Below are 106,640 nucleotides of genomic sequence, written 5' to 3' on the forward strand. Positions count from 1 at the left end.
TCCCACTAGTTTTTGCAATATTGTATGCACTCTTTTGCTTTTATGTTGTCTTTAATTTCTCGTCACCCAGGGTTACCTCATTGTCCCTTTAGAATGCTTCTTTTGCTTTGCAATGAACTGATAATACTTCTTCCAAACTGCTCCCTGAAACTCCAGCCATTGCTACTCTACCATCACCCCTGGTAGGGTTCTAATTCAATCAACTTTGGCCAGCTCCCCCTCTCATTCCTCTATTCAAGAGTAAATTGCCTTTGTTCAATAGAAATCCCCATACATCTGATTTTAGCTTCTCCCTCTCTAGCTGCAGGGTGAATCCTTTCACATTATGATCACTACTTTCTAAAGGTACCTTCTCCTTAAATTAAATCTGGTTCCAGAAACACCAATATCATTGATCAGAAAATTCTACACAAAGTAGTTGGAATGGGCCAGTCTATTGTAAGTAAAGCCCTTCCCACCATTGAGCACATCTACATGTTGCAGGAAAGCAGCAGCCATCATCACGAATGTCCACCACCCAGGCCACGTTCTCTTCGTGCTGCTGCCATCAGGAGGAAGGTTCAGGAGCCTCGGGACTCTCAATACTGAAGTTCAAGAACAGTTACTACTCAACCATTAGACTCTTCAACCAGTAGGGATAACTTCACTTGCCCCATCACTGAGCTCTTCCCAACCTGTTGACACATTTCAAGGATTCTTCATCTCAGGTTCTCAATACATTGCTCATTTACTTATTTTCATTATTTATCTTTTCTTTTCTGTTTGCACAATTTGTTGTCTTTCGCACGTTGCTTGTTCGTCCGTCCTGTTGGGTGTGGTCTTTCATTGATTCTATTATGGCTCTTAGATTTACTGAGTATGCCCCTCAAGAAAACAAATCTCTGGGTTGTATATTACAACATATATGCAGTTTGATAATAAATTTATTTTGAACTTTGATTCACTGTACAACACCAAATCCAGAATTGCCTTTTCCCTAAGGTGATCAACCACAAGCTGCTCTAAGAAGCCATTCAGTAGGCATTCTACAAATTCTTTCCCTTAGGATCCAGCACCAACCTTTATTTTCCCAGTCTACCTGAATTATTAAATCTCCCATTGTCTTTCCTTATCTCCAGTTGTAATTTCTGCCCCACCACCTGGCTATTCCTCGGAGGCCTGTATATAACTCCCATCGTGTCTTTTCACCCTGGCAGTTTATTAATTCTATCCACAAGGATTCTACATCTTGTATCCTATTGTTTAGATTACTGGCGTACTGTGATAGAACGAAAGCGGCCGATGGCATCATAAACGTGAATTTCATTGTTTTTCTTTCTTTCCATCAGGACGAGTGCAAGCCACAAGACATGGTGGAAGCCCTTATATGAATATAAAAGCACCAATGACTCAAAAAGGAGCTTTGGAAATATTTCTATATTAATTCCAAGTTAGCACAGGTAGTTGTTTTCATTTAGCATTAGTTCTAAAACCATTCCTTAACAAAATCTGCTTTCTCCAATCTGAGTGATGATCAGAAATGATAAGTAGATTCTTATCTGTTATATGGTACATAGATTTGAACATGTCTACTTTGGAGAGATATTTTGACAAAAGGATGCAAGGGGAAAGGAGAATTTTATTTTAAGCACAGTGAATTATAATGATCTGCACAGAGCTGCCTGAAAGGCTGGTGAAAATTATGATGTTTGAAAGGAAAATATTCAGTATTTCTTTCATAATAAAACTTTTCTCTGTATGTTACTATACCACCAGTTATTTGTGTACATATTTATTAAAAGTGTTTGTGCATCACATATTGCAGTGTTCCAAAGCATCCATTTTAGACTTAATAGTGGATGGATGAAAGTAAAAAAGAACATGACACAATCACCTGTGAGTCGGCTGGGGTGATATACTGCGTCCGGTGCTCCCGATGTGGCCTTTTATATATTGGTGAGACCCGACGCTGACTGGGAGATCATTTCGCTGAACACCTACGCTCTGTCCGCCAGAGAAAGCAGGATCTCCCAGTGGCCACACATTTTAATTCCACCTCCCATTCCCATTCTGACATGTCTATCCACGGCCTCCTCTACTGTAAAGATGAAGCCACACTCAGGTTGGAGGAACAACACCTTATATTCCATCTGGGTAGCCTCCAACCTGATGGCATGAACATTGACTTCTCCAACTTCTGCTAATGCCCCACCTCCCCCTTGTATCCCATCCGTTATTTATTTATTTATATACACATTTTCTTTTTCTCTCTCTCCTTTTTCTCCCTCTGTCCCTCTCACTATACTCCTTGCCCATCCTCTGGGCTTTTCCCCCCCTCCCTCTTTTCTTTCTCCCTGGGCCTCCTGTCCCATGATCTTCTCATATCCCTTTTGCCAATCACCTGTCCAGCTCTTGGCTCCATCCCTCCCCCTCCTGTCTTCTCCTATCATTTTGGATCTCCCCCTCCCCCTCCCACTTTCAAATCTCTTACTAACTCTTCCTTCAGTTAGTCCTGACGAAGGGTCTCAGCCTGAAACGTCGACTGTACCTCTTCCTACAGATGCTGCCTGGCCTGCTGCGTTCACCAGCAACTTTGATGTGTGTTGCATGACACAATCATGTTGTGTCTTCTGTGATCTCAAGATGCGACCAAGTGTCTTACATCTGATTATGTACTTTTGCAGGGCAGTTCACTGTTCTAACATATAGATATGATCCACTCACTAAATCACTGGTTCATTGCATTTTGAATACGTTGCATAGTGCACACTGTCACCATGCAAGAATAGCACAGCTATTGCAAGAATGTTAAAGACAGCAATCAGAACAATTCAGAGGTGGAGTGAGAGGCTAGCAGCCTCCAGATAATTCACACTGGGAAAATAAAAGATGAACATTGCTGTTTAGAATTCTAAAGGAAATTAGAAACATAGAAAACCTACAGCACAATACAGGCCTTTTGGCCCACAAAGCTGTACTGAACAAGTCCCTACCTTAGAACTACCTAGGCTTTACACGTAGCCCTCTATTTTTCTAAGCTTCATGTAGCCATCCAGGAGTCTCTTAAAAGACCCTACCATTTCCGCCTCCACCGCCGCCGCCGGCAGCCCATTCCACGCACTCACCACTCTCTGCAGAAAATATTTACCCCTGACATCTCCTCTGTACCTACTTCCAAGCACCTTAAAACTATGCCCTCTCATGCTAGCCATTTCAGCCCTGGGGAAAAGCCTCTGAGTATCCACATGATCAATGCCTCATTATCTTGAACATCTCTATCAGGTCACCTCTCACCCTCCGTCGCACCAAGAAGAAAAGACCATGTTCACTCAACCTATTCTTATAAGGCATGCTCCCCAATCCAGGCAACATCCTTGTAAATCTCCTCTGCACCCTTTCCATGGTTTCCACATCCTTCCTGGAGTGAGGCGACCAAAATTGAGCACAGTACTCCAAGTGGGCTCTGACCAGGGTCCTGTGTAGCTGTAACATTACCTCTCGGCTCTTAAACTCAATCCCACGATTGATGAAGGCCAATGCACCGTATGCCTTCTTAACCACAGAGTCAACCCAGACAGCAGCCTTGAGTGTCCTACGGACTCGGGCCCCAAGATCCCTCGGATCCTCCACATTGCCAGGAGTCTTACCATTAATACTATATTCTGCCATGATATTTGACCTACCAAAATGAACCACTTCACACTTATCTGGGTTAAACTCCATCTGCCACTTTTCAGCCCAGTTTTGCATCCTATCAATGTCTCATTGTAACCTCTGACAGCCCTCCATACTATCCACAACAACCCAAACCTTTGTGTCATCAGCAAATTTACTAACCCATCCCTCCACTTCCTCATCCAGGTCATTTATAAAAATCACAAAGAGTAGGGGTCCCAGAACAGATCCCTGAGGCACACCACTGGTGACCGGCCTCCATGCAGAATATGACCCATCTACAACCACCCTTTGCTTTCTGTGGGCAAGCCAGTTCTGGATTCACAAAGCAATGTCCCCTTGGATCCCATGCCTCCTTACTTTCTCAATAAGCCTTGCATGGGGTACCTTATCAAGTGCCTTGCTGAAATCCATATACACTACATCTACTGCTCTACCTTCATCAATGTATTTAGTCACATCCTCAAAAAATTCAATCAGGCTCGTAAGGCACAACCCGCCTTTGACAAAGCCATGCTGACTATTCCTAATCATACTATGCCTCTCCAAATGTTCATAAATCCTGTCTCTCAGGACCTTCTCCAACAACTTACCAACCACTGAAGTAAGACTCACTCGCTTATAATTTCCTGGGCTATCCTTACTCCCTTCCTTGAATAAGGGAACAACATCCGCAACCCTCCAATCCTCTGGACCTTCTCCCATCCTCATTGATGATGCAAAGATCATCGCCAGAGGCTCAGCAATCTCCCTTGCTTCCTACAGTAGCCTGGGGTACATCCTGTCCAGTCCCAGTAACTTATCCAACGTGATGTTTTCCAAAAGCTCCAGCACATCCTCTTCTTTAATATCTACATACTCAAGCTTTTCAGTCCACTGCAAGTCATCACTACAATCACCAAGATCCTTTTCCATAGTGAATACTGAAGCAAAGTATTCATTAAGTACCTCCGCTATTTCCTCCGGTTCCATACACACTTTTCCACTGTCACACTTAATTGGTCCTATCCTCTTGCTCTTGATAATGGGAAGTTTAGATAGGTATCACACCTTGGCCAAATTACTGAAGCACAGCTACACCTAAAAGGGAGTAAATTCTAAACATAATCTGTGGGAACAGATCTGGCAGAGAAGACGCAATGGGCCGAATGGCTTCATTCTACTCCTATGTCTTACGGTCTTATGTAACTGAGCAAGTGGTCAATCTGCGAACTAGGCTCCCTAGGTAGAACAGAGAGCAATCCTGGTAAACTCAAATTAAACATGTTTCCTTTAAAAAAATCACAGTTTAAAAAATTAATCTGAGATATGACCTATAGCAGCCAGCAATTATGAGATGGGCATCTGTGAGACAAGTTCAGACTCAATACCATTTTCCATGGAAATTTAGAAACAATAAACAGCAAATACAAAAGTTTCAAGCCAAGGGTTGGGGAGAAAGGGGAATGGTGAGAAAACATCAAGCAGATGACTCTCTTAAATTGGGCTGCATGAATAAAGATGTTCTCCAATTCAATCCAGGTCAATATTGACATAGTTATTATAAAGTAAAAAGACAAAGGCACAGCAGTAAAATAATAGTATTACATGGTAGTTACAGAACAAACTGCCTCTGACAATTAATTCCTTAGGCTTGTCCGCCTCCTGGATTTATTAATGACCAAGGTACCCAGGCTGACATTATAACTAAACAGCTTGGGTTATGGGTGAGAGAATTTGGTGGGCAGAAACTCACAACTGGAGATTTGGTTTCCCTGATGGTTACCAGGATCCAGACACATGGCCTCACCAAGACAGCTTCACACATCCTTCTCCACTCTCAGAGAAGGCAACCTTGCACAGTTAAAGACTTGACCTCCCCTCACATTCTCACAGCACAGGCTTAAAGCTTTCATCTTACTCTTAGCTGTCTATGCTGGGATTCTCTGGGAGAGTTGGTGGTAGGAGGAGCCTGCTGATGTGATGAAAACTAGACCTTCACATCAACATCCCGCACTCCTCTCTGTTTCCTCTCAGCCATTCAATTTCTTGTAAAGGGAAGATGAACTAATAAAGGGAAAATATACCTTGCAAAATTCTTCTCAACTACTACTACTACGTTGACTCAGGCCTAGGGGGCCGGCGTCGAGCACGATGACAGACTCTCCACTTCTCCCTCTCCCTCATCAGTGTGTTTAGTTCATCTACATTAGCCGTGCCGCTGTCTTCTAGGAGTGTGTTGACCGTAGTCTTGGGAGGGTGCCCAGGGTTCATCCTCCCGTGCTTGGCTGGGCTGGCAGGTAGCTCGGGGTGGCGTAGACAGTGCCCTGCTAGTTGCAGTCTTCTCACCTCGATTTTAGTGGTGAGCATCGGTAGGTTGTTATAGAGCTCGAGGTTCGTCATGTGCTGTTGCCAACTCACATCGAGAGCCATCCGGAGCATTCGTGTATGGCAACCATCTAGAGACTTTCACATCGTCTTGGTGAGTGTCCACGTCTCGCATCCGTACGTGAGAATGGACTCTATGACTGCTATGAAAATCCTCTTTTTAAGCCCTCTGGTCAGGTTCGACTTCCAGATTTCATTCATAGCCCTCCACGCCAGCGCCTTCCGTATCTTTATGTCCTTCTCCGAACTCATCATTCTTGACCCGAGGTACTTATAGTCAAAGACTTCAGAAGGAAACCATCTTAATTAACTCAAATCGGGTGATAGTAGCGGGCAAATGAACCCCACCTTTTCTCAAAGTCAAATCGAGGATCAAAAGTTCGACTTCTGATTTTCTCCAAACTAAGACATAACATCACCTGAGAGAACCATTGTATCTAAGTGGGAGCAGAGGCATCTTTCCATTTCAACAAAATAGCCCTTCTGGCCAATAATGTAACAAATGCAATTACATGTTGGTCTGATATAGAAATACCATGAATATATTGAGGGATTATACTGAACAAAACTGTCAATTTATTAGGTTATAAATTAATTTTTAAAACTTTAGAAATTGTAGAGAAAATAGATTTCCAAAAATATTTCAATAAGAACACGACCAAAACATATGTGTCAATGTAGCTGTCTTGGTTTTACATCTATCACACTGACTATCAACATTAGGAAACATTTTAGACAGTCAAACTTTATCAAATAGTAATGATGTACAATTTTAAATTGAATTAAAGAGTGACTGGCACAAATCGAAGAAGAGTTAACCAACTTCAAAATTCACAACCAATCCTCTGTTATCAAGGTCATGTTAAGCTCCCTTTCCCAATCTTGCTTAACCTTAAGTGAAGGGTAATTGTGTTGTTGTAACAGTAAATTATACATTTTCCCAATAAAACCTTTCACTAAAGGGGTCATTTTTAAAATAATGTCTAACAGGTCAGAATCCTGTATAAATGGAAAATTACTTAAATATTCTTGTAGGAAATGTCTGACCTGAAGATATTGCAAGAAATGTGAGTACGAGAGAGAGTATTTAGTCACTAATTTCTCAAAAGACATCAATCGGCCTTCTTGGAACAGATCCATGAAGGAATAAACTCCTTTATTCCTCCAAAGAAGAAAGGTAGGATCACTTAATCAAGGTTTAAATAAATGATTTCGATAAATTAAACTAAGAAGGTTAAATTTTTTGAGATTAAAAAAACTACGAAACTGGTACCAAATTCGTAATGACTGCTTAATCATAGAGTATGAATTTAGATTTGAAATTTTGGCCAGTTGTACAGGTAAAGAAGCTCCTAATAACAAAGTTATGTAAAACTGTTTCACAGCTTTCAATTCCAAATCAGCCCAAGGTGGCCATTCATTTTTATCAGCCCAATATAACCAAAAACACATATAACATATATTAACAGCCCAATAGTACATTCTTAAATTAGGCAGGGCAAGACCTCCATCCTTTTATAATTTTTGTAAATGATATTTTCCAATTCTTGGTCTTTTATTATTCCAAACAAAAGATGAAATAATAGAATCAACCTGATCAAAAACCTTTTTAGTTGAAAAATAGGAATGTTTTGAAATACATATAAAAATTTTGGTAGGGATGTTAGCATTAAATGTCGAGCTGTAGTTGATTAAGAGCATCCTGATGTATTCACATCTGCTGTCCAGATGTTCCAGGGTTGAGTGAGGACCCAATGAGATGGCATCTACTCTGGACCTGTTGCACCAGTAAGCAAATTGGAGTGGATCCAAAAAACAACAGGAATTCTGCAGATGCTGGAAATTCAAGCAACACACATCAAAGTTGCTGGTGAACACAGCAGGCGTTTTATCAACTCTGCTCTTAAACGCATCTCCCCCATTTCACGTACATCTGCTCTCACTCCATCCTCCCGCCACCCCACTAGGAATAGGGATCCCCTGGTCCTCACCTACCACCCCACCAGCCTCCGGATCCAACATATTATTCTCCGTAACTTCCGCCACCTCCAACGGGATCCCACCACTAAGCACATCTTTCCCTCCCCCCTCTCTCTGCATTCCGCAGGGATCGCTCCCTACACAACTCCCTTGTCCATTCGTCCCCCCCATCCCTCCCCACTGATCTCCCTCCTGGCACTTATCCGTGTAAGCGGAACAAGTGCTACACATGCCCTTACACTTCCTCCCTTACCACCATTCAGGGCCCCAAACAGTCCTTCCAGGTGAGGCAACACTTCACCTGTAAGTCGACTGGGGTGATATACTGCGTCCGGTGCTCCCGATGTGGCCTTTTATATATTGGCGAGACCCGACGCTGACTGGGAGACTGCTTTGCTGAACATCTACGCTCTGTCCGCCAGAGAAAGCAGGATCTCCCAGTGGCCACACATTTTAATTCCACATCCCATTCCCATTCTGACATGTCTATCCACGGCCTCCTCTACTGTAAAGATGAAGCCACACTCAGGTTGGAGGAACAACACCTTATATTCCGTCTGGGTAGCCTCCAACCTGATGGCATGAACATCGACTTCTCTAACTTCCGCTAGGCCCCACCTCCCCCTCGTACCCCATCTGTTACTTATTTTTATGCACACATTCTTTCTCTCACTCTCCTTTTTCTCCCTCTGTCCCTCTGAATATACCTCTTGCCCATCCTCTGGGTCCCCCCCCTGTCTTTCTTCCCGAACCTCCTGTCCCATGATCCTCTCGTATCCCCTTTTGCCTATCACCTGTCCAGCTCTTGGCTCCATCCCTCTCCCTCCTGTCTTCTCCTATCATTTTGCATCTCCCCCTCCCCCTCCAACTTTCAAATCCCTTACTCACTCTTCCTTCAGTTAGTCCTGACGAAGGGTCTCGGCCTGAAATGTCGACTGTACCTCTTCCTACAGATGCTGCCTGGCCTGCTGCATTCACCAGCAACTTTGATGTGTGTTGGAGTGGATCCAAGGTGCTTCTCAGGCAGGAGTTGACGTGTTTCATCACCAGCCTCCCAAAACACTTCATCACAGTGGATGTCAGTGCTGCAGGATGATGGTCATTGAGGGAGGTTACCTCATTCTCGATGGGCACCAGTGTAAGAGAAGCTTGCTTGAATCAGACGGGTACCTCAGACTGCCTGAGTGAGAGGTTACGTAGCTCTGTGATTCTAGTTATTTGGAGTTCCCTGCACCTATTTATAAAATTCTTTAACTGAAAGAGAAAATAGTGTAAGGGATTAAGAAAACAGAATGAACTTCATACCACAACGACAATTGTCATTAGTAAGAGTTCTGAAGGATAAAACGATGAAAGTCACGATATTTGCAGTCCAGTCTTTATTTAACCTTCTGTCTCAAAGAGGAGTAAGAAAGACTATTATTTCATTTTCTGACCGTGAAATAGAAGATTCATTAATTTGAGACTAATTTTGTGGCTTTCACAGAGCAATACTTTATTAAAATTCTTCTTCTTCATCTTCGGTTGTCCATTGAAACCCGATGACGACGTCCACTCCTTTACCGGTGAGATCTTTGATGACTATACAGTCCTATCCTGGACCCACAAGCTCTTTCCTTTTTAAATCTTTTTATTGAGTAAGTATACAAAAAAGGTAAGCCATATAAACATTAATACAATGTTAAAGTATAATAAAATTCCAAAAGATAACAATACCAAAAAGAAAATACTACAAACAATGTAATTTAAGCATAAGAAACCAAGATAACATAATAGTATACTAAATTTTATATATATCAATGGAAAAAAAAGAAAAAAAAACCCCAAAAAAAAAACCCACCGTGCAGCTAACTAAAAGCAAGGCAAAGCAATGGGCTAACTTGAAACCAAACAGAGTTAAACTTAAAATCACGTCCTCAATCCCGACCTCCATTAAAACAGTGAAAAAAAAAACAAGAAGGGTAAATATTACATTAAATGAAAATATCGAATAAAAGGTCCCCAAATCTGTTCAAATTTAAATGAAGAATCATAAAGGTTACTTCTAATTTTCTCCAAATTCAAACATAAAATCGTCTGAGAAAACCAAAAAAAGGTAGTTGGAGCATTAAGCTCTTTCCAATGTTGTAAAATACATCTTTTCGCCATTAAAGTAAGAAATGCAATCATTCTACAGGCTGAAGGGGAAAGATTACTAGAAATTTTAGGTAGTCCAAAGATAGCAGTAATAGGGTGAGGAGAGATATCTATATTTAATACCTTAGAAATAATATTGAAAATATCTCTCCAAAAAGTTTCCAAAGTAGGGCAAGACCAAAACATATGAGTTAAAGAGGCTATCTGCCCCGAACATCTATCACAGAAAGGATTAATATGCGAGTAAAAACGCGCTAACTTATCTTTGGACATATGTGCTCTATGAACCACTTTAAATTGAATTAGGGAATGTTTAGCACAAATAGAGGAAGTATTAACTAATTGTAAAATCTGCCCCCAATCATCCACAGAAATGGTAAGCCCCAATTCCTGTTCCCAATCTACCCTAATCTTATCAAATGGAGCTTTCCTAAGTTTCATAATAATATTATAAATCATAGCCGATGCACCTTTCTGACATGGATTAAGATTAATTATCGAATCTAAAATATATATAGGAGGAAGCATTGGAAAGGAAGAAAGTATAGTACTTAGGAAATTTCTAACTTGTAAATATCTAAAAAAAATGTATTCTTGATAAGTTATATTTATTAGATAATTGTTCAAAAGACATAAGGGAACCATCTAAAAATAAATCCAAAAACCGTAAAATACCCTTAGTCTTCCAAGTTTGAAAAGCGCGATCCGTAAAAGAGGGAGGAAAAAATATGTTACCTAAAATAGGAATCGCTAACCCGAATTGATTAAGATCAAAAAATTTTCTGAATTGAAACCAAATGCGCAAAGCATATTTAACTATCGGGTTAGAGACCTGCTTAAGGCGTTTCGAATCAAAAGGAAGAGAGGAACCTAAAATAGAACCAAGTGTATAACCCTGAACAGATTGTAATTCCAATGCTACCCATTTAGGAATAGATAGTATGTCCTGGTCAAGTAACCAAAATTTCATATGTCGAATATTAATAGCCCAATAATAAAATCTAAAGTTAGGTAATGCTAAACCTCCATCTCTCTTAGCTTTCTGTAAATGTATTTTACCCAGTCTCGGATTCTTATTCTGCCAAATAAATGAAGAAATTTTAGAGTCAACTTTATCAAAAAAAGATTTAGGAACGAAAATTGGTAATGCCTGAAACACATATAAAAATTTTGGCAAAAAAAACATCTTAACTGCATTAATACGACCAATCAAAGTTAAATATAAGGGAAACCATTTAGATGAAAGTTGAGTAATATGGTCTATTAATGGTAAAAAGTTAGTCTTAAATAAATCTTTATGTTTACAAGTAATTTTAATCCCAAGATATGAAAAGTAATTATTAATCAATTTAAATGGAAATTTATAATATAAGGGAAGATGTTTATTAATCGGAAAAAGTTCACTCTTACTAAGATTTAATTTATAACCTGAGAAAAGACCAAATTGTGCTAATAACTCTAAAACAGCAGGAATGGATCTCTCAGGATTAGAAATATATAAAAGTAAATCATCAGCATAGAGTGATAATTTATGGGACTTTAATCCCCGAGTTATCCCAGTAATATTTGAAGATTCTCGAATAGCAATTGCAAGAGATTCTAATGCAATATCAAATAATAGGGGACTAAGAGGACAGCCTTGTCGAGTACCACGAAAGAGAGGAAAAAAAGGTGAGTTTAAAGAGTTAGTACGAACCGAGGCTACAGGGGAGTGATATAACAGTTTAATCCAGGATATAAATTTCAAGCTAAAATTAAACATTTCAAGCACCTTAAATAAATAAGGCCATTCTACTCTATCAAAAGCTTTCTCGGCATCTAAAGAAATAACACACTCAGGAACATTTTGTGAGGGAGTATAAACGATATTTAACAATGTACGAATATTATAAAAAGAGTAACGACCTTTAATAAAACCCGTTTGGTCTTCCGAAATAATAGAAGGAAGTACTTTTTCTAGTCTATTTGCTAATAACTTAGAAAAAACTTTAGAATCAACATTTAATAAAGATATTGGTCTATAAGATGCACATTGAGCAGGGTCTTTATCCTTCTTTAGTATTAAAGAAATTGATGCTCTATTAAAAGATTCCGGAAGTTTACCAAGTTTCAAAGAAGCCTCAAAAACCTTATAGAGCCAAGGAATCAATAAAGAAGCAAAACATTTATAAAATTCAACGGTAAACCCATCAGGGCCAGGAGCTTTCCCCAGATTCATAGAAAAAATAACATTCTTAATCTCATCCATTGTAATGGAAGTATCTAATAAAGAAGACATATCCTGTGAAATCTGAGGGAAGTCTAACTTATCTAAAAAATCATTCATATATTTAGAATCTCGAGGAGACTCTGATTGATATAAAGAAGAATAAAAATCACAAAAGGTTTGATTAATCCCCACATGATCCAATATCAATCGATCATTTTGGTTATAAATCTGATTGATTTGAGATTTAACATAATTAGATTTCAATTGATTAGCCAGCAGCTTGCCAATTTTATCACTGTGAACATAAAAATCACTTCTTGTTTTCTTTAATTGGTTTACAATCGAGGACGAGAGTAGTAAACTGTGTTCCATTTGAAGTTCAGTTCTTTGTTTGTATAGCTCCTCAGAAGGAGCCATAACATATTTCTTATCAATTTCTTTAATCTTGTCCACAATTGCCATCTCCTCCTGCTTCTGTTTCTTCCTCAAAGCAACGGAATACGAAATAATCTGACCCCGAATATAGGCTTTAAAAGTGTCCCAAAGAGTGTTAACCGAAATATCTTCTGTATGGTTAATTGTAAAAAAAAGCTCAATCTGTTCATTCATAAAATTAACAAAGTCCGAGTCCTGAAGCAACAGCGAATTAAAACGCCATTGTCTATTGTTTGGTATATTGGCCATAATTTTAATAGAAAGCTTAAGTGGAGCATGATCCAAAATGGTTATAGAATCATAATCACATTTAATCACTGAAGGAATGAGACGAGAATCAATGAAAAAATAATCAATTCTTGAATAGGAATGATGAACATGTGAAAAGAAGGAAAAATCTTTTTCCTGAGGATGCAGAAAACGCCAAATGTCCGTCGACCCAGAATCAGAAAGGAAAAAATTAATCAAATTTGCAGATTTATTAGGTAAAGTCCGTAAAGGAGCCGAACGGTCCAAAGCTGGAGATAAACAGGTATTAAGATCTCCGCCCCAAATCAATGAAAACTCGTTCAAATTCGGAAACTGATCAAACAATGATTTATAAAATTCCGGACAATCCATATTAGGAGCATAAACATTAACCAAAACTACTTTTTTATTAAATAGTAAACCACTAACCAATAAAAATCTACCATTCGGATCAGAGATAATATCCTGTTGTATAAAAGTAACTGAGGAATCTATAAAAATAGAGACGCCTCGAATCTTAGCATTGGAGTTCGAATGAAATTGTTGTCCCTTCCAGAATTTGAAAAAACGTAGTCTGTCCCCCCTCCGTACATGGGTCACAAGCTCTATTGCAGATGGGACATGTATATGTAGTAGTGGTGGTGGCAACCATGGCTGTATTTCTCCTCGCTCTCTTCTGTTGTCTTCTGGTTGTTCTTTCCATCTCCAGAATATGAACCCCATCCCTACACAGCTGTCGCCAAGTGGTACAGTCAGCAGCAACCTCCTCCAGGTCCTCAGGTCTGATCTTGCACTTCCTTAAAATATTCTTCATCTGATCCTTATAGCGCTTCTTCGGCTTCCAGCTGAGTGTTGACCATGATGTATTCAACAGTATATTATTGTTTACTTTACAAAATAAATTATTGGAAGCAATGTGGGAGATTTGCAAGAACCATCTAGGAGGACAAAGGCAGCAGACACTTGGGAACAGCAAACATCGCTATTCCTTATTGTCAATAGATTGAATTCCTGAAATTCCTTACCCAACTGCACACGAAGTGCCTTCCCCAAACAGTCTTTCTAATGTAGCTCACCATCATCTCCTCAAAGACCATTAGAATGAGCAATGATTCTGCTTGTGACAGCCCATAATTTTTTTTATCATTAGCTTAGGTACCCACAAAAGATTTTAAAGGACTTGAAAGAACAAGACAACTATTCCCAGCATCTTGCCAGATATATATGCCTTAACCAAGATCACACAAACAGAGTATCTTAATTTATTCCTCTTGTCTTAACCAGCACCCCCATGAGACCCCACATCCAACACGTCCCTCTCTGCAACTTCCACCATCACCAAACCCATCTTTACCTCCTCTGCACTTGCCACTTTTCCACAGGGATCGCTCCCTCCATGATTTCCTTGTCCATTCGTTCCTCCCCACTAATCTCTCTCCTGGCACTTATCCCTGCAAGTGGCTAAAGTTTACTGTTCATTCACCTCCTCCCTCACATCCATTCAGGGCTTCCTTCACCTCTTACCTCACGTCCATTCAGGGTTCCCAACTGTCCTTCCAGGAGAGGCAACACTTCACCTGTGAATCTGTTGGGGTTATCTACTATACCCGATGCTCCCAATGCAGTCCACTCTACACTGGTGAGACCCATCATAAATTGGGGGCCACTTTGCCAAGCACCACCGTTCCATCATGTGCCACAATGAGGCCACTCTCAAGGTGAAGGAGCAACACCTCATATTCCATCAGGGTAGCCTCCAACTTGATGGCATGAATATTGATTTCTCCTTCCGGTATAAAAATTCCTTCCCCTTCCCGCTTCTTCTATTCCCCACTCCGGCCTCTTACCTCTTCTCACCTGTCTATCAGCCTCCCTGGTGCCCCTCCTTCTTCACTTTCTCCCATGGTCCTTTCCCCTCTATCAGATTTCTTTCTTTCAAGCCCTTTAGCTTTCCCACCCACCTGGTTTTATTTTTCACCTTCTGGCTTTTCTTCCTCCCCCACCCCCTGCCCCCTTTTACTCTAGCGCCTTTACTTTGGAGTCTTGCACCTGCAGAATTTCTTGTGTTTAGGATTATCTAGTGATTGTGTTTTTGTGGCAACATGCTATGCTGCATTTCCTTGTCTAAACCCAGTGAATAAATATCAATAGCTTGGTTTGCTGTACAATACTTTGAGAAATTTAAACATTGGATAAAAAAAGGTTATAGAAATTCAAGGCCTGGTTAAACCTCAAGATCAAATGGCCAACTAAGTATGCAGTACTGCCTTAATCCACCAGAGGACGTAAGATGATCAGTTATTCTGGTTGCCAATTGTGAGTTTACTCCAGAATAAACTTCTCCCACTTTCTACCTTCCCCTGATGGTCACTGTTATCTTTTAAAATCAGGGCTGAGATCAGTCATACAAAATGGAAAAAGGCCCTTTGGCTCAATATTCCTTTCTAATCCAGCCCAATTTGCCCAAATTTGGCTCATATCCCTCTAAATCTCTCCCATCTATGTATCTGACCAAGTAACTTTTAAACGTTGTTAATGTACCAACCTCAACCACTTTCTTTGGCAGCTTATTGCAGATACTGACCACATTTTGTCTGAAAAAGATCTCTTAGATTAAATCTTTCCACTCTTGCCCTCTAGATCCTGATTCCCTAGCCACGGGAAAAAGACTGCACAATGATCCTATCTATTCCCCTTATGATGTGATACACTTCTATAATCTACATGGATTTTCAGAAAGCTTTTGTTAAGGTCCCATTACAGGAGGTCAGTCAAGGTTAGAGTACAGAAATTGAAGTTAATATATCAAAATGGATTTTGAACTGGTTATTCAGCAGAAACCAGAGTGAAGCTAAAAAGAATCTTTTCACAGATTGGCAGGCTGTGATCAGTGAGATACCAAGGAATCAACACTTTGAACACATATCTTTACAAACTAGACTGAAGAAAGCAAATACCATTTTTCCAAATTTGTTTACAATACAAAATGAAGTGGCGTTGTAAATTGGGGGAAGATGTAAAAAGGCTTTAAGAGCAGTCTTTTTCACCTCGCTTCCAGAATTTAGTGTCTTATTCCATGCTTATGCCAAGATTTTGATAACTATCCCTAGCAAAATCAGTAATGGACATCAGAAAATTGATGAGACAGATTAGGCAGTGATTAACCAGATTGGATAGATTGGTGTAAGAACACTGAGGCTGTCTACAAGAAGGGTCAGAGCCGTCTCTATTTCCTGAGGAGACTGAGGTCCTTCACATCTGTCGGACGATGCTGAGGATGTTCTACGAGTCTGCGGTTGCCAGTGCGATCATGTTTGCTGTTGTGTGCGGGGCAGCAGGCTGAGGGTAGTAGACACCAACAGAATCAACAATCTCATTCGTAAGGACAGTGCTGTTGGAACTGGACTCTCTCACGGTGGTGTCTGAAAAGAGGATGCTGTCCAAGTTGCATGCCATCTTGGTCAATGTCTCCCATCCACTACATAATGTACTGGTTGGGCACAGGAGTACATTCAGCCAGAGACTCATTCCTCCGAGATGCAGCACAGAGCGTCATAGGAAGTCATTCCTGCCTGTGGCCATCAAACTTTACAACTCCTCCCTCGGACGTTCAGACACCCTGGGCCAATAGGCTGGTCCTGGACTTATTTCCTGGCATAATTTACATATTACTATTTAATTATTTATGGTGCAACTGTAACAAAAACCAATTTCCCTTGGGATCAATAAAGTATGACTATGACTATGACTATGGATTCGAGTCACACCTAATTCTGAAACAAATCATAAACACAAGCAATTCCGCCATGCTAGAAACCCAGCGAAACAAACACACGGTGCTGGAGGAACTCAGCAGATCATGCAGCATTTATAGAGGGAAATGAACACGTCAATGCTTCAGGCTGAGACCCTTCATCAGGAGGGATGGAGCAAACTCTGGGGCACTTTGCTCTAGATACAATCCAACAATACTGAAAATCTATCAACCACATATCTACTGGAATTTTAACATAGTTAAGCAACCCAAAGTGCTTCATGGGAGTGCTATCAAACAAAATCTAATGTAAAATCAGTACATTGACAAGATATTGATTTTTTTTTCAAAGAGGGTTTCAGAAGTGAGATGGAGCAATCGGGTGCAATCTTAAGGGCTGGGCAGTTGAAACCACGGCCAATACTGGAGCAATGAAATCAGGATTGTACAAGAACTTACAGTTGGAGAAGCATTCAACATACCCTATCCTCGTTATATGCGGGGGATACGTTCCTCACAGTCGACACATAGTATGGAAAACGCATAAATGTGAATAATTATTTAAATGGAGAAAATAGGGATGTGTTCTGGAGGGCTTCCTAAATATGTTTTATCCGTAATTTATTCACATTTTCACACCAATACAACACCAAAACAGTACCAGGCAACATTCATATTATATTTCATCAATTTAAGGTAATATTCAATGTAATAAATCATAGAAAGTTAACATACTAGGGTGCACAGTACTCACCAACAGCGGCAGATGTGTTGGCTTTGGGAGATGAGTGGTTGTGCAGTGGTGTCGGGTAGCTTTACATGGATGAGGTGGATGGTTGTGTGTTGTCAGGATCATCAAGGACAGCAAGGGGTGAAGGAAGACTCACAGAACTCTCAGAACTGGCGGCAGCAGGAGATGACACCAGTTTGAAGAAAGTGGTGAGGGCTGTTTGCTTGGCAGCATTTTGTTTTTCAGCATAAATTTGCTTGTAGGGAAGAAGGATTGACTGCTTTGGTGTGATGCCTAACTCAGCTACCATAGCCCGCAACTGCGAAGGGTAGCGTTCAGCAGCTTCATGGTCAGCACTGGCTTGTTCACCATGCACAGCTAAGTTGTGAAGCCTGTGACGATTAACAAACTTAGAAAACCATCCCCCACTTGCATTAAAGCTAACAATATCACTTGACACTTCCTCACTAGCCTCTGAACAAAGGCAACCATAAATTTCCAAAGCTTTCACACGAAGGTGATCAGAACTGAGTGTTGTTCTTTTCTTTGTTTCATGCTCAATGTACAAATTCAACGTTTTCTCCATTTTTGTCATAATCAGGTTAGGCACTTTGGTAACAATCTTTGAAGACACTTGTGATGAATCAATCACTGCACTTTTTATTTTCTCAGCCATTTTTCTTCATGTTCCTGGTCATGGACTCACCCAGACCGAAGTAGCATCCCAGAGCTGTGTTACCTTCACCTGACACGGCCCTGTTTATAATTTCCAACTTTTTTTTCCCCAAGTATTAAAGCGGTTCTCTGACGCTTGGCTGATGGCCCAGGACTTGACATAGGACGCTTAGGAGGCATAGTTAAATATTTCAAGCACAAAATCAGTGCACCATCGGTAATAACAACAAAAGTTTAAGAGCACAAGATCGCACATCCACATGCTGCCAAAACCAATGCGAGACTGGCGGGAGTGAGACTGTGAGGCGTGCGCACGTGACTTGCATTGGCGGGAAAGCGGTGCTTCTCATCCCAACAGCCTCGCATAACTGAGAGTTTTGGACGCATATAAGAAGTTGGTAGAAATAGGTTCGACGCATAACTGTGAATCTGCATTGTCTGAAGACGCATATAACGAGGACAGGGTATTTCCCTAATGTCCTTTGACAATTAGATAAAAATCATTAAGTTTTATTCAGATTCCATTCTTTCCCCGCTGTTGCATTGTCAAGATCAGAACAAAAACATGCTTACATAGTAATTTTTTTAAATGTATTTTGTTAAATATGTGAGGCTTGTCACAATAGGTCATATACACATTAAACTCCTTTGGGGGAGGGCATAGGGCAATACAGCCTATGGGGATGAAAGAATTTGTTAGGGTCGGGTTTCAAGAATCCAACATTCTGGAATTGGAATTAGTTTATTAATGTCACATGCACTGAAAAACAGTGAAAAGCTTGTTTTGCATACTGTCATATAGATCAGATCATGACATGGTGCTCTAGGGTAGAACAAGGTAAAACAATAACAATGCAGAATAAGTTTTAGAGGAAGTGTAGTGCAGATAAAAATTAGCGTGCAAGGTCTAACAAAGCAGATTGTGTGGTAGAGTCCATCTTATTGTACTTACCATTTAAGTTGTATAACAGAGGGATAAAAGATGCCCTCAAGCCTGTCGGTACATGCTTTCAAGGCTTTTGTGTACTACCCCTATTGAGAGGGGGAGAAATGAGAATTCGGGGGTGAAGTGGGGTCTTTGAATATGCTGGCTGCTTTACTGAGGCATGAGATATGTAGACAAAAGTCCATAGAGGGGAGGTTGGTTTCCATGATGTGCTATACCCACAACTCTCTGCAGCGGTCCCCAACCACCGGGCCGCAAGGAAACGATATGATTTGGCGATATGAGTCAGCTGCACCTTTCCTCATTCCCTGTCGTGCCCACTGTTGAGCTCGAACACACGCGAGGTCACTACCCGCACGTCATCCATGTCAGCGCGGGAAGGAGATCAACTCCTTGAGCTTACAAATGATGGCGGGCTGAAAAGTATGCTTGACATAACATCTCTGCTGGCATTCCGGATCAAAGTCAAGGCTAAATATCCTGAGATAGCCACGAACGCACTGAAAACATTGCTTCCATTTCCAACAGGGCAGCAGACACCAACAGAATCAACAAACCCATTCGTAAGGCCAGTGATGCTGTGGGGATGGAATTGGACTCTCTGACGGTGGTGTCTGAAAAGAGGATGCTGTCCAAGTTGCATGCCATCTTGGATAATGTCTCCCAACCACTACATAATGTACTGGTTGGGCACAGGAGTACATTCAGCCAGAGACTCATTACATCGAGATGCAACACAGAAGTCATTCCTGCCTGTGGCCATCAAACTTTACAACTCCTCCCTCGGACGTTCAGACAGCCTGAGTCAATAGGCTGGTCCTGGACTTATTTCCTGGCATAATTTACATATTACTATTTAACTATTTATGGTTTTATTACTATTTAATTATTTATGTTGCAACTGTAATGAAAACCAATTTCCCCCGGGATCAATAAAGTATGACTATAACATATCTCTGCAATGAATGCAATGAAAACTAAATTGCGGAATAGACGACATAAGGAACCCCCTTCGAGTATCGCTGTCTCCAATCACCCCTCGATAGGACCGCCTTGTTGCAGGAAAACAAGCCCAGGGCTCCCACTGATTCAGCGATATTGGTGTGTTGCAATGATTTTATATGTTCATACGGGGAAAATATGTGCCGTGTGTTTAATATCCAAACGTTACTTAAAATGTTATGATGCTATTGACAGATAAGTGACTTATATAACCATATAACAATTACAGCACGGAAACAGGCGATCTCGGCCCTTCTAATCCATGCCGAACGCTACTCTCACCTAGTCCCACCGACCTGCAGTCAGCCCATAACCCTCCATTCCTTTCCTGTCCATATACATATTCAATTTTTCTTTAAAGGATAATATCGAAGCTGCCTCTACCACTTCTACTGGAAGTTCGTTCAACACTTACTTCAAGCTCCCTGTCCGCCCCGATAATTGACTTATTATGTTCATGCGAGGAAAATATGCGCTGTGTGCTTAATATTAAATTCGTTAAACACTTTTAGAAACGAATTTGAGTATATTAGCCACTTATCACCTATATTCCAGTCGTGATTAACACCCCCCCCCCCGAACAGAATGGCCAAAAACAATTTGCAGAGGAAAAAAATCGGCAGGTACATGCATGTGCAGATCACACATGCGCGCTGGTGCCCGCGCAAGGCTTCATGGTCATCGTAGTTTTTCTTGGGGTAAACACAACGTATTTGACTGCTACTCTTGGCCGTTGGCAACCCTACACCACCAGCCCCCCCCCCCCCCCCGGGTCAGCCGGTCCGCAAGAATATTGTCAATATTAAACCAGTCCGCAGTGCAAAAAAGGTTGGGGACCCCTGTCTTACAGTATAGGCAGCACAGTTGCCATACCAAGCTGCCCTGCATCCTGACAGGATGCTTTTTAATGGGGCATCAATAGAAATTGGTACGGGTCACCGTTACATGCCAAACTGCTTTAGGTTCCTGAGGAAGCAGAGGTATTGGCAAGCTTCTGCAGCCGTGGTGTCTATGTGGTTGAATCAGGAAAGGCTGTTGGTGATGCTCATTCCTAGGGGCTGGAACCTCAACCTCAACAACTCTCTTCTTGGAATGGAGTGACATTTGTGATTTTCCAGACCTCCAGAGCTATTCTAGAAATGGCCATTCCTGAAAGATCATTACTTATGCCTCCACAATCTCTTCAGCTACCTCTTTCATAACCCTGGGGTGTAGACCATCTGGTCCAGGTGACTATCTACCCTTCAGACCTTTCAGCTTCCCAAACACATTCTCCTTAATAATAGTGACCACACTCACACCTGCCCCCCGACACTTGAATTTCAAAAATATATTTTGTGACACAGTTCATTTTGAAACCATGATTCCTGAAAAATATTTTCATCGTGTGTGTCAACTGTGAATTATTAGGGTGGGATTGCTCAACTATTCCCCAACACCACCAAAATGTTGGGCGCTTAGTGCTTTTTTTTAAAAAGAAATTATTTTTAGAAGTCCTGATGAAGGGTCTCAGCCCATAACGTTGACTGTACTCTTTTCCATAGAGGCTGCCTGGCCTGCTGAGTTCCTCCAGCATGTTGTGCATGTTGCTTGGATTTTCAGCATCTGCAGATTTTCTCATTTGTGACCTGCCTCCCTCCTTTTTCAGCTGCTCACCAGTTCAACCAACCCACCCCACTAAATCATTCAAGTCTGAGGCCAGAGTCAGAATTTACATATTATTCAAACAGACAACGCATGAGATTAATCCAGTCCTCTCTCCATGAGCAAATTCACCTACTTTACACATGATAATAGTGATCAGAACAGGATATCTAGCTGGCAATTCCTCCCCCAACCCAGCCTTAGCTCAGAAATGCTCATGGGCAATTTCAAGTCAAAGAAAAAATAGATGATATACTGGTCTGCAAAACCTTGCAATTCACCAGCCATGACAGCAGACAGTAATGTATTAAGTGAAGAGAATGAGACAAAAAGCATATTCACATAGAAATAAATTTTATTAGTAGATTTTTTAATTTGAACATAAATACACAGGGTTGAAACTCAGTTTTGCTCTGCAACATAACAGGAACAACAAATACAGACCCTGCCTTGTATTGGTTCTGCTCAACTTGCATTCATAATCTAAACAAAAACTAGTAACAGGCTGCCTTGGGCCAATCAGCAACTTGGGTCTACTGTTACTTTCCAAAATGCTTTTCATTCAGATGTGAAGTAAAAGGATCGTGCTGAAAAGCAGCATTACAGTACATTTGCATCTGATCTCTAGAGACACTGTCCCAAAAGCAGGGGATTCACAGCAAAGTTCCAAAACAGGGTCAGCATATGTAATCAGGATCTGCAGAGGCACTTTAATGCCACTAAGGCTTCGAAAACAGACCAATGGTCACAGTTTATGGATCTTGGGGTACGGATCAGGTACTCTCAATAAACCTCAGTTGATCAATATGCAATGTTTTTATTAATACTTAGTATTTATAAAATTAAACTGTACTCACATGATCAACCGATCTACAACATGAAAATAAGCCTTCGGTGGAAGACACCCAATGGTCCCAGCAAAATATTATAATATTAACTCTGACAACATGTTTGAAAAGGAAGTCAACCATGTGTAACAGCAAACCACTTCATTCCCTACTTCATACTCTCCTTCCCCCACAAACATTCCTGACTTGAATTAAATTAGTAAGATTGCCTCACAGGTTCCTGCATGGAATCTTTATCCCACAACCCAAGTGTAAGACATCACTGGAAATAAGCAAGGTTTTCACAAAAATCAATGGAACAAACATCCTGCTCATCCCACAGAATAGCAGCTTAATGTCCCTGTAAACTTTTGTGGAAATATCTAGAACAGAAACAATTTGAACAAAGCAGAGGCCAAGCCATGCTCCAAATCCACTGACTAAATTTAGTGATTACACAGTTACAATTAAAGCTACATGTATGTTTTTCACACATCTCCAAAATAAATAGATAAATTAGGAGTGGGGAAAATCCCTCAAAACTCAGCCATCAGCACATACAGCCAATAGTGGATACATGAATAAGACAGCTTGTACTGTAATTCTAAAACAACCCACAAAAGGTCGTGCAACCAGAAGGACAGGTTAAAGTTCTTAGTTCGGAAAAAAGGGAAACTGCCCTCTTTAAAAAACAATTCAGCAATAGACTTTCAACTAGCTACATTGCTACAATATAGGATATTGCTGCTTAAACATTTTTTTTTAAATTAACAACATGAGGCATAGAGAATGTTGCTTTAGCTGAACTACACCTTAAGACCCACTGTTGTAACATGTTCAAATACACAAGGATCAGACTTGCTCAGTGGGGCCCCAAGGTGATTCTGCTGAAACCTACACTTTATACAAAATATCTGGTCCCAAAATCCTGAACTTAATTTGATACTTGGAAATCAGAGTCACAGGCTCTGTGTAATTCCCCTAGAAGGCTTGCATTATCATCATTATAGAGAAGAAGCCCTTAACTCTGAGTGGAGTCATCGGAACGCCATCATGACAACGGTTTTTTTTAAAGCAGGTTTTCTTATCTTTACAAGGCCAAGTTGCTAGCTCGACACTCAACCCAGCACAGATGGAAAGCGTGCAAGGGAGCCGGCTGGATTCGAACTCGGGAACCTTCGCTCCGAAGTCCAGCGCTGATGCTACTAGGCCACCAGCTGGCATTATCATCTTTATACTTTCCTCAAAATCCCTAAGAACACTCCACTTTCAAAATAATTTTTTTTATAATTAAAGCAGTCATTAGTTGATTGGTCCTATACATATACAACACAAGACTTTCAAACTCTTTTGAAGATTCAAAAAAATCTGCAGGTTTGTACATCACGGACAAGCGTATGTCCACAGAACCATACAACAAGGCCTTTCTATTACACATCAATAGAGACACTATTACTCCCTTTACATATTTTGCACAAAATAGTAATGTTTGACAGCTCAGAGCTTCTTTATAAATATTCAGAATATTTTAAAATCTTCATTTTAAATCGTTGCAATGACTTAAAATGGAGTGGCTCATCTTTGACTATAATTCAATGTTTTGCAATTCACAATCTCTTAACAATTTAACACAACTGCAAAAATTTGCTACGCTGGGAAGAGTTGTGTATTGTAGTTTATTTTTCTTTCCATTCTTTAACCTAATCATCCAAAAAGAGGAAAATACAAGTCTAAACATTAAAACCTAAGTTAAGAATTAACAACACAACAAAGGGGATCTGGAAGATCTTAAAACCAAACAAAATGAGTAGCTTATTTACAGCAACACAATCTGCCCTCATTTAGACATTTAATTAATAAATATCTGCTTTGCCTCAAGATGTACAAAAATAAATAATTTACCCTTTTGCTAAATGCAAGCTGACTGTTTAAGGTTTCTTTAAGATACAGCTGATTACTTGTAAAGCTGAAGAAAAGTTTTAAAATCCGCTTTCTCCGAGTTCAGACTTTAGCGTGGTACGACAGATTTGTGCAAAGGCCTAATATTTAGTTGCTTCACTGAAAACTTAAGCCTCCACTATCACTGATTATGAGCCTTGTGAAAACTTGTAAACAATAAATAATATAAATATCCAGTTTACACCAGCACTACATATTAAAAACCAGACAATAACAAAATTAAACTGATAATGAAACTGATGAATTTCACAAGTTTGATAAAAGAATGATTGTTTCTTGCTTAAATAAAAAACTTATGCACAAACTAAAATCCTTCATCAAATGTTCAGATGTGAATCTTACGCCAAATCAGAAACAAACCTTTAAGACATATTGCATTCAGTAACTGTCAGAATTCCATCTCTACTGATTCAAACGCTCATTAAGACTTCTGATTTGGTTTCTCAAGCCTTTCATCATAGGTTATCAATAATGATGAATAGCGATATTAATTGGAGAATACTTTAAAGCATTCCTATGATGTTCCTTTGCTTGTTACCTAGGCTACTTATTCTAGATAGCATAACACTGCTAGTTGAATAGCAGATAAATATCACATGGGTGCGCAAGCATTCACCCTCTATAACAGCCAATATTTGATGCAATGATCAAGATGGTCCAAGTGACTTCCAAACACGTCACAGTAAAACCAATGAGCCACAGTGGCACCAATACTGTATAAAGCATCTCCATCAGAGTTTCAGGCAGCATTTTAGAGCTGATAAAAAAAATGCTAATCAGAAAATAAATCTGCTGATAAATATTGGGGAGTGGTCCCTTTAATCCTCTTCCCCGATGCACTGTTATTTCACTAGTGTTTAATGACATTCACAGAATGAGCCAGTCAAATCCCAGGATGATCACCCAAGATCAATTAACTTCAAGCAAGTTTTCCCAAGCCTCTTCATCGCGATGTGACTCCAAGTGTCATTTTCAAGTTTTCATATACCACATAACTAATGCTCACAGCAGGAATAACTTTCATGAAGTTTGGTGCTAATCCTCTGTACAGTCCAATCGCCCCTTCTGTGCTTAGAATGTGTTTGAATAGTCCAAGCATTGTGTGTTGAGGTGCTCCTTCGGTGGTAGCTTTAAAGAAAGAAAATAGTTGTGATTTATCCACTTGTAATCAAAGGAAAACCATAAACTCTAGAGATAAGAGTACAACTACAAGACCAAAGAAGATGCTCATACCATGAAAAGTATCCAACCATTGAATCAACATCTTGACTAGAAACTAAGCTCTAGAATTTTATTTTGACTAAAAAGAGCTTCTGCCAATTTCTCGTCTTATTATTCATTTGGTAAATATATTGCATTGGGAAGTACTAAACAACAGAACAAGGCAGCCCAAGTCTCTAACCCAAATGTAAAGCAAAACTGGTGAGAACTGAAATTGACAAAAGCTGGAATATCAGAGTCTTGCAGCCTGGAAACGTGCATGTAAGCCAAAAAAGTATGGCTTACTTTCTACACCCATGTACAAAGTCAAGATCACAATTAATCTTTTCATGGCTTTTAAACGATAACTTAATCTGCAGTCACCCACAGGTATAGGCACATATACCACTACAGGAGAGCTGCTGCAAACTTCAAAACTCCAGCAGTTTGGCAAAATCATTTCATGCATCGTTAGTTTATCATGATTTATGACACAGTAACAATTCTTTTACAAATATACCAAAAACCTCTTGGGTTCAGATTTAGCAGTTGCTGCTAAATGCTCAACAAGTATATAGCTTATGTGAAGGTAACTTTATTCATATTAGTAAAATGCACCTGCATAGCTTTATGATCTATTCAAACAATTGCCACCTTAGCCAAATACCTTGTGCTTGCATTCGCGTCCTGACAAGTGCCAAGGGATAACTGGCTAACTGTCCGCATGTGCTTGAAACAGTGCCACAAGCCAAGAGAACAAAGACCCCAGGATCCACACTGTCAGTGGCACAGCGCTGCAACCATGAATTTTTTAAAGTCTACAGAGAAAGAAAAAATGCTTGTGATAAACTTAATGTACATCTAATTAGTAAAACTTCATACAGTGCAAGGCAAGAATTTGCTTGTAACAAACAGATAAAAAAAATGTGGCAATGAAATTAGGCTGTGCAGTCGGGTATGGTTGCAATGTTATAAACAAATTCTGTAAGTTTGAAATCTCACCTCATATATAGCTAAGTCTATACCAGCATAAGGAATGATGCCCAGCATATTGGGAATATAGCCTTTGTAGAATGCAGTAATTCCCTCCTTCTTAAAAATGTGTTTTGCACAGTTAAGTATTCCTGAATACTGCCCAGTTTTCCTCAGTGCCAGCCTAGTCTTTAATACCTGATTGAAGCAATAATCAAAATGAGAGAGAAACAAACATTTATTTTTAAGTAATGGAAAAGTAAATTAACAAGCAGATTATAACTCCAAAATTAAGTCTTTTTACCTCCATTGGATAGATGGTGCTCTGAGCAATTACCCCGGCGAGGGATCCTGCAATCAATCTCTCCTGTATTCCCAAAGTTTGTTGGTTACTGCCAATTATTCTCTTTATCTGCAAGATAGCATCCACAATGAACAATATGAATATCGTCAAGTAATGGTTATTCAGAATTGCTTACCTTTTTAACATTTAAAAAAACTCTATAGGACCAATGCAACTTTGAACAAGATTATAACAACTAATAATTTATAATAGGAGTCAAAATAGTCAGTAAATTTATTGGTAAGTTCACTTTTAATTACATTATATTTTTATAAATTTAAATCTTCTTCATATTTCAGCTTTCTCACCTGCTCATACGCCATGAACTTGAGCGCAGACTCTGGAGCAATTTTGATTGCATTAATTCCATTTCCTCTCCACAGGGACCGGAACCCTCCTTCTTTAATCATCTGGCTAAACCCTCCCGCAATGCACATGCTGTTAGATTTGGAAGCATGAACCTGTTGACAAAGATTTCAATAATGTTTTGCTCTAGGTTATGTCCTCCATTTGCTGCGAATGCACAGATGAACGCAAAATGTCATTCTTATTGCCACTTAAAAGATACCTATATCCACACTGAATCTCGTGGCATCCAAAATTCTTCACCAAGAGTATATTTTTATTCAACACAGCTTTGTAAACTAAATTTGGTCCAAGCTAAAGATGTCTGAAATTTATACACTGGAATCACTGAACTCCGTGCATTTCTGATGGATGCTGAAATTGGTCCAAATACTTGGGTATTAGGGAGACTCAACTAATATCCTGTTGGATGTACAATATGGTGCAGTATGATCAGTCTCCAAAAAATCTCAAAAATTTTAACCTATTGGACAAAATCAAGAAAATTAAGGCATAATTTTAATGTCACGGAGTAGATCAGATGTTCTTACTACACTGCCACCCAGCTTCGTGTCATACACAAACTTGGAGATGCTGCATTTAATTCCCTGACTTGGATGAGGGAATTAAATGCAGCATCTCCAAGTTTGCGGATGACACGAAGCTGGGTGGCAGTGTTAGCAGTGAGGAGGATGCTAAGAGGATGCAGGGTGACTTGGATAGGTTGGGTGAGTGGGCAAATTCATGGCAGATGCAATTTAATGTGGATAAATGTGAAGTTATCCACTTTGGTGGCAAAAATAGGAAAACAGATTATTATCTGAATGGTGGCCGATTAGGAAAAGGGGAGGTGCAACGAGACCTGGGTGTCATTATACACCAGTCATTGAAAGTGGGCATGCAGGTACAGCAGGCGGTGAAAAAGGCAAATGGTATGCTGGCATTTATAGCGAGAGGATTCGAGTACAGGAGCAGGGAGGTACTACTGCAGTTGTACAAGGCCTTGGTGAGACCACACCTGGAGTATTGTGTGCAGTTTTGGTCCCCTAATCTGAGGAAAGACATCCTTGCCATAGAGGAAGTACAAAGAAGGTTCACCAGATTGATTCCTGGGATGGCAGGACTTTCATATGAAGAAAGACTGGATGAACTGGGCTTGTACTCGTTGGAATTTAGAAGATTGAGGGGGGATCTGATTGAAACGTACAAGATCCTAAAGGGATTGGACAGGCTAGATGCAGGAAGATTGTTCCCGATGTTGGGGAAGTCCAAAACGAGGGGCCACAGTTTGAGGATAGAGGGGAAGCCTTTTAGGACCGAGATTAGGAAAAACTTCTTCACACAGAGAGTGGTGAATCTGTGGAATTCTCTGCCACAGGAAACAGTTGAGGCCAGTTCATTGGCTATATTTAAGAGGGAGTTAGATATGGCCCTTGTGGCTACGGGGGTCAGGGGGTATGGAGGGAAGGCTGGGGCGGGGTTCTGAGTTGGAGGATCAGCCATGATCATAATAAATGGCGGTGCAGGCTCGAAGGGCCGAATGGCCTACTCCTGCACCTATTTTCTATGTTTCTATGTTAAAACATTCAAAGAGTTATTTTACAAAATCACTAATTAAAAGAATAACTGTTTTGTCTACACTGAAAAAAATATTTTAAAGACAGAAATCAGGGCATTATCCTGCTTTTCATACCCAGGTTAATAACACAGACTACAAAAACATTCTTGCTAATGCCCTGCCATCAGCAGCACAACTTTACAGGTGAATATAATTTATGCAGGAACAATCATACTTTGTAAATCAAATTTTGAGAAACCAGAAAAATAACTGAGCTGAATACCAATAAATGAAAAAGTTCACAAAAACTACATTCTGTTCAGACAACTCCGTCTGTTTTACAATACCCTCCTCCACCTCTCAAAACCACAGGAGCAGAATTAGGCCATTCAGCCCAACAAGTCTGCTCCGCCATTCCATCATAGCTGATCACGGATCCCATACACCTGCATTCTCGCCATACCTTTTGATGCCCTGACCAATCAGGAAACTATCAACTTTCGCCTTAAATATACCCACAGTCTTGGCCTCCACCACAGCCTGTGGCAGAGCATTCCACACATTCACCATTCTATGGCCAAAAAAAAAAATTCCTCCTTACCTCTGTTCTAAAAGGTGGCCCCTCAATTTTGAGGCTGTGCCCCTTAGTTCTGGATACCCCCACCATAGGAAACATCCTCTCCACATCCACCTTACCTAGTCCTTCCAACATTCAGAAGGTTTCAATGAGATCCCCACCCCCGCATTCTACTAAATTCCCGTGAGTACAGGCTCAAAGATGCCAAAAGCTCCTCTTATGTTAGCCTCTTCATTCCTGGAATTATCCTTGTGAACCTCCTCTGGACTCTTTCCAATGACAACACATCTTTTCTGAGATAGGGGCCCGAAACAGTTGACAATACTACAAGTGCAGCCTGACTAGTGTCTTATAAAGCCTCAGTATTAGCTCCTTGTTTTTATATATTTAATTCCCCCCTGAAATGAATGCCAACATTGCATTTGCCTTCTTCACCACAGACTCAACCTGTAAATTAACTTCTGGGAGTCTTGCATGAGGACTCCCAAGTCCCTCTGCACCTCTGATGTTTGAACCTTCTCCCCGTTTAGTCATAGTCATACTTTATTGATCCTGAGGGAAATTGGTTTTCGTTACAATTGCACCATAAATAATTAAATAGTAATATGTAAATTATGCCAGTAAATTATGAAATAAATCCAGGACCAGCCTATTGGCTCAGGGTGTCTGACCCTCCAAGGGAGGAGTTGTAAAGTTTGATGGCCACAGGCAGGAATGACTTCCTATGACGCTCAGTGTTGCATCTCGGTGGAATTTAGATAATAGTCTGCACTATTGTTCCTTTTACCAAAATACATCATCATACATTTCCCAACATTATACTCCATCTGTCACCTTTTGCCCATTCTTCCAATTTGTCTGAGTCCTGCTGCAATCGTATTGCTTCCTCAGCACTACCTACCCCTCTACCCATCTTCACATCATCCACAAACTTTGCCATAAAGCCATCAATTCCATTATCCAAATCATTGACAAGCAATGTGAAAAATAGCGGTCCAATACTGACCTCCTGAGGAACACCGCTAATCTCTGGCAGCCAACAAGGCCCCTTTTATTCTCACTTGCCACCTTCTGCCCTTTCCATGCCAGTATCTTTCCTGTAACGCCATAGGGTTTTATCTTGTTAAGCAGCCTCGTGTGTGGCACCTGATCAAACATTTTCTGAAAATTCAAGTAAATGACATCTATCGTCTCTCCTTTATCCATCCTGCTTGTTACTTTCTCAAAGAACTCCAACTCTGACAGATTTGTCAGGCAAGAGTTCCCTTCACAGAAACCACGCTGACTTTGACTTATTTTATCATTAGTCATGAGGAGGGCAGCAACAGTAAAGGGGCATGGAAAGGAAGAAAGAAAACATTAAGAAATTTGCTCTTGGTGACCAGCCAAGCATACTTGCTGGAAGTGTGGGCGGCAGGATAGACGAGCTAAGATGCATTGAATGATCAAAGGGTGCACCAGCACTTGTGGGCAACTCACCTGCATTAGCACCTTGAGTCGGTCAAGTGGGGCGGTGCATGTCCTAGACACAGCACCCGCACCCCCTCCTGCTACTAGCTGTCGCCACCACATGCCAGTTTGCTTCTCCTCCTCTGTGAACTCATCCGGAATTGTTAAACTCTCGCCTACATCAAATATCTGAAACAGGAAATATCAACCAATGGAAATGTTAATCAATGAAGATATAAATAATATTCAGCATAGCAACTTTTACCAAAGAGGTGGACCTGAACTCAAACTTAAAATTTAACTGATCAAGATACAAATTAAATTCAAAGATGCCAATAGAATTTAAAAAGCCGAAGGCTTTTTTTTTAATGAATTTTATCAACAGATGTCCAAAGGTTAGTTAAACTCAGGTCTTTGCTCAATTCAAAAGTTGAGCAATGGAAACCATTGCTTCATACTAATCAATCTGATTCAGTCAGGTTTGTCAGCATTCAATTCTCTGCAATAAAACACTTAAACTTGACTACAATGGAATGTTACAGTTCAAAAGTCACTTATAATAAAGTAGGAAAAATTCTGAACTACTAATTTTCACGTGTTATACAACTAACCAACTTCTGCAAGAACTCGATCCTTTCTAATTAATCTTGGAATATCAAAATGTAACTTTAATATGGCAATAGTAAGATAGAAACCATCCTTGCAACAAAAACTGGAAGCAACATTGGTGCAAATATTGAATCAATATCAGAGCTATGACTTATGATAAAGCGAACTACTAACCACTAACTGCAGATGAAGGTCTTGACAAATTTTACAAATTAACAGTCAATGAGAATTAAATATCTGTGCACCTCTAAGACATTGTACCAATTATCGCAGTAACTCCAATATCAGAAATTTTGAAAAATTACTCGAATCTTTGTTCTGTTCAAGAAATGGTGAGCAGCGAACATCAAAATAATAGTGACTTGTAACATGTTCTTTAGGATGTGAAGAAATGCAGCCACATAGAGCTTTGAACGAAAACTTGACAACACCATTTTCTAACATTACAGACCTTAGACAACGCCATCAGAAACAAGAAACAAGATAATACAAATTGTAGCTATCTGACTTTCTGGTTACTGCTAAACACCAAATCACAATTAAAGAGTTGTAAACATTCAACTCGTACCTATTGAGGAGCTGAAAATTATGACCAATGAAGGCAGGGCAGTGGATGCTGTAATGAAGGCAGGGCAGAGGGTGTTGTACTCTAATAAAGCTCTTGACAACCTCCCTTGTGGTACGTTGAGTCAGACAATTAAGGCACATAGGATCGATGGAGGCTTGGTAGATTGGTTTCAAAATTGGCAAAGCCATGGAACAGAGGGTAGTCATGTAGGGTGTTATTCTGACTGGAGATCTGTGACCCACTGGTGTTCTACAGGGATTAGTGATGGGACCTCTCTAGTTTGTCTTTACTGATTTTATATTATGATTTGTTCAAATATGTAGACAGGCTTCCTGGCAATTTCACAGATGACATGAAATTTGGTGGAGCTGTGGATAGTGAGGAAAGGTTGTTAAAGGATACAGCACGATACAGATCAGTTGGAACTCTAGGTAGAGATATGGCAGAAGGAGCTTAATCTTGACAAGTACAAGGTGTCATACTTTGGGAGGCCAAGAGCAAGGAGAAAGTCAACTGCAAATGGCAGGAGCATTAGAAGGATTGGTGTACAGAGATATCTTTAGGTACAAGTCCAGAGCTCCCTGAAAATGCTTTTTAAGACGGTAAAGATGGGGGTTTTGAGCACATCTCTGAATAGTTTTCTCCAGCCACTGTGCAATCTTTTCCCATCATAGAGCTCAGGTCAAGAGTAGCTGTTTTGGTAGTCTGGTGTTGCAAACAATGTTTTGCACATGAGCCACCAGAGTTTAACTATAGCCTCAGTACAGAGAATATTAGTCTGAGAGAGGACATTGTACTAAACTATTTGCTGAACTTACTGTGGAGTGCTTCCAGTACAGAATTATTTCAGGAATGTTGTCTGCAGGATGCAGAAGATGATAATCTCGCCATTCATTCCAGTCAATTGTCATTGTCCCATTTTTATCCATGCTATTTAAAAACAAGAGAAAATATATGTTGTGGTTTCTGAATATTCAACTCTTTTTGTTTAGCAGCAAGTTTTGACTGATATAATTAAATTGTTAAACACTAGATTTTCTCATACTATAAAGTGCTGAAGGAGGTTAGGAATAAAATTGGAAAGTTAAGGCAATGTAGGCTCAAGTCTGTGCAGGGACATTATTTCAACCTATTTTGCAAGGGAAGGGTGAAGCTGCATATGATGGATACAAAATGCTGCTTAGCTATTTCAATGAAGTAAAAGCAGAGAAATAGGCAGACATAACTGGTACTTACTAAGCAATAGGGCCCCAAAGGTGCCCTCTCCAAATTCTGAAGACAGAAAGCAAAAGATGTAGAAAAATAGCACAGATAAAGTATTTTGTACATGTAACAGAGAACACAGAACAACATGCTGCAGTTCTTATACAAAAAAAAAATCAGCTTTTAAAGTTTTTTGTCATCTTCCTGAAAATCACATAACCTATGGCGATACGTACTTTGCAGAAACACCATATCACTTTGCTAAAAAGAAGCAAGGATGTCATTCACACACATAAGGACTGTCCAAAAAATGTCAGGAATAGGAATATGGATTTCCTGTTAAATCAGACAATTTTCATTATACCAGGCCACGCAAAGTGTATAGAAGTGTGTATGTGTTCAGAATAAAAGCAAAATTTGTATTAGACAATGAAGTAGCATCAGTACGTCATCATGTTATGTAACTGGATCATCATGGAGTTCCATTTGTAAAAAATTGGAGGTAGTGAGTGGAAATTAAAACAATAATATTACATGTTGTATTGCCCCACCACGGTAGCAACTACTTAAATTGAGTTACTTATATTTGACCCCAAAAATTTAAAAGAAGATTTAATTTTCCCTCAAAGGACTAAATAATGGCCATCAGACAAATGTATATTAAAATCATGAAACAGATGCTTCAGTACAGGATTCCTTTCTTGTACCTCTCAGCTTTTTGACATTATCTGGTTTATAACCAAACAGGGAATACAAGGAAATAAACACAGCAGAGAAATTTTGTGCAATTAAATGACAAGAAAACACCACATATTGATAATAATGCTACAGATAAGTTACAATTATTACAATTCAAAGGCAAATGCTTTAACAAGTAACTCACCGTTTCAGGATCTTCTCAGCCTGCTGTTCTGAAATATGGACTCCAAGGTCACGCAAAGACTGCATGATTTCTTGTGCATCAATTTTACCTGAAAATTTAAGAAAAAATCTGAATATACAGTACAATACATTGAACATTATGAACACTCACAAAGGACATCACTAAAATATACCCAGGCCATATTACAAGCTCAAATATAAAGTCAATATTATATTGTACAAAATTTAAGACAGAATGTTTATTTCACTTAGATTATATATTTTTAAATTACTAAATTGCACACAGTTGTAGGAGGAAAAAAATTAGTTCTTACCATCGTTTTTTTTATCTAGGCTTTTGAAAACAAGCCTGAGTTTCTTCTCGTGATCTTTTAAATAATGAACAAATTCTTCAAAATCAAGTTGACCATCTAAGTCTTTGTCACCAGCTTTAACAATTTTCTGTCAAAGACAAAATTAAATCTTTTATTTTTCAGAAAGACAATAGGAAAATATGGTGATTGGAAACTACTTGAATCAAAACCCAACACATTACTACCTATTATGGGTGAGCAACTTAATGTTGAAAGAGAATCTGAGCCTACACACTAAACACTTTAGATAGCATTCTGACTAATGATCCTTAATGGTTTGGTACAAGTGGCTTAATAATAATATTTTCATTATAATCACATTTTTCAGCATTTTTAAAATAGATTCTTTCTTGTTTCTGACATACTGTCTTACTTGAAGAGTTAGTGAGAAACACAAACTACTTGTGAAATACTAATCCTCAATTACAAACTTTGAATTGTAGTGTGCATAAATGAGCCTACAGGACATCAATAAATCGAAATTCTATCAACGGCTGACATTCGCATTGTTGAATCACAGTCCATAATTTAAGAAACCGATGTTGATGGTATGTCCATGTTATTATTTTGAAGAAAAGTGACAAACTGACTAGTTTCAAATTTTCTAAGATCGACATTCTGGAATTTAACTGCCCCAAGCTCACAAAATCCCAAATTCAGCTGATTTTCTTCATGTTGTGCAATGATTACTTTAACCATTTTGGTTTTAAGACATTGAACCATTCAGGGCAATCATGCCACTGATATTCTTGACACTATATTTTGCCTGGTGGAAGACTGATCAATAAAATTTGCATTAATGGTTCTTTCACAGTTCCATAGCCAACTTAGATCCAAGCTAAGTAGCCCCTCCACAGACAAAATTCCAGTAAGTGAAGCAAGCTATTTAATTCCCCCATCCCTTCCAATGTACATTTTAATATGCTGCATATTGATGCACATTTTCTGAAAAATGAGTGAAGATGCCCATACCAAATATCAAGCTCCAACAAGAATCACGTGCAGGGATCAAGTTTCTTACTGAACTGAATGGCATGTCAGCTGATGGAAGACAGCTGTCTCAGCAGATGCCAAATCAGGCAACTATCTACACTTAGAAGCAAGTTAACATGAGATGTACAACATTTTGAAAAATGTTTCACTTGTGAGATAAAAAAAAAGTGATAGCAGCTCAAGAGATTGGAATTACTTGGCCTCAATTTTTACATATGTGCAGTAGGGTCAATAGGAAATAGTTTTCCCTTCAGAAGCATCAAAGATCTGTGTAATGCATTAGCATAATGCCAAACAGAACTTTGCAACCTATATCACTAACATGGAGAATATATATGGTTCAATTTGGAAGTATTTTATTTCAAGGCTTCAAAGCAGTTGCATGTCAAGAGTTTACAAGAAGGCTAGACTGGTGTAGAAAGTACCTGCATACCTTCAATAAAATAAAAAAGTCAAGCATTTAATGAATCTCAACAATACTGTATTTCATTATAACTTCCTTGCTCTTGTACTCTTTACCCATGTACGAAGTCCATAATTATTACTTTTAAAGAAAACATTAACTTTTAAAGCATTACATGCACATCTTCAGATCTTAATTCTTAGATCCTTTTCAAAATTACATAGTTTAGTTTACATTGTGCTTCTTGTTCTTATAATCAAGACAATACTTCACATTTCATAGCATTGTTTTTTTGCTGACCACCAACAACTATGTCCTTAAAAGTCCATTAAAAATCCTGCTAACAGATCACCAAGCCTCCACGTTTTATATCCTTCAGGATATGACAGCTTGCAATAATGATAAGACTATAAGCAAGACTCTTAACCTCCCAAAGCTTGCACAGCTGGAAAACTGCCCAACAATACTGAAGTGCTGAAACAAGCTCAAGCTCCTAAAACTTAAGAAAGATCCTTCAAAAACATTAACCACTCTAGAATAGACAATTAGGATTTACCTCTCTCCACCGACGATAGGTCATTAACTCATGTGAAGGGATGAAAACACTGAGCCTAAACAACGATTTTAGCTCAGCAGGCAGCCGTCCTGATTCGAAGTATTCAAACTCTCTTTCCACAGTGTCCAGAACTGGTATACTTAAACATAGGCACAGCATACTGGCCAAAATATACAAACTTAAGACTTACAAAATACATAAAAATCAAATTAAAATTATTGCAATTATCTAGCAGCCTCTGAGACGGCAGTGAAGTACTGCGAGGCTGACACTTAGAACTGGAAGCCATCCACGTCACTTATAGCAGAGTAAACTGACCTTGACCTTTCATGTCTCCTGAGTATCCAGACTACCTCACTTCTCACCAATCAAACTTTTAAGTTCACTGCAGATTAGTAATTAAAGATCCTCTGCCAAGTTTCAGAAACAAAGTAAAAAAAAAGGTTGAAAAATTAAATACTTTCACATAATACTGGACTAAATATAATCCATTTAGAGAGTATTGATTACATATCGACCAAGGATTTTTTGGCGGTTCTCCAACATTATGCAAGGACATAATGACGTTGAAGCACACGTAAACAGGTGAAGTTCACCAGTACATTTACTCCACGTTCCAAGTTCAGGGAGTTCAAGACATTATATTTCAACAAAACTAACCATGAACTTTATAAATCCAAGCATGTGTCCACAATTACCAAATGTTTACATAAATGCCATCAAACAGTACAGATTTGGGCACATAATTGGTACAGTGATCTGTGCACAGAATAATATAATGCACTAAAATAAAATCCATGACACTAGCAGTAATGATACTTTTCCTGAGACCAAATTCATCAATGCTTCCCCCTAGGGCAGACATGTTTCAATGGGTATGTTTCACTTATTCCCATAAGGTGTGTATCTCACAAGAGGTTTCTAGGCACTAATGAAATTGTACTCATTACACTATTCACAAGTATCCTCAAATATCCATATTTTACACAAACACAACAATACGTATCCTGAATCTCTGCAGAAAAATCAAAATTGGACAAACTAAGCAAACGATTTTGACACTAAGAATAACAGTTCCAAACCTAGCAGCACACTCAAAGAACATTTCTGAGCTTTTAATCTCAAAGGATTCAAATTAAAGCATCTTTCAGCTCACTCTGGGTTAGTTGTCATGAGTTCTTCATACAGGATAAACTAACAAAAAAAAGTATTCAATCTATTTTCAAATAAAGGAGCCTCAAAATTCCAAGGAGTTCGACTACTGCTCAGTAGGAATTAGATCAGACTTCTAAGACACCCCAGGACAATTATTGCCAGGCAGTTCCTGGTGACAATGTAAGTGGATCTAATTCAAAGCAAGCAATGGACGTGAGGTGGGTCGCACACGTTTGAATTTCCTCTGGCAGACTATGCAATCACTAAGGAAACATCAAGTTGTACATGTGTACATTTGTACCACTCAAGCAGATATCCTACGATCACTATGAACTCCAGTCGAAAGCAATGCTGAAGAGCAGAGATGAGAACAACACATCAGGATTACTATTTGTAGAATGATGAGGCTCTCTTTCATCCTAAGGTCTAATGAAATCATGGCAGTGAAGCAGATTGCACTTCCATAGACAAAACATTATCAAGGAGAGAAGAGAATTTTGCGAAAAGAAAGCCATTAAGCACAAACTCAATCCCTATTCAACAGTAGCTACATCTTCCTGGACAGATTTCAATTATATTTTTTGCTGCTCACAGTCAATCTTTTGACTTTAGAGTATTTCAATTGCTAGTACTTTCCTCAATAATAAAAAAGAAATCTATTTAACCCCCATTTATTCTTACCATCATAAAGATTAACCTGTGACCACTTGCAGTTCAACATTTCACCATGAGAAACAATTTATTTACATCAATTGTGTCAATTCTCAACAATTTTGAAAATTTCAAATGTTATATGGTCTAAATATTTATTGGTAGCATTTATGTCATTGTAGGATATGTTATTTCTCAGATCTATGCTTTCTGATATAAATTCTTGGTTGAGATTAGCCAGGATGCACAGAAATAGAGCAGCAGGCCTGATCAAGACTGCATTGTAATAAATTCCATTTATACTCCATCCTTCTACTAATGCATAGAACTTGGAATTCAATAAATTTACCCTTTATATTTAATTCCTGAATTGATTTTGGTCAACGTTCAGTTTGACTCCTACATCATTTATACTATCGAACAAGATTTAGATTTCACTCATAACCCAAGCACCACAAACTTCCTGACAGTCAGGTGCTAATTTATATTTCATTGCAGGAGTAAGTTTTTCGACATACCAAAGTGACAGCAGCAGCTGTTTTACTCACGAGTGGTCATGTTGGCCATTGTTGTGAAGTGGTTCCCAAGATGAGCCAGCCAGAATTCTGTGGAGTAACTGAATACCCATCGTTACTTTCAAATACACAGATCTTCCCCATGTGCATAAAGTTTAACTGCAACAATGAGGAACACAAAATAATCAAGAATTAAGCATGTCATTCCTTACCTACTCCTCTCACCTTGGTCATAAGATATCCTCACACTGAACTTGACAATTTCTTTTGGAAGTGTTTTTTCACATTAATGCCAAAAACAAAGTTTTGATGTTCTAGTTGATGTGAACTAGCTTTCATCTCATGATGATGCAGATTTGTTTTTCTTAAATTAATTCCAGGATTTGAGCAACACTAGCAATTTATTGTTCATTCCTCTTGGATAGGCCATTTTGTCAATGAAACCTGTATGGCAAGATGCTCCTGGAGTTCCAAACTTAGACAGAATATGTAAATGTATAGCAATTTATCCAAAAGACACTGTACAATTTAGAACAGAACCAGGAAATGACTGCATTTACAATTGTAACCCCAAATGGAGAGAGATTTTGGTGGTGTTGCTGCTAAGAACACTTCACAAATTGCTTAGATTATGTGCACCATGGTGATGGTATGTTGCCAACAAACCAAGCAATCCCATGCTTGGTTTCTAATAGTTTATCTATTTATTTATGTAGAGCTACTGCATGAGCAGGCCCTTCCAGTCCAATGAGGCTCGCCACCCAGCAACCTACCCATTTAATCCTAGCCTAATCACAGGGCAATTTACAATGTTCAATTAACCTACTAACCAGTATGTTTCTGTACAGTAGGAGGAAACCAGAGCACCCGGAGGAAACCCATGTGGTCACAGGAATAACGTACAAACTCTTTACAGACAGTGCTGGAATTGAATTCTAAACTCCAACAGCCTGAGCTATAATAGCGTCACACTGACAACTATGCTACCATGAGCGTTTGGAGGTGAACACATCTGACACATGGAAAATTTTCCTTCATTATACAAAAGACAGATATCAGGAGCATGAAGTAACACTGGGGACCAAGGAGGAGAGTCACATGCTCTGACCAATGTGACTCGGTGAGAGGAATTTCCATAACATCAAAGCAGAATTTAATCAGCATGCCAGCAAGGAATACTGGTAAAACTGAAACCAAAGGACATCAAAAGGGAAAATATTCCAATGGTTGCAGTCATAACTCACACAGATGAATAGACAAGATGAACAAATGTGGTTGTTGGAGGTTAGTTATCCCAACCCCAAGACACTAAAGAACCAATTATTCAGAGTAATGTCTAGGCTTGCCCATCTACATCCAATTCCTTAATGGCATTCCATCAAAGCTCAGAAGTACAGATTTCTACCTCTGAATGCATATTGGTTAATTACATTTGCAATTCCTCAACAATGGAAGTAGTTCATGCACGAAGACTTCTACAACATTGAGGGAAGGGCAGAACAGGGACAAGTAACATTAATGCTACAAAAAAAATGTTACACAATGAACGTCATAAAGACAATCTAATCACTCCTCTTAACAATGCAGAGCACCCCACCCTCAATATCCTTTTAGGCCCATTAAACAGAATATTACTGTGTGAACCACAAAAATACTGTAACCACAAGAACAGCATATCCTGTGGCAAGTGACTTACTTGGAAACACCCAAAAGCTCTTTAAATATATTGACGAGACACACATCAGGAGTGCAACATCATACTTTTCACTTGTCTAGCTAAGTGCAGTTCCAATGACATTCAAGCAGTCTGACACTGTTCAAGATCTTGTAACCAATCTATCTCCCAACCATTCATTTGCTCCACCAGTGGCTGGAGTGTACACCATTAACAACACGCATTACGGTAATTCCTGAGGCTGCTAGAGCAATAGTTCCCAAACCTGCAGCATCTATCAAGGACAGGGGCTTCAGGCACATGTATCACTACTTGCATAATTCCCTTCAAGTACACTATCCTGACTTTGGAGAGATGTACTGAAGACTCTTCCTTCATTGTCACCAAGTTAAATCCTGAAACTCCATCCCCAAGAGCACCAAGAGAGTACTTCACCAGCACTACAGCAGTTCATGAAGGTGATTCAGCAACATCGTTCAAGAATGATAAATTCAACTCTTGCCAATGATGTTCAGATCCTGAAAACAAAATGAATGAAAGAAACATAACAAAAGCTTGTATCAGGTCTAACTATAGCCATTAACTTATTCGTCCATGAGTGCAGCCATAAGTTGACATTCTTTGCTCATTTGGATAACTCACAAGGTAAATGCTAGCCATATTCTGGCAAAAGAGCAGCCAAAAGGCACATTCAGAGCACACAACAGATTTATCAGTTTGTTCAGCTACTTACTTCAGCAGGGCATTTTAAAGCCAACTACATAAAAGGTAGAGTCAAGTACATGTCAGACTGGTTAATAATGGCAGATCTTTATTCCCAGAAACATTGGTGAACCAGTTGTTGTTTTAAGATAATCCAGTACTTTCCTGGCTACCAATAAAGCAGCTACTTTAGACCCAAATTACTTAAATAATTAAATTTGGTATCTACAGTGTTTTCTGGATGACTACCCCAGCACTGCAAGTTCTGTACTACTACATTCCAATCTTTGCACCATTATATCCTTGATTGACATAGGCAGCATTTTAGGCTACTGAATAGTTTAAAACTCCAATAATCCGATTGTTCAGCATCCAGAGTGCCGGGGGCAAGCACAAATGGAGCTGAAGTCAGGAATACCGTGGGCCAGGAACACAAGTAGGTTTGCAGCCAAAGCCAGGATTTGGTGTCTCACTTCAGTTTGGCAAGCTGAAATTCACTATTTCCTGCTCTTTTTTAAATTCATCAGATTCACTGGGAAAATATATAACTACGTAACATACTACTAATAAAAAATGTTGGAATATCATTAATGTTGGGATATCTAATAATCAGAGGGTGGTGGGTTATTGAAATTTTTCTGCACCTGAACTCTTTGGTGGCATACTCAGTAAAATTCTACTTTGGTTCCAGTGACACTCAAAGACAAGATATTTCCAGTAAGGCCAGATGTTACTGGCTTATCCACATATAGTTTGTTTTACAAACAACTTGAAAAACTACAGATGCTGATATTAGCAGAGGAACATTAAACAGTACCATCATGTTTTCCTTCAGATGTTAACCTGCTTACGTCAATTAAGTTCGTCCAAAATACCAATGAAATCTAATAAATGCCTTAACCTCAGTTAACATTAAAAGCTTTATACTTTTAAAGATATTCACGCCACTGAATTCTCCCCTCAGCTTTTCTTATATCAATACCTTTATGTTTGAATTTCATGAATTTCATGATGTCCTTTAATACCATCTGGATCAATCACAACTAGGATGGCTAAAAAGAAAGCATTCTTACAATGGATAAAACAAACAAAAGGACAACTTGCAGCTGGAGAATCAAAAGTTACCAAAAGCAATGAATTTAGCTGAATATAGCCAAGTAGCCAGATTAAAATATCAAAAAGAGATCATCCAAATCGATATTCCAAATGGGCTCTCTTTTGAATATAGATAATTTCCTTTTTGAAAACTTCAGCTATCTAAATACCAATATGAAAAGGAATAGACAGAAAAGTAAAAGGTCACTCCATTTCACCTTTACACTATTTATCCCCACACAATTAGTAAGTACTTGTTAAACATACTCATATTAACAACAGTCACTTGTTAAATAGAATTCAAATCTGGCTGCTTTTTTAAATGCTAGAGATTTTATTGAATAGTAAATGTTGGTACCAGCAATAGTTGGACAGCTTCATAGACGAACTATTTCAATACTCTAAGCTTCAAGGCAAATGCAATGTTAGCATTGATTTCTAGAGGTACAGAAAATAAGAGCAGGGATGTGATGTTGAGGATCTAAAAGGCACTGGTGAGACCACACTTGGAGTATTGTGTGCAGTTTTGAGCTCCTTATTTCAGGAAGGATGTACTCACATACCACATGAGGAATGTCTGGCAGCTCTACGGCTGAATTCCCCGGAGTTCAGGAGAATGAGGTGGGTTCTCACTGAAACATTCTGAATGTGAAAAGGCCTGAACAGATTAGATATGGCAAAGTTATTTCCCATGGTGGGGGAGTCTGAGACAGAGGGCACGACTTCCAAGATTCAGGATTTTGAACCAAGATGTGGAGAAATTACTTTAGTCAGAGGGTGGTAAATCTGTTGAATTTGTTGCCATGAGCAGCTGTGGAGGCCAATTCACTGTGTGCATTTAAGGCAGAGATAGATAGGTTCTTGATTAGCCAGAGCATCAAAGGGTATGGGGAGAAGACAGGGGAGTGGGGATGACTGGAAGAATTGGATCAGCCCATGATTGAATGGCTGAGCAGACTTGATGGGCCGAATGGCCTACTTCTGCTCTGATATCTTATGTTCTTAATCAACAATTGACATGTCAATACTGAACATACTGTGTATTTAAGAGAGAAGGAGCATGTGCAAGGATGGAAGCAAAACAGAGAAATTTAACTGAGGAAAGTAGTAGTTAGAGTCGAGCAATCAATCCTATCACAGAAAGCAGTGAAGTACAATTGCATACTTCCACTTTGAAACATTTTTCGTTCCACAATCTGCCCATTCTTTCTATTACCACCAAGCCAATGCAAGAGACATAGGTATGATGTAACTGCAACCACACAGTTAACTAACCAAGATTTGGAATTAATAGTTGAAGATATTTAGAAGATATAGGCAAAATGAAAAAGGGAGGCAGGCTAATACTGATATTCAACAATAGGACAAAAAGCAGTGGTGGGGGGGGACGCAGGGAGAAGGATCTTAGCTCAAAAATCACAGAATCAAACAGGATGGAGCCAAGAACAAAAGTATTGGTGAGAGGTGTACAAGGACCCACAAATAGTAATGCAAAAAGTAGTATAAAGCATGTAACAAGCAACACAATCATGAGGACTTTAACCTGCATATAAACTGGGCAAACTAAATTAGCAGTATGGTGCGTACAGTGTGGAGGGGTACTCAGTTCTTGGAGAGTGAGAGATGGTTTTCTTGATCGATACGTTGAGGAACAATAAAAGAACAAGCTCCAGTATTACGTGACAAGAAAGGATTAGTTGGTATCATGTTAATTAAAAGGCTCTTTACAAAACAGCGATCACAATATGATGACTATAGGTAACAAAATTTAGCTCAGTGTGAAATAAATCTGAATAAAGAAAATTATAAAGGCACAAGAAGAAAAAAATTAAAAAGAACAATGATAAACAAAATCCTTTGTACAAAAATTGAAGTGTCTATAGCTCAAACTCTTTAGAACTATAATCATTCAACTTACAGTACAATGTGCAAACAATCAGTCAGACTACTCTCCAGAGCACATCTATACAAGTTTGTCAAAGTTTTACATGAAATGCCACATTCTTTAAACAAAGAAACCCAAAGGAATGAGTCACTGTGAAACATAATTATCTATGACAGATATGCTTGTCTTTAATATTGCTTTTGGAAAAAGTTAAACAATAGCTTAAAGGATCAAAGTAAAATTATTATTAAATTTATGCATATAATGTAATAGCATATATTACATTGAAATTTATTTTCTTGTAGGCATTTATAGGAAAAAACACAATAGAATTTTATGAAAAGCTATAAACAAACAGAATGACAAAAGCCAATATGTAAAAGAAAACAAATTGCACAAGTAAAAATTATACTGAAGAAACGAGCTGTAAAGAGTCCTTGAAAGTGAATCTGTAGATCATAGAATTAGTTCAGAGTAGTGCTGAATGAAGCTATCCACGATGGTTCAGGAGCTTGATGGTTCAAAGTAAATTTATCAAAGTACATACATGTCACCTAATACAATTGAGATTCATTTTCTAACAGGCGAACACAAATACAAAGAAATTCAACAGAATCAATGAAAGACCGTACATAACAAGATGGACAAACAACCAATGTGCAAAAGGCAACAAACAGTGCAAATACAAACAAAAGAAAAAATAATGGTAGTATTTATTGCATCATTTTTTTTATTAAGAACATGAGGTGAAGAGTCCTTGAAAGCAAGTCCATAGTTGTGAGAACAGTTCAGTGTTGGTGTAAATGAAGTTGAGTGACTTTATCTCCTCCAGTTGAAGAGCCTGATAACTGTTCCTGAACCTGGTGGTGTTGGTTTGGAGGTTCCTGTACCTGATGGAAGCAGCAAGAGGAGAGCTGGGTGGTGGACGTCTTTGATGATGGATGCTGCTTACCTGGGACAGTGCTCTATGTAGATGTGGTCAATGGTGGGGAGGCCTTTACCCATCATAGACTGGGCTTTATTCACTACTTTACGTAGGCTTTTCTGTTCAAGGGTACTGGTGTTTCCATAACAAACTGGTGCAAGCAGTCAACAGGCTCTCCATACACATCTACACAAGTTCAAAGTTTTAGATAATATGCCCAGATCTTCACAAACTTCTGAGAAAGTAGAGGTGTTGCCATGCTTTCTTCATAATGACACTTACATGCTAGACCTAGGACAATTTTCTGAAATGATAATACTGGGGAATATAAAGTTTCTGATCCCCTGATGATCCCCTCATGGATCTCCGGTTTCCTCCTCCTGTAGTCAATAAAAATCAGTTCCTTGGTCTTGCTGACATTGAGTGAGAAATTGTTGTGGCATCACTCAGCCAGATTTTCAATTTCCTCCTACATACTGATTCGTCACCGTCTTTGATTCGGCCGAAGACAGTGGCGTCATCAGCAAACTTCAATATGGCATTGAAGCTGAGCTTAGCCTCACAGTCATAAGTATAAAGTGAGTAGAGCAGGGGGCTAAGCACACAGCCTTGTGGTGCAACTGTGTTAATGGTAATTGTGGAGGAGATGTTGCCAATCTGAACTGACTAGGGTCTGCAAGTGAGGATATCAAGGATCCAACTGCACAAGAAGGTACTAAAGCCTAGGTCTTGGAGTTAATTAATTAGCTTTGGGGGGGTTGATAGTATTGAATGCCAGTCTGCTGTCAATGAAGAGCATCTTGATATATGCATCCTCATGCTCCAGGTGTTCCAGTGTTGAGTGAAGAGCCAATGAAATTACATCTACTGTTGACCTGTCAGAGGGCAAATTGGAGCAGATCCAGGTCACTTCTCAAGGCAGGAATTGGCATGTTTCATCACCAACCTCTCAAGGCACTTCAACACAAGTGCTACTGGACAATAGGCATTGAGACAAGATTACCAAGTTCTCAAGCACTAGTAAAATTGATGAAAGCTCTGATGATTGGCCAAGTGACTACTCGGAAACCCCCACTGTTCAGCATCTGGATCACAAGAACCAAGGTAAACAGATGTTGTGATGAGTGAGAGAGTTCAAGAGAAAAGTTAAATCAGAATATTTCTGACCTGCAATTCACTGTCCACCAGGCTTTCAAACCGGAATTAGATAGGCACATATTGGAAAATAATTTAGAAGGAAAAGAACCTAACCGGATTACTTTAGAAACACCTAGCAAAAACATAATAGGCTGCAAGTTTTACCAATTTAACAACAGTAGGAGTCTTCTGTCACAATTGACAAAAGATACAGTGCTTTTCAGAGACCAAAAGGCCACAATTCCCTGCAAACTCAGATGAAATATGGTCTACATACATGATGTTCTTTGGCATCTACATTGTCTGTAAATCCCCTGTGGTAACTTCCGGTTATACTGCATTTGCATTAGAAGCACCATTGTAAAGAGGTATTAACTGACATTAGACATTCACAACAATTTCATTTTCTGGCTTGGATTCACACCCATGGTTTCCATCAGAGCAAATACAGGCGCAGCAAGTGATTCTTCAAATGTGTTTATTACCTCAATGACAGCACAAGTGCCATCCATTGGTCGATGTGAAAAACGGGTTCTGCAGAAAAGTCAGTTTGTTTTTCTTAAATCAGACAAAAATATGAGGCAATTTTGGAAGAAGTTTCAATCCTAGGTGGCCTAAAAGGAAAAGTGACATTCATACAGTGTATTGAAAAAGTATTCAACCCCACAAAACATAGACACCTCAGTACACTAAATCAATAAAAAGTGGAAAAAAATATGAAACCACAGCCACACTGCCTAGGTCAGGCCACCCCTCTAAACTCAGTCACCAGGGAAGAAAAGCATTTGTAAGAGAGGCTATTATGATGATAAAAGTCACTCTGAGTGAGCTGCATAAATTATTAGCTGCAACTGGAGATGAATTTCATGGTTCCATAATCTCCAAGGCCTCTCACAAAAAGGGTATTCATAGAAGAGTGCCAAGGGAGAAGTCCCATCTAAAAAACATATCCTTGGTCTTAAAGACTTTGCAAAGTGTCACTTAAAAGATACTGTAAAGATGTGGAAGATCTTGTGGTCATATGAGACTAAAATTGAACTTTTTGGCCTCAACATTAGATAGATGGATACTTTATTGATCCCAAAGGAAATTACAGTGTCACAGTAGCATTACAAGTGCACAGATATATAAATATTAGAAGAGAAGTAAGAAAATATAAAAAATAAGTTACCTCAAACAATCAGGAGGTAGTGACTTCTTGTACCTTTCTCTGTGTTGATGCTCCGCTCAAGTCTGTCATTTAGGTGCATCTCTCGATACTCGTCACACTAACCAGTATGTTTGATATAAATGTAATGCTGCATATCAGCCAGGTAACATAATCCCTGCTGTAAAGTGTGATGGAGGTAGCATCATGCTTTGGGGATGCTTTTCAGCAACAGGGACTGGAAATCTGATGAGGATTGATGGGAAAATGAACGTTGCTAAATACAGAGAGATCCTGGATAAAAACCTGCTAGCCTCTGCTAGAAATCTTAAACTGAGGAGAAAGTTCACCCTTCAGCAGAACAACAACCCAAAGCACACTACCTAGGCAATCATGGAGTGGCTTCAAACGAAGAAAATTTATGTTCTTGAGTGGCCCAGTCAGAGTCCTGACCTGACCTTAATTCTATTGAATATCTCTAGCAAGACTCAACATTGCTGATCACCGCTGCTCCTCAACTAACCTGACACAGCTTGAGCAATTTTGTAGGGAGGAACAGGCAAATCTTGCTCCATCACGTTGTGCTAAGCTAATAGAGACCTGTCTAAAAAGACTACTGGCCATAACAGCTGCAAGAGGTGGTGTAACGAAATACTGAACAAAGGGGGATGAATACTTTTGAACTGGCGACATTTCAGTTTTTGAATGTTTTAGTTTTCCATGCTTTATAACTTTCCTTGTTTTTTTTAAAACTACTGCAAAAAAGAGGAGCATGTGATTCAGAAATTCATCAAAATCCGTGGTTAGCATGTTCATTTATGTGAACAAAAAACTGGGGGCTCAATACTTTTTTCAAGGCACTGTATCCAAAATAACTATTAAAAATTATAATGTCATCATGACATGGGTACTCTAACCATTTTGGCATCAGTACTGAAAATTTTGATTGCAGTGTTTACTGTGTTATCCTAACACACCTAAAGACAGCTTGTACTGCAGTTATACTAAATCAGTGATAGAGGAGAATGCTGGGGTACAGTGGCAGTGGTGCCAAACTAGCAGACTACAGGTCTCTACTGAGTACCAAAACTTAGGGTGCAAAAGAAAAGTTATGAGAAAATTTGTACACCAGGGAATACAGTTTACTTTTGCCTCTGATGTTAAGTGAGAAGCTTGACAAATTCCTTCCTACAAGCCTGCTGTAGATCAAAAAAATCAAACTATATTTTTTAAGCAAAAAGGTACAAGTTTCACCCTATACATCATTCATCCAGTATCCATCATTGCCAGATAAAATAGTTCCCAACTTCATACTGCCTGCAATGCCCATTTTAAATACATTGAGGCACGTTTCTTTCAGACTCATTCTCATTAACCCAATGAACAAGGCTTAAATATTCCTGCTTTTAATGAAGCTGTGTTTTAAAAACAGTATCGAAACATGCTCCCTATCTTTTGCTGTAGCAGAAAATCTTTAAGTAAATGTTCATTTATGAGGGAAGTCCTGCATTTATCTGAAATGTTTTGGAATTTGCAATTCATCTGGATAATTAGTGATTATTTCATTACCTGAGCAAGTTCAGATTCTCATAAATGTACACAATTAACACAATGAAATGTTTAAATTGTTAGCAAGTTAATGGGTCCTCTTTTCCCAGTCTGCAATTTCAACCCAAGACAAAGTGATGAAGAAGTTCCTATCAGATAAAGTTTTGCTTTGAAGTTTCTCTGTGGGGCAGGGAGAACAGATGCGTTCTTCAGAACTGAACACATGAAAGACTGGGGCTTCATTGTCAAATTTAGACCACCACCTACTGGAATAAATTTGCTCCAAGTTCCTAGGGATGGCATTGTGGGAACTAACAACAAAATGACACCCAAGTCAAAATACTGCACTCAGTTTCACTCGTCCCATCACTGAACTGTTCCCACGACCCATGGACTCACTTTCAAGGTCAAGGACTGTCATGTTTTCAATACTTATTGCTAATTTTTTCCCCATTTGTATTTGCACAGTTTGTTGTATTTTGCACATTGGTTGTTGTCTGTCCTGATGGGTGCGGTCTTTCATTGATTCTATTGTGTTTCTTGGATTTACTGAATACACCCAGAAGGAAATGAATCTCAGGGTTGCATATGGTGACATATATAGATAATAAATTTACTCTGAACTTTTTAATATCTTGTGTCTTTGCTCTCTAGACATAACAACTCATTCAAGGGCACTTGACTGAAAAGAGAAAAGCTTTTGTTTCAAAAAGGTTAAAATTCTACTGCTGCCACAGCTCAAACTAAACTCATGCTTCTGGTGTGTTAGACCAGGCTTCTGTATTACTAGTCTCATATTATCACCACACCAACTAAAAACCTAGAATTTGAGTGAAGAAACCCCTAAAAAGCTTAGGAATATAACAACAGAAAAACACAAATGGGTGTTTAGCAATGCCCCAATCCCACCCATAAACCTATTCCATCATTGAACATCATGACCTCTATAACTACATTTTAAAAATTACTAGCTGGCCCAAGTTAATAACCTTCACAGAACAGGATTCTGTGCATCCACCTTTTGCAATTAGATACAAATCCAAGCCTCACGTGTTAACGAGCTGGCAGTCTTTCTCCCCGTTTTGGTGGAACTTAGCTAGATGATACAAGGTCTACTGTAATAACTCAAACTTTTTCATTATTATCTAGCAAACGTTTTACCTTTATCACCTAAAAGAGCCAAGAGGATATACATAAACACCATCACACCATAGCTCCTTCAAGTCACAATCCATCCTGACAATAAGATTTTGGCCCGAAACACTGACCATCTCCCTCTACAGATGCTGCCTGACGCACAGACTTCCTCCAGCGATTTGTTTTTCCAGCATCCTCAGTCCATTCTGTCTCCAAGGAAATGTGTTACTTCATCCTTAAATACTCGAACATATCATTGAGGAAGTACCTTCATTAGAGACTGCTGTGCATCAAAGCAGCAGATTTCAAGCGTGTTCTCAAGAGCTATTGAGAATGACTATTTAAAACTGGCTTTAAGATCAACACCCACATCCCATGAATGTTCAAGTAAAAATATATCAGCTTAAAGACACGTAGGAACAAAGAGTTTAAATTTGAAATATAAAAAAATTTTCAAGTAGTTTCATAGCTGGTCTTCTATAATAATATGAATAACTGAAATCTATGATTTGCAGTTATAGATTTTGATTATTTTCAAAGTGCAGTATGACTGTACTTAATCAAAAATATTAATATTTTATTAAATTATGAATACTCATACTCAAATTTAATTGCTATTTCATATAATCTGACCAGTAGTACAATGTTTTTTGATATTCAACTATATTCAAATCAATTTTAATTTTGGCATCACATTTCTCCCAACATAAATTATGATGATGCAAGTGCATTTTGAGAGATTTATTATCGTACATGTTTGGTTCCATTAACTTCCACATCTCCAATGATTCCTCCAGAGAACAAACTCAAAATTGGAAGGACACTGGAACCAACTTTCCATGAAAATACAATCAGAAGTTCAATTTCTTTACATATGCAAATCAGCAAATTGTAAACTTTAACTAGTTCCTAAAGCACTTTAGAGTGTTTAGTAGCATGATTTTTTCCCCAAATTTTGAAAACTAATCTCAAGAACATACCCTACAATTTAACTCTACATTTCAAAATAATTTGCAATTAATGCCTGAAATAAATAAAAATCATTGTCTACATGATGAAAATAGGTCACAAATTATGCTGCTTTCACATTGTAAGTCAATCAAGTGGAGAGACATTTGAAGGACAAAGACAGTAAGGACTGCACCAGAAGGCACTCACACTCACAGCTCACTCTTCAGGGAAAATAAATCACTGATCTATTGTTAACAAACCAATCAACATTCTGAAGTGTTGCAAAAGCATCTTAACTTTACCAGACAAAAGTACAATAGCTGAGAAAGAAATACAAGATATATTGAATTCCAATCTTCCTATAAACCACAATATTAAAAAGCATCTCTTCTCACCCAATTAAAATAACTTGGTAAATTCAATTTCCAAACAGTTTATGGTGGCATTTTATAAATGGCTGATGAGTGCAAATCAAAAAAATATGGGAGCATTTTGTCAGCAAACAAATCTATGCGTCATTAGTTTGACTTCTTAACTAGCAGTTTTTTAACATAGATTACCTTCTTAGTGATGTGCTGCTGTTTTACAAAACAGAAGGATTTAGAACTGGATAAAATTACTGCTATGCCGCACATACCACAAAACATCTTTAAAAATCAATTAAAGAAAAATAATATTTAATTCCAACCACAGAATCTCCACGTATTACCTTTATTGGTTTCTGATCCTGCCTAAGGCACTTTACATCAGCATCAATTGCATCCTCCGTGTTAGTGGATGTCCCATGCTTTTCAGGTGCATTATCCAAGTCATTGGTCAGTTCTTTCCCCAGTCCTGCTTCCTGACATAGCACTTTTAGGAATAATTTATGCAACAACTCGTACACAGCACTTAACATCCTGTACTCTTCAGAGTTTGAGAATAGAAATTTCTATCGCTCCAACTGGAGACACACTGCAGCACAATATACTCTAATATGCTTCAACTTCAGGCCAAAAATGATATGCGAAAGCAATGCAGGGGAGTCTCACTCTCTCTCTCTGCAATGTCGCAAAGCCTGCAGGTTCAATGCAGCATTTTCCGAGCCATTCATAGAACAAGATACTAAGATGTTTCATTTCAAAACCATCTTTCAGCCAATCAGATTACAAGTGTCCGTTGCCAAAGCATCTACAGGGTCATGGTTGACAAAAAACGCTGAACAATTTGTATTCAATCATTTTCTCATTTGTCACACCAGACCAATGTACTTCATGCGCAAACAGCTTAACTAAGATGGACTGAAAATTAGCTAATACCATTGTGCAAAAATCTGAAAGAAACATGAGCTGATCCAATCTAATTAAAATTCTCATCAGCATATCACACAGTCCAAAACTGTGAAGAGGAAACACTTGACAATTTTACTTCATTCTTACCCTTGGTCTACAGAAGTACAGCGGTCCGTAGTTAAGTCAGTAATTAAACTAACATAAAAACAAAATACTGCAAAATTTTACCTATGGATTATGCACCCCTGTGATTTCAGGTTTTTCAAATTGGCACAACTGAAATTAGAAATTAACTCAATGGCTAAATTATCATTTTCTGACATGGCAAAATTATCACTTGTGGCCCATCCCAAGTCTCCCTCCACCCTGTCCCGTTGAACAGATGGCAGAAAATTTCACCAGTAGCCATAGTCTATAATGCGAAATTACTTTCATAATGCAAGGATTAGCTACAATGCCAGGATACTGGCTAACTGATACAAAACGAAAAAGCAAAATGTGCAGAGGTCAGGATGGTATACCACATGAAGTGGTTTTACCAGTCACTTAATCATCTTATTAATATAATTGTTGAATTTTTAGGATGAATTTAAATGAATTAGTGTACACCTACGATGGGAATCTATAAACAGTAGCTGTGGACAAGTAACAACTTGGAGTACCAATATGTTTAACATGCAACAAACATCGATTTTTGGGAAGACAGACGGACCTTCCTTAATGAGAAAATAAAAGTTTCCACATAGACCACAAGACACAGGAGCAGAATTAGGCCATTCAGCCCATCAAGTCTGCTCCACCATTCCATCATGGCTGATTTATTATCCCTCTGTCTTTTCCCTGTAACATTTGACACCCTGATTAATAAAGAACCCATCCACCTCCATTTTTAAAATAGCCAATGACTTGGCCTTCACAGTCATCTGGTGAAATAAATTCCTCCTCATGTCTGTTCTAAATGGACGTAACTCTATTCTGAGGCTGTGCCCTTCCGTCCTAGACTCACCTACTTCCTAGACAACCTTCTCTCCACATTCACTATCTTGGCCTTTCACTATTTGATAGGTTTCAATGAGGATTCCCCCCACATTCTTCAAAACTCCAGTGAGCATATAGAATTAATTATATTAATACAAATATCAAAATACCAAAAAAATGTAATGACTGTTGGAATAGTTCAGATTCTGTTAGTAGGATAATCAAAAATACTTATGTTAAAACAATCTTACTGAAAAATGTGACAACAGTGTATTTCAAAAATAACTACATCCCATCCATTTGGATGGTTTCATTTTCCAGTAAGATGTTAGTAACAATATCAAAATGGAAGACACTGTGAAATCTTATTCTTACTGTTGATAATTTTATATGGTATAATATTACCATCCAAGCATACTATCTTTAAATAAAGGGATAATATAGTGAATATAAAGATAATTTAATAAAGTAGATTTTAATATTTATCATTCACAAGCTCTGAACATCATGTCACCCAGTTCAAATATTACTCACCCCACTTGGCAAACTGCAATCTAATGGCTCATCTTTCATACTTTTCAATTCAACATTACAAAACATCATTAGAAGAATGTCTTAAAGTTACAAATCTGATATTGTCGATTAGCACCTAGTCTACTTTTCCATATTTCACAAAATGATCCCAGTCATCCTCAGCAGTGCAATCAAGCTGCTTTTACTAAACAATAACAAGATTATTGGTGCAGTTTGGGTTTTGCTAGTAGCAACCGGCTCCAAACATCCAAATCCTATAAGTGACATGAGAACAACAACTGACTGGAGATCAACACCACAACTACCAAGGTGCTGGATTAAAAAATCTTTGTAGTTTTGAAGTCAATGGGGATAAAAGGGACAGAACTTTCTACTGGCTGGTGTTGTATATAATTGAAATGATCATAGCTATTACCAAATCATGTGCTACAACTTCCTAGACCACATACACAAAAAAAGCACAAAATGAAAGATTAGGTTGGTGAAGGATAAATATTTGACAGAATTTCTATCACCCAACTATTAATGAGCACCTGTTTCGTTGCTTTAACGGATGACAAGTTACACAGTGCTAAAAGGTTGATTAGAGTGTCTCAAAATGCTATGAATTTGGTAAGGCTTTGGAAGGAAGGGGGAGATTGAGAGAAATTCATCCCTGGGCCTCTGGAATCCATTCTTTAAACCTCTCCGACACTACACCTTTTGAATCTTTGATCTAGCTTTAAGGCAGCTGCACATCTTGTAACAATCTGGGTGGTTTGCTGCAATGACATTACTACATACATTTTTTTAAAATTAATTGGACTACACTGTTGGCTGCTGATCAGCAACAAATCACTTGTGACTACTTCCTCTTAACTAGTAAAGTAACTTTTCCATGAAACAAACAACTGACTTACTTAATAAGAAGCACAAGTTTGCTCTGCCAGTCAAACAGGTCACGACACCTCAAGTAGTTTGGAACATAAAATATGAGAATTATTGCCACAACTGCATAAAAGTATTATAGAAATTGTAGCTAGAATACCAAATGTCTTATTTAAGGAAAGTTAACATTTTAAATAGGCATTTTGGTGAAGATTCACTAGAATAATTCTGATACGAACAGATAGTCTAATGAGGAAAGACAGCACAGGTTGGGTTTATCCTCACTGGTGTTTATAGGAAAGAGATGCAGTCTTACCAAAAAATACAAGATTCTTAAAAGGCTTGGCTCTGAGTGCTGGAAAAATGCTTCCTCTCATGGGAGTCGACAACCAGGTTGCAATCTCAGAATAAGGAGGCAAGAGTGGAAATGGCAAGAGGCTGGGGGTTGATGCAGATGATGGAATCTGATATGAAAGTAAGCTGGAGCATAGAAGGCATGCAGGGTGGGGATGGGTAGAAAGAAACAGTAGGGAAAGAGTGAAAAACAGAAGAGGAGTAGCCAGTCATCTAATCCTTCCAGCATGCTCCAACATTCATCAAGACTTTGGCATTATCCCCAGACCCCTATTTCCTTAATATCCAAAAATCTATCAGTTTCTGTTCTATATGCACTGAATGAGAGAGTCTCTACAAACCTCAAGGTAGATACAGTAATGCCAAAGGTTTAGGCCCCTTGTGATTGTAGAAATTTCCCCTCCTGTTAGTTCAAAATTGTCCACCCTTTTCTTTTAAGCTGTGCTAGCTCAAGGCTTCTTAGCCAGGAAAAATTACCTTCTCTGCAGTTAGCCTGTTCAGTCCTGTTAAAATTTGAATTCCTGTAGGATCTCCAACCATTCTGCAAAACTCTAGAAGTTTTCCCAAATCTCCTTAAAAACAAGCTCACCAAACTACGAGTCAGTCCATAAATTTTAAAAACCATTTCCTCAATGGCAAGAAGTTTCTTTTAGGCAGAGTCTAAAACTGTAAAACAATATCCCAGATGCAGTCTCAGCAAGATTTTTATAATTGAAGACATTTTCCACCTACTCAAAACTTCATAATAAAAAGCCAACATACCATTTGATTTCCCAAACAGCTTGCTAAACCTGCACACTGGCGTTCTTGTACACTAGTCATTGAAAACCAGAGTCTCATTGGTCATCAAAATATCCCACTCTCTCAACACTCAGCTTTTTGTTTTGTGCACCAAAGGTGATAAAATTCACTCCCTCTCTCCCCCCTCCCCCATACATACATAATCATGCACATTCAGCTAGTCTAGATCTCCTTGAAGTCCCTACGTTCCAGGCTAGTTTTCCACCATCAACAAAATTTAGAAATAGGATATTTGGCCCTCTCAACTAAATTACAGGTGTAGATCACAAATATCTGGGGACCAAACAACAATTAATGTAGTACCCCACTAGTCACAGATGCTCTGCTCTTTCCTACCTTTTAAAATGCTATTGTTTTCTCATTTTGTGTGGAATAATGAGGAATTCTAATTTCTGCAAGCATAATATTTCGATATTTGGTCTTACAAAGCACAAAGCCAATTACAAATGAAAAACATGACATTGAAGGCTCACACTTTTGGATTCAATATTACAATCTCCCAGATTTATCTAAGTGTTGTTGGATAATTAGGTTAGTTCAAACTGAAGGAAGCAAGATTCCAGAGATGATATTGTGAGAAGACTCTGATTAAAACCGGTAAATGTGACTCTGTTACAGAGCCAGCAACTCAAATTCAATTCTGCTGCCGTCTGTAAGGAGCTCGTATGTTCTCCCCATGACCGCATGAGATTCTTCCGGTTTCCTCCCACATTTCAAAGACACACAGGTTAGTAGGTTAATTGGTCACATGGGTATAACTAAGCAGCACAGGCTCATTGTGGTGATAAGTAAATAAATAATGCCCACAGGTGGCATTACAGAAATGTGCAGAGTTGAGGAACTACTTGTCTGGATCAGTTTGTCCCAGTGACACAGAAAAAGGATATTAGAGCATAGAAACCAATGGGTTGACGAGAGAGATGGAACATTTAATCAAGAGGCAGAAGGAAGTACAAATCAGGCTGAGCTCTTTCGAATTACAGGACAGTCAAGAAGGAGCTTAAGAAGGGACATAGTAGAGCCAGAAGTGGACATGAGAAGGCACTGACAAGTACAATTAAGGAAAACCCCAAGGAATTCTACATGCACATGAAGAACAGGAGGATGACTACAGTGAGGGTAGGACCACTCAGGGATAAAGTGGTGAAGCGTGTCTGGAGGTGAAGAAAGTAGGGGAGGTCCTTAACAAAAGCTTTGCTTCAGTGAGGTAGTGTTGGATATTTTGAAAAACATTCAGAGGTTCATCCTTGGAGCTGGACAAAATGTACTCCATATTACCATGGGATGCGAGCGAAGAAAATGCTGGGGCATTGATGATGACCTTTGCATCCTCAACAGCCACAGGAGGGGTACCAGAGGATTGGAAGACGGCAAATGTTGCTCTGTTGTTCAAATGTAATTGGGATAATCCTGGGGACTACAGACCAGCAAGTCCTACATACTTGGTAGGTAAACTAATGGAGAGAATTCTTAAGGACAGGATTTACGATCATTTGGATAAGCATAGTCTTATTAGAGATAATTGGCATGGCTTTGTGAGGGACAACTGATGCTTCACAAACCCAATTGAGTTTTTGGGAGGTGACAAAACAAATTGATAAAGGTAGAGCAGTGGATGTGGTGTATATGGATTATAGTAAGGCATGGTGGATAGGCTCATCCCGAATGTCACGAGGCATGGAATCCATGGAAACTCAGGCTACATCCACACCAGACCGGATAAGTAACCAAAGATTTTTCTCTTCGTTTTGACCCTCTGTCCACACTGAAATGGCATTTTCCTCCCCCAAGAACGGAGCTTTTCAAAAACGCTCTCCAAAGGGAATAAATCTGAAAATGCCTAATGGCCGGTGTAGTGTGTAGAGAGTAACCGGCTCTTTTTAAAACCGCTGTCATGACGTGCCGGAACAGATGGTGGCGGCAGCGCGGCATTTCATTGTTTTCTTGAACACAACCTCCAACACCACAACAACAATGGTGGACAGCTTCATGCGTGTGTTGTTTGCTTTATTGTCTACGTTAATTTCAACCCCCCACACAACCTAACAATTTCAGAACAGATGGCAATGAGACTGAAGCCAGAAGAGTTAGAAATGTACTCACCAAATATTTTGACCCTTAACTTACTGAATACTGAATAAATAAGTATACTCACTTTGCCCTGTTTCCTGTCCTTGCTTGTATGAAGGTGGTTTACCTATTTATGCAAGTACTTCTCTGACAATAGATGTGTAACAGCCTAATGTAACGTTGTATGGAAATACAAGATAACACTGATGCAGACATGTTTTATACATTTAACAAGGTGCTTTATTAATGTATTGCTTGTGCAGACATTAAATAGATGCAATTGTCACTACTTCCAAAATGTCATTTTTAAGTAGTAGCTTATGTTTGGCATAGACGTGAAAACGTTAAGGCCAATAAAGGAACATTGTAGGTTTCAATTTTACTCAGGTAAAAATAAAATCACTTTTGCCCAGTAACTCGTTTTATTGCACATGTTAAATACAGCAAAATAATACGGACAGACATGGCAAAAGTAAAGGCAAACAAATGAGGTAACAGCAAATTTCACTTTTGCCCAGTAAGAAGCCTTATTGCGTTTAGTTGTAGCTGTCGTCACTTTCATCAGTGAAGAGACTATGGCTGTAGGAAATGTCTCCAGGGTGACCCCTCTGTGAGAGTGGGGAAGATGTTGGTGGGGCCACCCGGAGGTCTGTGTGTCTGTATGTGTAGTTATTGTAGTGGCTGTGAGGCTGGTATTGTGGTGGTGAGAAGTACTGGGGGGGAGCCATCATATTCCTCATCATTGCAAATCCCTCTGCAACAGAGTTAGTCAGTTTTTTAATGTACGTCAGCCGGGTCATACTGTCCATGAGCTCCCTGTTGGTTGCCTCCATACGCTCCAGTATTGTTTTTGAAGTTTTAAGTACTCCTGCACGAGAGCCAATAGCTGTCCATCCTTTGGCAATTTCCTTTTAAGTTTTTCTAGTCTGTAACTGGACAAACATGCATTAGGGTTGCTTGGTCCAAACTGTCGGAGTCGGGCGTACTCATCGAAGTGGGTGAATTCTGTAGATGTGTCCTGAGCATGCCCAGTAGGAGGAGATTCGCCCAAATACCCATTTTAATGTGGACAGAGGTATTTTCCAAAAACGCCTGGTGTGAACACCTATCGTTTTTACATGAAACCGGCCTTTTCAAAATTATCCGGACGAGTGTAGACATAGCCTTAGCTGTGTAGATTCAGAACTGTCTTGCATATAAAAGGCAAAAGCTGGCAGTAGATGTAATATATTCTGCCTGGGTGTCAGTGATTAGTGGTGTTCCACAGGAATCTGTTCTGGGACCCCTGCTCATTGTGATTTTTATAAATGAGTTGGAGTTTGCAAATGATACAGAGGTTGGTGGTGTTCTGGATAGTGTAGGTTGTCATCAGAGGTTGCAATGGAACATAAAGAGGATGAAGAGTTGGGCAGAGAAGTCAATCCAGAAAAGTGTGAAGTGATGCACTTTGGAAGATCAAACTTTAAGGCAGATTACAAGGCTAATGGCAGGGTTCCTAGTCGTGTGAAGGAACAGAGAGATCTAGCGATCCAAGTACACAGATCTCTCTAAATTGCTGTGTAATTTGATCAGGTGGTGAAGGCGGCACTTAATGTGTTGACCTTCATTAATAAGAGGACTGAGTTATTCTGATTAGACCACACTTCAAACATTATGTTCAGTTCTAGTCACCTCATTACAGAAAAGATGTGGAAACTTTAGAGAGGGTGCAGAGACTTACCAGGATGCTGCCTGGATTAGAAAATATATCTTATGACAAAAGGCTGAGCAAGCTATGGTTTTTTCTCTTTGTAATGATGGAGAATGAGAGGCAACGATAGAGGTATACTGTATAAGATTATGAGAGCCATAGGAAGGCATGCCAACTTCCATGCAGAAAGTTATTTTGAAATACTAAAAATTAAGGAATGTATGGTTGCATTTACTTAACAGCTATTTCATGCTTTTATTCATCAAATGTCATTTACAACTAAAGGTTCATCTATGTCTGCTTACAATTCTGACAGCACCGAATGTTAGGCCCAGATCAGACTACCGTTCACTCCCCTCATCAGGATTTAGTCTCCACTCATGGTGTCTTCCAAAAGAGCTACAATAGCACAGCAAATGGAGATGCGGAACTAAAAGACTTAGTTCAATCACAGAATTAGAATGGTCTAGGATTAATGTAAACTGGCCCAATATTAACAAGTTGTGCAACTGAAGGTGGTTGGATTTAAGGTATGACAAGAAGTTCTTCAGAAATATCCTAGAGATGACTGACAACATGCCACTAACTATGGCAGGATCTTGTCACATGCCAACAAGATGTCACATTCTAAGTAATATTGTTATATGCCACAAGTTCATTATTAGATAAATAGAACATTATTCACGGAATAATCTTTCACTTCTCTCAGGTGGCCCTTTCACCCTTCACTTACTTCGGGACCAATTCTGTAACTCTGTATAACTGACAAGGCCAACAGTGAACTTGCAAATGTTGCCACAAGTGGAACAGAGTGTGCCTGTCATAACAGGCAGGTAGTCTAGGATGTGGCACACTTCTGCTGTTATTTACGTTATTTACAAGCTTCTGCAGGCTCTAAAGCACAGCTAGAGGCTGTCAGTCATCCCAGAAGCTACTTCTCCACTTGAACTGTCAGAGGCCAAAGATTCCCATGATCAAGAATATACTTCCAAGACCTGGAGGAATATCTGCAGGTGGTTGTATTCCTGTGCATCAGATTCACTTGTCCTTTTTGGTGGTAGAGGTCATGAGGAGGAGGCATTAGGGAGGTGCTGTTGGACTAGCCTACTCAGGTAAATGTGGTATATTGTGTAAACGGTACACACTGAAGTCACTGCCCACTGCAGATAGATGGATGAATGTTTAATGTAGTTGGAGTGCCACTCTACTTTGTTGAGATTTTTGAGAGTTATTGGCCTTATAGAAAGCAAAAAGTCCGGAAAGCATCAGGAGACACATATCTTGCTGCAGGCTACCTGACTAATTCTTGTAGTGACAGTATCTATGCAGCTGGGCCACTTGAGTGAGTTTCTGGTTAATTGTGACATGCAAGATGCTGATGACAGGGGACCTAGCATCAGTCAGCTGGTGACTGTCAAAAGTAAATGACCAGGTTTTCCTACTGGAGAAGGTGATTGCCTGACATTTTGAGCCACAAACGTCATTGACCCCTGCCTGAATGCTGTTGAAATTGTATTATGTATAGTTATAAATAATGAAGAATTGCAAATGGAATCTAGGGCTCAGGTACTTGATGACTGCACAATTTTGACATATTGATTGGTGCAAGATCACTAGTGGGGCTGAGAACCACCTTCTTCATTATCATTAACCACCAGATGTCACAGGACTGCAGATTTGGTCTGTTGATTTTGAGATCACTTACTGGGGTCTTTGGCATACTGTGTAGCACACCTGTAGACTCCTGTTGCAGCTTCGTCAGGATAGCATCTCATCTTTTATGCTGCTCCTGACATGTGCTGCTGAACTCCTCATTGGACTAGGGTTGATTCCTTGGCTTGATAGCAATAATAGATATAAAGATACGCCAGACCTCAAGGTTACACATGATCACATTTTATATTTCAGTTGCTCATGGATGCCAAATGAGCTCCAGATCTTATTTAGTACAGTTGTAAATTCACACAATGGAGTATGTTATCAGTGTGAAGACTGGACTTTGTCTCTAGAAGCATTGCAAAGCAGTCATTTCTACCTATACTGTCACAGCCTGATGCATCTGTACAACTGGATGGAGAAGAATGAGTTCAAATTTCTCTCTCTCTACCAGCTATGAATCATTTATGATGGCTATGTCCTTCAGGACTCAGCGTGGTCAGGGTTGGTGCTACCAAATCACTCTTGCTGGTGAATACTTAAGTACCCCAGCCAGCGTACATTTTTTGCTAACGCCAGTGTTCTAGCCGTGTGAATAACAAGCTGGAAAGTCCCTTGCTACAGTCTGGTCAAATGCCATCAGACTTCAGGGAAGTCAGTAGACCACACTGAGAATTCCAAGGGCTACTTCGTCCCACTATGCTGCCACCTCTGTTAAGACTCAACGGCCAGTGGTTCTATCATAACCAGTTTGTGATGAAAGAGTTTGGTCCAATTCTAGCATAATTAATCCGTAGAGCATCTCTTTCTGAATTTAGACATTAATGCCAAGATATCTCCGAAAGGTGGACTTTGCTGCGTCCAAAGTCAGTGATCATGCAGTTGTCAGCAGTCTAGTTTTATGACTTACAAGTAACATTACAACCGATTGGTTTGTAGAGCCTTTTAAGGTGCTCTCATTTTAGATAACAGCGGATAAAGACAGTCGATTTCCTATCTTTGAGATCTTAATGGGGATGGATTTTTTTTTACAAGACTGCTATAATTTCATATGCATCAATGAAACTGGCTTGCTGTGCCGCTACAATCAATGCACATGAAATAACACTAAAAGTTCTGATGAAAAATCATCGGCCTGAAACTCTTTCTTCGCTTATGCTGCCTGACCAATCGAATATTGTGCTAATAGCAGAATTACTCCGCTTTCGAGGGGCCCCTCTTTCAAGGCACCGCCTCGACTCCACCCAGTAGATGTAACGGCCGGCATTTTCCAGGCCCGCTGGCTGGAGCCGGGAACAAACCAAACACGACTCACCCTCAGCTCCGATTCAGTCCGGTGGACACCGAGCCGCCGCAGCCCCGCTGCCAGGTCGTTGACGCACAGCCCGCCGTCCTGGTTGACATCCAGTTGTTGGAAGAGGACCTGGAACCGCCGCTCCTGCTCGAGCCGGGCCGCCTGGCAGTGACTGTCGGCCGGGCACGCCGCCTCGCACTCGCAGAAGAGGCCGCTGAACAATGGCGAGGCGAGGGCAGGTTCTTTCATTCCCGGGCGAGCTGGATTCTGAGGGGAAAGGTGGCTCGAAGGCCGAATCGACGGTTACGACGTCCGCGGGAGGGGTGGGGGAACACGGGTGAATGAACAGCACCCGCGCCGGTTCCTGCCGCGAGAAGCTCGCCAGCACGGCTTTCCACTCAGATGGCGGCGGGACTCGATTGACAGGCACGTTGACCACTCCAGTTACAGATCCTCGCAGCCGCTGTCTCCGTATCAGCCAATGACATTGGACGGGGGGCGGAACACGGGACAGAGCATTGACATCATTATCTATCACTCCAACTGGGGATCTCAGTGGGTGTGTCCAAACTTCCACCAATCGGAAGGTGGGGCGGTGCCTAATGATGGACAGCTTTATTACCCGATAACTTTGCGAATGAACTGTTATTAAAACGCTGGGTTGACGGATTTTTCCATTCTAATGCTGCCAACGTCTCATATATATATTAAAAAACGAATTAGATTGTCCGTCCTTTGAGCCTCTACGGCCATTTATAAATATTACTTATTATCTACCTTGGCGCCATTTTTCAGCTTTATATCCATAACCCTAGATTCCCTTAATTTCCTTATATGTATGTTTTGAATTAATTTATAGGCACTTATAGACGGACTGAGGAATCTGTTTCTGTTCTGTACAACAAACCACAACGATGAGCTTCCCTTGGAAAAGTTCACCACCCTCCAGAAATTCCTCCTCTTTACCTCAAACTTTCTGGCTCTTTTTTTCTGAGCAGCGCAAACAAAGTGCTGGAGGAACTCAGCAAGTCTGGCCGCATCTATGGAGGAGAATCAACAAACAGCGAGATCCTTCATCGGGTTAAGAAAGGACGGGAGAAGGAGCCAGAATAAGAAGATGGGGGAGAGGAAAGAGTACAAGTTGACAGGTGAAAAGTGAGACCAGGTGAGTGGACCACCTGCCCCTATACCTCCTACCTCAGACCATTCAGGCCCTAAACTGTCCTTCTAGGTGAGGCGACACATCACCTGAGAGACTGTCAGGGTGATCCATGGTAGCCAGTGTTCTCAACATTAGTGAGACCAAACGCAGAGTGGGGGACTGTTTTATTGAGCACCTTCACTCTTGACTGCCACAAAAAAGCAGGATTTCCTGGAGGCTATTGAATTCAATTTGACCTCTCACTCCCAATCTGACATGCCTGCCATGCCTTCCTCCGCTGCTATGATGAGGCCAAACTCTGGATGGAGGAGTAACACTTCATAGTCAGTCCTGTTAGCCTCCAACCTGATGACATGAACATCTATTTTTCTAACTTTGGTTATTTCTCTCCTCTCTTTCTCCATTCTGCATTCTGGTTACCCCTCTCACCTTTCTCTCCTCACGTCCCTTTGGTTCCTCTCCTCCTTCCATGGCTCGCTGTGTTCTCCTAATTGATTGCTTCTTCTTCAGCCCTTTCCCTCTTCTACCTATCATCTCCCCCTTCTTATTTCATGACCCCCAATCATCTGCCCACCCCCTCACCTATAACCTGCCAACTTGTACTCTTTCTTCTCCCTCCACCCTTTTATTCTGGCTTCTGCCCCACTCTTTTCCAATCCTGATGAGTTGGCCTTAGCCCTAAACGGTTCATTGGGTGACTGTTTATTCCCCTCCTTCAGCACTTTGTGTGTGTTGCTCAAGATTCCCAGCATCCGCCAAACCTCTTGTGTTTCCCCCTTATTCTGAAACTAAACCCTCCCCCCATTTGAGTCTTTTCTCAACCAGGAAAACATTTTTCCTGCACCTTTTCTGTTATTCTTTAAGAATCGTATGCATTTCAATCAGATTTTCTCCCAATATTTTAAACTCTGGAGGATACAGTCACAGTTTACTCTATCTCTCCTCAACAAACATCTTTGAAGTCATCCAGTGAATCTCTGCAGCATTCCTCTTTGGTGAATACATCCTTTCTGCAGTGGCAAGACTATGTCAGCTCCATCTTGGGCACTAGTCTACAAAGTACCCAGGACATCTTTAGGGAGCGGTGTCTCAGAAAGGTAGCATCCATTATTAAGGACCTCCAGCACCCAGGGCATGCCCTTTTCTCACTGTTACCATCAGGTAGGAGATACAGAAGCCTGAAGGCACACACTCAGTGATTCAGGAACAGCTTTTCCCCTCTGCCATCTGATTCCTAAATGGACTTCAGATTAGATTAGGTTATGAGGACATGCAGTCCTCTTTTATTGTCATTTAGTAATGCATGCATTAAGAAATGATACAATATTCCTTGTGATATCACAGTAATGCATGCATTAAGAAATGATACAATATTCCTTGTGATATCACAGGAATACAAGACAGACCAAGACTGAAAAACTAACAAAAACCACATAATTATAACATATAGTTACGACAGTGCAAACAATACCATAACTTGATGAAGAACAGACCATGGGCACAGTAAAAAAAAGTTCAAAGTCTCTTGAAAGTCCCACATCTCACGCAGACGGGAGAGGGAAGAAAACTCTCCCTGCCATGCCCGACCACACCCCAACTCTGAGTCATCCGAAAACTTCAAGCCTCCGACCAGCCCTCCGACACCGAGTACTGAACACCATCTCTGCCGAACGCTTCGACCTCAGCCCCGGTCGCCAGCAGCAGGCAAAGCTGGGGATTTTGGGGCCTTCCCTCCGGAGATTCTCGATCGCACAGTAACAGCAGCAGTGAACCAGGCATTTCAGAAGTTTCTCCAGATGATCCTCTGTGCTTCTCATGTCTTTGAAGCTTTGGACACTACCTCACTTTTTTAATATACAGTATTTCTGTTTTTGCACAGTTTTTAATAGTCCATTCAATATACCATGTTTGTATGTAATTGATTTACTTGTTTATTTATTATTATGCTTTATTTTATTTATTATTATTATTTTTTCTCTCTCTGGTAGATTATGTATTGCATTGAACTGCTGCTACCAAGTTAACAAATTTCACATCACATGCCGGTGATAATAAACCCGATTCTGATCCTGAATTTTGCAGAATATACGAAGGTTCAAAGGTCAAATTTAATGTCGGAGAAATGTATACGATATACATCCTGAAATGCTTTTTCTTCGCAAACGTCCACGAAAACAGAGGAGTCCCCCGAAGAATGAAAGACAGTTAAGCGTGGGAACCCCAAAGTCCCTCCCCAGATTCCCCCTCCCGCGCGTAAGCGACATCAAGCAATGAACCCCCCCTCCCCCCACCAGCGAAAAAAAGCGCATCGGTACTGTCACCGAGCCCAAGCGTGTGCTAAGCAATAGCAAAGACACAGACCAAAGTTACCCCAACATTTCATCCAACATTCGACAATCCACAGGTTCTCTCTCTCCCTAATAAGGGAGAGGGAGGTGTCCCCCATTTTACACTTGCAATAACTGATTGTTGATGCTGTAACCTGAAACAAAAAAGCAAAGTGCCAGGGGGAACTCAATGGATCAGTATACCGTACTGCAAGACATAAAAGTTACTATAAGTTACAAAATAACAACAATGAAGTAGAGTTTGTGGACTGTTCAAAAATATGATGGTCTGGGAAGAAGCTGTTCTTCAAATGTTGAGTGTGGGTCCTCAGGTTTCTGTATCTCCTTCCCAAGGGTAGCAACATGAAGAGGGCACGTCCTGGATGGTGAGGGTCTTCAACGATGGATGCTGCCTTCTTGAGGCATGGCCTTTTGCGGATGTCCTCGATGGCAGGGAGCGTGTTGCCATGGTGAAGCTGGCTGAGTCTCCATCATTGGAGGGAAGGAGAAGATGGTGGTGCGACGCAGCGCACGTGGCCGCTCTGAACTGATATCGTATTCGTGAAGTAGAGGCCGTGCACAATCCTGATTTAATGGAGACAGCCGTGAGAAGCACAGAGGAGCATCTGGAGAAATTTCTGAAATGCCTGCTTCGCTGCCACTGCTACTGTGTGATCGAGAATCTCCAGAGGGGAAGGCCCCAAATCCCCGGTTTGTTGCCAGGGCCGGGGTCAAAGCGCTCGGCAGAGATGGTGCTCGGTGCTTGGTGTCGGAGGCTCAAAGTTTTCAGACGGACTCAAGAGTCGGCTGTGGTCGGGTGCTTCCAGGGTGCTGCATCGGCAAGTTTGCGGCGCTGGAAGCTCATGGCAGGGAGAGTTTTTCTTCCTTCTACCGTCTGCGTGAGATGATGGGACTTTCGAGAGACTTTGAGACTTTTTTTACTGTGCCATGGTCTGTTCTTTATCAAATTACGGTATTGCTTTGCACTGTTATAACTATATGTTATAATTATGTGTTTTTTGTCAGTTTTTCAGTCTTGATTTGTCTTGTGTTTCTGTGATATCATTCTGGAGGAACATTGTATTATTTCTTAATGCATGCATTACTAAATGACAATAAATAAGGATTGAGTGTCCTCATAATCTAATCTAACTGAGGGGGGGTTCTCATAGAAACATTCCGAATGTTAAAAGGCCTGAAGAGATTAGATATGGCAAAGTTATTTCCCATGGTAGGGGATTCTAGGACAAGAGGGCACGACTTCAGGATTGAAGGACATCCACTTAGAACTGAGATGTGGAGAAATTACTTTAGTCAGAGGGTGGTAAATCTGTGGAATTTGTTGCTATGAGTGGCTTGGAGGCCAAGTCATTGGGTGCATTTAAGACAGAGATAGACAGGTTCTTGATTAGCCAGGGCATCAAAGGGTAGGGGGTGAAGGCAGGGGATTGGGGATGACTGGAAGAACTGGATCAGCCCATGATTGAATGGCAGAGCAGACTCGATGGGCTGAATGGCCTACTTCTGCTCCTATATCTTATGATCTTATAATCTCCTGTGTATTGTAGGCTTCATGCCAGGCTGTGATGCAAGCCGACTGTATGTTCTCCGCCGTACATTTGTAAAATATGCAAGAGTCTTTAATGACATACCAAATCTCCTCAAGCTCCTAATGAAGCAGAGCCACAGGCCTGTCTCTTTGTGATTGCAACAATGTGTTGGGCACAGGATTGATCCTCTAAGACATTAACACCCATTTATCAAATGGAGGTCTGTGGTAAACCATATATATGTTGTAACTGGGTTAACTGTCTGGACAGGCCCCTCTGCTGACTGCCCCTGTGGCTCCTCCCACAGGTCCTGTATAAAGGTGTTTTGCCTTGCCCCTCCCCCTCAGTCCAGGGGCAGACACTCACCGTGGAGGTCGTATTGTACAGCGAAAGGCATTAACACCCATTTATCAAATGGAGGTCATCTCCAAGTTATCAACACTAAATTTATGTGCAGATTGTACATACGAACACACATTTGAGAGGGCAGTGGGATGGATTTTCTGGTTCTGGCAACTGTGAGGCGGCAGCATCTACTGCCATTTGGGAACTCAGTTAGTGGCCACATTTCCAACTTGCAAACTCTCTGGGTTATGAATAGTTTACAGGAACTGAACCCTGATGTACCTCGGAGAGGACCTGTACCCGGTTTTTCCACTGTGTGCACCAAAGTGGATCACTTCACATAGGTCCAGACAATAATCTGTCTACTAGATTTTCATCCAATCACTTTACTTACTGATACTTTGTTGAGACCTTCACACCCTCTTCCTTAGTCAATTCTAGTTCAATATTAAAAACTAAAATGGAAAATATGTTATTTGGCTCTCTCAGCCAAATAGTTCATATAAATCATGAAAACTCAAGCAGTGTTCTTTGCTGTACTCCATTAATTTCAGTCTCTGACCTGATAGCAATCCATTTTTCCAACTCTTTGTTTTCTGTCCCGTAAACAATTGTCAATTCATGTCCATATATTACCCCCAATTTCATGTGCTGTAACCTGGTTGATCAGCTTCATGTGTGTGGCCTTTGGTAAGTTGAAATATACCAAATCTACTTGATTCGTCACATCCTCCAAAGTATTCCAGCAAATTAATTGAGTATTATTCTCTTTTCATAAATTCTTATTGGCTCTGCTCAATCTAGCAAATCCTTCATTATAAATTTCAGTTTCTTTTTTACCATTGGTGTTAGTCTAGCAAGTCAATGGTATTATATTTTCTCTCCCTTCCTCTTTTGAATAGTGGCTTTAAGATTTGCTATCCAATTCACAGAAACATTTCCAAGATGCACATACTTTGGAAGGTGTAATCGGAGCACACCCACCATATCTATCTCTTTCACAATCCTATACATAAAAAAACTTCATGTCCTTGATATTTAACTGCTTTAAATTTCATCAACTTCTCTAATAATATTTTTGACTAATATGTAATTCCTTCATTTCCTCATTATCAAGTATATCTGTATATTGAATGTCTTCTTCCAAAAGACAAGTGCCAAGAAATTATTTAATAATTCCTCTGTTGTTTGTTTTTCTTTTTTTTATTGTTTCTGAATGTAAGGGACAAAATTTAAAAAATATATATATATATAATGCTTGAAATTCTCAGTTATTCAATTCCTGTTGGATCGAAATGGAGTTATTGCTTCTCACATGTGGACATGAAACTAGAGGACACTTTCTTACCACAGTTTGGGTGCCAGTGTCCAGAACCTGAAATGATAAACATAAGACATACTGTCATTTTATAAATATGCTAAGACAAAAGTTATTGTTGCAATGATGAGATGAAGACCTTGGATCCTACATTTTGTCCACAATGCTCACTGAAAACAAAAGGGCCTCAGACAAGTTGGTAGGTGCCTCATGGTCCAATGCTGAGCCAAGCTGGGCAAAAAAGATTTCAGAAAAGAAATGATCAGAGCACCACCTCCCCATTGACACAGCAAGACTTGACACAATGCTCTGGTAATGTGAGAAAATTACTGGGTTCCAGTTAGATAGCAAACATTAGTCTGTTCGTGTGCATCTTGCTAGAACATCCAAATTCAGACGTGGGATGCCTGAATTCTCACCCTTTAGATTCAAGTTGGTGCATGTTTGACGAACACCTGGGATTATGGAAGTTCAGCTTGAGAAACCACAGCCTGAGAAATCTGAGGGTGAAAATTCTTGAGAATTTCCCATGTATGCCAACAGATAACCCTCTCCACTTTCCCACTGTCCTGGTCCTTGTGATTTGTAGTCTTCCTAAAGGTTAGCAATGTGAAATTGAATTTAAATGAGAATCAGAAAACCACCTTCTTTATGTAACTAAATTGGCTGCAATTTCTCACGCTCAGCATAATGATGCAATATGGATACTTGCAATGTATGGCTTGGACTCATGAAAATGCCTGACTGATCTGAGAAGTAGTCTTGAAATCAGATAGGGACTCCCCGCTGCAGTTTACCATTCAGTGTACTATTGGGTGGAGTTTGCCTCTGAGCATTATGAGATTCAAAGAGATTGCCGTTCAACGAAAGAAAACATTGTCTTTCTACTGTTTCAGAATAAAACAATGTCTGAAGCAAAGCTTGGAAACAAGAAAAGTTATCAATTATCATCTGGTTCTGAGAATAAGTAATATGGGAAATGTGGACTTATTCCGGTTTTGCTTCTGCTCCCAATATTTCTTATCAAGTTTCTCATCAACACCTGGAGAAGTGTCTGTTGGTATTTGTCCAGTTAAGCCACGTAATTGTCTAGTTATGTCACATATTTTACAATGAATTGTGAACATGAGCTATGGAGTCAATGACTGAGGGTTATCAATTTATAATCAATCCTTACGAATGAGGGCAGAGGTAGGAACATGAATTCCATTGATCTTTAAGGAGAAACTAGGATAAATATTTTTCATGTAGTACGTAAATTTTTCTAGCAAAGTAATAGAGAAAAATGCCACATTCTGCAAAAATATAAGAGTTTTCAATTTTCAGATGCATTCCAGTGACGCTTAATACTTGAAAATAGTAATATCCATTTATATGGAAGAGATCATTAAAGAAGGTGTAAATTTAGCTACAATATGTGTTGTATGTTATGTAAGTGTGCATCTTTCAGCAAGTTCTAGTCTTCTGGCCTCTGTTTCCTGCAATCTAAGATATCAAAAGAAAAATCTTCAGTTCTTCAATTTCTTCACCAATGGCCTTTCCAACATCGGGTTAAAAGTAGAGATGTGTGATTATCAGTAGACTATACTGAATTCAGTTTTCAATTCCATATGAAATCAAGCAGTCCAAGTCTGCATGTGAAAAAAACTAAGCAACATTCAAGAATGGACTAATTTGGCAAATAATGTACATGCATCGGAAGCACTTGGCACTTACCATCTCCTTAAAGAGCAGAGCCACCTATCATTGACATTCAGTAACAAAGTCATGACAGAGTTCCAAACTAATAAAATCCAGGGGCATAAGAAGTCGAGGCAGGAGTTAACATTTGGTGTATTGTACCTGTTCTGCCTGTCAATAAGCCTACGGTTGATTTCTTTAATCACAGAGCTGTTTTCTTCACATCCTTTGATGTTATTAGTATCTAAGAAATGTATCAATCTCTTTCTTGAAAATACTGAGTGCAAAGTCTATATGGTCTGTTGGTGAAATATTCCAAAGATTCACCACCTTCACCTACTCATTTGTGTTCTAAATAGCCTATCCCTTATTCTGATGTCGTGAACCCCTGGTTCTAGACACCTCTACCAGGGAAATATCATCCTTACACTTACCCTGTCAAGCCCTGTGAGAACTATGTATATTTCTATGAGATATCCTTTTCATTTTCCTAAAGTCAAGAGAGAAAAAGGCCCAGTCTACTTAATCTCCCCTCATCGGACAACCCTGGCTCCATCCCAAATATCTAATTGAACAGAAGAGAGATTCAGCTGGATTAACCACGTGAAGGCTACTGTCCTAATGCAGCCAAATTGAATTAGCACAGATAGACGAAAAGGGCAATAGAGGCACGGCGGGCTGTACGACCCCAAGACCAACTGCTATGACTATGTCAGTATCAATGTAGGACATAGAGTGTTGACAAGGGGACTAGTTCACTATCTATTTATGTTATTTTGTTTTGAGCTGGTCTAACAAAATCAAAGTCTGCAGCAATTTACTTAATCCTTTCACAGATTAAGGGGATCAGAAATTTCATCATAAACTGAATATGTTCAGCCTATGGAGTTTGAACGCACTGTATCTGATTATGCTATTTGAAAAATAAATTCAAATGCAAAATCTCCAGGCTATTAAAATGCCGCACACAATGTGTCACTAGAATGAAGTGTGACTAAATAGTAATATGAGCACAATTTCAACTCTTAAATTTTACAGCAATATTACCCCAGATACTGCTATATATTAATAGAAATTTTATTTATGGATTTTAAAGGTTTATAGGCAGAAAAGTAGTACTTGTTTTAGAAACACACTACTGAATGAGTCTTCCAAAGTGGGAGTGGAGCGAAAGCCAGTGTAGAAATGATTACATACTGTAAATCTCCTGGCAATCATGCTTAATGCACAATATAGATCATCATGAGCATATAATTTCTATGTGACCACACTCCATGCTATATTTTCCAGGAGAAATTACCCTGCAGAAATTGTTGTAATTTTTTTTATTAATTAGTATTAAAGATCAACAAAAAAATACATTAATGTAATCAAGATAATATGTCAATATGTACAATGAAGAAGTACATTTGTAAATTAGCAAATAACTGATTAACAAAGCTAAGCAATATATCAATAATAAGAAGAAAAATAAAGTGTTAAGAATTTTTTTGAAAGAAAAAAAACCCTAGCAACTAAAAAAAATGAAAAAAAAACCACTGGGAGCACAACCCCAGAGCTATACGCCATACAAGCTTCCATAAAAGAAAAACATCAATCCGCCAACTCAAATCCATTTAAACAAAAATCGGAAGGAAACCATATTAATTTTGTAATTTCTGTCATGAAATCTTTTTCCTCTTTTCTCTTTAAATTGACTATTCCCAAGTGTTTGCTACACAATGGACTATTTGTGGAGGGCTCAGTTCTGTGCTGTGCCCCATCTCCAGCTCATTCATTGACACAGCGTTGTCAATAGATACAGTTTGTTTTAATGCAGTGAAAATTATCTCTCTAATGCCTGTAGGTCACATTGATGGAAGCAATTGCCGTTTGTTTTATGCCAGGATATTCTGGAAATAGTTCCATGTCATTTTTTGTGGTGTTAAAACAGTATTGTGGGTCATCTTATCATTGTTTCTGAAAGTTGCAGAGTAAGAACTTCATTTGTGAGGTTCTTAAAAATAGCATTGTCGTTCCCACATGTAATGCCTTGAACTAATTTAGCCTGCTTCAGCACAGTGTCCCCTACTGATGTGTTGGTGATTCCCACAGTTGTCAACATGGAGCCCAGCAGGTGTGATATATACAGCCAGCTACTAACTGGTCATTGTGCAAGGTGGGGCATGGTGAATAGTACTGGCCACAGAGACTCTCGATGGCTATGGGCAACGTGCCATAAAGTCTCCACAAGATCATGAGTGCAGTTTATAAATTCCATCACCTTGTTTGCAGATGTCCTCGGCAGCTCAGCCCACATTGCAGGCAAATGTTCATGTCTGCTCCTGTGGGCTGAAGGGAAAGTAGATTAAGTCTTCTCTTCTTCAATGAGCAAGCTGACTGAGATGTGGCAGAGGTCAGCAGCAACAACCTGGAATGATCCCGAGGCTAGGAAACTGAGAATGACTGTGATCCTGGTCTATGTACAGAGCCTTCAAAGGACATACTGTATAAGAGGTTGTTTTTAAGGCTGCAGAAAACAACAGATCTCAGTAATCACAACAAATGCAACTTGAGTTTTGATCCAGTCATGGGAAACAACTTAGTAAGCTTCATATCTGTGAGTAAGCGTGAAATGTAATTTTTCAAACGAACAAAGTTGAAAACCACACTGCATTTTAAAAGAGAAAGAAGATGAGCTCTACTCATCACCTGTACATCGAAACATACAGTGGAATGTGTTGTGTGCATCAACGACCAACACGGTCCATGGATGTGCTGGGGGCAGCCTGGAAGTGTCACCATGCTTCCAGTGCCAACATTGCCCACATCTCACTAACCCGAGCATGTACGTCTTTGGAATGGTGTCATGGGAGGAAACTGGAGCACCGGGGGAAATCCACACAGTCAAGAGGAGAACAGACAAACTCCCTACAGACAACGGCAGGAATTGAACCTTCATTGCTGGCGCTATAAAGCATTGTGCTGACCACAACACGGCTGCGCCACCCATGCACATTGCTTATGGCATTTAGGGGAATTTTATGCAAGAGCAAAAAATGAACAAAGAATCCCTCTATGAGTAAGGGAATTAGTTTGCAGATGAGCATCATATTGAAAACACAAAATAATCTGCAGATGCTGGGGTGAAAGCAACACTCACAACACGCTGGAGGAACTCAGCAGGTTGGGCAGCATCCGTGGAAAAGATTGGTCGACGTTTTGGGCCAGAACCAGACAGGATCTCCCGGTAGCCACCCACTTCAACTCTGATTCCCACTCCCATTCAGATATGTCCATACATGGCCTCCTCCACTGCCATGATGAGGCTAAACTCAGGTTGGAGGAGCAACACCTCATATACCGTCTAGGTAGTCTCCAGCCCCTTGGTATGAACATAGAATTCTCCAACTTCCGGTAATTCCCTCCCCCTCCCTTCCTCTATCCCTATGTCACTCTGCCCCCTCCCCCAGCTGCCTATCACCTCCCTCATGGTTCCGCCTCCTTCTACTACCCATTGTGTTTTCCCCTATTCCTTCTTCATCTTTCCTGCCTATCACCTCCCTGCTTCCCCTCCCCCACCCCTTTATCTTTCCCCTTACTGGTATTTCACCTGGAGCCTACCAGCCTTCTCCTTCCTACCCTCCCCCCACCTTCTTTATAGGGCTTCTGCCCCTTCCCTCTTCAGTCCTGATGAAGGGTTCTGGCCCGAAACATCGACTGATCATTTCCACGGATGCTGCCTGACCTGTTGTGCCCCTCCTGCGTGTTGTGAGCATCATATTGAGAACGTTGCAAAACTGTTACCCTCTGAGTGAAACCAATTGTCAACAGCATGACGCTGATATTTTGAAATAGTGTGATACTCATCTGTCTTATGTGGTATTCTTCTATTCAGTGCTTTTAGTTTTGCTATGCTTGGGAGTGTGCTGTAAGTTTGTTTTTTTGTTATGAGGAGTAAAAGGCAGCACAATGAAGCCCAAGCATGCCGCAAGGGGCAAAATATCAGGAATACGTGACCAGTAGGTGTAAATAACAGGTGCTTTCACCACCTACCACCTATAACCTGGGCGTATTTAATTTATAGTTAAAATTTTCACAATCAGAAAAGGATAAATCTCCAAAATGTCCTTGTGAACCTGAGGTGGTCACAGGAGTTCATTGCTAGCAAGGACGGTGCTTACCTTCAATGTGGTGCAGTTTCTTGCCCAGCTCTCACTTGAAAGCAATCATGCAGTTCCTATCCATTGTACCGGCTGATCATGTATTCCTGAGATGCTCCACACTGGTGTCTGGCTATCGAAGAGAGAAGCATCCAGAGTATAATGAAACGAAACATGTGGCTCTCAAATATGAAAGTGAGTTTCCATTGTTCAACCCTTTTATTTAAAAAAAAACCTTGTTTTTGGTAAGAGCTGAGAGAGGTCAGGGAGAAGGTTACTTCCCACCTTCATTAAAGAGATTCTGACAAACAAATCCATTCATTGAAGAAAATCAGGGCAATTACAATGTGATAGGTGTGTTCCAAGGTGACCTCAATCATCTTCTCAAGGGAGAGATGGAACATGTAGACTAAGGTGCCGCACAAGAGACACGGATGCCTGGAGTCGGAGGAAGCGTATTGGCATGGATAGTGGATTGGTTAACCAATAGAAGGCAGAGAGTTGGTATAATGGGTGTATCTCCGGTTGGCAGTCAGAGGTGAGTGGAGTGCTGCAGGGGTCGGTGCTGAGCCTGCAGCTGTTTACCACTTACATTGATGTTTTGGAAGAGGGGACTGAGAGTAGCATAGCAAAATTTGTTGATGACACTAAACTGAGTGGAAAAGCAAATTGTACAGAGGATGTGGAGAGTCTGCAGAGGGATATAGATAGGTTAAGTGAGTGGGTCAAGGTCTGACAGGTGGAATACAACGTTGGTAAATGCGAGATCATCCACTTTGGAAGGAATAATAGAAGAGCAGATTATTATTTAAATGGTGAAAGATTGCCTGCATGCTGTTGTGCAGAGGGACTTGGGAATACTTGTGCATAAATCGCAAAAAGTTGGCTTGCAGGTACAACAGGTTATTAAGAAGGCAAACGGAATGTTGGCCTTCATTGCTAGAGGGATTGAATTCAAGAGCAGGGAGATCATGCTGCAACTATACAGGGTACTGGTGAGGCCGCACCTGGAGTACTGTGTGCAGTTCTGGTCTCCATACTTGAGGAGGGATATACTGGCTTTGGAGGCAGTGCAGAGGAGGTTCACCAGGTTGATTCCAGAGATGAAGGGGTTGACCAATGAGGAGCCATTGAGTCACCTGGGACTATACTCTTTGGAATTTGGAAGAATGAGAGGGGATCTTATACAGACATACAAAATATTGAAAGGGATGGATAAGATAGAAGCAGGAAAGTTGTTTCTGTTGGTAGGTGAGACTAGAACTGGGAGACATTGCCTCAAGATTCAGGGGAGAAGATTTAGGACGGAGATGAGGAGCACCCTTGTAGGTGCTATTCAAATTCTTGGGTTTGTTAATTGCCAACTTTTGCCCTTAGCCCTTTATGAAGAATGGCTCCTTGGAAGAAATAATAAAAGGAAGTTGGCATTGAAGGAATTTCAAGCTGCCAAACTGTCCTGATGAAAGGTCTGAGCCCAAAACGTTGACTCTACTCCTTTCCATAGACGCTGCCTGACCTGCTGAGCTTTTCCAGCATTTTGTATGTGTTACTCCGACAAGAAGTTGTCATTTTCTGCAATGCTATAGAAAAAGTAGGAAAACCTCTGAGGGGAATACTTGTCTGGACTAACTTTTGGTGTAATCTGTAGCTCAATGGATAGCACTTTTTTTTTGGTTCAAGCTCCACTCCTGAAAGAATGCAAACTGGCATTCCAAGTATTAAGGGAGTACTGCACAGAACTGCAAAGAAGCAGTGTCTTTCAGATAAGACCAAATGGTGTGAGAGTGCACAGCTACCAGTGAAGGAGGAGGCAGGAGCTCTGCCTAGAGTTTTGCCAATCTCCTTTCCACAAACTATCTCATTAAAGCAGTAAACATTGCTCTTTGTGAGTTTTTGATGTATGCAGGTTCGTGATGCTTTTCCTTTATTTTTCATTACTATACTTCAAAATTGATTTATTTGTTATAATTTGAGGAAACCAAATCCACTGTAGTTATAGGTATGCATATTTTCATAACATACGTCTTTTCCATGGGAGATGGGGATGGAGAGAAAGAAGCTCATAAATCCACATATTTGTTGAGAGGACTCTTGTCAAACTATGAACCTTGCAATCTCCCCCTTTCTTTCCATTACTAAGTCTATATTGTCAGCCACAGCATTTTGCACAACCCATTTTTGCAGAAAATATTCCATTGAAGTCTTTAACCCCACTGCTTTGTAACCTTTGCCTCTAGAATGCAACAATTCGCCGAATCTTGCCACATTCTCGTGCTGTGAAACTTTGTTCTACTCAGCTTGTTTACCAACATATTGGTCTTTGCCAATGTGCCCTTGCTAATCATTCTCTTGTCTGCAATGTGCAAACATCATTGTAAGTATCTTATATGCCATGGAAATTTCCCTTCTGTGTTTGTGAGCAATTCTCTGGTGACATGGCTGTTATTTTTTTCCCCTGCCTTGAGAGCACATTTGTACTGGTTTGGGGCAGTTACTTAGTTTATCTGTCATAGAAACAAACATAAAAACAAATATTTTAATTCTCCCAACGAAAGATGCTGCAACTAAAAAACCGAATGCATATGCAGTACAAGAACCTCCCACCAGGTTCCTTAAATACAGACATTACCTTACCTGGTGCTAGGTTACTCAGTCAGGTTAGACAAGGTTCCTCGCTGAACCGGCTGACCTCAAACTGAGGGGATGTGCTCAAATTGGATAAAATTATTAGTCTCAGCCATAGAAAAGTGAGAAATATGAGTACAAGGTGATAAATTATTTTGCTGAAAAAGACTTTTAAGTAAAAGCCTTGATGGAAGAGCAAGGTGGCACTAAAGCTGATCAAATTAATTTAGGAAAGGCCATGACAGTGTTAATTTGTGTGTAGCTATGATTAGTAGGGTTAGGAAGCTGGAGTGAAGGCACCTAACATCTTCCCATTTATCAAGTTACTGTGGGTGACTCATCTTGGGACACAAATGAATTTACAAGCCTAGAAAACGTCAGATTATATAGATAGCTTTCTCCCTAATGTTGCACTTTATGGTACAGGATAAAGGAGACCAATCTATTAGTCACCAATTTCCATCAATTTTGTACTTCTGAATTAGAATGTCTTGACAATTATCAGCATATTTCATCTCATGTTTAATTTAATTAACTCGGCAATTTTACTACATTTGATTAACTCAGCAATTTTGTGGTGGATTTTCCTTTCCCACAATCAATGACAGGCCTACAACTTTCTCGAGTCAAGTCACTTTTTATTGTCATTGCAACCATAACTGCTGGTACAGAACATAGTAAAAATGAGAACATTTTCCAGGACCATGGTGCTACGTGAAACAATACAAAAACTACACTGAACTACGTAAGAAAAATCACACAAACTACACTAGACTACAGACCTATCCAGGACTGCATAAAGTGCACAAAACAGACAACAGTCAACGTTTCAGGCCGAGACATTTCAGGACATGAAGGGTCTCGGCCTGAAACGTCAACTGCACCTCTTCCTAGAGATGCTGCCTGGCCTGCTGCGTTCACCAGCAACTTTTATGTGTGTTGCTTGAATTTCCAGCATCTGCAGAATTCCTCGTTTGCGTCTCACAGATATTGGTTATTTTGGATAAGTCTATGCAACACACATCAAAGTCGCTGGTGAACGCAGCAGACCGGGCAGCATCTCTAGGAAGAGGTACAGTAGACGTTTCAGGCCGAGACCCTTCGTCAGGACATGACGAAGTCCTGACGAAGGGTCTCCGCCTGAAACGTCGACTGTACCTCTTCCTAGAGATGTTGCCTGGCCTGCAGCATTCACCAGCAACTTTGATGTGTGTTGCTTGAATTTCCAGCATCTGCAGAATTCCTGTTGTTTGGATAAGTCTATGTTAGCTTTGTACAATGTGATGGAGCAATGCCCATTCCTCCTTGCAAAGTTGCTCAAACTGTGCCAGGTTAGTTGGGGAGCGGCGGTGCACAGCAATGTTGAGCTCTTGCCAGAGATATTTGATCAGGTTACGGTCAGGTCTCTGACTGGGCCACTCAAGAATGTTAATTTTCTTCATTTGAAACCACTCCATGGTTGCTCTGGCAGTGTGCTTTGGGTCATTGTCCTGCTGAAAGACAAACTTCCTCCCTAGTTTAAGCTTTCTGGTAAAGGCTAGCAGGTTTTATCCAGGATCTCTCAGTATTTAGCAGCATTCATCTTCTCATCAATCCCGAGCAGATCTCCATTCCATGCTCCTGAAAAGCATCTCCATAGCATAATGCTACCTCCACCATACTTTACAGTAGCGCTGGTGTTCCTTGGCTGAAGAGCAGTATAGATTTATGCGACACATACCACTTACTGTTGAGGCCAAAATATTCCACTTTAGCCTCATCCAACCACCTTTACAGTATCTTCTAAGTGACATGTTGCAAAATCTTTATGGGCAAGAATCTGGTTTTTTTTTAACCGAGGCTTCTTCCTTGCCACTCTTCCATAAATCCCCTTCTTGTGCAAAGTTTTAGAGATTGTGGAGTCATGAAATTCACGTCCAGTTGTAGCCACTGACTTCTGCAGTTCACTCAGAGTGACTCTTGATATCACAGTAGCCTCTCTTACATGTGCCATTCTTCACCAGCGAGCAAGTTTAGAAGGGTGGCTTGACATAGGCAGTGTGGCTGTGGTTTCATATTTTTTCCACTTTTTCGTGATGGATTGCATTGAGCTCTGAGGTATTTTCAGTGCATTTGAGATGTACCCGTCCCCGGATTTGTGCTTCTCTATAATCATTTCCCTGATTTGTCTTGAATGTTCTTTTGTCGTTACTTTGGTTTGGTCTGTTGAAAATCTACCATACTGTTGGATGTTACAGAGAGAGGGGTATTTATTCTTACGTATTCATTGAAAACAGGTGACCCTGCAATTTTCTACAAAAATAAATTAGGTGAGCTGCTAAGGTAATACTGTATAATGCACCTGAGGAAAGTTAGCATAGTAATTACAAAGGGGATAAATACTTCTTCAGCCTCACAATTTTGGCTTTTAATTTTTAGTAAATCGTTGGTAGGTTTTGGAACTTTTCTTTTGATTTGACATGATGCAGAATATTTTTAGATTAGCTCAAAAATACCTACTTTAGAATATTTTAAATTTTGCAAATGAGGTAGTAAGATGTGAAAATAGTTGTGGGGGTTGAATAGTTTTTCAAAGCACTGTATCACCATCTTGAGACATTGAATCATAGAGGCCTCAATAAGGAACTTTGCAATATCAAGCTGTGGATAATAAAAACAGAAATTGTATGCAATGATGACTCCAATATCAAAATTAGTGTTTTACAATTTTTTGAAAAAAAATTTTGAAATATTGCAAAATATTCTTCGCACCGTAACTTGACATAGATGTGTTGTGCCTGACACAAATGGTTAAGTAGTAAACTAGATCAAACCTTACCATAGTAATCAGGTAATTTGAATTCAGAATAATTGAACGAACGAAATTTTAAAAACTATCCCTAGCTAATCATTAACTAGTGGATGCCCCTGAAAGACATGGCTTGGCCGTAGGGGACAGGATTGTGGTGGTGGTTGTTATTCTGATGGGAGGTCTCTGAACAGTGGTGCTCCACAAGGATCAGTAGCTGGACCTTTATTGTTTGTGATATGCAGAAATGATCTGGAGCAAAACGTGGGCTAGCTAATTAGTAAAAATGGCCCTTGGACTCTTCAACATTGAGTCCAATACGCATGAGGTCTCATGACATTAAGTTAAACGCAGGCAAGGAAACTTCCTTCTTAATGCCACTGACTCAATGCATGAATCACCTGGAGTACGGTGGTACCATCATCACTGAAGGAACTGGCCCTGGTTCAGTGCTGACTAAGTGAATCTGTGAGAAGCATTAATGAATTTACAGCAGAGATAAACCTACATGACCTGTCCTCAACAATCTACTATGGTGTTCACCACTATCACCCAATCCTAATGGAGACCAATCTTATTTTCACACAGTGTATACCCTCTAATGTTAGTTACATGTTAGTTCTGAACAATATCTTACTTAGCTTGTTCATGAAAGTTGATACAACTGATAACCAGGCATTGCACATCTGAAATTGCAACTAAGGACAGGTGTGAATTTGCATTAAAAATGTGGAAAATGGGTTCTAGCATAGGTTTTAACATACCAAATTACAAATCTCTCTTGGACTATTGATGACTTCCCGTCTCTATCGTCCTCAAAGTTCAACGTCCATTTATTATCGAAGTATGTATACATCATACAACCTTGAGATTTGTCCCCTAACAGGCAGCCAAGAAACAAAGAAACCCAAAAGAACCCATATTAAAAAAAGACCGTCGAACACCCAATGAGCAGAGGAAAAAACATATCATGCCCATAAAAACAGAACCCATAAAAAACAGCCGTTGAACACCCATTGTGCAGAGAGAAATAAACACATCATACAAACAATAATTGCAAGTAAATAGCGATCTGAACTGAAGTCTGCAAAGAGAGTCCCGTAGTTCAGCGCAGAGCCAAGTCGTGGACTGGCGATTTGAATCACCCATCCTTTGCCTCGGGCCCCACACACTCCGACCTTTTAAATCTGGCCCGGCATCTAAATCAATGTCCAAACATTGGGTTCAATCACCTCGACACACTCTGGTGCCTCGGCCCATCTGGCTCAATTTGGCCTGTAACCAACCTTCCTGATTTGGCCCTGCACTTGTCTCTGTCCAGACATCGAGTTCGGTCACGTCGATCTGCTCTGATGCCCGGACCTCGCCGCCTTCGATTCAGTCTTTGGCACGACGCTTAAAACTATCGAACCTCGGGTCTTCCTCGCTGTCGGTGGTGGGCCCTCCGACAGGCCTCACCTCACCTCGGTTCTGCAACACCGAACTGCCTCCAAGTCCAAAGGGAAGTTACAAACTATTACTTGTGATGATTGTTTGCCGGAAAAGGTGTGATTAACAAAGTATTTAGTTGTTTTCCTTGTTTCTGGAAGTCAATGAGGTGAACCAGCGCCACCTTAAACCGATGGTATGGTTGGAGTTCATCAATGTATCTACAATCCTTTGCCTCCACTGTGCAGGGAATTGGCCTGTAGAGCTTCACCAGAGCCATGCTGGCTGGCCATACCCGTTCCCACCTCTCGTGAAAGGGACGTAAGGCTGGACTTTGAGAGGCGAATTAAAAATACCAGGATGAAATTTTTAATTGTATTATTAATGCAAACACTTTTCATACTGTCACTAAATATAAGTTATTGAATATAGATCCAACAGTGAATTCTGTGCCAAAATGGCCCCTTTCATTGAGCAACCTATCCTCAGGCATAGGCTCATCAGTAGCATGTAAACAGCCATGCCAATGAAATAATCACCTCATCCCTTTTCCATTGTTTAATGGTGTGTCCAATGCAGAGTCCCTTACTGATAACATCTCAGAAGGGAAGGGGAAAGGGGTGAGTGAGAATGGGGGCAGTCAACGTAGACCAGGAACTCAAGTGGACTAACCACATAAATATATCTATGACATCACGTCAGATGCTGGATGCAGTGGTGTCTTATCCCTGACATCCCAAATCATTCCTATCTTCATGGAAGTCTGTCGGGTACGACAATGACGTCAGTGACATCTCTGATGAGAGCGAGGCCTGAATTGGGAAGCGTAGATGTGCCCGCAGGCTGGGCACGTTACGTCCATTGAAGGTTCGTGTCATCTTTCCTTGCGTCCTGGCGCTTTTGATCGAGATCCTTCAGCTGCTGCTCTTCGAACGAGCTGGTGCCTTTGTAGACTGCCAGGTGTCAGGTGCTGCGGTCTTTGGCCAAGGACTCCCAGCCAGTCACAAGGATATTGCATGCCTTCAAGGACACTTTTACACAGTCTTTAGAGTGCTTTGTGGGGCCTCCCTGCTTTCTGGTGCCACGTGCCAGCTCGAAAAAGAATGCGGTTGTCTTCCATCCAGACCACATGTCCAATCCATCAAAGCTGAGCCTTCATGATCGGTGTCTCTGTGCCAGAGCTCTCAGCCCTTCGTAGCTCTACAATGGAATACTCTCCACCTGCCTGCATAGCACTTCCAACAACACTGAAGAAGCTTTATGTTAGGACAAAGCAGTTCACATTGATTGACACCCCATTCACTACCTTAAAGTATAGTAATACTTGTTATTCCTGCACTGTACCTCTGCCACAAAACAGTAACATTTCATGATTGATGCCAGTGACAATTAATTCTGATTCTGAAATGTACATTCTCCCTGTCTCCAGCGCCCCAGTGTGTACCATCCAAACTTGTAACTCTCTTGGATGTTTTAACAGAATGTCCCAAAACCGTAACCTCAGAAATCAGGAATAACCAGAATAGTTGGCACGTAGGAACAGAATCATCTGCAACTTCTCCCTAGGGCACACACCACCTCAAATTGGAAAAAAATTGCCAATTTTTCATCATTTCTATAGATAGATCTTGGTGACACCCGAGACCTTCATCAGAAGGCTTGCAGCAGTTCAAAGTGGCAGTGTTGAGGAATGAGCCATTAACATTGCCCTTGTCATAGACAGCCACATCATATAATTTTTAAAATCCTACAATCCCCCTTACGTCAGCATGATTACATTTCCCTGCTGCTCTAAAACTTGGAGTAGGTGTTGGCATTCCCTCAGCAAGAGCTTCAAGATGGAGAGGCACAGTGCCCTCTAGTGAAAGGGAGGGAGCTAGCAAAAAACAAAGCGCCACATCAGTCTCCCTTTAATAGCAAGTCAAAGCCACTAGATTGACCAAGTGACAGCAAATAATCTGCCTCTGTTTAAGTTATAAATACTGTTTCAAACACTGGGGTTCAGTCCTTTGCTCTTTGATGCAGTGTCACCGTACTTTTACGTCCACGTGGGAAAGCAGGCAGTACTTTAGTTGGAATATTACCCATAAGACACCACCACTGACAGTAAAACGATCATTGCTACACTGGAATCTTGGTCGAAGTACGAGAGCAGATATAAACTGCAATCTCCTTTTTTCAGAAGTGAGAAGTTTATCTCCCGAACTATTGAGCTATCTAATCGTGCTAATACACTTTTCCTCAGTACATTATTGCAAGGCTGTGTGAAATGCGTACAAATACAGTGCCAGAAGTAAATTAAACAAAAATATACTGCTGTAAACACCGGAAGGTCCACAGCTGCTGGAAATCCTAAGCAACACACAGAAAATGCTGGAGAAACGCAGCAGGTCAAGGTTCCAAGCGCCAAGCCGATTCGGTGAGACCAAGAGCGGCTTCGGGCTGGGTGGCCCAAGTGTATCGTTATGCTGGGGTCCGGATCCGACAGCGAGGCACTACCTGGTGCTTGGACAATTTAAGCGCTGGTCCAGATAGACTGGACAGCCCAAGAGTCAGGACTGGAGGCGAGGGTGGGGCTGATTTTGCTTGCTCTCCCACATTGTTTGTTCTTATCTTGGTGGTGAACTGATCTGGCTGCTGTGCTACTGAGACCGAGGCTTGGGCCTACTGCAGCGGATCCGGAGAGTGGACCTAAAGACTCAGTCTGGTTCCTGTGCTAAACCATATATATGTTGTAACTGGGTTAACTGTCTGGACAGGCCCCTCTGCTGACTGCCCCTGTGGCTCCTCCCACAGATTCCTGTATAAAGGTGTTTCGCCTTGCCCCTCCCCCTCAGTCCGGGGGCAGACACTCACCATGGAGGTTATATTGTACAGTGAATAAAAGCTTTTCAGTATTTTACCCAACCTCAGTCTTTTGGAGTTATTGAAGGTGCTTCAGTTCCAAACGCTGTCATTTGCTTCTATTGTTTGCATGGTTGTGTTTTTTTCTTTCCCTTTCTCTGCACAGTGGTTTTGGCCTTTCTTTTACTTAATTCGGTTCTTCAGGTTTCTTGTTTTGTGGCTGCCTGTAAGCAGACAAATCTCAAGGTGTATAATTTATACATTTTTTGATAATAAGTATTCTTTGAACCTTGAATCTATGGAAATGAACATACAGTCCATGTTTCAGGCCAAGACCCTTCCTCAGGACTGAGAAGGAAGGGCGAAGAGGCCAGAATAAAAAAAAAATGGGGGGGGTGGGAAAGAGACTAGCTAGAAAGTGATAGGTGAAGCCAGTTGAGTGGGAAAAGTCAAGGGCTGGAGAAGAAGGAACCTGATAGGAAAGGAGAATGGACTATAGGAGAAAGGGAAGGAGGAGGGGACCGAGGGGGAAATAATAGGCAGGTGAGAAAAGGTAAAAGGTCAGAGTAGGGGAGGTGAGGAATAGAGGAAGTGGGGGATTTGTTTTCCAGAAGGAGAAATCGATATTAATGCCATCAGGGTGGAGGCTACCCAGACAGAATATAATGTGTTGCTCCTCCACCCTGAGGGTGGCCTCATCTTGGCACAAGAGGAGGCCATGGACCGACATGTCGGAATGGGAATTGAAAAGTTTGGCTACCAGGAAGGAGCAGAATGTACTGTTAAATTTTTATATTGCTTTCCCAGAAGGAAACATGAAACTTCATAACATTTTATAGTATTAACAAGGGCAATGTTACATATCTTATACAGGTTACAAACTACACAAACCACTGCAGTCAGGTTCAATAGGGGCTTGCACACATTCTATATCAGTGGTCAATGTAGGAACAGAACAGGTTGAACCAGGCAGAAGGAGGCATCTTGACCCAAATCAGCTTTTCTAAATACAGGTACCAATTTTATCAGGTGATCTGCAGGACCGTCAGTAACTAGGCACATGATCTGAAACTGAATTTTACTAAATTTGATAATCAAACTTCTTAAATACTTCTGATACTGTCTCATCACTGTAGCAAAATAGAATTGACGTTTTGTTTTGTATGCTAAAGTTAGCGTCATTTGGAGCATGTGACATTTCAGTTGTTTTGATGAAGCTCTGTCTAAAGTACTCCCGGTGGATTACATCAATTCATGCTAACATCAATTGGGTCAACAATACACTGAGAGATTTTAGATTTAGAGATAGGGTACATTAACAGACCCTTCTGGCCCAGTAAACCCATGCCACCCAATCACACCCATGTGACCAATTAACCTTACTAACCCATACGTCCTCGGGACGCGGGGGGAAACGGAGAATGTACAATCTCTTCAGACAGCGTCGGGAATTGAACCCGGATCGCTGGCGCTGTAAAGTGATGCGCTAACCACTATGCTATCGCGCGGCCAAGAAGTGGGTCTGGTGACTGAAAGCTACTTTCCGAGCCCCAGCTGCCTTTGGCGAGATGCACCACTTGATAAGATTGAGTGTCCATTCTTTCTGGAGGTGTTGTATCTTAGGGCTCTCAGTGAATTATGGTGCCTCAAGGTTTCCCCTGTGTTTATCCTGAGATTTCATGCGCACATCAGCTCCTATTTTTGGAGGGGAGGAGAAGATGGCGGTGCGACACAGCGCATGCGTCCACTCCGGAATGGTATCTGTATTTGTTAAGTAGGGTACTGTGCACAATCCTGATTTGATGGAGACAGATGTGAGAAGCACGGAGGAACATCTGGAGAAACTTCTGAAATGCCCGCTTTGTTGCCGCTCCTACTGTGCGATCGAGAATCTCCGGAGGGGAAGGCCTCATATCCTCGGTTTTGCCTATTGCTTGGTGGCCAGGGCCAGGGTCGAAGCGCTCGGCAGAGATGGTGCTCGGTGCTTGGTGTCAGAGGGCTGGTCAGAGGCTCAAAGTTTTCAGATGGACTCAAGAGTCGGCTGTGGTTGGGTGCTTCCAGGGTGCTGCATCGGCAAGTTTGTGGTGCTGGAGGTTCATGGCAGGGAGAGTTTTTCTTCCTTCTACCGTCTGCGTGAGATGATGGGACTTTTGAGAGACTTTGAGACCTTTTTTTACCATGCCCATGGTCTGTTCTTTATCAAATTACGGTATTGCTTTGCACTGTTGTAACTATATGTTATAATTATGTGGTTTTTGTCAGTTTTTCGGTCTTGGTCTGTTTGTGTTTCTGTGATATCACACCGGAGGAATATTGTATCATTTCTTAATGCATGCATTACTAAATGACAGTAAAAGAGGACTGCGTGTCCTCATAATCTAATCTAATCTAATCTAATCCCAGTAGCCTCATCTAATCCCTGAAATTTGTCCCGCCCATGAGCTCTGCAAACATGCAAATTATTTGATGATAAGAAAACCAGCAAAAGTAATCCTGCTGCTGCCTTGGAAATCAAGTACAGAAAAGCTGATTATCGGTGAGTTATCCTCTACATCCTTTATGCCAGCCAATGAGAAGCTGTGCTCAAAGGCAAATGTTTATTTATAGACAGGCAACACGGTTAACCATGGATTAGGATAAATACATGGACCTTAACCAGCCATCAAAATCAAATCCTTCAGAAAGAAGACGTTTAAATGTCAGCGAGAAATGCTTGTTAAAGCATCACCGTCTGACTACGACGAAGTTGAGTCACACAATTGCATTGCTTCGCATTGAACTACACATCCACAAATTCATGCAAGATGAACATTCTTTAACCTGCAAGTCTGCAAATCTCTGCTGCCTATATCCTTATTCCACCAAGACCATCATTCCTGTTCACACTGATATGAATTAGCACCAGGTCCAAAATTAATGTGAAAATTCTCCTTCTTGTGTTCATATACCCTCATGGTCTTGACTCTGTCTTCTTGTAATCACCTCCAGCCCTACAAAGCCTTGGAGATTTTTATGCTGTCCTAACTCTGGCCTGTTACATATTTCCAATTAACACCCCCTCCCACAGGCCTTCAGCCAAGGTGACAAGGTCTTAAATTCGGAAATCCCATCCTGAAACCTCACTGCTCGGCGATTTTCTCTTTCCTGTAGGACCCTCCTGTAAGGCCACATTTTTTCACCAAGCTTTTCATCCTGCCAAGTTTAGTATAATACTCCTGCAAAGGTACAAAGAATGGGAGACTTGTGTTATCTGAACATATTTGTCAAGGGATTTTAATGTTCCCTACATACAAAATTTGTGCAGTTGCTGTTAGAATTTAAGAAATGCAGCAGCTACTTTGCACAGCAGCAAGTTCCCACAATTTAATGGGTGATAATAGCAGTGATATTAATCAAAATTGATAATAACCTTTCTCACTTTCAAATCAGTGGCTCTGAGATCTGTTACATCCACTTCAGAGACTGGCCAAAAGGAATAATCCTGCACCAGAGTGTCAACCAAGATTTTGCAAACAAATGTCAACATAGAGTGAGAAGCTGCAGTTCAGGGTGGAGGAGCAACACCTTATATTCTGCCCGGGTACCCTCCCACCTGATGGCATGAACATGAAGCAACACACATAAAAATTGCTGCTGAACGCAGCAGGCCAGGCAGCATCTCTAGGAAGAGGTACAGTCGACGTTTCGGGCCGAGACCCTTCGTCAGGACCAACTGAAAGAAGAGCTAGTAAGAGATTTGAAAGTGGGAGGGGGAGGGGGAGATCTGAAATGATAGGAGAAGACAGGAGGGAGAGGGATGGAGCACTATACTCCTTGCCCATCCTCTGGGTCCCCCCCCCTTGTCTTTCTTCCCGGACCTCCTGTCCCATGATCCTCTCGTATCCCCTTTTGCCAATCACCTGTCCAGCTCTTGGCTCCATCCCTCCCCCTCCTGTCTTCTCCTATCATTTTGGATCTCCCCCTCCTCCTCCCACTTTCAAATCTCTTACTATCTCTTCTTTCAGTTAGTCCTGACGAAGGGTCTCAGCCCAAAACGTCAACTGTACCTCTTCCTATAAATGCTGAATGGCCTGCTGCGTTCACCAGCAATTTCTATGTGTGTTGCTTGAAATTCCAGCATCTGCAGATTTCCTCGTGTCGGGCATGAATATGAATTTCTCCTTCCGGTAGACAAATCTCCACCCTCCCCCTCCCTCTATTCTCTCCTCTAATCTTTCACTTCTTCTCACCTGCCTATTATTTCCCCCAGGTCCCTATTGTCCATTCTCCTCTCCTATCAGATTCTTTCTTTCTTCTCCAGCCCTTGATCTTTCCCACCCACCTGGCTTCACCTACCCCTTCAGCCAGCCTCTTTAACACCCCCCCCCCCATCATTTTATTCAGGCATCTTCCCCCTTCCTTCTCAGTCCTGAAGAAAGGTCTCAGCCCGAAACGTGGACTATTTACTCTTTTCCATAGATGCTGCCTGACCTGCTGAGTTCCTCCAGTGTTTTGTGTGTGTGTGTGTGTGTGTGTGTGTGTGTGTGTGTGTGTTGATACAGTTTCTTGTAACCCAGTTTACGTGTGAAAACCGACCGAGCTCCTTTCTCCTCCTACTCTCACTTCCAAACTTCCACTATTAAGGCCTCTAAATGAAGCCTTGGAGGAAGCTCTCAGGGTGGGGGTAGGAGGGCACTTAAAGTTATTGGGAATTATTTAGAAAATTGGAGCTTTCTCTCAAAACAGCATGACTTCAAGGCAATGTGAGCTAGATATGTTATTTGACTAGGACCATGATTCCTATGTTTAGACTATCAAGTTCATTCATAACCTTAAAGATGTTATTATATCACAGAAGACTAAGGGGCCCTTTTTCCTTTTTTCAAGATTCTTGACTAGTCCTTATAGCATTAGCTGCCACCACACCATGGGCTGCATCTATTGCACTAGACCACTGTGACATTATTCTGCAGTAAGGGAAGTACATGTAATCGATGAACAGTATTTTTCTTCCCTATTTGACGGAACTTAGACAAAAAAAATGTGAAATGTGAAAGAAAGGGTTTTAAATGAAAATAAGGAAATCTCAATAACTATCCCTGTATGGATGGCATGCAGGGATGCAAAGATTCTCCGCAGTACTTTGATACATATGACAATAATAAGCACCAATTTACCACTTGTTTAAAGACGTCCGACCTGAAATAGCAACTCTGTGCTCCCCTTCCCAGATCCTACAGTTTGTTGGCCATTTTCTTTTCAGTTTCAGATCTCCAGCATCTGCAGTTATTTACTTTTTCCCGGATAGAACATTCCCCACCAGCTCTAGGTGGCAGCATTCTCATTCTCTAGTGGCAAAGGCTCAGGTCCAAATTGTCTTTGAATTTCATGTTCAGTTCTGACTAAGAGTTGCAGACTAAAATGTTAACTATTTATTGTTCCACAGATGCTTTGTAACCTACTGCCTTTTTCAGGATTTTCTTTTTTTTTTGTTTCAGATTGCAGTTTTCATTTGATTTTTTTACCTTGTATTTTAAGTTTACAAAATTTAAATATTGTGAAACACAAATCCCTCTTGTGCCTTCAGCACACCAGTACTTTTCCCAAGTTGCAGATCCTCAGTTACTATGTGGGCTCTTTTTCAAGTGTTCTTAGGTGATGAGAGATGAAATAAAGAGAAGTTAAGAGAATCCAGGGATTAGGGTCAGGACAGCAAGCTTCCAGTGGTGGGCCAGTAGATATTGGGGGCAGTAGAGGCCAAAAGTTAAGTTGTGCAGAAGCTTACACACAAGAGATTCTGCAGGTGCTGGGAGTCCAGAGCAACACACTCAAAATGCTGAAAGAAGTCAGCAAATCAAGCAGCAACTATGCAGAGGATTAAACAGTCGACATTATGGGACAAGTCCTGATGAAAGTCTTGGCCGAAAATGTCAATTGATTAATCCTTCCGCAGATGCTGTCTGACCCACTGAGTTCCTCCAACATTTTGTGTTTGTTGTGCAGTATCTACTGGGCGCCATGGAACTGTGGTCATAGAGTGATGGAGTTAATAGGGATGAGGAAGGATAAAGTCATGGAGGGATTTGAACAAAAAGAGAATTTCTGAGTTGTGTAAGATGTAGATCAGTGAGCTGAAGCTGCTTTGCTGAAGTTACAATTGTATGAGAAGAAATGTGCACAATGTATTACCTTGTTTACAGAGTGTAAAATGAAAGAAACTGGTCAGTACTTTAGGATCTCCTGGTGGGCTTGCTCTTGGTCCTCTTAGTGTTCTGGATTTACATATTCAAAGTTCAAAGTAAAATTTATTATCAGATTACAAACATATGTCCACATACAACCCTGAGATTCTTTTTCAGTGGGCATACTTAGCAAATCATATTATTCAGAAGACAGCATATCCAGCAGTACAGTATTCCCTCCGAATTTCAGCAGTAGTGACACTTAGTGTAATGGACTCAATTCTGACCCAGACAAGAGAGCTTTCCACTGAGTCACAGTTGATTGAGTTATGCTAGTCTGTCAACAATGAATTCCAAGCATTTTTTTTAAACCTGGAACATGTTTCAACAAATGCCAGAAGTATTTAAACACCTGCATGTCTCAGACTACGATGCACTCTTAACAAAGAAATGTAAAAACTGCACTAAGCCTTGTAATAATGTAGCCAGTACAGAAAAGTGAAAGTGATTGCTTTTCAAATATATGTCTAATATAGCAGAAAAAGCATCTACTTTAGGCGTCTACTTTCTCATGACAAATATGCATCAATAATAATGAGACTGACTCATCTTAAAACCGCACAGTGTATCTTAAAACAGTGCAGAGACAGCTTCTAGTTTTATATATTTGATTTCATTTGTTTTTTACACTGCAACTAAAGTATTTTTCAAATCTATATAATGTACAATTAATGGGGTACAATCAAGTGGGAGAAGCAGATGCTGGTGTTTGGGGCTGCTTCTTCTCACATTATATGTCAATGACTTGGATGAAGGAATTGATGGCTTTGTAGCCAAGTTTGCAGATGATACAAAGATAGGTGGAGGGGCAGGTAGTGTTGAGGAAATAAGGAGTCGACAGAGGGATTTAGACAGATTAGGAGAATAGGCAAAGAAAAGGCAGATTGGATACAGTGTTGGAAGTCCATGATCATGCACTTTGGTAGAAGGAATAAAGGCATAGACTATTTTCTAAATGGGGAGTAAATTCAGAAATTAAAGATGCAAGGAGACTTGGGAATCCTCGTTGAGGATTCCTTAAAGGTTAACTTGCAGGTTGAGTCAGTGGTAAAGAAGGCAAATGCAATGCTTCAAAGGTTTCAAAGGTGCATTTAATATCAGAGAAATGTATACAATATACATCCTGAAATTCTTTTTCTTCGCAACCATCCACAGAAACAGAGGAGTGCCCCAAAGAATGAATGACAGTTAAATGTTGGAACCCCAAAGCCCCGCTAGCTCACCCTTCCACGCGTAAGCAGCAGCTAAGCAACAATCTCCCCTCCCCCAATATCAAAAAAGCAACCCCCACCGAGCACTTAAGTGCGCAGCAAAGCATCAATAAAGACACAGAATTGCAGTGCCCCAAAGACTACTCGTTCACCCGGTAATTCGACATACCACAGGCTCTCTCTCTCTCCCTAATAAGGGGAAAAGAAGTGTCTCCATTTCACGGCGAGAGGGGAGACATAACAAACAACTCACTGACTTACGATGTTAAAAGTCCATTGCATCGCTTCTTCTGAGCTCTGTGCCCAAAGAACTCGGGTCTCTGGGCACACAGCCAGCAGCCGGCTTGCTGCTTTTGATCTTCTTTCTCCCACAACACACCGATTTCCTGCAGAGGCACTGACCTCAAGTCCACTCGCCTCCAGTGCCATGAAATCCCAGAACCCTGAAGGCACACTAGTCTTCTAGGCCGTGTCCTTGGTATATCGAATAGCAGCCAGTTGTGAGACCCGGAGAGCGGGTCCCATTCTTGCAAAGAACAAAAGTCAGCCTGTAACTCCAGGACAGGGTCTTCAAAAGAACCCTGAAAGGGAAAAATAGAGATACTAAAGATGGAAATAGAGCTGTTTCCAAAGATGCAAGCAAAGGGGTCACCGTTAGGTGCCATTGTCTCCTAAGATTCATTTGTGAAGCTTAATTAATGAAATGAATGTTAGCATTCATTTCGAGAGGACAAGAATATAAAAGCAAGGATGTGATGCTGAGCAACACACACAAAATGCTAAAGGAACTCAGCAGGTCAGGCAGCATCTATGGAAATAAATGAACAGTCAATGTTTCAGGCCAAGACCCTTCAACAGGACGGGAAAGGAAGGGAAAAGAAGGTAGAATAAGAAAATGGAGGTAGGGGAAGGAATACAAACTAAAAAGGTGATAGGTGAAGCCAGAAAGTTGGAGGATGGGGTGGGGGGGGAGGGGTATGAAGTAAGAAGCAGGGAGGTGATAGATGGAAAAGGTAAAGGGCTGGAAAAGGACTAATTGGAGAAGAGAGTGGACCAGGGAAGAAAGGGGAAGGAGAAGGGGTACCAGGGTAAAGTGATAGGCAAGTGAGGAGAAGAAACAGGGTGGGGTGGAGCAGAGTGGGGAATAGAAGAAGAAAGGGGGAGGGAAAAATTACTGGAAGGAGAAATCAATTTTCATGCCTTCAGGTTGGAGGTTACCTAGACAGAACATGAGGTGTTGCTCGTCCTAACTGAGAGTGGTCTCATTGTGGTAGTAGAGGAAGCCATGGACCAGCATGTCAGAATGGGATTGGAATTAAAATGGTCGACCACCAGGAAGACCTGTTTTTTGTGGATGGAGCAAAATAGCGGTCCCTCAATCCACCCTAGGTCTCACCAATGTAGAAGAAGCCACATTGGGAGCACCGGATACAATAGACAACCCCAATAGATTTGCAGGTGAAGTGTTGCATCACCTGGAAAGACTGTTTGGGGCCCTGAATGGAGGTGAATGGGTAGGTGTAGCACTTCGTCTGCTTCTAGAGATAAACACTAGTAGAGAGATTATTTGGAGGGATGAATGAACAAGGGAATCACGAAGGGAGCAAACCCAGCAGAAAGTGGAGAGCGGTGGGGGGTGGGTGGGGAGGTAAAGATGTGTTTGGTGGTAGGGTCCTTTTGAAGATGGCAGAAGTTGCAGAGAATAACTTGCTGAATGCGGAGGTACATCAGATGGTAGTTGAAGACAAGAGGAACTCTATCCCTGTACGGCACCAGGAAGATGGGGACCGCTCTGATGTCCTGGAAAAGAAAGCCACATCCTGGCAACAGATGCAGCAGAGACAAAGAAACTAAGAAAAGGGAAAGGCCTTTTTACAGGAGACAGGGTGGGAAGCGGTATAGTCAAGATAATCGTGGGAATTGGAGGATTTATAAAAGGTATCAGTAGACAGTTTGTCTCCAGAGAGATCAAGAAAGGGGAGAGACATGTCAGAAATGAACCAAGTGAATTTAAGGGCAGGGTGGAAGTTGGAGGCAAAGTTAATGAAATTAAGGAGCTCAACATGGGTACATGAAGTAGAACCAATGCAGTGTTCAAAGTTACACAGAAAGACTGGGAGTATTACCAGGGAAGATTTGGAATCATAGACTGTTCCATGTAGTGAACAAAAATGCAGGCATAGCTGGTGCCCACGACTACACCTTGAGCTTGGAGCCAACGAAAAGGCAGGCATAGCTGGTGCTCATGGCAACATTGAGTTTGGAATGCTGGGACTTTGTAAGACATTGGTTCAGCCACACTTGCAGAATTGTGAGCAGTTTTGAGCCCCTTATCTATGAAGGGATATGCTGGCATTGGAGAGGGCTCATGAGAATGATTCCAGGAATGAAAGGGTTAACTTTTGAGGAGCATTTGATAGCTCTCAGCTTATGCTCACTAGAGTTTAGAAGAATGGTAGGGGCATTCTCATTGAATATTGAAAGACCTAAATAGAGTAGGGAGGATGCTTCGTATAGTGGGAGAGTTTAGGACCAGAAGGCACAGCCTCAGAATAGAAGGATGCCCCTTTAGAACAAAGATGAGGAGGAGTTTCTTTAGCTGGAGGGTGGTGAATCTGTGGAACTCATTGCCACGGGTGGCTGTGGAGGCCAATTCATTGGGTGTATTTAAAGCAGAGGTTGATAGGTCATTGATTAGTCAGGGTGTCAAAGCTTACATGGAAAAGGAAGGAGAAAGAAATTGAAAGGGATAGTAAATCAGCCATAATGGAGCAGACTCGATGGGCTGAATGGTCTAATTCTTATGGTTTTATTATGTTTATAATCCCCTTGAATGGGAACTGGTGTGATTCACATGTTATTTCCCTTGCTGATGCATCATTTTTAAATACAAGTTCATGATAATTGCTCAATTATTGTCAGAGTATATGTTTTACACAAACAAACAATGGAACTTTATTTTCAGCAGAAAATCGGAACTGACTGCACCAGCCTCGACTTGGCCTGAAATGCCTCTGATGCAGTGTGACAGTAGACGCGGGTACAATTTGTATTCTGTGGAGTTCTATCCAGAGTAAATTCCAACAGCTTGTGTTTAGACTAAACATTAATCACTTATTGGCAGGTAGGTTTCTTTCATATAATTTGACATATCTTTGATTCTCAGTGTCGAGTGTGCGACACAAAGATCCAACCCCAAGCAGATGGTTAAGAGCTCTGCTCTGTGGGTGGTTTCTATCCTCCTTGAGCTCACCTTGCTTTGCAGGGTGACAGCCAATCTGCTTATGTCCTTCGGGAATTGCTCACAGGCACCTTACACCGGGCATAGTTATGCAATGGTACACATTTGACAGAGATAAGAAAAAATTAGGATTTGTTTATGTATTTTATATTCCCAACTTGCTCCCTTCTCTCTGGAGGCAGTGACATATGTTGGGCTATTTGTTTGAAGGGTGACAGGTTTAGAACTATCACGTCCAAGTGCTCAATTCTTTATATGCAGAATCAAGCAGCGAGGAGTAGCACACACTGCAGTACTGGATCTTATCTGACATCCTTGTGTGCACTTTCTAGCCAGCAGCAGAAGGGAAAATGGACACTTTATCCCACAAAGCCCTACAAGCCAGTGGAAATTTATTGCATCCAACAATAGGGCTGGTTTGGTCATCTAACGTGGCACACAGCTAGAGATCAAATGCAGACTGAGGTCAATACGCTATCATGGGCTACAAATGCATCATTCCTTTGGTGATTCATTGCCCACCATCCAGACCACCCGATCTTTTCGCAGCTACCGTTGGGCTGGGACAGAAGCCTAAAGTCCCACACCACCGGGTTCATGAACAGCTACTTCCCCTTCAACCTTTCGATTCCTTAACTATCTGGCAAACATTAATTACTACAATTTAGCCATACTTGGGTCACTTTGCATTGAAGTGGACTTTGTTTTTTATTTCCTGCTCCACTATGAAGTCTCTTCGAGGGATGCCTACCCCCAAAAAAGTTTAAATATTCTCTTCCTCCAGGAGTTCAGTGAAACCCGCTCTCAATGCTTCCCCTCAGTGGTCTCTGCTGCCCTCTGATTCTTTGACCTTGTCACCTATCACCTTCCAGATAGCCTCCTTTTTCTCCCCCCCACCTTTTCACTCTTTCCTTTTCAGTCCCCAGCCCGAAACGTCGACTGTTTATTTATTTGCATAGACGCTGCCTGACCTGCTGAATTCCTCCAGTATTTCATGTGTGTTGCTTTCGATCTCCAGCATCTGCAGACTTCCTTGTGTTTGTGTCTTTTATCGTTTGAATTGTGTTCTCTCTTATAAAAATTGTGTATAATTTTTGTTTCATTTATGTTTTACTTTTTACTTGTGAATACCACTGATATAACAACAGAGGACATCTTTTTATGATAAAGACAGAGGTAGTGTTTTTTTTCACATAGAAAATAGTAAGTGCCTACAATGTATTGCCAGGGGTGGTGGTAGAAGCAGATACATATAACCATATAACAATTACAACATGGAAACAGGACATCTCAGCCCTTCTAGTCCATGCCAAACTCTTACTCTCACCTAGTCCCACCGACCTGCACTCAGCCCATAACCCTCCATTTCTTTCCTGTCCATATATCTATCTAATTTAACTTTAAACGACAACATCGAACCTGCCTCAACCACTTCTGCTGGAAGCTCGTTCCACACAGCTACCACTCTCTGAGTAAAGAAGTTCCCCCTCATGTTACCCCTAAACTTTTGCCCTTTAACTCTCAACTCAAGGCCTCTTGTTTGAATCTCCCCCATTCTCAATGGAAAAAGCCTATCCACGTCATCTCTATCAATCCTCCTCATAATTATGGATCGAGGGTTATGGATTATGTAGGAGGGAGAGGTTAGATTGATTGTTGAGAAAGTTAACATTGTGGACCAGAGGACCTATTCTGTACTATGTTCCTTGTTTTACTTGCCTGTGATACTGCTGCAAGGAAGTTTTTCATTGTACCTGTGCAAGCATGTAGTTGTCCATATGACAGTAAACTTGACTTGAATATTAAAAAAATTGATACTGAGTACTGTACTGGTCTCCTGGGATGCAACAGTGAGCAAGTCCACATTAGCACCTTCTCCGATTCTAACATCCCTCCTTCTCTGGCGACCACGCTGCCCAATTTTGACTAGTTCTGATGTGGCTCTGCTGGTAAAAAATGAAATCAAATCTTTAGGAAGAGGTGATATAAGATCAGAAGATGTAGAATACTTGTGGGGAGATATAAGAAACTACAAGGGTTAAAAGACCCTGATGGGAGTTATCTACAGGCCTCCAAACAGTAGACGGGATGTGGTCTACTAAATTACAGTGGGAGGGAGAAAAGGCATGTCAAAAAGGCAATGTTACATTAATCATGGGGATTTCAATATGCAGACAGATTGGGAAAATCAAGCTGATATTGGACCCCAAGAGAGAGAATTTGTGGAATGCCTCTGAGATGGCTTTTTGGAACAGCTTGTGGTTGAGCCCACTGGGGATCAGCAATTCCGGATTGGGTTTTGTGTAATGAACCAGGTGGTATTAGGGAGCTTAAGGTAAAGGAACCCTTAGGAAACAGTGATCATAATATGATAGAATTCACCCTAGAATTTGAGAGAGAGAAGATAAAGTCAGATGTATCAGTATTACATTGGAGTAAACGGAATTTCAGAGGTGTAAGGAAAGAGCTGGCCAAAGTTGATCGGAAGGGGACACAAGCAGGGATGACGGTAAAGCAGCAATGATTGGGGTTTCTGGGAGTAATTCGGAAGGTGCAGGATTGATACATCCCAAAGAAGCAGTAGTATTCTAAAGGTAGGATGACACAACCATGGCTTACGGGGTAAAAGAACATAAAAGAAAACAAGAGGGCATATAACAAAACATAAGTTAGTGGGAAGTTAGAAGACTGGGAAATTTTTAAAACCTCCAGAAGGCAGCTAAAAATCCATAAGGGGAGAAAAGATGAAATATGAAGGTAAGCTAGCCAATGATATCAAAAATTATACCAAAAGTTTTTTTCAAATCTATAAAGAGTAATAGAGAGGCAAGAGTAGAAATTGGACCACTGGAAAATGATGCTGGAGAGATAGTAACAGGAGACAATGAAATGGCAGATAAACTGAATAAGTATTTTGCATCAGTCTTCACTGTGGAAGGCACTAGTAGTATGCCAGAAGTTTGAGAGTGTCAATGGGCAGAAATGAGTGCAATCACTGTTACTTGGGAGATAGTGCTTGGGAAATTGGAAGGTCTGAAGGTAGATGTCACCTGGACCTGATGGACTACACCCCAGGGTTCTACAAGAAGTAGTTGAAGAGACTGTGGAGGCATTAGCAACGATCTTTCAAGAATTAATTGAATCTGGCAAAGTTCTAGAGGACTGGAAAATTGCAAATGCCTTCTTTTCAAGAAGGAAAGGAAGCAGAAGAAAGGAAATTATAGGCCAGTTACTCTGACCTCAGCAGTTGGGAAGATGTTGGAGTCAATTTTTAAGGATATGATTTCAGGGTACTTGAAGATACATGGCAAAATAGACCGAAGTCAGCATAGTTTACTTGTGGGAAAATTTTGCCTGACTTATCTGTTGGAATTCTCTGAAAAAATAATGAGCAGGATAGACAAAGGAGAATTGGTGGGTGTTGTGTACTTGGATTTTCAGAAGGTCTCTGACCATGAGGCTGCTAAACAAGATAAGAGTCCATAGTATTACAGGAAAGATGCTAGCATGGATAGAGCATTGGCTGACGGGCCAAGATAGAGTGGATGTGAAGAGGATGTTTCCTTTGGTGGGGGAGTCTAGGACCAGAGGGCACAGTCTCAAAGTATTTAGAAGAGAGAAGAGAAGGAATTTCTTTTGCCAGAGGGTGCTGAATCTGTGGAATTTATTGCCACAGGCAGCTGTGGAGGCTAGGCCACTGGGTGTATTTAAGGTGGAGGTTAATAGGTTCTTGATTTGTCAGAGTGTAAAAGGTTTTGGGGAGAAGGCAGAAGAATGGTGTTGAGAGGGAAATGGATCAGCCATGATGAAATGGCAGAGTAGTCTTGATGGGCCAAATGGCCTAATTTTGCTCCCATGTTTTATGGTTTTTATTGTCTTTATGATTACCAGACAGACAAAAAAAAGATTAAAGAATGTGCTCCAAGTCTCCTTGAAAAGTGCAACATTCCCACTGTCTTTTGAGAATATTTGGACAAAGATTGCTCAACGTGGAAATGGAGCATTTGAGACAGAAGATCAAATCCATAATCCTGGAACAACAGAACCATTGCATGAGCTGCAGAAGATACTGGCTCAAAACAACCCATCTGCCCACCACTTCTTGTTTCAACTGTAGAAGAGCCTGCAGTTCCTACATTGGCCTCATCTGTCACAGCAGAACCTACAAAATGAGGACAGAAGCAAACCATTTCAGCCCTGAACAACTGCCAGTGGAGATAAGGTTTAGAAAAGAAGGTGAAAACATTTTGTTTTTAAAAAAAGTAATGGTGCTGAGATTTTAGCTACCAGGGAAGACTGAACTAGAGAGGCTCTTTTGCTTTAAACATAGAAAAAAACAGAACAAAAGTCTAGAACTATGTCTCACTAATAAATCCTATGTTTAAGGGAAAGGATTTTTATTAGCCTCATGAAGGAGAAAGGAATGTAAAATGTTTTCTTTTATTATCTGTTACAAGGATGTGAGTATTGTGAGCAAGGTCACCATGTATTCCCAAATCTCATTGTCCTTGAAAAGCTGGTAGTGAGCTTCTAAACTGAAGTGCTGCATTTCTTCTGATGAAGAAACTCTTAAGAGTGCTGCTTTATAACGAATACCAGGATTTAAAACCCAGCAACAAGGAAGGGGCAGCAATATATTTCAAAATCACAATCGAGGGCTGCCTGGAAGGGAAATTCAAGGTGATGCTGTTGCTCGGCCCCAGCTACTTAGTCCTGGGGTTGGGGCGATGCTGACGACGCTGGTGAGATACTGCAGTTCATTTTGAAAGGTGCACATAGTTTCTTTACTATAGTCACCATGCACTAATGATGAATAAACTATCGTTTAAGATGGTGTTGAAGTTCTTGAGTATTGGACCTGCAAACGTCCAAGTCAGTGGAAAGTTTCCCTTCACAGTTTGGACATGTCACAAAGAAAGTGAAAAGGTACCAAGGGGATAAAATGAAGAAATGTAGGAGGAGGATGGCTGTATGTAAAATATGTTTAAGAACACAGAAAAGAAAGACAACTTACATTTATATACATGTAGTGCTTATCTTAATATCAGGTCATCCCAAAGTCAACATGAGAACCCATTGAAGTGTAGCCGTTCTTCCAGCCATTGGAAATACACCAATCACTTTGTGTAAAACAAGTTCCTACAAGCAGCAATCAAATGATCAGGTTATCTGCTTTATTCAGTGATAAGGGATATGGATTTCATGACACTAGGAGAATTGCTGGTTTTCCTCCGAGTACTACTGGGAGTTTAAAAATCACCTCCTGAGAAGGAAGGTGGGACTTTGATTTAAAATTTCATCCATGCATCACCACCTGAAATAGAGTGTGCTGAGTGTGTACACAGGAATTTGTACAGTACTCAAATTGTTGTAATTGTACTCAGCAGCAGAAAATATTACCCAATGAGCCCTACTGATCTATGAGTGAATATGCAAACTAGGATTGCTCTAACACATGCAGATAATAAAACTGTAGAGCGGGGATTTCTCCTTTCTATTAAAAAAAATCCCTACCTCTTCCTTCTTTTTCTGTTCCCCACTCTAGCCTGTTACCTCTTCTCACCTGCCCATGACTTCCTCATGTCCTTTCCTCCTTCCCTTTCTCCTATGGCCCATTCTCCTCTCCTATCAGATACCCTTCTCTCCAGCCCTTTACCTTTCTCACCCAACTGGCTTCACCTATCCCCTTCTAACTATCCTCCTTCCCTTCCCCCCACCTTTTTATTCTGTCATCTTCCCCCTACCCTTCCAGTCTTGAAGAACGGTCACTGTTTATTCCCTTCCGTAGATGCTGCCTGACCTGCAGAGGTCCTTCAGTATTGTGTGTGTGTGTTGCTTTGGATTTACAGCATCTGCAGCATTTCTCGTGTATACGATTTGTTTGCCGGACTGAAGAAGCCAAAGTAAATGTGGTGACTTATGGTCAGGTAGCATCTGTGGAGGGAAATAGTTAGCATTTCAGGTTGAGATCCTTCATGTTGACTGTCCATTTTCCTCTACAGATACTGTCTGACCCACTGAGTTCTTCTCATAGTTTGCTTAAACGAAGGAAAGACGGGAGGAGAGGGAGCAGCGCGCCTGCACGTGCGCAGCCCTCTGGTGAAAAATGATATTGTATCTGTTAAATAGGGTTCGTGGACAATTCTGATTTGATGGAGAATGGACGTGAAAACACAGAGGAACACCTGGAGAAATTTCTGAAATGCTCGTTCGCTGCTGTCGTTACTGCATGGTCGGGAATCTTTCGGACGGTAGGCCTCAAAATCCCCAGCTTTGCCTGCTGTTGGCAACCGAGGTTGAGGTTGAATCGTTCAGACAGAGATGGTGCTCAGTACTCGGTGTCGAAGAGCTGATCAGAGCTCTAAGTTTTCGGATGACTCAGAGTCGGACTGTGGTCGGCATGGCAGGGAGAGTTTTTCTTCCTTCTCCCGTCTGCGTGAGATGTGGGACATTTGAGAGACTTTGAACTTTTACTGAGCTCATGGACTTCTTCATCAAGTTATGGTATTGTTGCGCTGTTGTAACTATATGTTATAATTATGTGGTTTTGTCAGTTTTTTCAGTCTTGGTCTGTCCTGTGTTTTGTGATATCACACCGGAGGAAATATTGTATCATTTCTTAATGCATGCATTACTAAATGACAATAAAAGAGGATTGCGTGTCTTCATAATCTAAAGATCAGGCTGGCTTCTGTAATCAAAAACAGTAAGGAATTTTTCTCGTGGTGATCCCTGTCACTATTGATACACACTCAAGGTCCCCTGTTCACCTTCCAAAACCCAGTGTTAAATAACCAACCAGGACCATTGTTATAGAAAATCCCTATTCTGAGAGAGTAACAATATACACTTTATGGAATACAGATGCAAATAACCTTGGACATAAGTCCTTGCTTGGTGAAGTATTAAAGAATTAGTCATTTGTTTTAAAAGAGATGAACTTAAGAACACAGGAGATAAGAGATAAAGCCGTCTGCCTACCTGAGCCCCATTCACTTTGATAATGGCTGATCCAGTCTTGGCCTCAATTCCACATTCCTCCCTCTTTCTCATAATCCTCGATTCCCTTGGAGTAAAAAATTGTTCTGTTTCAGCCCTGGACTTGGACTCCAGTCTGGGATAGATAATTTAATTCAAGGAGAAGAATTTCATCCTCATCTGTCATAAACAGATTTTATTCTGAAGCTATGTCCTCCAATTCTAGATTTCCTTATGAGGGGAACTATCCTCTAAGAATCCATTGTGAAGGCATCCTCAGAAACATTTCAGTTCCTTGGAAACTTAGATGTTTCAGAAAATCATCTCTCATTTTTCTAAACTGTTGTTATATAGTAACTTGCTCAAGCTTCTCTCACAAGTCAATTATCTTATCCCAATAATCAATCTAGAGAGCCTTCTCTGAACTGCCTCCCGTGTAGGTACATCTCTCCTTAAATAAGAACGTCAGAACTATACACAGCAAATGACATTCAATCCAGATAAATGCAAGGAGGTCCATTTTGTGACATCAAAACAGGGTACAGTATAGGAGTTGGGACATTATGTTGCAGTTGGACAAGATGTTGGTGAGGTCACACCTGGAATATTGCGTCCGGTTTTAGTTACTCTGTTGTAGCTAAGACATTATTGAGCTAGAAAGAGTGTAAAGAAGATTTATGAGAATGTTGCTAGTACTCAAGGGCCTGAGTTATAGGTCAAAAGTTCCTTTTAATATTAGAGAAATGTATGCTATTTGCATCCTGAAATTCTTGTTCTTCACAGACATCCACTGAAACAGATGAGTGCCCTTAAGAATGACAGTAAAATCATTAGAACCCCACTCCCCCCTCCTTCGCACAAGCAACAGCAAAGGAACAACTCTCCCCCACCACCACCCCCACCCACTTCCACAAAAAAAGCATCAATTTTTCAGTAGAGTAGAGGAGATTGAGGGGTGAGCCTATGGAGATGTATAAAATTAAGAAGGGCAGAGACAGGGTGAATTCACACAGTCTTATTCCCAGAGAAAGACAATGAAAAATTCAAGGTTATGGGCTTGAGGTGAGAGGAGAAAGGGCCATGAGAGGTAAACCTCTTCATGCAAGAGGGTGGTGAGTATATGTAATCAGCTGCCAGAGGAAGTGGTTGAGGCAGGTACAATAACAAAAATTTAAAAGAGAGATGGGCAGGTACATGGAGGTTTAGAGAGATGTGGGCTAAACACACTCAAATGGGGTGAGCTTAGATTGGCATCAGCGACTGAAAAAAGGATGAGAAAGAAGGAGAAGTAGGCGACTGAGGCGATTTGGCCGATGGTAATAAAGGGCTGTTTGACTGGTTGTCCTCTGATTACTCTACCCCAGATGTAATCTCACTAGTGTCCTTTACTGTCGTCATTTTATATTCCATACCCATTGCAACAAAGGCCAACATTTACTTGTCTTCCGAATGACTTGTAATTTTTGTGTTTCACGTATAAAGACTTTTGGACAAGTCTGGGTGAGCCGAGTGGAGAAGAGGTAGACTTGGGGGCCCGTCCACCTAAACCGGAAGCGAGGTTTGGTCAATCTAAGCGGCAGGCTGGTTTGGAAAGTTCGGGTGTAGGTCAAAACGTGGTGGTGGGATCCAAGCCCGAAGTGTACTGATGCGACAGGCCTCAGGCCGCAGAGCGAGGAACGACCCGATGTTTGGACAAGTTAAACGCCGCCCAGATAGATTGAAAAAGCAAGGTGTCAGGACCAGAGGCAAGGGTCAGTCTGGTTCTGCTCACTGCTCCACGATGTTCACTCCGCTTTTCGCCTGAGGCTGAGGGCCTGCTTCCATTGCTCCGGGCTTCGTGTCTGCGGGCTCTGCAACGTTTAACCCACGATGTGCTGAACTGAGGCTGGGGCAGCAGCCTGCTCCAGCTGCTCTGGGCCTCATGCCTGAAGACTCACCTCCATTCCAAATGCTACTTGCTTACTTTTATTGTTCAATTTGTTCTTTTCCTCTCTCTGAACACTGGGTGTTTGTTGGTCTTTATTTCTTAACGGGTTTAGTGGCTGCAAAAGGAGTCGATTCTCAAGGTTGTTTAATGTATACATACTTCGATATAAATGTATTTGGAACTTTGGATTGCTCTGTACAGCAGCATTCTGCAGTCTTGTTCCTTCTAATCAACATTACACTTCTGTATTTTTTCTCATAAAAGTGCACAACCTCACATTTCCCAGGATTATACTTCACCTGATAAATGCCTGTCCAGTCACTAAATCTTTACAAACTCTTTGTGTCCTCATCACAACTTATTTTCCCCTTTTTCTCTACATCAGAAAATTTAGCTAAAATGGACTTGATCCCTTCATTCATTCATAAATTCTTAAAAGTAGTAGAGGCCATGCCCTGTTTCCTGTGGCACCCCACCAGTTAAAGCTTGCCAACCTGAAAGTAATCTATTTTTTCCCATTTTTCTTTGGATAGAAAATCCTGTTATTGCAATGCCATTGTCTTGTATGATAACCTTATACATGGTACAATATTGAAGCATTGTGTTAAATTCCTCCTTCACATTTACTTCCTGATTTTCTGCATTTTTGGAAAGTGTCTTTTACCATGAAAGTTTATATGCAAAATATTTATTCACTGTGACAGAACTGAATAGTTGAGGAAATAGAATGGGGAGAAGGAGAAGGGGTGAAGAATCATAGGATTCAGACTGAAGAACTCGCACGCTATCTGAGTTTAAGGTGGTTGACAGGGTACCACTGAGCAAACTGCCTTGCTGCAGATATGTGAAGGGTAATTCATCAGACTCCTTGAGTGAGCCCTGTAGATGAAGGAAAGATTTTGAAGTCAGAAGATGAATGACTTGCCATAGGATTCCCAAACTCTGATCTATTCTTGTGGCTATGGTATCAATACAGCTAGTCCAATTGAGTTTCTGCTCAATGGTGACCTCAGTTTGCTGATGGCAGTGTCATGGTCTGGTCCGTGAAATCCGTATTCCGGTTCACGGTCCAGTCCATAGTTCCTTGTTCTGCGGTTTCTGGTTTTCCCCAGTTTCTGTTGTGGGCACATAATCCTTGTTTTGGGGCTGAGACATAAATACCTCTGCAAACCAGGGATTTGCGGCTGGACTGTCCTGTTCCCCTCCCTGTCTTTTCCCCCCTCGCCTGACTCTCTGCCTGGATACCTCACCTGCACCACTGTCGAGTTCAATCGCCAATGCAGAGATGGAACTGTCTGTCGTTCTTCGGTGTTTATCTCTTCTTGTCCTCGCCTCTGTGGGGTAAGTCCGGCCGTTCTGCCGTTACTTGACGGATGGCCCTGTCCCATCTTGGTGTGGAGATGAAGTTGAGTCCCAGCTTGTCTAAGTATAAGTCCCAGCTCTATGTCTATGTACTGTCCAGCCTCCTGTTAGTGTCGTGTTAAAGGTGAATCCCAGCTTTTTGAAGGATAAGTCCCGGCTCTATGTTGATGTACAGTTCCCAGTCTGTCTCTGAGTTCCAGCCTCCGAGTTAGCAGCCTCAAGACCCAAGACCCCAGCCTGCAGCCTAAAGACCCAATACCCCAGCCTGCAGCTTCAAGCCTCAAGACCCCAAGCCTGTCTCCAAGCCTCAAGCCTCAAGATCCCAAGCCTGTCTCCAAGCCTCAAGCCTCAAGATCCCAAGCCTGTCTCCAACCTCAAGCCTCAAGATCCCAAGCCTGTCTCCAAGCCTCAAGCCTCAAGACCCCAGCCTCCAGTCCTGCAGTAATGTCATGTCCATGCCTGGTTCTGGGGCCCGAGCCCGAGGCAACACCCAGGTTCTGGGTCCTTGTCCAGTCTCTGGCTCGGGGTTCAAGCCCAAGTCTGCGTTCTTGTCCCTGCTCCTTGTCTGTATCCTGTCACATCCCTGCTCAAGTCAAGTCCTGTTCCTTGTACTTCAGTGTCTGTGTCTTGCATTTGGGTCCGCTACCATTGTGACAGGCAAAGGGTTTATTGAAGTTAATGCCGTTGAATTTCAAGCCTTGATTGTCATAATCTCCCATTAGTTATTGCTTGGCATTTTTGCAGCACAATTCCTATTTGTCACTGAGCTCCCACAAGTATGTTGTTCAGGTCTAGCTCCGTACATACACGGATTACTTCGTATGTTGAAGAATTGCAAGTTAAAATGAACATTGTGGAACAATCAGTAAACATCT

General features: G+C 40.7%; 1 protein-coding gene across 6 annotated transcripts; it reads right to left on the reverse strand.

The window, feature by feature from the left end:
* Positions 1-22,125: 22,125 nt before the first annotated feature.
* Positions 22,126-63,008, reverse strand: slc25a25b (solute carrier family 25 member 25b). 6 transcript variants are annotated; one of them, XM_063073618.1, is made up of 11 exons: positions 62,638-63,008; positions 34,588-34,714; positions 34,275-34,362; positions 33,425-33,460; positions 33,007-33,118; positions 31,042-31,200; positions 27,391-27,543; positions 27,044-27,151; positions 26,770-26,937; positions 26,435-26,585; positions 22,126-25,695 (listed from the first exon to the last, which is right to left on the reverse strand). In XM_063073618.1, the coding sequence occupies exons 1-11, from the start codon at positions 62,863-62,865 to the stop codon at positions 25,511-25,513; spliced, it is 1,515 nt and encodes a 504-aa protein (XP_062929688.1). In that variant the 5' UTR covers positions 62,866-63,008; the 3' UTR covers positions 22,126-25,510. The 6 variants fall into 6 exon arrangements, with proteins under 6 accessions (XP_062929688.1, XP_062929690.1, XP_062929693.1 ...); XM_063073620.1 differs by lacking the exon at positions 62,638-63,008 and adding an exon at positions 51,811-53,269; XM_063073623.1 differs by lacking the exon at positions 62,638-63,008 and adding an exon at positions 38,933-44,345.
* Positions 63,009-106,640: the final 43,632 nt, after the last annotated feature.

Source organism: Mobula hypostoma, chromosome 21 (assembly GCF_963921235.1).
Source record: "Mobula hypostoma chromosome 21, sMobHyp1.1, whole genome shotgun sequence".
NCBI classification, from domain to species: Eukaryota; Metazoa; Chordata; class Chondrichthyes; order Myliobatiformes; family Myliobatidae; genus Mobula; species Mobula hypostoma.

Coding starts and splice junctions, on each gene's coding strand:
- slc25a25b (XM_063073618.1), bottom strand. CDS start 62,865: ATGAAAGAACCTGCCCTCGCCTCGCCATTGTTCAGCGGCCTCTTCTGC. Junction 34,363..34,587: donor CCTAGATAAAAAAAACGATG/GTAAGAACTAAT, acceptor TTAAATTTTCAG/GTAAAATTGATGCACAAGAA. Junction 26,586..26,769: donor TAGACTTAGCTATATATGAG/GTGAGATTTCAA, acceptor CTTTCTCTGTAG/ACTTTAAAAAATTCATGGTT.